This window comes from Dromiciops gliroides, chromosome 4, assembly GCF_019393635.1.
Source record: "Dromiciops gliroides isolate mDroGli1 chromosome 4, mDroGli1.pri, whole genome shotgun sequence".
NCBI classification, from domain to species: Eukaryota; Metazoa; Chordata; class Mammalia; order Microbiotheria; family Microbiotheriidae; genus Dromiciops; species Dromiciops gliroides.
The window spans coordinates 115,516,007-115,660,185 of NC_057864.1; the positions used below are offsets into that span (position 1 = coordinate 115,516,007).

General features: G+C 37.5%; 1 protein-coding gene and 1 pseudogene across 2 annotated transcripts; one reads left to right on the plus strand and one right to left on the minus strand.

Annotated features, from left to right (window-relative positions):
• Positions 1-1,058: 1,058 nt before the first annotated feature.
• LOC122754685 lies at positions 1,059-1,672 on the minus strand (annotated as a pseudogene).
• A 22,897-nt stretch (positions 1,673-24,569) lies between these two features.
• On the plus strand, positions 24,570-105,417 carry CENPF (centromere protein F). 2 transcript variants are annotated; one of them, XM_044004265.1, is made up of 20 exons: positions 24,570-24,691; positions 31,953-32,193; positions 34,498-34,694; positions 38,264-38,379; positions 41,347-41,438; positions 42,237-42,531; positions 45,336-45,538; positions 49,463-49,588; positions 55,826-55,954; positions 61,489-61,611; positions 70,427-70,562; positions 73,161-76,552; positions 77,588-83,350; positions 86,302-86,454; positions 88,100-88,276; positions 92,152-92,313; positions 94,296-94,458; positions 95,727-96,209; positions 98,248-98,432; positions 104,345-105,417. In XM_044004265.1, the coding sequence occupies exons 2-20, from the start codon at positions 32,032-32,034 to the stop codon at positions 104,540-104,542; spliced, it is 12,255 nt and encodes a 4,084-aa protein (XP_043860200.1). In that variant the 5' UTR covers positions 24,570-24,691; positions 31,953-32,031; the 3' UTR covers positions 104,543-105,417. The 2 variants fall into 2 exon arrangements, with proteins under 2 accessions (XP_043860200.1, XP_043860201.1); XM_044004266.1 differs by lacking the exons at positions 24,570-24,691; positions 31,953-32,193; positions 34,498-34,694; ... (4 more) ...; positions 49,463-49,588; positions 55,826-55,954 and adding an exon at positions 61,284-61,376.
• The last annotated feature ends 38,762 nt before the right edge of the window (positions 105,418-144,179 follow it).

Sequence of the window (144,179 nt, forward strand, 5' to 3'; positions counted from 1 at the left end):
TGCTGTACTGTTGTCCATAAATTATTAATAAAAGCTAATAGCAGGGCAGCTAGGTGGCACAGCGGATAAAACACTGGCCCTGGATTCAGGAAGACCTGAGTTCGAATTCGGCCTCAGACACCTGACACTTTCTGGCTGTGTGACCCCGGGCAAGTCAATTAACCCCAATTGCCTCACCAAAAAAAAAAAAAAAAAAAGAAAAGAAAAGAAAAAAAAGAAAAAATGTGGTTTAGGAATGGCTAGTCCATTTCAATTATTTGTGCTAACCTCAAGCTCTGTTTCTATGGTGGATAAAATTTGTTTCCTTCTGACACTCAGTTTAGTTGCTTTCCTATTTCTAATTATGGAGAAGAATAATAGCTGACATTTACTTGAGCTTTCCATTACTAACAATAACTCATATTTATATAGCTATTTAAAGTTTGCAGAGGACTTTACATGCGTGCTCTCAGATTCAGTCCTCACAACACTCTCTGAAGGTAGGTGCCATGTTTATCTCCATTTCACAGATGATATTCAGAAAGGTTGAATGACTTGTCCAGGGTAGCCAAGTTAGTAAGTGTCAGAGGTAAGAATTGAACACAGGCCCCTTTGACACTTGTACTTTCATACTTGTGATCATCTGGTGAGGTAGGTAATGCAAATACCATTATCTCTGTTTTACAAATGGGGTCAAACTATTTAGGTCATATAGCTAATAAATGACAGACAGGATCCATAGATATCTATATCTATTTCTATCTATATCTATCTGGGAACTATCTAAATACAAATTATAGTTGAACACAGGTCTTCTGACTCCAATTTGAGTGTTCTAGTTGTTATCGTAGTGCTTATTCCAGCTTGCTTCAGGAAGACTAGAACCTATGTTAGAAGTAATGTTCATTCATATTTTTTGCTCTTTCTTCCACTTTATTTCACACTTCCATCATATCATCAAAAATAATCATTTCTTTTCATTTAAACAAAAAAAGAGATTCTGGAAAGGAGTTTTGGCAGGGTATGGGTACAAGAATGGCACCATGGCCTGAATATTGGGAAAGGGTTTAGGAAATAGGTCAGCAGATGGTCTTGATAATGTTGGCTACCTGAAGGGGCAGTTGATAGGGTGTAGGGTGGATCTTAAAGCTACAGAACTTGGGCCCAAATTGGTTGGCAGGCTTCTTGGGCTTACACTCAGGATTCATCATGAAGAGCATATGGGTAAAGCCAGTGCCAAAGTTGGGATCATCTGTATGACAGTGCCTGGACAATTTTGGTGTGTAAACATTCACTCACTTGGGGCAGAACAGCTTTACCTTGGCATCACCTGATATGTCCAATGGACAACATGGGCTCGTTTCCACAATATACCTAGGGAAAATAGCCAAAGTCTCCCTGCTGGTATTTTTTTTAACATCTGGGCAATGCCACCGTTGGTGAAGATCTATCAGGCATGAATACTGACTGCTCAATTAGATCACTCTGGTTGGGGGTCATCATCCAATGACTCATCAAGTTTCTAGTGGAGGATCATGTTTAGTATCTGCCTACAGCAGTACCCCCCTTCATTGAGTGCCATGAGATTGAATTTCTCCTAGATACAATCTTCATTCACCTCATAGAAGAATCCATCGCCAAAATCCCACAGAATCATGAGATACAAGACTACTTCCTCTGAGCTACTACTCATCTTTATATCAGCCAACAGTCCAGGGCTGGGGAACAAGAGGAGAAAGTTACTCACAGTGGGCAGCAGCATTAGTAGCTGCTTAGTGCCACAACAAAGGCAGGACCTGCCGTAGCAGACAATAGTAGTGTCCGTTCTTTAAGGGTGTTTTCTATTCCTTTTGTTATAGAATATCTGCAAAGCCAGATACAGTATGGGCTTATGGATGTGTATGCTAAAGTTTAGAAGAAATGTCCAGCAGCAGTAGAAATTCAAATGAATATTGTTGTCCTTCTGTGAGTATATTAAATGATTCAGAATTGGAACCAGAGAACAATAAAGTCCTTAAAAACTACAGAACTGGGGGGCAGCTAGCTGGCACAGTGGGCGAAGCACTGGCCCTGGATTTAGGAGGAAGTGAGTTCAAATCCAGCCTCAGATACTTGACACTTACTAGCTGTGTGGCCCTGGGCAAGTCACTTAACCTTCATTGCCCTGCAAAAAAAAAAAAAAGAAAGAAAGAAAGAAAGAAAGAAAGAAAGAAAGAAAGAAAGAAAGAAAGAAAGAAAGAAAGAAAGAAAGAAAGAAAAACTACAGAATTACTGGCAAAGAGCTGTTTGCAAAGAAAAAAGAAGGGATTTATTTATTTGTTTATTTACTTATTTTTACTTTTAGTCAAATCAGAAATAGTTGAAAGTAGCTACCATTTTGGTAGGGGAGGTCATTGTGGGTTAGATGTGGACTGTTTAGACCCTAAAGTAGAATTAGTGAATGAAATATAGGATTTGGTTGGGTAGGAAGAAGAGGAGGAGAATAAATGCATGGGGATAGGGAGCCAGAGGAATAGTGCCTGAATAGTACAGAAGATAGTAGGGATAAATATAATGAGTATATAGGATAGTTAGGAGACCTGCTTGGGTAACATGGAGTATTTAGAATGGGAGTTCTGACTAAGGACAAAAGGCATCAATATTTTTTTAAAAAGAAAAGTAATTTTAAAAAATTCTAGGACAAGGAACATTCTTAACTCTCTTATGCAAGGACAAATTGTTCTGGATTTCTCTCTCATGTATACCCCACCAGGGTTATGACCAATTTGAGAATACCAACTCTGACTGGGTTATGACCCGGGTCCCTTTAAACCTCTCCTGTGGATGAATCTGGATGAAGCTTTACAAAAGGCATGAAGGGAATTCCAGGACTTGGCTTCCAACTCACATTAAAAATTGCTTTAATACTATCAGGTCACAGAGCAGAATTTATGTACAGTACATCCTTGAGATCGAACGCTTTCCCAACAGTATGACAACATATGAGCCAAACCCAGTTTTGTTTTGTTTTTGTCCTCTCCTGAGTTGTACCAAGGAGATCCCAGAGTGTTCTGAATTTTCTATGTTTGGATTTCGGTTCCTCCTACACCATTCCTTTTGGGGATATATATGTCTACTTAGGCTCTTATCGGATCTCATTGCTGCCTGAATGACTGACTCCATGTGTCCTAATCTAGCATTCAAATACGATCCAAATCAGTGGGAGGAAAGAGATTTTTTATTTATTTTTCCCCAAACACCTGGTTTGACACCCAGAACCTCAGGGGCCTCCACCAGAGCATAATCTTCAGCTGTAAGAATCAAACCATTGTGTGTCCTTCAGGTCTCCCAGCCAGGGAGGGATGGAGCCAACTGGCAAGTTGCAAAAGTTGTGTGGAATGCAGAATTCCAAGCAGTTACTTGCTTTGGCTCTCAGCTTTGACCTGGGAGTAAAGAGTGATATGAGTCTCTACTAAATATTACCCTAGATGATAAACTTCAACCGACACATCAAGGCTTTGAACCCACTGTAGTATACAACCATTACACAATGTTTTGACACCATGTCAGCTTTAAGAGTAAACTTATTGTAGCTAGTAGTAGCACATGAATTACCCAGTTCCCCTGGCTGTGTAGGATGCTCTATTTCAGACTCAGCAGAAGGCATATCACCAACATCCCTGCCCTCCTCCCAATACCTTAATAGGCATTTTCATGCTTTATTTAATATTTAAACCTGTCACCTTAGAGCCTTATTCGGCATACTATCCAGAGTGCCCCATGAATCACATTTTACAAATTTGTGGGTTGGGGCTGAGAGCATGGGGAGGCAGGGCAAGCTTATTATAATTAGCTAGAAACCCATATCTTGGGCTGTTTGCTCTCTGGAATTCCACTTAATAGCTCGTTTTCGAATCCCCTCTTGGAAAAGGAATTTATATTACATAATCATGAAAACCAACCCCAACATGAGCTAACATGTTACAATACTTCATGGTCCAAGGTGATTAATCCAGTACACAGTTTCATGGACCGAGGTGAAAACATGAATAAATAAGTCTGCCTCCTTGATCATGAAGTCATGTTAGAGTCCACCTAGTGGACATGAAAACAGATCGTTTACAATTTGCTACTTAGTTCAAAGGTATTTGGGAATTTGATACTGATGAAAAGGTTTGCTTACCTTGCTAGGGCTTACCTAGTTCTTCTAGGTTGGAAGTTAACTATGATAGATAAGAAAGATCTACCCAGACTTTGTTGATAAGTTGGTTAATTTTTCTCAGCTACTTCCCACCTCCTCCTTTCTTTTTTTGTTCTTTGCTGCAAGGCATGGCTCTTTGGGCAGGGGAGAGGGAGAAGGATAAATTTGGAAGAAAAGATGATGCGAAAAACAAGATATCAATAACATTGTAAAAGGGGAAGTGTCTGCTCAGAAGTACTGACAAATCTTTTAAACAATGGCTCATCTCAAGGACCCTTTTCAAAACTGCCTATTAGGATGATAATAAGTTTATTCACTTGAAATTTGTTTGAAATTCTTCCGACTCTCATAGATTAAAACCTATGAGGTTCAGGAAAAGACTAATCCAATGTGACTAATTGAATGTATCCTAAGACTCTTGGCTCAGACTTCCCCAAGGAATCCATTCACAGGGATGCTACACAGGATGTGTGGCAGGACACAAAAGAGAGAATAATAATTTCATTCCACATCAGGCATGCACATAGGGATTCTCTACCTCCAGCAGGCAGAGATTTAACCCAAATTTCTGTCATCCTTTCTAGTAACATAGCAAGTGTAATGAAAAGTCTTGGAATCTGATCTGAGTCAAATCACTTAAATCTCTCTATTCCTCAGTTTCTTCACCTGTAAAGTTAGAATAATAATACTTGCCCTATCTATATCAAGATGTTTTTAGGCAAGCACACACATCATAAACCTTAAAGTGCTATGGATAATATGGATTTCTTGCTGAAAGTGATCTTGAAGGTAATTTAATTTAACCTCCTAATTATATTTTATTTTTAACTTTAATTTTATTTTTAGTAGTATTTTTAAATTTTCTAATTACATTCATTTTTGTAAGATTTTCAGTTCCAAATTTTTCTCCTTCCCTCCCCAAGATGGCAAGCAATCAGATATAGGTTATACATGTACAATCATGTTATATATATTTCCATCTAATTTTATTTTTATATACATTTTTGATACCTTTTATTTTTTAACAACACAATAATTTCTGGATATACCACTTTTGCACCTGTTGAACCTATCCTTGTAACAAAGGAAAAAAAGAAGCCAAACAGATCAACATAGCCAAGATTTCCCATCTGTAGGCCCCTATCTCTCTCCCAGAAGGAGATAGTAAACTGTTCTCCTCAACCCATTTTTGTCATTATAAATATATAGAATTCAACTTGCTTTTACTGTTCTCATTTAATTATCATAGTCATTGGGTGTATTGTTCCTTTGTTTCTACATTTTTTCCCTACTCTGTATCACTTTATATAAGTTTTCCCATGTTTCTTGCTATTCATTGCTCTTTATGGATAAGGACAATAATATTTCATTATATCCACATATCACATTTTTACACCGTTTCCAAAAAATAACATGGGATGTCACTGTGTGGCACAAAGGGAGACAGAAGTAACATCTTTAGCCTCTTCTCCCCTTACCCTTCTCAAAGGGAGACTTTCATCCCTTCCAGCAGAGTAAGTAGGAGGTTGGGGCCAGAAGCTTGGCTTCTCTGCATTTCTCAGAAATGGGGTACCAGGCTAGAATTATTATCTATCTGCTCTCTTTTTTTGTAGGGCAAGGAGGGTTAAGTGACTTGCCCAAGGTCACACAGCTAGTAAGTGTCAAGTGTATGAGGCTGGATTTGAACTCAGGTCCTACTGAATCCAGGACTGGTACTTTATCCACTGTGCCCCCTAGCTGCCCCCTGCTCCTTTAAATATTATTAGTTAGGGGGATGTGATTTTTAGGTTCAAGATAACTTCTGAGCACTGTTTATTTAATGGGGGAGCAGGACCCCAAGGTTTATATGCCAGGTTTCACTCCCTTCCCACCAACTACCAGAACACACATAGGAAATATTAATGAAACCCATTTATCCAAGTCCATGGAAAAGTAGAAATCAGAGGATTTATACTAGACAATATAGGATAAAAAATGCTCCTATTGGGAGCAGAGTAACAGGTCAACTAAGAGCTGAGTCCAGGTCTCATCCCAGATCTCACCCCAGGGGAAGTTCCCCTAAGTCTCTAGTGTAATAAACTGGAGATAGGGACATGAAGGAAACTGCCAACTCCATTTCTGTTGGTTTCTTCCTAGAGTCTTTTCCTTCCCGAAGTGGAGAGGTCATTGTCCATCTTCTTTCTTGAAGCTGGAAACCTGAAACACCTGAAGTGACTGCAGAGCTGGAAGAGCCTGAAATGCTTCCCAAAAAACTGAGGAGACAGAAGAGCTTTGGAACATGAACCTCTCCTCTCTCACCAGTTCCACTCTGCCCCTCACTCAGACCTAGGGCATTTTCATAGGGGAAATAGGTGGTGAGGGTCTTTAGGTACTCCTCTGTAAAGAATTACACACACACACACACACACACACACACACACACACACTCCAATTAGGATTTAAAATGTTTTTTATTTGGTGCTAGAGAAAGTGACCTAGGGGTAAGTCAAAGATTTCACTCCTGGGGAGGAGATGGCTTAGAAACATCTTCCTCCCTGAACAGAAGGAAGGGAAAAGTTTTTAGAGGATAGATAGGGTAACCACCTGAAAAAGGCAAGTTCCTTTCTGGGTGGGGTGGGGAAAGATTCCTGAGAGTCAGAGGGATCTTCTTCTTCTTCTTCTTCTTCTTCTTCTTCTTCTTCTTCTTCTTCTTCTTCTTCTTCTTCTTCTTCTCCTTCTTCTCCTGCTTCTCCTTCTTCTTCTGCTTCTTCTTCTCCCTTCTCCCTTCTCCCTCTTCTTCTTTTTGGAATGATAGTCCTTATCTCTGTCTCCTGGCTCCAGTCAGGTAGTAGCCATGCCTAATTGACTTTCCTGTTATAGAATTTTTATCTCCTCCTACTTTTTAGGTGTGTCTGTCCTCATATCTAGTTGGCCAAGCTAAATTTTAATTGCCCTTTAATTCTTCAATATGTCTGTCCTGTTATCTGGTCACCTCTGGTTTTGCTTCTCAAAAGAGAAACTTCTTCTGAGTTATCCTTTTTCTTTTTTTCTTTTTATTTTTTAGTGAGGCAATTGGGGTTAAGTGACTTGCCCAAGGTCACACAGCTAGTAAGTGTTAAGTGTCTGAGGCCGGATTTGAACTCAGGTACTCCTGACTCCAGGGCCGGTGCTCTATCCACTGTGCCACCTAGCTGCCCCCTTCTGAGTTATCCTAAGCTCATGTCAGCATTGATCTTTGTCAGGGAGGAGAGAGTCCCATACTCACAGGCTTTGGTACACAGGTTACATATTAAAGTTATTTGTGTAAACTTGTTTCCCCTACTAGACTAGAATATGTTTGAAGGCAGTGACTATGACATTTTTCAACTATTTATCCCCAGAGTCCAGAATGCTTTGGATATATTAGGTCTTTTTTAATGTCTACTGATTTTCAACCTTCTTGTAAAACAACTCTAGGGATCAATGTTCCAACTCTCACTTGAAAAAATGAATTGGGACCTGACTGGCTATTTACATTGCAACCTCGGTTCCAGGGGTACCCCTGAGAGGTTGTGGGTACCTTTCTAATGCTAATAGGTCAAGCCATCACTCTGGTGTATTTTCTCCAATATCAATTACCAATCATAGTTAGCATCTCCCCATTGGGCGGGGGGGGGGGGGGGATTAGATTAGACTGCCCAACTATTTAACCAGTTAGCATCAATTAGCTTTTTTTTTGGGGGGGGGCAAGGCAATTGGGGTTAAATGACTTGCCGGGGTCACACACAGCTAGTAAATGTCAAGTGTCTGAGGTCACATTTGAACTCAGGTTCTCCTGCATCCAGGACTGATACTTTATTCACTGTGCCACCTAGCTGCCCCCAATTAGGTTTTACAAAAGGATATTGAGTAAGAAGACATAACAAGAACCAAAGTACAAAAAAAGTCCTCCTTTCATTAGTGGGTATACTACCCACTCTACCACCTCAGTCCCTTGGTGATGGGGGTTGGGGGTGGGGTGGGGTGGGGAGTACACTTAAAATGGTTGCTACAAAGCATTTGTGACACCAAGTTCACTTCAGAATGCAGTATAGGCTCAGTATGAATTTTTTTCTTGCTTTAGAACACAGTCTTGGTTGCCTTCAGTCAATTGATATTCTGAGCCAAGCAAGTTTCTGGTGTCTCATCTAGTCTTGGTTGCCAGTAAACCTCAGTATGGATTCCAGTGCTTGGACCTTTGTCAGGTCACTCTTCTGATCTTTCCAGGATCACTAAATTGCAGCTGTCTCCAATACTCCTTCACCTAAGAGCAGGATAGAATAGAAACAATAGGGTCAGAAACCTTGTACTCACAGTCCTGGAAGGGAGATAAAGGACTCTCTCCCCACCAAAAGGCTTACAGCATTTATTCCTCTTTACTCAAACACAGCCAGAGAGAACAAGATCCTTTTAGCAGGTGAGTTCCTTTTGAGTGTTCACTCATCTGTTCAGCAACTAATCAAAAAGTCCTTCTTTGCCACATAGTAAGCAAACATGAAACTGTTGTAGAATACCTGGAATTGCTCTAAGGTGGAGAGCAGGGCCCTCCATTATGCATGTCTGGAATTAGATTCACCAAACATCCACCTGGGATATTGCATCAGGCAAAACATGCTGTGCATATCACTAAAGACTGGGATACTCTTTGATCTGTCCTTTATTGCACTGTTATTTAGTGCATCAAAAAAAAAATCATCCTGAGTTATCCAAGTCACTTTAGTTTCTCCAGAAGAAATGTTAGTTGATTAGATGAACAGCTAAGAAGCTTTGTGGGTATAAGATAAAATGTTGGAGTTGAAGTAAAAAACAAACAATGGTTTCAAATTCAACTGATACAAACTAGTTGTGTGACCATGGGCAAATCACTTTACCTTTCAGTCCCCACCCAGCAATTCCCTCTCTCTCTCTCTCTCTCTCTCTCTCTCTCTCTCTCTCTCTCTCTCTCTCTCTTTCTTTTCCTGGCAAAGGTGCAGAGGTGGGAGGTGTTTCTGTTTTAGGAATTCTACAATGCCTCCACTTTTCAGTAAAAGGGAGCTCTGGAAAAAAAAAAATCAACTGATGGCCAACATTCCATAAGCTCAGGAAATAGCTTGGCTGGTCCTTGGTTGGCAAACTCTGGTTCACACAACCTGCCAGAGCTTGTGTTTGTTTCTCTCTCTCTCTCTCTCTCTCTCTCTCTCTCTCTCTCTCTCTCTCTCTCTCTCTCTCTCTCTCTCTCTCCCTCTCTCCCTCTTTTCTTCTTCCTCCTCCTCTCTTTGTCTCTCTCTCCTTTTCTCCCCTTTTTATATGTTCCTTGAACCCCTGAGTTAGCACTCCTGTAGCAAAGCTCTTGAGGAAGAACAAATTTATCTATTTAATTAAAAAAATTTTTACACCCTAGATTCATAGGCTCAAATGTTAAAGGTAGAAGTATCCTTAGATATCGTCTAGTCCAACCTTCTCATTTTATTTATTTATCTATTTGGGTGAGGCAATTGGGGTTAAGTGATTTGCCCAGGGTCACACAGCTAGTAAGTGTTAAGTGTCTGAGGCCGGATTTGAACTCAGGTTCTCCTGACTCCAGGGCCGGTGCTCTATCCATTGTACCACCTATCTGTCCCAACAGATTTATTTTTGATTTAACTCCTACAAGGTCAGCCAGCTACCTGGAAAGTAAATACAATATTAGTTGTTTTTTTCAAAAGTACCTATCAAGAACTGGCCAGCAAAGTTTATTGCTTTTTACCTGCCTTTTTTTTTTTTTTTTTTTTTAGTGAGGCAATTGGGGTTAAGTGACTTGCCCAGGGTCACACAGCTAGTTAAGTGTCAAGTGTCTGAGGCTGGATTTGAATTCAGGTTCTCCTGAATCCAGGGCCTGTGCTTTATTCACTGCGCCACCTAGCTGCCCCTAAGTCCTTTCTCGAAGAGGACTGATGGCATCTGAGAGAGTCTGGGGAAGAGGAGTGGAGGTGGAGGATACCACAATCCGGGTTTTGGTGTGGAACAGAAAGGAAAAAGCAGTTTAGTCAGGAGGGACCCATTTCTAGAATGTTAATAGTAAAATAATTGGAGAATGTTAGAGCTGGAAGTCAATTAAATGTAGAAATTATCTCATAGAGTTGGTCCACTTTGTAAGTAGGAAAATGTGGGATCAGAGAAATTAATTGCTGAAGGTTTACATGGCAAAGCGAAAACTAGCGCCTGGATTTTCTGATGCCCAGGGGTCAATAGCTCTTTTTACTACGAAGGCTTCTTTCCCAAAGAGTAGCGTTGGAACAATAAGCCTAAGTATGGCCAGGAAGTAGGGCTGGGGGGGAGGTCTGAGGCTTGGGTATTAAAGATGTGTCTATCTCTAGTGGATTGTGGAGCAGTTGGTTAGAGCTATTTGTTCTCAATTAACAAAAGATAAGAAGGATCCTTTCAAAAAAAAAAATTTGCCTGGAGGCTCAGAATTTAAATTTACTTTCCTAATCTCTTTCTTCCTTTGCCAAGTGAGGGCACATTTTCCCTTTTCCCCCTACCCACCTAAATAGGTAGAGTTTCTAAATTCCTTTACAATTCTGCTCATTTAAATTCAGACCAATAGCATACTTTCCTGGTGAATTGAAACTTCAAATCTGTTCAAATGTTGGTGCACATATTTTGTCTTCTATTTTCATGCTTTCTTAAAAATCCTGACTTTCTAAAGCACTTCTCCCCAACTCAGCCTCTTTCAACCTTTAGCTTTGTTATAAGTGGGGTTGATCAAAGGAATTTATAAATTAATTTGATGAATTTTCTCAGGGCTCAGTACATTTGATCATTTTTCTCAGTAGGGCTGGGGTTCTTAATTTTGGGTCATAGAACCCTTTGGCAAGCTGGTTAAACCTGTGGACACCTCAGAGTATTTTTAAATACATGAATGAAAATACATAGAATTACAAAGGAAACATATTGAAATAACAATGATCAAAATAGCTTAAAAACAATAAATAAACAAAATCTTCCCTTATAAAGAAAGCAATGTCTCTCCTTCTACTAGGCTAGCACCCCCTCCCCCAATTTTTCAAATGAGAAGGTATCCCCAAACATATTGCAGGTGACTCAGGGGTATATCAATAACGATAATTGGTGACCATAGTTAGAGAGTTGGACAACCAAAAGAGACTGCTTTTGTTTATAGGGGCAATAGGTGTCTCAGTGGACAGAATGCTGGGCCTGGAATCAATCAATGAATTAATCAACATTTATTAAGCATCTACCATGTGACAGAATCAGGAAGATGAGTTCAAATCTGCTCTCAGACACTAACTGCGTGACCCAGGGCAAATTACTTAACCTCTGTCTGACTCAGCTTCCTCAACTGTAGAATGGGAATAACAGCACTTACCTCTCTGGGTTGTTGTGAAGATTAAATGAGATATTTGTAAAAACACTTAACAGTGCCTGGCACATAGTAGGATCTTTTGGGGGGGCAGGGCAATGAAGGTTAAGTGACTTGCCCAGGGTCACACAGCTAGTGTCAAGTGTCTGAGGTTGAATTTGAACTCAGGTCCTTCTGAATCCAGGGCCGGTGCTTTATCCACTGCGTCACCTAGCGCCAATGCTTTCAATGAGACCTTTGTTACATGACATTTCCACAGAATCACAGAATCTGAGTTGGAAAGAACTTCATAGGCCCTCTACTCTCTGAATCATACTTTCCTAATCTTTAAAATGAGGAGATTGGACAAGAACTTTTGGTGACAGTAGGAACTAGTAGGGACCTCAGAGATCATCTAATTCAGTCCCTTCACTTTAGAGATGAAGAAACAGAGGTAGAGATATGTATAATAACTTGATACTAAGATTGCTTATGCTGTAAAAGCCTATGACTCATTCTTTGAGATAAGGGAATTGGTATTGGTATAGTGTTCATCTCTCCCCAAGTTAATAGCTCTTTGGTGTAACAGGCTTCTGGAAATTCTTTTAATTGTTATTATTATCTTATTCTATTGTGTCAAGTTACCCAGATCTTCCAGATGTTCAGGTGTGTGACCCAATATCTGGATGGAAATTGCTATTGAAAGCAAGAAAAAGGCAGCTTGAGTTTAAATTATGACATGTGAAGATATAGATTGTCATCGCCTTGAACAAATTTGTTCTGGATTTTGCCTTCACCACCATTTATTTTATTTGGGGACCTTGAACTTGGAAAAGAAACTTTTTTTTTTTTTGGTTCTTATTGGAAGCTGAGAAACAGAACACACAATGAACACAGATAGAATTGTAATGAGACAACAGTGATCGGGAATAATTTGGAAAACAAAGCAAGATAAGCTTTCCCCATGTAAAATATCAAGGATAACACTTGTTGTTTTTTAAGGTTGTGCTTTTACAGAAGGTAGTTCTTAAGGCAAAAATTGCTTCAAGATTCACAAGAAAATGTTTTATTTCTCAGAAGTGATAGATTTCCAATGATAACCTACCCCACTCAAATGCTTAACTTTTATTTGTAGCTTGGCCTTGTTATCAATGGAGATCTCTTCAAAAAGAGCCAAAGGATGACAGCAGAGTGTCATGCCACCTTATGCATCTGTTAATTAATTCTAATTCAATTCTTTTCAAATAATTAGATGTCTTTATGTCCATCTTTTAAAAGTATTTGTAATCACTATTACAGGGCAGTTAGATGATGCAGTGGATAGAATATTGGTCCTGGAGTCAAGAGGACCTGAGTTCAAATCTCACCTCAGATACTTACTATTTGAGCCTGGGCAAGTCACTTAACTCCAATTGCCTTAAATAACTGGGGCCATCTCCAGTCATCCTGATATATGTCTTGCCGCTGGCCCCAGATGGCTCTGGAGGAGAGAGTAAGGTGGATGACCTTGCACAGCCATGCCTCACTTAAATCCAATTCAGTACAAGTCATGACATCACCCCAATGTCATGGTTCTCTTTGAGAAAGAAGGACAAACAACAATAATCACTATTAGCAGGCTACCTGGGAAGGAGTGTTTTCTGTACTTCCAAAGTCAAGGGGACATATTGTCTGTCAACATAGTTCTGTCAACTTCCCTTCTCTTATGAGCCAACAGAGAAAATGAGAGAATACAGAGAGAAGAAATAGAAAGCACATTCGAGCAGAAAGCTGCTTTTAGAATCTTTCTAATGTAGAGGGAATCACCTAGTGGCAGAAATAGAAAAAGACTTCTTAAAAGTTTTATGACCTCTTTCTTTTAGTTCAACTCACAAGGCTGCTTGGTCTTTTCCATTCTCTCAACATGTCAAAGTGCAGGTCAGTGGGCAGGTGAAAAGTTCCTGCTCAAATATGGAGGTAAATCCCAGTGGCATCATAAGCTTGTTATAGAGAATCAATGTTTTGGCTCAATGTCATTTTTTCCTGAGATGGTTGTTTTCAGTATATTTAAGAAGATGTGTTTGGAGTGTTCTAGCTGGGGAATTCCATGGCAATAATAAAGTGTGGCTCTAGCTTTCTGCTATGGTGAAGTGTTTATCTGAGTTGACTTATTCTCAGAATTTCTACCCTAATTAAAGAAGCTCCTGGTAGGGAAGTCATTCAAAGAGAAATACTTCTCCCCTAACACTTTGGTCAAAGTTATCTACAAACCTTAGAGGTCCTCTGATCCTCCATTGGGGAGGGGGGGAGGGTCTATGTATACTGGATAAAGTGGTCAGTGAGTACAAGGATATTGTCCATATACTTTTTTTTTTGTTTAAAGAATTTTCTCCTACTTTATTTGCCTCTATCCACTATATCTTCCTTTTAAAAATGTTTATGTTTTATTTTCCCCAGTTAAATAGAAAAACAATTTTTAATATTTTTATTTTAAAATTTTGAATTCCAAAATCTGTTTCTCCATCCCTCTTTCCCCTGCCCTCTCCTTGAGGAGGCAAACAATTTGATAATGATTACACACGTGCAGCCGTACCACCACACATAGTAATTCATTGGGGGTGGGGTGGGGCAATGAGGGTTAAGTGGCTTTCCCAGGGTCACACAGATAGTAAGTGTCAAGTGTCTGAGGTCAGATTTGAACACAGGTCCTCCTGAATCCAGGGCTGGTGCTTTATCCACTGCACCACCTACCTGCCCCCAATGTTCATATACTTTTTTTTTTTTCGGGGCAACGGGGGTTAAGTGACTTGCCCAGGGTCACACAGCTAGTGTCAAGTGTCTGAGGCTGGATTTGAACTCAGGTACTCCTGAATCCAAGGCCAGTGCTTTACCCACTGCGCCACCTAGCTGCCCCGTTCATATACTTTTTTCTTTGTTTGTTTTTTTTTGTTTTTTGGCAGGGCAATGGGGGTTAAGTGACTTGCCCAGGGTCACACAGCTAGTAAGTGTCAAGTGTCTGAGGCTGGCTTTGAACTCAGGTCCTTCTGAATCCAGGGCCAGTGCTTTATCCACTGCGCCACCTAGCTGCCCCCTGTTCATATACTTTTGAATCCTTTCCAAAGAAAAGTCTATGTGCACAGCCTCCAAAGGTTTACTAGTTAGTCAGTCAATAAACATTGTGTGCCAAATACTATGCTAAACAGTGGAGATATAGATAGAACTAAAAACAAAGGTAGTCCCTCCCCTCAAGGAGTTTATAATCTAGTAGTGGAAAACAATGCACCGAAGCTGGAACAAAGAGTGGGGTTCCTGAATGTACTCAAAGTAGGGGCGTGATAGAGGGTTCCAAAGAAGGGCAAAAGCAGTGTAGCAGTGGAGAAAAATTGTGTCAAGCCCTGGAGTCCATGGCCCTGCCCTCTAGTTTGAGGGGCAGAGGGTACTGATGAGATGTGAATACCAGGCAGATTCAATCTATTTAGTTCTACTATTAACAGTCTGGCAAGGCTGGACTAACCGACTAACCGCTTCCAAGTATGCATAAGTTGCTAAATACTCTGGCAGTTGTATTTCTTTCAAGCAGAGAAGATCCTGGGATCATGATAAGAGTCAGTATGGAAAATCAATGTACGAGGGCGGAGCTTCTGGCACAAGGAGAATTTATAAAGCTCCTTGGTACACAGCTGTAGGTCCCAGTTAGCTGGGAGGCTAAGTCTAGCTGGCAAATTCTGAGCAGCTGCAGTGGGCTAAGGTGGATTAGATATATGTTTCAGTCTAGCATGAAAATGGCCCAGTGGGAGCTGGGGAGCCACCAAGTTGCCTAAGGAGGGGAGAACCTACCCAGGTTGGCAACGGAGTGGGCCAAAGCTCCCATGCTGATCAATGGTGGTGTGGTCCATGAGAAGGCCTTGCATTTCCTGTCTGGGTGAAATAGGGAGATTCGGTCTTTAGAAAAGAAAAAAAAAATCTTTCTGGAGAGGGATGAAAGGAGACTTGTTTTTTTTCCCTAGCAAAAGCATTTATTAAGATAGTAGAGTAAAAATAGTAGCTATAAAACATTTACCACCATCACCACTATCCCCATAAACCCAGGGCACACTCTCTTAAAAATGGGCACTTGGACAGCAACTAAACCAGAAAGACCCAGAACAAAGTAAAAAACCTTGCTTTTTTGGTTGTCCTGTTGTTTCATTCATGTCTGACTCTTTGTGACCCTGTTTGGGGTTTCTTGGCAAAGAAATTGGAAGGATTTGCCATTTCCTTCTCCAACTCATTTTACAGATGAGGAAAATGAAACAAACAGGGTTCAGTGACTTGCCCAGGGTTACACAGCAGCTAATAAATGTCTGAGGCCAGATTTGAACTCAGAAATATGAGTCTTCCTGACTCCAGGCCTGGTACTCTACCCACTGAACAACCTAGCTACTCAGCTTTTGCTAGTTAGTACCTTTTGGATGCATTCCTGTTCCAGCTAAGTAGCCATAGTCTAGTCATAGATGGTAATGTTTCTCTTCATCACATCATTAAAAGACCAGAACCAGGGTGAAATGTCTCTTTGTGTGTATGCTCCAAATTGGGGAGCAGGGAACTTTGTTATGCTTTTCTGGAAGTAGGCTTCCCATTCTCATCTCCATGGGAGGTTGTTACACTTGTTAAAGACGTCAAGAAATTATTATGTGCTCTGCTTTTGTCTGGGGGAGGGGGAGGGGGGGAGAGGGAGGGAGAGAGAGAGAGAGAGAGAGAGAGAGAGAGAGAGAGAGAGAGAGAGAGAGAGAGAGAGAGAGAAGCAGCAGCAGCAGCAGCAGCATCTATCCAAATAATTGAAGTTATCACTATTCAATTATGTCACCCCACTAGGCTTGTGATCTGTTTCCCAAATTCACATTTCTGTGAATATACTCTGATGATAATATAATTTCTGTTTCTGGCTGTACTGATATTCATTTAAATGCTTTACCACTTTTCTGGATTTCCTTGGAGGAGTAGATCTTAATGCTCCTAACCCTTCAGTGGTTCTCATACTGTGGTCTAGGAACCCATGGAGGGGTGATGGGTCTCCAAGACTATTTCATGGGATCTGAGCAGTCAAAACAATTGTTATAATACTACTAAGATGTTTTAATTTCTGATATATGTTATATATTATATTACTATATAATATATACAAACATACACTTATACATATATATGCATATTAATATATACATGAATAAAAGCTACATAAACAAGAGCTCATTTTTAAAAGTGTAAAGAACTCCCGAATCTAGAAAGTTCAAGAACTCTTGCCCTGTATGTAATCTATTAGAGAGAGCTAGGTGGCCCAGTGGATCAAGACCTGAGTTCAAATATGACCTCACACAGTTACTAGCTATATGATTCTGAGCAAGTCACTTAATTTTTCTTTGCCACAGTTTCCTCATTTGTAAAATAGGGATAATAGTGACTCCTACTTTTTGGGATGGTTTTGAGATAAAATCAGTTAACATTTATAAAGTGCTTTGTAAATGTTAGCTATTGTTATTACTATGATTATCATCCTGTTCCTTTTGAATAAGGTAAATATCCTTCTAGAAGCATATTACAGTCATGAATCTCATCTCATCAAGTCTTAATGATATTTATGAGATATAAAATTTGCTTCCTTATGTTAGGGTCTTCAGTTTACCTTGCTTATTATCTATATTTGGCTGTGTCAAACTGCTTGGAAAGGATGGCATAAGGTGAGCTGGGGATAGAGGTGGAGGTGGGAAAGGGGTAATTTCAGCGTTTTCACATGTTAATCCATCTCTAACACTTTGAGAAGGGCAGCTAGGTGGTGCAGTGGAGAGAGCACCAGGCCTAGAATCAGGAAGACTCATCTTTGTGAGTTCAACTCTGGCCTCAGACACTTACTAGCTGTGGGACCCTGGGCAAATCACTTCACCTGTTTGCCTCAGTTTCCTCATCTGTAAAATGAGCTGGAGAAGGAAATGGCAAACCACTCTGGTATCTTTGCCAAGAAAACCCCAAATGGGGTCATGAAGAGTCACTCACCACTGAAAACACCCTGAGAGTCACACCCAACTTACATTTCATTCTCTGGTTTCTTGGGGACGGGTAGCTTATCTGAACTAATTTTACCTATGGGATTCTTGAATCTTTCTCCTATGTCTTCTATATCCCTCCTATGTCTTCTATGGCTCAAAATCTTTTCCTTCCTGTTTTGTTTATTTTCCATAATTTCTTCTCTTTCTACTCTATTTCCTCTTCCTTATGTCCATCTGTTTCTTTCCTTTTCTGAGGAAGTTGGGGTTAAGTGACTTGCCCAGGGTCAACCAGCTAGTTAGTATTTTCTTCTGGATTTGAACTCTGGTCTTCCTGACTCCAGGGCCTGTACTCTATCCACTATACCACCTAGCAGCCCCTCCTTTCCTCTTTCAGTTCTAGTCCTTCAATTTCTCTTCAAATATAAACAAATATTTTCTCCTCCAATTCAATTTCTAACCTTATTCGCAGTTTCAAAACCCTCCAAATCATGTTCACAACTTTTGCTTGAGCTTCCATCCTTTTCCTTCTCCTACTTTCCCCCCTAGTACTTTCTCTTCCAGAAACCACAGGTAGAACTGTTTAAGAAGATGGTGACTGTGACTACAAAGTGGTCTTTATGAAAACAACCTAATACTTCATTAAAACAATTTTTTTCTAATACTTCATTTTTTTTGGGGGGGAGGGGGCTGGGCAATGAGGGTTAAGTGACTTGCCCAGGGTCACACAGCTAGTAAGTGTCAATTGTCTAAGGTTGGATTTGAACTCAGGTCCTCCTGAATCCAAGGCCAGCGCTTTATCCACTGCGCCACCTAGCTGCCCCCTCTAATACTTCATTTTTTAAAAAAAGAAAAGAAGATCATTATAGTGAGGTTTTCAAGACACATCATTTATGCAATTTCACTAACCAGCATTTCCCCTTCTATCATCTCATGGACCTCAACTGCTGCCAGGTCAGAAAGACCCAGAACAAAGCAAGGGCCTTGCTTTTGCTAGTTAGTATCTTTCAAATGGACTCCAGTTCCAGCAAATTTGCAAAATGCACAAAACTAAGAGGGACAGATGACATCTAGCCTAACAAATTAAGTAAAAGACTAGAAAATTGGGTTGAATTGACCAAGATGAAATGAGGAATAAATATCACTTTTAGACACTAGGTGTCACTGGTGAACAAGGCATGATGAAATGTCAGCCTTGCCCTGATCCAGAGGACTTGTCTGAAAGCCTCACTGGAAACCTTGATCCTTCTCCTTTTGAGTGAGTGGAGCTTCCCTAGCTTCCCTAGCTTCCCATCAGGGTTATGTCTTTCCCTTTCCAGGCCACTCACTCTCCCTACTTTTGTGGAGTCATGGCCTTATTTTCATACCTTCCAGGCAAATCAGTACAGCTGCACGGGGGGGTGGGGGGAGGGTGGGGGGGTGGGGGGGGTGCGGGACGGAGAAAGGGAAATAATTTTCCTTCTTGTAATTTAGGTTTATTAAGAGTGCTTGATTTCAAACTGGATTTTCCTGAAGGTTTTTTCTAAGTTTTTTTTTTTGGCCACTATAGGTTTTCCTCTCCCACCTCACCACCCCCCACACCTCCAAAAAAAAGAGAAAAAATTTGCCTTAATTACTGGAGTGTAACGCATCCGGCTCATACTGGCTCCCTTTATCTGATTATTCAGTTTTTACTGTAAGCATTTAAACCTTGGAAATTGGCAAATGTTTTGGGCTTGATTTATTGTTTTATTGATTTCTACACTTAAGAATGTGACGGGGGCAGCTAGATGGCACAGTGGTTAAAGCACCAGCCCTGGATTCAGGAGGACCTGAGTTCAAATTCGGCTTCAGACACTTGACACTTACTAGCTGTGTGACCCTGGGCAAGTCACTTAACCCCCATTACCTGCAAAACAAAACAAAACAAAAAACAACAACAACAACAACAAAAAGAATGTGACAGAGAAAATGTTAATAATGCAGATTCAACTTAAAAGTGTGTTATAAGTTTTTAGAGAGCCAGTTGTTGAACATTTACCTGGACAGTCCTACTTCAGCACCCTAGCCTAACTCAAAAAAGGTGTCTCATTGCTAGACAGAATTTGCCCAGTTTCTCCCTAGCCTCTTTCATCTAGATGCTTGGGCACTAAGCAATGCTGATTCTTTTTCTTCTTGCTCTTTTTCTCGTTCTTGTTCTTCCACTTTTGTCACAGGTAGAAATGCTAGAAACTGAAGCAAATCTTTAAGGAGAAGACCTTTAAGAGAGGAGATGAGGGAGGAAGAGAAGGGATGAGGAGGAGGAGGAGGAGGAGATTCACCCTCCTTGCTACCCATCCTAAGCAACATGGAGCTTTTCAGTGAACAGTTTCCAAGTGCAACATGTTCTGAGCTTTCCTTCAGTCCATCATGAGAGCTCCTGTTCATTATTTGCATCCACTTACTGGTTTGGCTTCTTCTTTCACAACTTTCTGGTTCTTCTATTCATGAGATCCTTTTCCTAAGTTTGGTGAGCAGGATGAATTTGAGATTCAATCCATGTCAGCTGGTAACCACAGTTACCAGACTCCCTTCCTTCCAAGTCTCTTGAATCATTGCCCCTTGTGGGCATGGTCAAAGGCTGTTTAGTTACATAAAATTTTACAAGGGATCAAAAAGTCAACTTCAGAAATATGAGAAAAGGATGTGGATAGAGTACCAGCCCTGGAGTTAGGAGGACCAGAGTTCAAATCCAGTCTCAGACACTTACTAGCTGTGGGACCCTGGGCAAGTCACTTAATCCTGTTTGCCTCAGTTTCCTCATCTATGAAATGAGCTGGAGAAAGAAATGGCAAACCACTCCAGTATCTTTACCATGTGAGTGAGTTTTCCCCCAACCCCTAGGATACAAGTGATTTAACAGTAGTACTAATCAGTTTGTAGACTACAAACTTAATTTAATATATTTAGATATTCTTGGGAGCAGCTAGGTGATGCAGTGGATAAAGCACCGGTCCTGGATTCAGGAGGACCTGAGTTCAAATTTGGCCTCAGACACTTGACACTTACTAGCTGTATGACCCTGGGCAAGTCACTTAACCCTCATTGCCCTGCCAAAAAAAAATTAGATATTCTTTAGTAGCTTAAGCAAATTAAAATGAAATAAAATAGATATTGGTAGGAGCAAATGCTATATTGTCAACTTGTCTACTTTATCACTTACCTAGAACTCATCTATCTGACTTCCAATTGTTGCTAGGTATAGCTACTAATCAGCTTAAAGGTCAAATACCAAAAATAGTCACTTCTGAGCTAGGAAGAAGTTGGAAAGTCACACTTAAAGCAATATGGTGGAAATCTCTGATAGTAGAAAACAACTCAGAGGACTAGAGGTTAGAGAGGCATCGTCTGAGATGGCAAAGACATATTCCAATAGATGGCTTCCTATGTTATAAGCCTGTTACTTAGTAACAGGGCTATTTAATTTAATTTAATTTTTTTTTTTTTTGGTGAGGCAATTGGGGTTAAGTGACTTGCCCAGGGTCACACAGCTAGTAAGTATTAAGTGTCTGAGGCCGGATTTGAACTCAGGTACTCCTGACTCCAGGGCCGGTGCTCTATCCACTGAGCCACCTAGCTGCCCCTAGGGCTATTTTAAGTAGGTATATATAATGGCAAGTGACTATGCTGTTATCTGACTGATGGTTTCTTTCTTTCTATCTCATACTTATTGTATATGTACCACTTGGATTCTGTTAAATTTTTAGAGGAGTCATTTTGTACAAGTATCTGTGGATCCTGAGGCTCGGGGTTTTTGGGTTCTAGACCTGAGACCGGCTTTATTGTGAGACAGGATCCTTCTTTCAATAAACCTATTTTCTTTGTCTTAGAGACTGTTTTTTCTTTGTCTAACACTGCGACTTAGAAATTTTCACAACCAAGAAAATCCCAAATGAGGTCACAGAGAGTTGGACACTACTAATTGGATAAACAACAATAAAAGTAGCTAGATAGCAGTTAATCTGGAACAAAAAAATTGGAGTAGTGGATAACAAACTCAATATAAGTCAACAATGTGATATACAGACCAAGAGAACTATTATGATTTTATACTACACATTGAGATTCTAGGATTAGTCAGATATCATTCCACTACACTCTAACTGTGGTCAGACTGCATGTGAAGAATTCTTTCAGTTTTGGGTGTCATGTATTAGGAAGGCTATTGATACATTAAAGAATATCCACAGGATGGTACAAGATGGAGAAGGACCTCAAGTTTATACCAAATGAGGATTGAAGGAACTGAAGATGTTTTCATTTCATTTCATTTCAATTTGATCCTAAGGTACTAGGGGGCCAGTTTGAATCATACTCAGGTTATTACAGATAAGATGTGAAGCAAGCTGGAATGGGATGGATTAGTAGAGTTGAGAACAGTTTATGTTCCAGACAGAAACAGAACCTCTCCTAGACCTTCTAATTTAACTCCCTTTAAGAAATGCTGATGATCATATGGTTCAGAGGAGACACATTGTTTTATCTCCTCCTATCAGAATGTAAGCAGTTTATCCTTGTTTTTTCATACTTACTTTTTTGTGTTTTTCCTAATTCCTGTGTTTGTCCTTCAACGTTTTTATGCAGATCTGGTCTTTTCATCTGGAATTATTTGATAGTCCTCTATTTCATTAAATATCTATTTATTCCCTTATAGTATTATAACATTATTTTTAGTAGCAATAAAATATTTACCATCTGAGAAAGCACAGATGAAAGTAGAATGTTTTTCTCTAAAACACACGCACACAGAGAACCATAGATTTCTCGAGCCAGCCAGTCTTTTATGTAAATTGTCTTTTGATTATTTTATTTTTTAGCTTTTTTGTTTTGTTTTGTTTTTTGCAGGGTAATGAGGGTTAAATGACTTGCTCAGGGTCACACATCTAGTAAGTGTGAAATGTCTGAAGCTGGATTTGAACGCAGGTCCTCCTGAATCCAGGGCCAGTGCTTTAGCCACTGTGCCAACTAGCTGCCCCTTGAAAAAATATTTCAGTCAGCAAAGTCAGGCATTCTCACGTCCCCACCCCATTTTCCAATTAACAAAAGAAATACAAAACCTATTACAAAAATATATAGTCAAACCAGTTTCCACAGTGACTGTGTCCAAAAAAATTTATCTGAGTCTGCCATCTCTCCATTAGGAGGTGAGTAGTGTATCTCATTATCAGTTTTCTGGAATCATGGTTGGTCATTATGCTGATAAGAGTTCCTAATTCTTTCAAAGTTGTTTGTAATTATTATATTGTTGTTATTGTAGAAATTGTTCTTATGATTCTGTTTATTCTACATCAGTTCATATATACCAGTCTTCTCAGATTTCTCTGAAACCCTCTCCATAATTTCTTATAGCACAATAGTATTTCATCACATTTATATACCATAACTTGTTCATCCATTTCTCAATTTATGAACATCCCCTTAGATTCCTATTTTTTTGCTCCCTCAAAAAGAGCTATAAATATTTTGTATCTCTTTAGAGTTTGTTTTGCTTAGGATGATTTCCTTACTTAATCATCTATCCTTCTTCTAATTCTTCCTTCCTCCTTCTCTCCTTTTTGTCCTATTTCCCTGTCAAATAAAATGTATTTGTTCCCAACTGTGTGTATATGTATATGTATATGTATATGTATATGTATATGTATATGTATATGTATATGTATATGTATATGTATATGTATATGTATATGTATATGTATATGTATATGTATATGTATATGTATATGTATATGTATATGTATATGTATATGTATATGTACGTATTCTTCCTTCTTTTAAGAGTTCAGATGAGAGTGGCTTGTGCCAGCTGCTCTTCCCTCCTATTTATTTTTTATAGATGCCTACTTTCACAACATGATTTTATGAGATAATTTCCCCTAACTTTTCTTTCCCTTCCCCTAAGCCCCAGTGTATTCCTCTTTCTATTAAGATCAGAAAAACATAACAGAAACATTTCCTAGCTTTTTCAAATTAGATTGCCTCTATCGTCTCTGATGGTAAGGTTCAGAGTAGACATATAAGTGTGCATATATATATATGTATATATATATATACACACACACATATCTTATTTAGTTCTTTATCATTTTTCATTCATGTTTATGTTTTCATGTTTCTCTTCACTCTTGTGATTGAACTAAAATACTACACAGCTCTTGTCTTTTCATCAGGATGCTTGGAAGTCTATTTCATTTAAGATGTGAGCAGAGAGTAAAGCAAGTCAGCTTCATTGAAGATGCAAGGCTTGTTCTATGGAAAGTGCTTTGCAAATTAGAACATGGTTTTTGTTATTTTGTGTGTTTTTGTGCTATTTAAAAAACGATACAAAAATGTCAGCATATACCTTTACTCCACCATTTCCCCCTCTTTTTTTCAGTCCACATAGCTTTCTGAGAGCTTGTTTTTTTTTCTTCTCCTGTAAAAGGAGAGTATTGGACATAATCTTTTTCAGCTCTAAGATTTTATAAACTAACACATCAGTAAAAGGTTTATTTAGTACTTGGCTTCATTATCTTTGCTTAAATGTTGCAGATACTATTTACATAAAGAAAAATCCTAATATGGATGAATCGGGTGTAGCTATGTCAAAAGAAGCATTTTTAAACAGGTCAGAAATGATTAATAACGCTTCTGATGGATCACTAGTGACAAGACTAAGAAGCGGAAGGGGGAGGGGGCAGGAAAAAAAAGCTCCGGTTTCCACGACTAGAGAAAGCACGTTTGTACGCCACAGAGATGCCACAGGCTCACAAATAGGGCAGCTTGCATATAAGCTCGAGATGGTTCGAGTAGGCTCTGGGACGAAACCAAGGACAATCGTCAGCGTCTGCACTCAGACCCCAGTCCCAAGCACCAACAACGGAGCAGCCGACACACAAACACTGCAACCTAGAAGAAGCTCTTGCCGGCCAAACAACCTACCGCCGCTCGTCAGCTGCAGGATTGTTTTTTAAATTGATACAAATGCGCCAATCAGAGGCCGCGTCCCTGGAGGGCGGAAGCGGATTGGCCCGGCCTCGGAGGAGCTGGACCAATGGGCTAACAGGAGCGCTCTGCGCACGGTGCGCTGCGAATGTAACTGACGTAGCGGAGGAGGCGCCGGGTTTGAATCTGAGTGTTTTTCTGGCTCGTGTGGTGGTGGACGCGGCACCGGAGTTTTTGGACCTTCGTCGGAGGTCGGTCTCCTACCGTTGTGGTAAGGTAAGGACTGGGACAGACTCTCGCCCTGCGGGAGGTCGTGGGGGGTGAGGTGGTTGTGGAAGTGGTCGCGAGTCGTTTCTGTAAAACGTCCCTTTCTCCCCGGTCGTGAGAAGGGTTAACCCTTGCACACCACGTTCCGCACCGCGGGACCTGTGGACTGAGGAGATGTTCTTCTCTCTTCTCCCCTGCCCCCCTCTCCCCCTTAATGAAGGTATCTCATCCCTTCTCCCTCCCGTCCGCCACTCCCTTCCCCAACCCTTCCCCCCCCCCCCCATGAAGGATGTTCTCCATTCCTCGTGGTAATGAAGGTATCTCTGCCCCTCCCCCATAATGAAGGTAGCCCCGCCCCTATAAAGTTATTTCTCTCCCCCCCCCCAACCCTCCCATCCCCTCCAACATGAAGGTATTGCTGCCCCCAACCAGGGAGTCTCCCCGCTCCAATTGAAGGAATTCTGCCGCATCTCCTGGCAAAGAAGGAATATTTGCTTCTAATATCCCATTCCCCCTCCGCAGCAATGGAATTCCTATTCTTCCTTTTTGGTGACTAGATTATTCCCCTTTCTTATCCCCCCCTCCCCCATTGGAATGAATTTGTTAACAATTCCAGGGTCCCTGTTCTCAGATTGAACTCTGACCCTGGTTTTGGCCTGTGGCTTCCTATGCTCTTTCAGAGTTCTAGGTAGGATGGAGAATACCAAATTAAAGTCGGATTGTGAAGGGCATTAAACTCCCAGTAAAGGCATTTCTGTTTTATCCTAGAGTCAAATAATGAAGCAGTGTAACTCTGTTTCCCATGCTCGGTATGAAGTTTTATTTTGATAGGGTAAAAGACATATTCTGACATTTTTGGATGTTTTAAAAATAGCACAAAATATTTGTTGTTTACAACAGTCAAACTTTAAAAAAATATTTTAAAAATTAAGCATATATTTTGTTCCCTTTCTGGCCCTCCCCCTTCCCCCCCAAATTAAAAAAAAATAAAGGAAAACAAAACCATTGTAGCAAATATACATAGTCATATAGTCAAGGAAAACAAATTCCCCCATTGGCCATGCATTTTTCATTCTGCACCTTGTGTCCAGTACCTATATCAAGAAGTAGGTAGCATGCTTCATCATTGGCTCAGGAATTGTGGTTGGTCACTACACGATATTGATCAGGATTCTTAAGTTTTTCAGTATTGTTGTATACATTGTTTACCTAGTTCTCACTTTGCTGCATCAGTTCATATTGAGTTTTGCCAGGTTTCTCTGAAACAGCTCCTATAGGTAGAAGAATGGGATGATATCTGAAGGTTTTGAGATGAAGAGAAGGGGAGTATTTCATTGCAAGTGGCCTCAATTGTTTCATTACCTGATGATCTTCAGCTGAGAAGGTGGTGGGAGGTTGAGCTGTGTGCTCACTTGAGAAGACATTTGAATGGATTGTGTGGTTGAAGTGAGTTAGGAGAATCACTTTAGACAGGAATAAAGGAATTGCCTTGCTGCTATGAGGACCCATTTGATGTTAGATAAACTTGTAGGGCACACAGCTCAGTTGCATGACTTTGTTTAGTTCTGTTAAGCAGCATGAGTGTAGATGGCGAGAGTAATAATACAAGGTTTAGCTTTGGCAAAGGATGAGTGGCAATAAGACAAGTGAGAGGATTAAAAAACTTCTGGAATTTAACTGGTTAGCTAATAGTGTCGAGATTGAGAAGAGGTTACTTGGTGGTTGTGGGGTTGGAGGATACAATATAGGCATAGTGGGTTTGGGATGGATAACGTATGGGAAGGAGAGAGGGGTTGATAAGAAGCTATGGTTACATAGAGGTTTGTCAGTTATTACAGAAGTGGAACATTTCTAAGTAATAGGGAGATTCATGGTGTGACCATCTCTATTTGTTACTGAGGTGGAATGAAGGAGTAGGTCAATTGATTGGAGGCTATTGAATTGCTGAAAAATTAGAGTGTTTGAGGGAGCATCAGTATGTTGAAGTTTCCTAGTATAAGGACTGGAATTGTGGAGAAGATAATGAGTTGGTACTGAAATCCTGGAGAAAGGAGGAGAATAATAATTTAGAACCTAGACAACAGCGACCATGATTTGTATTGGATGAAAGAAAAACTTTAATAGAAGGGCACTATCCCAAACAGCCAGTTTCATATATTTGCTACATGGTAGGAGTAATCCAGGGTTGGGGTTTTGGAAAGGGGTGAGCATTTATAAGCTTCAAAGGGCCCTCCCTCAGCCTTTTGTCCAGGGACTCCCCTTTAGCCTAGTCTTGAGGTTCCTTACTTCTCCCTCCTTATCAAAGAGCCATGTCTACTTAGCCTGTTGAACCTTCCCACGAGAGAGCTGTAATCTCTCCATTTACATATCTCATTTGTTGTGCCTGACCCCTTCTGATCTCCCTGTTGCTGTGCCTTTTCTCAGGCTCTCTACATATTTTTATTCACTAACTTAGAGTGGATTGGGGGCGAGGGTAATGGGCACTTAATGGGCACAGAGGTAAGTGGGACAAGATCCCCAAAAGGCCCTTCTTTTAAAGAGTTCCTAGCCCCCTATCCAGAGATTGAGATGTGACTGAATCCCTTGAAGTGAATGCCTTCACTGATCATGGCACAGACATGCACAGACATCATACACCTTCCCTCTGGACACATTCTTCAAGATAAATTCAGACACACACACACACACACACACATCATACAGACGATCCTATCTTTGCTGGGAGTGAACAGGGTGGGAGACCTGCCTGCATGCTTCCCCCAATCTTGCATGGAGGTCCCTGAGGATCTCCTCAGAGTAATGTTGGCTGGTTCTATCAAACTGGAAAGTAGTGAGAGATCTTTGTATTTTTTGAGTGGTTGAGAATATATGTCCATGTGTCACTTATCTGTGAGGCTTAGTGCCCGTGTAAGGTTAATGCCCGCGAGGTGATCTGAGTGGTGCGTATTTGGCTAAGAAGTTGTTAGTGGATGGCGGTTTTTTGTGTCGAGGGCTATATTTGTATTGTATTTGGAGGGACAGGGTCACATGTTCAGGGTGTGGGTATGCTGTGTCTGAGGGAGATGTCAGGGTCACTTTTGTGCCTTCTCCTTGATGCCTGTTTGATTCTTTTTTCTTCTTTGTCCCTGGCAACCTTCTCCTTTACTCGAGGGTCTCTTCCTTCCCTTCTGTGCTATATGCATCCTTCATGGGGATGCTTCACTGCTATCCCATACCACTTTTCTAGGGCAACCTCAGGGTTCTGGGATGTCTGGTCAATAGAAGATATGCCCTTTGAGGGTAGGGACTCTAATTTTTTTCTTTGTATGTCCATTGGCTAGTGTAGTACTTGCCACATAATAAGTGATTAAATACTTGTTGAATGATTTAGCAAAGGAGACTTGCTAAGGAGTAGATAGACAAACTGGAGGTGAACATCAGTGTCACAAAAGTCTAGTAATGAGAATGTCAGAGGAATGAAAAAGGATTAAGAGTAGAAAAAGAGGGGGCAGCGAGGTGGTGCAGTGGATAAAGCACTGGCCCTGAATTCAGGAGAACCTGAATTCAAATCCAGCCTCAGACACTTGACATCAGCTGTGTGACCCTGGGCAAGTCACTTAACCCTCATTGCCCCCCCCCCAAAAAAAAAAAAGAGTAGAAAAAGATTTAATAATGAAGAAGTTTTGGTAGCCTTGGAGAGAATGGTTTGAGTCCAGTGTTGGGTTGAGACACTTTATTACAAGGGCTTGAGAAGTGAGTGGGAGGTGAAGAAATGGAGATGAGGAGTACAGAAGGCTTTGTCTATGAATTTCTCTTCGAAAAGGAGCAGTTCAATTTAGGATGTTAGCTTGAAGGGGATGGCGGCATCAAATGAATGGGTTTTAATTTTTTTTTTTAAGATAGGGAGATCTGGACATGTTTGTAGGGGAAAGGGTTCTTGTTTGTTGTTGTTTGCCCTTCATTCTTGAAGAAGACCATGACAGATATCATGGCTTGCAACAAATTGGATTTAAGTGAGGAAGGGCTGTGCAAAGTTACCAGCCTCACTTTCTCCTCCAGAGCCATCTGGGTCCAGTGGCAAGGAATATCATCAGGATGAATGAGATGATGACCCAGATGTTTAAAGCAATTGGGGTTAAGTGACTTACCCATGGTCTCACAGCTAGTAAGTGTCTGGTCAGATTTGAACTCAGGTCTTCCCAACTTCAGGGCCAGTGCTCTATCCACTGCACCACCTAGCTGCCCCAGGGGATAGGGAAGGAACCATGGTATAAGGAAGATTAAAGATGAGAAAGAGAGAATGATTTATTTGCCAAACTCCTGGAAGAGATGGGTTCAAGGACAAAAGTAGGAGAGGTCAGGCTTGGACTCAAGGCCCTTTATCTTCCTGGTTGTCCTTCCAGCTTATAAGAGTTCTTCTTAAAACTTTTGTGTTTCAAACTGAACATAATGCCTTGGGTGAGGATCTCTGAGGCGGTTAGAGTAGAGTGGGATTATACCTCCCTATTTCTAGAAACCATGCCTCTTTTTTATGAAGCCCAAGATCACATGAGCTTTTTGGACTGCTATACCAGACTGCTGACATTCAGCTTGCAGTCCAAAACCCTTTCCTACCAGTTCCCCTCTCTGCCCCCAGGGCAATGAGGGTTAAGTGACTTGCCCAGGGTCACACAGCTTAGTGTCAAGTGTCTGAGGCCAGATTTGAACTCAGGTCCTCCTGAATCCAAGGCTGGTGTTTTATCCACTGCGCCACCTGGCTGCCTCCACACTTTGGTCTTTTTCAGAGCAACTGCTATCTAGCCATGCTTTCCCCATCCTTCATTCATAAAGTTAATTTTTGTACCTAATTGTATTATTAGATTCAACCTAATAATTCTCTAGCCTGTCAAGATCTTTTTGGATTCTGACTTATTCACTGGGTTAACAATATCGCCCAGTTTTGTGTCAACAAACGAGCACTTTTTGTCTTTTACTTTGTTCATTAATAATAGTATTAAAGCACAGGGCCATTCACAGGTAGTGTAACGATTGGAATGACCCCACCTGCTGGAGACTTACTATAGGAAAGCTCTGCCATGAGGAGAAGGCACCTGAGGGCAAGACATGTGGCTTTTCTTTGGCATCAGGAAGTGATGTTTACTTGTGGGAGGAAGAGGGGGCAAGGTTGGCACTCTTTCGCCAGGACTCTCATGGAGAGCAGGAGAACTGTAGCTACCTGAGATAGATAGATGAATCTAGGCCTTTCTCTCTTCATGAAATTCTTATTCTCCTTAATAAATGCTTAAAAGTCTTACTTTTGCTAAAGTTTATAATTTATTGGTGACCACTCATTAGATATTTTAGACAGATTAGCTAGAATTTTAGCCCCTTACAATACTGAGGTACTCTTTGAGAGATCTTCTGTAATGTTAACAATGAGCCATTAACAAAAATTAACCACAGTTAATTAACAATGACTGTGCCCAGTTTTTCAACCAGTTCTGAATCCATCTGATTATATTCTTCTCCAATCCAAATCTCTCCATCTTTCACACAGGCAGGTGTTATTATGTCTTGGTAATTTATATCTATAACATGGAGTGATCCTCTCAAACAGAAAATGAAGTTAGTTTAAGACAACCTGTTCTTGATGAAGTCATAATGGCTATTTATAGTCATTGCTTTCTTTTCTAGGTGTTTGCCAACTGTTTCCTTAGTGAACTATTGTAGAATTTTCCTGGGAATTAGCATTTTCCAAAACTGGGACATTTGTCCTTTTCCAGTGTTTTGGTACATGTCTTGTTTTCCATGGTCTTTCAAGATATAATTAATATTGGCCCAGTAATCCCTTTTGCTAGTTCTTTAGTCCTCAAGTATGTAAGTTGTCTGGGTCAGGTGACTTGAATTTGTCAAAGGAGGCATCAGGGTGCAGTCTTAGTATCTTAATTATCTTGGGCATCCCTTCCACGTTAATCATTTGTATCCTTTTCATTTCTCTATTTCTAGGTCATTCTTTTTTTGTTTGATTGGTTTTTTTTGGTGAGGCAATTGGGGTTAAGTGACTTGCCCAGGGTCACACAGCAAGTAAGTGTTAAGTGTCTGAGGCTGGATTTGAACTCAGGTCCTCCTGACTCCAGGGCCAGTGCTCTATCCACTGCGCCACCTAGCTGCCCCTCTAGGTCATTCTTGGCAGAGAAAAGAGAAGCAGCAAAAGAATTGAATGTCTTTTTTCCATGTTATTGGTTATCATTATTCTGTTCATCCCAAGCAAAGATTCTATCTCTTTGGTTTTCGTTTTTCTCCTAATATAGCTAAAACCCTTTTTTGGGGGATTGTTTTTAGCTTTCCTCACCAGCCTTGCCTCATTCTGAGTTTTACCATTTCTGATACTATGGTTCTAGGGCCATGCCATGATCTTATATTCATCCTCTGTTCTCTGGCTTTGCTTCCATCTTTTGTACATTTCTTTTTAAAAAATCTCAGCTGTTAAATTCCATGTGCACCCACATTAGTCTCTTCAGACAAATGCCATTTTTCTTCCTTGGAATTGTTTTCTTTTGTGTCTTCGGGGCAATAATATTCTATTACATCCACATACTATGATTTGTTCAGACATCTTAGCTCTGGAACCGGAAGGGACCTCAGTGGCTACTTAATCCTACCCCTAATTTTACAGATGAGGAAATTGAAGTTGAGGGAGGGTAAGTGACTTGTCCAGGGGTCCCAGAGGTGGTAGTTGTATCCGAGATAAAATTTGAACAATTGTTCAAACACTTTGCATCATAAAGCAATGGAAAAGTAGAAAACTGCATAAGAAGGCAGAATTTAGAAATGAGAAAAGACATAGGCAGAAAAGAGAAAAGAAGCAGGGACAAAAAGGAGCTGTTACTAACTTGTACCTTAAGTGTCTTGGGTTCAAAGTTGTTGTTGTTGATTGAAAGGAAAGAAGAACAAGAGCTCCAGGTGAGTGACTGGAATCCCATACATAGCAAGGCAAGTTGAACAGTTTGTACCAGGGATGTGACATTTAAATGCTTGCTCTGTGGATTCTGTGTTAGTTGGACATTACTTTTAACTTGCCTCTACAGAACCTGGGTGTGAACAGATTGTTTAGTCTCTGAGACTGAATTCCTTTTTTCATTTTTATTTTTTTATCTCATTTTTGGAATGTTTAAAATTGCCTTTTTTCTGGATTTAGCCAATACCAAGTAAAATGGGCATTTCCATATACAAAGTAGAACAGGTAAAAAGGATGGTACCTAAAACTACTAATCTCTATTTTGTGCTATCTTTTTTTCCCTTAATGCCATAGGAGCAGTGATTGAATTCTTCTTCCCAACCTATTTTTTCATTTTTAAATGTTGATTGAGTAATAAACAAGATAGAACAAAATGAGTTGGGCGTTAGAGGAATGGAAAGAAGGTCTGTCTACTAGAGCCCTTCAAAAAATTCAGGAGCTTGAAGGGCAGCTGGACAAACTGAAGAAAGAAAGACAACAAAGACACTTTCAGCTGGAATCCCTAGAGGCTGCGCTGCAGAAGCAGAAGCAGAAGGTAGTATGTGATTGACTTATCACCAGCATTAGAATTTCTTGTTTACATAATTTTCATGACTGAAAGACTTGTATTAATGATTAATCTGTTGTCTTATATTTTGAGGAAAAAGTTTTTGTTACTTTTTTATGGGTCACTTATTTTTGTTTTAAACTTTTAATTTTTTCCTTCAATTCTAAATCCTTCAGCTTGCTGATGTTGGGGTTTTCTAAGTCCCATTGAGTCTTCTACCAAGAGCTTATTTGGGGTATTACTCCAGAAGTCTTGACTAATAAGCCAGTTAACAAATAGTGGAAAGGGAGGTGGCATTTCTTTCTCAGGTGGATGTAGTGTGGTATCTTAACTTTTCACCCTGGAGTAATTAAAAACAACCCCCCAAATCTCTTAATTGTATACTTGGTCTTTTAATTGGTGACACTGTTATTCTGATTGCCACCTAGAAGCAAATATATTTTAAAATTTATGACCAAAAATACTTGCCAAGAAATAATGTATTCTAAAATTATACATATATATGTTTTGTATAGAATAATACATTTTAAAGTTTAATAGTCATTATAACCATCACTTTCTTAAATCTTGGCAATCAACAGAACAATAAATCAAGCCCAGATTTGTGCCATTTGCTAATTTCCAAGGAGTAAATGTTCACAGTGTAAATCTAAACAATTAGTACTTTCAAGCTGGTTCTACCTGGCTCTAGCAAAACACTGTCTTCCCCCACACTGGAGGTCTTTAAGAAAAAGTTACATGCGATCCAAAACAATTTCAAAGAACTCATGATAGAAAATGTTCTCAACATCCAGAAAAAAGAACTGTGGATTATGAATGCATTTGAACCATACTGTTTCTACTTTTGGACTGTTTTTTTTTTCCCCCTTTTTTTTCGAGGTTTTTCCGTTGTGCTCTGACTCTTCTTTAACAAGATGACTAATGCAGAAATATGTTTAATGTGATTGTACATATATAACCTATATCAGATTGCTTTCCCTCTTGGGAAGGAGGGAGGGAAGGGAGGGTGGGAGAAAAATTTGGAACTAAAAATCCTATTGAAACAAATGTTGAAAACTATCCTTATAAGTAACTGGAAAATAATAAAATACTTTTATTTATAAAAAAAGGAAAAGGTTACATGGCTTTTTTGAAAACTTTCAATAAACATTTTTATTTAAAGTTTTAAGTTCTAAATTCTGTCCCCCCCTTCCTTCCCCACTCACTGAGGCAGCAAGCAATCAGATATATGTTATACATGTGCAATTATGTAAAACGGTACCATTTTAGTCATTTTGTATAAGAAAACTATAATAAAAGAAACAAAATGAAAAATAGTGTGCATCAGGCTGTGTTCAACTGATATCACTTCTTTCTTTGGAGGTGGTATATAAGTCTTTCCAGGTCTTTCTGAAACCATCCTGCTTGTCATTTCTTATAGCACAATAATATTCCATTACAATCTTAAACCACAGCTTTCCCCAATTAATGGGCTTTCCAATTCTTAGCCACCACAAAAAAGAGCTGCTATAAATATTTTTTGTGAAAATAGGTCTTTACTGGGGGATGTCTTTGGGATATAAACCCAAATGTGGTAATCCTGGGTCAAAGGGTATGCACAGTTTTATAGCCTTTTGGGCATAGTTCCATATTGCTCTCCAGAATGGCTGGATCACTTCACAACTCCACCAATAGTAGATTAGTGTCCAAGTTTAAAGTTACATTTAAAAAAATCTGACTCCTAATTTTTTATGAGCCAGAAGCAATTTTCTGCTTTTCCATGATGTCTTTTTATTTCCATGGCACAAGGAGAATGTGATTACAGGGCTGTTGAACATTGGAATGTTTTTTTTTTTTTTTTAAAGGGAGGTTTGGAGATTTCCTTTTACTGAAGAATTAAAAAAAATATAATGCAGTCTTATTTATCTATAACACTATAGGTGCAACCCTGCCTGAAGGCAGACAGCTATGCCTGGATGATATTAAATCTTTAAAATACATTTTTTTAAAGGATTCAAGGAATGTTAACCTGAAAGTCTCCCTATTTCAAAGAAATGAAACCTGAATTGTTTATAAAATACCTTGGCTGTAAATGTTTTGAGTGAATGTTGCTTTTACTAGATTGTAACTTTCTTGGCCCTTTACATTTCCCCCAGAAATAGAAAATTCGTGACACATATATTAGACTCTTAAATTTTTGTTCAGTACTTTACTTATTGATTAATGAATGTTTTAACTGTGGCAGCAAGTTTGGTAAATTTAGGAAGAACTTTATTTAAAATTTTTTAAATGATTTCTGATGATTTAAATTAGGTTGAAGATCAAAAAAATGAGGGGGCCACCCTCAAAAGGGAGAATCAGAGCTTGATGGAAACATGTGATAATTTGGAGAAAATGAGGCAGAAGATTTCTCATGAACTTCAGGTCAAAGAGTCACAAGTGAATTTCCAGGAAGGACAGCTAAATTCAAATAAAAAGCAAATAGAAAAACTGGAACAGGAACTTAAAAGGTAACCCTTTTGATGAGTGATTTTAGAAAGTTGTTACAGCTTTTTATTTTTAATTGAATTAATTGTAGTTTTTCTTTTTATTGGAAGCTAAAATATTTTAATTTGAGAGGAATCTAATAATGTTATTGAACTAATTAATAAGGTATTAAAGCAAGCTGTAAAACTACTCTAAGAATTTTGGCACACCCTGTATATTGGAAGTCTGTTATAGCATGGCTTTATTACATAGATTGGGTAAATTGGGAAGTGTCATGGTGTAGTATTTGTGTAGGATTTGAAGACAGACTCCCCGTTCTAGTTCTAGCTTTCAAACTTACTGTCTGGGCAAGTCACAATCTTTCTGTCTGTAGTTTCCTCACCTTTAAATTATAGGGATTAGACTTCCAAAGTCCCTTGCAACTTTAATCTATAAACCTGTAAGGCCTAGGCGATGACTTCTCTAGGATTGGATTATATTATGGTTGTTTGTCCTTCATTATTGTGAAGAGGACTATGACAGATGTTGTGACTCAAAATGAATTGGATTTAAGTGAAGGAAGGCTGCAAGGGCACCAACCTCACTCTCTCCTCCAGAGCCTTCTGGGTCCAGGGGCAAGATATACATCAGGACAAATGGAGATGGTTCCAGATGTTTTAAGGCAGTTGGGATTAAGTGACTTGCCATGGGTCACATAGATAATAAGTATGAGGTTAGATTTTAACTTGGGGCTGTCCTTTATCCACTTGGCTACCTAGCTATCCCTGGCTTGAATTATAAGATCTTAGCTTTAGAGCTAGGAGAGGGACCCTAGAAATCTTGTAGTCTAAATTCCTCATTTTGAATATGAGGAAGGTGGCCCAGGGAGACCTGGACAAGCCACTTTACTTCTCTGGGCCTTAGTTTCATCATCTATAAAATGAAAGTGTAGAATTAAATGGATTTTTTATCCTAAATCGATGTTTCTGTGATTACTAAGTGACTTAGAATTGGAGATCATAGGATCCTAAATTTTTGATTATCTGACTCCAAATCCAGCATTCCTTCCACAGCACTACCTATGTGGCATAATTCCTTTGGTACTTTCCAGCTCTCCACCACTCAGGTGTGGCTAGGTGGAAAAGTGAATAGAGTGTTGTCCCTGGAGTTATGAATATGTACACTCAAATTCTGCCTCAGACATAAATTTTTTTTTATGATCTTGGGCAGATCACTTAACCTTGGTCTGACTCAGTTTCCTCATTTGTAAAGTAGGGATAGTAGTAAAATCTACCTTACAGGGTTGTTCTGAGGATAAAATGAGATAACGTATGCTTTGCAAATCCTGAAGTGTGAAGTTCACGTTAGCTGTTATTCTGTAGCTATGACATTGAGCCAAACTCTGATATAAAAGTATGTGTACATTAAAAGTACATATCTGTTCTGTTGTCCAACACCAGTTTTAGGAAAAGAATTCTTTTGTTTAGTTAGCCAAATGTTAGTTATGGAAAGAGTTTTAGTATTCAACATTTGCATTTATTACTAGTTTTTCCTTACAAAAATTGAAGTGTACTTATGTTCCTTCTAAGGCTCTTGATATATGTAATGGGGCCAAATTGGACTCATTGGATTTGCAAATGATGATCTGGGCACTTTTTATTGGCCCGCCCCCCCCCCCCCAACAAAATGGATTCTTGTTAAAAGAAGAAGCAATCACAGGAAATGAAGTACTGCTTTAACCAATTCCCCCAAATTTAAACCTGGGAATTTTTATTAGGAGTATCTGACAATTATCTTTTCCTTCCCTTTTTTCTTTAACTTTTTTACTGGTTCTTTGTTGCTTTCAAATGTTCAAATTTTCCTTCATTCTTTCTTTTGGGGGGGGCAAGGCAATAAGGGTTAAGTGACATGCCCAGGGTCACACAGCTAGTAAGTATTAAGTGTCTGAGCCCGGATTTGAACTCAGGTCCTCCTGAATCCAGGGCCAGTGCTCTATCCACTGCACCACCTAGCTGCCCCTCTTCCTTCATTCTTTTTTTTTTTTTTTTTGCGGGGCAATTGGGGTTAAGTGACTTGCCCAGGGTCACACAGCTAGTAAGTGTTAAGTGTCTGAGGCCGGATTTGAACTCAGGTACTCCTGATTCCAGGGCCGGTACTCTATCCACTGCGCCACCTAGCTGCCCCTCATCCTTCATTCTTAAGAAACATTCAATAGACTTAACCATCCCATCAAAGTGAGTCCAGACTTTAGTAATGTTGCTGTTTGGAGTGCCTTAGAATTGCCCACACATTGTTTCTAATATATTTAGTGGTAGCCATTCTTTCTTTTTGAGGATCAATTTCATTTTTTGAAAGTAGCCAAAAATATTGTGGAGCTTAAGCTAGTAAGTTGTCAAGTGATCAAACTGGATCTGTGCTGAATGCCATGGTCAAAATTACCCCAAGATGAGAAGGTATGAATGGATTATGATTTGTACCTTTGGGGGATTCAGGTAAGATTGAGGCTGAAGATCAACAGAAGCAATAATGTTAGTATTGGGATTTTTTTTTTACATGATATGTAAATTCATTCCGAAAGCAATTTCTCAAAACTGTTTTGTAATTCTTGTATGACCTCTGTAACGATTGGAATGTCACCACCTGCTGGAGACTTACTGTAGAAGAGTTCCGCCCATGAAGCGAAGGTCTTTGAGGGCAAGACCAGGAGTCTTTTCTTTGGTGTCAGGAAGTGAAGCGGGATAGTGGGAGGAGGAAGGAAGAGACTGACGCTCGGTCTGACTCTCTTGCCTTTGGACTCTGGTGGAGAGCGGAGCTAGAAATGCGCTCTCCCTTTAATAGATAGGAATCTAGGCCTTTCTCTCTCTTTACCAAATTCTTATTCTCCTTAATAAATGCTTAAAAGTCTAACTCTTGCTAAAGCTTATAATTTATTGGCGACCACTCATTGGATATTTTAGACAGTTTAGCTAGAATTTTAGCCCTTAACACCTCCCTCTATGATTTGGATGTGTTATGGTAAATGGCAATAATTACTAAAATATCTCATTTTATCCTTACGATAACCCTGTGAGACAGGGGCTAAGGTTAGCTCCATTCCCTCCCTCCCCCACCCCAACTCCAAACCAAAGGAGGAAATAGGCAATCAGAGGTGTGCCTCTAGTAAGTTTCTGAATCTGCCCTTCTAACTACTATGAAAGCCATTGGATTGACAACATGTTCAGGATAGAAAGTGGTAGGGGAATGTTACTATGTCCATCACTTTTCTTTGCAAAGAAGATGCCAATGCCATTCTAAGAGTTTCTGTGTCAGTGGGAGGTTCTGAGTGTTAATCTGCCCTTGTTCCCAACAGTTCTCTTTCCTTTCATTTCTCTTTCCTGTCCAAACAATTGTTTGTCATGAGCCAAATGTGGGCCTTTTACTGGGGAAGTAACAGCAATCGTTATTTTCTTTCTGCAGTGTCAGTAAAGAGAATTAGATAAAATAAAACCCTGGACTAGATCTGAAAGAGGTTTCAGTCTTCTGGATGATGTATAGGTAGTTAGAAATGTATAGTTTCTATAATTCACTTGCTATTTTCTAAAATTAGCACATTTTAAAATTCCTTTTCTAACAGATGTAAATCTGAACTTGAAAGAAGCCATCTGGCAGTGTTGCCAGGAGATGTCTCAACACTAAACAGTACACCGCAGAAGAGTTCTGCTGCTTCTGGACAATCAAGTCATCAGAGTGGTAAGGATTTGGTACTTGGGTTGTAAGAGCTTAGTGCAAGGACCTCAAAGGGTGGAGTATGAGTAGTATACTAGAATCCCAGCATGCAATTCTGCCTGAGGTTTTCTTTCATACTACAGCTGTTCCACTGGGGACCCAACTGCCCTGTTCCAGTTGGGCAACAAAGCTCCTTCCTTTTTCTCTTTTTTTTCCCTTCCCTTCCCTTCCTTTCTTTTCCCTTCTATCCCTCTTTCTGTATAGGAATCTTGTCCTTTATGTGTTGGGTTTCTTCTACTGACCACTCCTTAAACCAAAATAACTGTGGCTTCCTTGATTGGCCAACAGTAGGTCCCAGTCTAGCCCTCATTTGGCAGTTGTTTCTCTTTTATCCAGAAACCCTTACAGATGTCCTCGTCCTCCTGCCCCCCTCCCCCACTTTATTTACTTATTTTTGGCTAGGTAAAAGAGGCCTTTCTTTGCCTCATTTCTTATCTCGCCTTAATTAATTAACGGGTGTTGCCTCAGCAAACTGAGACCCTGCTGAAGGCCTTAGCTAAAAAGGCCAAGCTCTTCTTGTATTTGGAGCCATCTCTAGTCATCCTAAAATGTATCTTGCCAGTGGACTCAGATGGTTCTGAAGATGAGAGTGAGGCTGGTGACTTTGCACAGCCCTCCCTCCCTTAAATCCAAATCACTGCAAGTCATAAGGACTCCCTCCCCAATGTCACGGTCTTCTTCCAGAATGAAGGACAAACAACAACAACAACCATCACATAATAGGACATAATTTGAGAGTTGCTAGAATCTCAGCTCTGCCTCTGTGTCTGCATCTGTGATTGTGTGTATGCATGTGTTAGAGGGTAGGAGAGAGACACGGATTGTGTCCATGTGCACATGTATCAGTTTTGCTGTGGGCCCTTTTCTCTCTATGCCCTTCTCTACTTGTCTGGCTTCCATTTTTCCCATTTGGACTACACATGGATACAAGCTCTTCTTTCCGTTGAGCTGTTTTGTTTTTGTCTTATTATCCCTAGGGCTTTGTATAGTACCTTGCAAATATAGTATCAAATAAAAGCATAATACATGTTTTTTTAATTGAACTAAGTTGAAATGGCCAAAAAAAATTCAGTAGGATAGAGGATCTTGGTTGGCATAACTAACTTGTTCTTGCTCTTACCTAAATATCTCCTGTGTTCAGCTACTATGCCTTCCAAGGCTCAAATTCTAGCCTCTGTTATTTTCCAGGTCAAAGCTGGTGGTCCTTACTGTTTTTCCTACCAATTTTTGGGATGAGTGCATTTAGACCATGTTATTTTTTTTTAAGCCATTTGAAGAATTGGGAAAGACTGACATTAGCTGGGTTCTATAAAACACTTCATATCTGTGACTTCTCTCTGCTCAATTTGAATTTTGGCTCACATTTCCCATCCTCTTAACCTCACCTTCCTCTCCTAGGTGTCTATCTAGGGTCCCTACAATTTTATACCACCACATACACAGCGAGAATAAAATGTCAACATTTGGGGAATGATCATTTCATCACAATTTCCTCTAGCTTAGAAATTCACTTTGGGCAGCTAGGTGGCGCAGTGGATAGAGCACTGGCCCTGGAGTCAGGAGGACCTGAGTTCAAATCTGGCCTCAGACACTGAACACTTACTAGCTGTGTGACCCTGGGCAAGTCACTTAACCCCAACTGCCTCACCAAAAAAAAAAAAAAGAAATTCAATGTATAGACATTGTTGACTTACTGAATTAGTTTGAATATAAATGTTTTTCCTTGCTTAGCACAAGATATTTCTCCAAACTATAGCAAGCAGGTGTTTTAGAGACCTATCTCTACTGCTCATGGTTGTCCCATTTCCGCCCCCCGCCAATGGCTTCTAGGGAAAAAAAACCCAACAAGAACCATCCTCCTTTCAAATGAAAAACATTTCTCATCTATACTAGATGCTTTATAAGCAGCTGCTTTGTAAATCCTATCCTCACAAGCAATTACCAGCAGTATACAATCTCACACTTTTAAGCATCTGTATCCACAAGTTACATAGAAGATAGTTGATCAATTCAAGTTAATTTAGGGGAAAGGAATAAACATTTATAAGGTGCCTACTATGTGTCAGGCACTGTGCTAATCAATTTTTATACATGTTATCTCATTTGATACTTGTAACAACTCTGAGGTAAGTGCTATAATTATCTTCGTTCTGAGGCAAACAGATAAATGACTTGTTCAGGTTTACATAGTAAGTATATGAGGCCACATGTAAACTCAGGTCTTCTGACTCTAGGTTCCAGTGCTCGATCTGCTGCATCACCATCTGCTTCTATTTATACTCTACAGTTTATATCCTTCTTCCTGGAAGGAAGGATGTGAAAACATTGAAGAAGTTTCAGACTTCAGGTCAAAAGCACTTCACTGACTTAATTCCAAAGTCAAGAAAGAGTGAAAAACCTGCAGTTTTGAAAAGAACAGGTCTATATTTTTCTAATTCCAAGTTCTCTTTCTAGGTTGAACAAGGTTTGTGAAAATATAGTGGCAAGATCCTTAAATAGGAATTTATGAGACCCTAATCCCAGTCCTTACTCTGACAGTAGTAATTAAAGCACATTTTCAGTTTATTTTTAACCTAATGTATTTAAATGGATAAGACTATAACAGTTTAACTATTCATATCTAACCTCTAATTGTATGTCTTTAAAAGGAATTTTGGTGTGTGTGTGTGTGTGTGTGTGTGTGCGCGCGCGCGCGTGCGCAGTCCTTGAGAAGTTTTTCTGAAACCTATGTTTTAGCATCTTTCATTCTGTATTCATTTTTAGGTTCCTTTAAGTAATTTAACAGTTCTCTTGTCGTGACAAAATTATTTTGTTGTCATTCAGAATTTCAAACGTCAATTTTAGATTCCTTTGGGATGGATACTTTGGATTTTACTTGGTTGAACTGAAATTCTATTCCTGAAATTAGGTGTGTTTCACATCTGTTTTTAGTTTCCAAGTATGAAGAACTACAAGAAAAATATAGTAAAGAAGTTGAAGAACGGAAAAGGTTAGAGGAAGAGATTAAAGCTTTGCAAATTAAAGTAAGTTAATTCTTTGAAATATATATTTAGAAAACCTGTTTTGTTACAGTCTACTACATGATTAGAATGTATTTTTCCCCTAGTAGTTTACACATTTTTATTTACTTAGAAAAGTAAGTTATTGCTCTTGGTAGTATGCTTTATTTTACATGAGAAATGGACATTTAATAGCCAGGTGAGCAGCCCAAACAGACAGGCACACAGGGCCTCTGGGTGGGCATTGGCGTGTTCAAGGAGGATGAGGGTGGATTGCAGCACCCATCCCTTCTCCCCACTTTTGAAGCCTCATAGAGGCCTCTATTTGTAGTTATGCTGTAGCCCCCAGTATATCTATGAATACATAAATATACCAAAGTTCCCATTACTACCTTGGGACTCACCTCTAAAAAGAATGATTCTCCAGCTAGGTAATAAACTTAGATAGGTTAATCAATTAACAAGAGTGTGATCTTTTGTGGGTTATGGTACTGTTAATTATTCTCATTGCATCTTCTGTATGTATTTTTGGAAAGCAAGTTGTTTGAGTTCCTTGTACATTATACCTTGGTCTGATTGGATGCAACTTATGTTCTAGATTTGTGCTTTAAAAATTTTCTGCCCAAATATTGAAATGTCGATAGAGGTATTTTTGTAGAAAAGAAAGATGTTGGCATTTCTGGTTCTCAATGGTAATTTAAACTTGGTTGTTTTAGGAATTTGATATATTTCAGCGATTGTGACTTTTATCTAAAAATAAGCAGTCTTGAATATGGAGACTTAAAAAAACCCGTCTTTAGCTGTTTTATTATCTTTTCACAGAAAGCAAGTAAGACAGTTCCCCCAAACACCATGAGTCATAGGGAAATTGCTCGACATCAGTCTTCTTCATCTGTGTTCTCATGGCAACAAGAAAAGACGCCTACTCGTCATTCAGCCAGTGCTCAAGAAACTCCCCTTACGAGAGGTTTTACTGCCTTACACGCTCCTTGGGAACAAGAAGCAACACCTAATAGGAAGTCAAGTTGGACAACAGAGAGGAAAGACACTAATTGCGGTTTCCATGAGAATCATAGTAATCCTCACCTGCTGGATCAAATAAAAGCCCAGAACCAAGGTAATTACTGAATTTTTAAGTTTAAATTGCAACATTGTTCTTAGAAAACTTTAAAAAGTGACCTAGAACTTTTACTAGAAGTATCAGAAAGTTTCAAGTGTTAGAGTGGGCCTTAGAAATAACCTTTAATATTCCCTTCCTATTGTGGATAAGGAAACAGACATGGAATGAAATGATTTTTCTTTTCCACTTGTTAATAATAGAGCTGGGATTAGACTTCAGATCTTCTCTTTTTCCTCATAAGTCAATTTTCTACTATACAATATATCCCGTTATTACTTTGGAGAACTTGAAGACATTTTCTTTTTTGAACTTAAAATTTTTTTTTCAGTTAACAAGCATTTTCTCTTCCTCTCACCTATTACCACTCCATTTGAAAAAAGGAAAAATCCTTGTAACAAATATGCATAGTCAAGCAAAACAGATTCCCTTATTGGCCATATCCAAAATAAATGTCTCATTAAGATTCTTGAATCCATCGCATCTATTAGAACATTTGGGTAGGATGGTTCATCATTGGACCTTTGCAATTGTGGTTGGTCACTGCATTCATTAGACTTCCTAAATCTTTCACATCTTTTTTTTTCTTCCCTTTGCAGTGTTTTTGTTTTTGGATAAATCGTTCTCCTGATTCTACTCACTTCAATGAATCAATTCATATAAACATTTCCAGGTTCTTCTGAAACTCTCCCTCTAATCTTTTCTTATGGCACAGTATTATTACATTACATTAATTTATCATAATTTCTGCAACCATTCTCCAGTTGGTGGGTCACATCTTAGTTCTTAAATCTTTGTTAACATAAAAAAGGGGTGATAGAAATATTTTTGTACATATGTGTTGCTTTTCATTTTTCTTTGCTCTCTTTGGGGGCATTGTACTAGTAGTAATATTGCTGGGGCAGAGGGGTATGTCCAGTTTAGTGATTTTTAGAGTGTAATTCCCAAATGCTTTCTATAATGATTAGACCAAATCACAGCTCCACCAACAATGCATTGTAATTTGCCTTTTTTTCCTACAGTACTTTCAACATTTTGTTATTTTCCTTTTATTTTGGGCATCTTTGCCTACCTGGTAGTTGTGAGATGGAACCTCAGAGTTGCTTTGATTTGCATTTCCCTAATTTGTTGTTTTCATAATGCCATAATGTCAAGATTTCAATGATTTGAGAAATGTCATTTATTAACAATGCTTTTGGATTCAATTGTGTATTCTTGGTAGTGGTGTGGTTATATAGGTTTATGGGGAGGGAAGGGAGAGAGGATATTTATAATTTTGTCAATTTGAAGGGATGGAAACATCTTCAGCTTCTTGATTGAGACAGCTACATAAATTAGTCATCACTTAGAATTAAATTTTTTATGTAAAAAACAAATTGTTTTACCACTGTAGTACTTCTAATAATATTGAGGATAGTAAGTAGCATTTAGATGGCGCCTCCTGTATGTAAGACACTAAGTGCTATCTAATTTGATCTTCACCACAGGTAGGTGTTATTATTATTATTCCCATTTTACAGTTGAGAAAACTGAGGCAGAGAGAGGTTGTGGCTTGTCCAGGGTCAAACAGCTCATAAATGTCTGGGGCATGATGTGAACTTGAGTTTTCTTGACTTTAGGCCCAGTGCTCTATCCATTGTGCCAATTAACTGTTTCATATGGTTGTAATTTTTAATATACTTTACTTCTCCCCCATCCCATACCCATGCTCAGATTTATTCCTGATGCCAAACAGGTTCTTTTCACTCACCTGCTCAAGTCACAATCCCTGCCCTGCAGAGATGCCTACGTTACCACTCCCTCCAGACCTTTTCCACCTTTCCAGCAAGGAGAAAGAAAGGAGTGGGTAGGTTTTGGAGAAGGGCACAATGAATACTTTGTGCAGCCCTCCCCATCTCTTCTACTCACCCTCTCACCAGAAAGGATAACTCCACCCCTACATTATTACATTCTCCCCTCCATCTACGGCTGCCCCCCCTCCCCCCTCCCCCGCCAAAAAAAAAAAAAAAAGAAACTAAAGATAAAGAATGAGCAGGGGGCTGAAGTCAGATACCACTGGGGCAGGTGGCTCATGCTGGTGCCTGTTTCTGCTGTGTATCCTCTTTCTATTCCGCATCTTATAGGCAGTGTGTGTCAGCTCTATCTGTTGCCAGCTGCAAGCCTTGGACAGACAGTGCCTTGGATAAAGCAGTTTATCACTTAAGGCATGTGGGGATATTTTCCTGGGTCTGTAAGACTGGTATATGTTTTGATAATGAAATACTAACTAGTTCACAGAATGCAGGGTCCCACAGATGTGCTCAGATAGTTTCTGACCATGGCATTTCCCACCAGGAACTTGAGTAGAAAATCTCGTTTCCTCGACACATCTTAGGTTCAGGAGTGGAGGCTGCAGGGAGGAGAGTGAGGGCCAAATGAAGGCCCACATTGAGGGTGGTGCTCAGTATTTTTTAATTTTGCAGTTCCTTTACAGTGTAGAGATATAGTGAAATGCCATGGAGAAAAGCTACATTTTAATTAAAGCACTATTTTAGTAGTCAAAAATCTTTTCTAAATTTTTTTCATTTGTGTAGAAATATGGATTCTATTGTGTTTCCTTTATAGTACTTGAATGTGGGAGAGTATGGAGAAGAAAACATCACAATTTAAATCCAGTTGTTTTTTTCTGTTGCAGATTAAATGGTCTAAGGTGAAACTAAGTGCAAATTCCCTAGTTATAAAGTTCAACTGAAAGATGTGTTGTTAATCTAAAGTTTTTGGTGTCCTTTTTTTTTGTTGTTATTTTTTTTTTTTCATGATTTAAGAGTTAAGGTGCAAAGTTAATGAATTGGAACATCGACTGCAAGGACAAGAAAAAGATATAAAAGGACACATGAATAAATGGCAAGAAACACAGCTCCAATTAGAGAAAACAAAATTGGAGTTAACTGAGAAAGAGAAAGTTTTGAACAAAACTAGGGATGAACTGATGAGATTAACAGCACAATTTGACCAGGCAACAGCCAAGGTATTGTGGTGGGGGTGGGGTGGGGTGGTATTTTAAAATTTCAACTCGTCATTCTCCTGCAAAAGTATTGTACAAGAGACTAAGTAAATATTAGTAATGATGCTGGATAAAGATGAATTATAGGAAAGCTTTAAAAACCTTAGGACATTAAAATATAATTTTTGGACCTGTCTGAAATGAAAACTGCTCAGCTGATTTTTCAGTGTTCAATAGAAATCTTAATCACTTTTAAAAGTCTACCTTTGAGGGGGCAGCTAGGTGGCGCAGTGGATAAAGCACTGGCCCTGGATTCAGGAGTACCTGAGTTCAAATCCAGCCTCAGACACTTGACACTTACTAGCTGTGTGACCCTGGGCGAGTCACTTAACCCCCATTGCCCTGCAAAAAACAAAAAAAAAAGTCTACCTTTGAGGGGCAGCTAGGTGGTGCAGTGATTAAATCACCAGCCCTGGATTCAGGAGGACCTGAATTCAAATTTGGCCTCAGACACTTGACATTTACTAGCTGTGTGACCCTGGGCAAGTCACTTAACCCTCATTGCCTTGGAAAAAAAAAAGAAACAAAAAAAAGAAACAAACAAAAGGATAGATCTCTGGGGCAGTTAGGTGGCACAGTGGATAGAGCACTGGCTGTGGAGTCAGGAGGACCTGAGTTCAAATCCGGCCTCAGACACTTAACACTTACTAGCTGTGTGACCCTAGTCAAGTCACTTAATCCCAATTCCCTCACCAAAAAAAGAAAACTTTGGTTCCTCTCTTTTATAGAAAATCTGTGTTTGGAATCACAAGACCTAGGTTCATATGACTTCTGCTGCAACTTGCTCTCTGTGTAACCATAGGCAATTTACCTATCTTCTTTGGCCTCAGTTTCTTTATGTTAAAATGAGGGTTCTGGATTAGAATGACCTGAGGTCTCTTCCAGGTCTAATTTTGTTAAATCAACATTAATATGAAATCTCCTTTTGGATTTTCTTCTTGCTTGATAAAGTGAATCCTGCAGAAGGAGCCAAGCGTACATAGTGCATTTTTACTCCTATATTGAGTTGGGAGATGGAAACTTTTAAAGATTATAGAAATTGATACTTTCATCATGGCTGTCAGGCCTTTACCAATTTTGGGAGGATAAGTGGAATTTTTTATTTGTCATTGGAAACTTTTGTAACTTTTTTCTATTTTTTAGCTTACCTGTGATTTATGGTGCCATGTGTACCCATGGTGATTACCTGGCTGCTCAGCAAATTCCTAAAATAAAACCTTTCTTCTATTTTGGTACCATTAATTTTTTTTGGGGGGGGGGGCAGGGCAGTGGGGGTTAAGTGACTTGCCCAGGGTCACACAGCTAGTAAGTGTCAAGTGTCTGAGTCCGGATTCGATCTCAGGTACTCCTGAATCCAGGGCCGGTGCTCTATCCACTGCGCCACCTAGCCACCCCCACCATTAATTTTTAAAAGTTGAATTTTATCTGATTTTCATGTCCTAATTCTTTTCCTCCCCACCCCTTGATAAAGCTAACAACCCCCCCTTAAAATCTGTTATAAACATATAGTCACGCAAAACAAATTCCTGTGTTGGCTGTGTTCAAACACACACACAAAAAACCTTTTAAATGCACTGAGTCTATCACCTTTTTCTCTGGAGATGGGTAGCATGTTTCATTTGGTTCAATTCTAATCTTTTAGTTTTTTGTTGTTGTTAGCATAATGCATTGGTTTTTTTGTTTTTTTAGTGAGCATAATGGATTGTTAATGACAGTAATCTATAGCTATCAAGTTATCAAGGTTTGGCATTCTTCTGATTAGGGAATGGTCTTGTACTTCACCTTAAAGACTATTGTCTTGACTTCTTAGAACCATAGTTCAAGCTTATAGGATGTTCTATGGACCCTGAGTTCTACATGATGGAAATGGAAGTGATTTAAAAGAAATCTTTTCACTTAAAGAATTTTAAGTCCTGTCTTCTTGCCTGCTAACTTAGATTTTTGTTAGAGGCCTTTTAATTTTATAAAACTATTTCATATCTTAATTATGTAGTTTTTGCATTTGGCCTGTGAGGTAAGGCAGAATGGATTTTTTTGTTTGTCCTTATCTGGACCTTTACATCATTGGCATAGGTACTGTTATTTCTATTTTATAGATAAGGATACTAAAGCATGGAGACATTAAGTGAGAGAGAGCTATGTTAATATGATAGAAAAAGATACTTTTCACTTGGATCAATTTGCTTACCTCTTTATTGGCTTATAGGATTGTTGACTTGAATCTAGTGTTTGTAAACCAGTGTTTATAACCTGAGAAATCTTTTAGCATTGTGAAGCAAGTTACAAAGATAGTTGTCATCAAAAATTGCCTTTTCGTGTTTCAATATTTCTGTACTCAAGTTAACTAATTGGTCCACTATTGTATAAACAAGGTAAACCTAAATCTTGTTGCAGTTCACTTTTATTATTATTATTTTTGTTTTTGTTTTCTTGGTGAGGCAGTTGGCATTGTGACTTGCCCAGGGTCACACAGCTAGTGAGTGTCAAGTGTCTGAGGCCAGATTTGAACTCAGGTCCTCCTGAATCCAGAGCTGGTGCTTTATCTACTGCGCCATCTAGCTGCCCCCTTGGGCCCCACTTTTTGTTGCAGTTCACTTTTAAAAATAAGATTCAAGAGTGACCAGCAATGTTAAATGAAAGATTAATAAGTTATATTAAATAATATCTTCAAAAGTAAAAGTATTACACAATGAGGGATTTTGATCTTTAAAATCCCCTATAAAAACTTGAGGATTATTATATTAGATTATTGCTGAAATATCAGACTCAAAATTATAAAAGGAAGGAAATTCGACCCTGTGTAAATCAACTTAGGAAGCTCTTGTGTCATTTACCCTTTTTAATCCTTTCCTTTCTCTGATGTACTCTGCAATAGGAATGTCCTGATTTTTTGGAAAAAAAAAAATTCATTTTGCTTAAATGTAGAATTTAACCTGTATACTTTTGTTTATATCAATTTGGTAATTGATACTGAAATTCTCAATTTTGGATTAAAAAGTGACAGTTATTTTAGGATTTTCTTTTAGGTTAACTACAGACAGTTACAGCTTTATGTAAATTCATATTATACAAATTCAACTTCATATAAAGAATTCTGAAAGAAATTCTCATTCCAAAAAATTCCTTTATTAACTTTATGGTACTGTGCTCTTTCTACACCTGCCCCTCAGCTTGGTGCTCAGCCTCCACTCCCCCCATCTCTCCCCAAAAAACCCCTCCAAGTGAAAGCAGGAAGAATGGACAGGTGGAGAGGCTACTGCCCCCAAATCTGGGGCTGTGCTCGAGACCTCTAGCACCAAGAGGAGACCCTTGTCTCTGTTTTCATTTGTCTGTCCCTGGCACCTTCATGTTACCCTTCCTCTTCTATCTATGACTGGCCCTGATGTGGCTGGCCCTGTTCCCCTACATGTTCCTGCTCCTGCTTCTCTGTCTTTAAAATGTATGCAGGTCCCTCCTCTTCCTGGGCTTGTGGGCAAATTTGCATTGCATAAAATTGCTTTATGTAGGAGTCTGCTTAACTGTCCACTTACCTAAAGTGAAAAGGTCTGTATTTTTATTTCATATTTCAGGCTGAATCTTCCAAAATTTGATAGTAAAGTTTACTTTTTTTTCTTTTTTTTTGTGGGGCAATGGGGGTTAAGTGACTTGCCCAGGGTCACATAGCTAGTAAGTGTTGAGTGTCTGAGGCCAGATTTGAACTCAGGTCCTTTTGACTCCAGGGCCAGTGTTCTATCCACTGCACCACCTAGCTGTAGTAAAGTTTAAATCTCAGGACAAGTTATTATTCCCAAGAAAAGGAAATGCAATTAAAAAAAAATCACAACACTCTTGATTTGATTTAGTCAAAGAAGTTTTTATATTTTAGTGAAATATTTTATTTATTGGCAGTGTACAACACTGGAACAAAAGTTGAAAAAAATGTCTGAAGATTTGAGTTGCCAAAGACAAAATGCAGAAAGTACCCGATGCTCTTTGGAACAGAAAATCAAGGACAAAGATAAGGAGTATCAGGAGGTAAGAAAGAAAAAACAGGCTATTTAATGTTCTTGGTGCATTGATTGGTATATGGAGGTAGGTTTGTAATTTTGTGTATCTCTCTGGAATATATGGTGGTCATGGCATTTTTAAGGCATGACATTTCGGGGGAAAATTGTGACGTTAGCATGGTGTGATGATAAGCAAGAAAATGGTTTTGTGATTCTACTTGGCTCTATCATTATGTTTATCTTCATGTTCATCTTTTCACATCTTTCATAGAATTGTTTGTAGAACAGACAAACAAAAATCCTTTCTATTTGTTGTTTTCAGTCTCTTGAGATTTGTTAGCAGGGAAGAAAAAACAGTATTGTCTTTTTGAATCATGTTAACCATATGGCCTACCATGAGATAAATTGTATTACATTTCCCAGTTTTTGCAGCTTGGAGTTTGCTTAAGCACATGGGGATTATTAAAGGAAAGGGTAGGTCAGACCCTGTAATAAGGAGAGTTGACAGTTTGCTTCTTTCAAGTTAAAATTGTGCATTAACATAATATATTTCTTTTCAATATAGCCAATATAAACGTTCATCTGTGATTATTATGGTTACTACAGTGGACTGATGGCTCTTAAACTTCTACCTTTCTGAACTTTTTGAATGGTGTTTTGTATGCTGCTATCTTCAGTGCATCTGTAATCTCACCCTGTGTGTACTCTTTCCATTGGGACAGATCACTCCCTATCCATGCTCTCTCATTTTGTTCCACTTTTTGTGTCCTCCCATAAAGTTTCCACTGGGCATCCATCAGTTGTGCTGGGAGTTTTCATTTAGGCCTCTTAACAATACATGGATGCCGCTCTGTATGTTGAATTCCATATATCTTTTATCCTTTTTTCATTGCATCAGTAGCTCTTTTTTCTTTTACTGTTCCTCTTATCTTTTATGATGCATGTTACTCAACTACTTCTGTGTTTGCTAAAGTTTACTTTTACCTACATTGTGTATTTCTGTTACCGTTTGGGTGACCCACAGTTGTGATTTTTTTTTTTTGCAGGTTGTGGTATTCTAAGATTACTGACCTCATAGCAACATAGGAAAAACATTGGTGTTAAACAAGGGGGAGATTTTGTTTAGGGGAGAAGGTTGGGATTATTGAAATGAGTATTTGCTTTCCCAAATGTAGTCTGTCCTGTTTCTCTTTTTAAATTGTGAGCTCAGCTCATTGTCCACCTGCAGTATCTAGCCAAGATAAATGTACTGCTATACCAGGTCACAGTGCTATCCGTATAATTGCAAATGAGGAATATGCAATTATATGAATAACAATTCATATATGACTGAATAACATGTTTTTCATTTGCTTTTTTATGCCCTGTTAGACTCAATTTAAAAAAGTTTTTTATATCTTCTGTTTCTTCCATCTATCCTCATGTTTCTCATGTCTTCCTTCCCCTCCCCAAGAGCCATCCCATAGGACAGATGGGATTTTTTTAGAGAGGAGAAAAAAGCCAGCACCACTGATAGATTGAAAAAGACTGAAAACATGTAGAATGTTGTAGAATGTATAACTCCTGTGGAACATCTCCCACTTCCACACAGAGTTTTAGGTTGAGGTCTTCTCATTTTTCTTTGAGTTCCACTTTTTTTTTTGTTGTTGTTGTTTGTTTGTTTGTTTGTTTTTTTAGTGAGGCAGTTGGGGTTAAGTGACTTGCCCAGGGTCACACAGCTAGTAAGTGTTAAATATCTGAGGCTGGATTTGAACTCAGGTACTCCTGACTCCAGGGCCGGTACTCTATCCATTGCGCCACCTAGCCGCCCCTCCACTTGGTTTTTATAATTTGTTAAATTTATTTTTGATTTTTTAGTGTCTACTTTTCATTTACATTGTTGTAGCTACTGGTCCTTAAGGAATCCCAGAATAATTCTATCAAACTTTTAAAGAACAGTTAGTACCCATAATTCATAAATTCTTCGCAAAAATTAAGAAAGAAGGCAATCTTCCAGAATCCTTTTATGAGACAAATATATTCCTAATATTTAAACCTGGGAAAGATGAAACACAGAAAACTATTGATATATTATCATTAATGAACATTGATTCAAAAATTTTAAACACAATCCCTCAGTTTTATTTTGTGTATGCCTTTTGTGTTTCTTATATCCAACAAATCGTGGGATTTTGTTTTCTTATCCAATCTGTCACTCTGTTTTGTTTTACTGGATTGTTTAATCTATTCACATTTAAAGTTAAGAGTCAGGTTAATGTTTTCTTCCATCTTTGTCTAAAAATTTTTTTTGTTATGATTTTCTCGCCTTTTCTCCTGTAAGTACATTCTTATGAGCCTTCAGTTATTTTACATTTTTTTTTAAGGTGGCCTTTTTACTGACTTTCCATTTTCCCTCTGATCCCCTCTTTTCATTTGTTGCCCTTTTCCTTTTAGGGTTACCTTTCCCACTTTTATCTGGCTATAGATTTCTTCCTCTCTTTTCTTCTCAGTCAAGTAGATTGCCCTTCTCTTTCCCTTCCACTAGTGCTGTTGGTTAGTTTTTTGATTTCATTTTTTTGTGTCCAAAAAGGATTTCTCTCTTCATTTTCCGCGTTCTTTTTCTGTTTACTCCAGACCCTTATTCTCTGATTCATGACCTTTCCGATTATTTGTTTTCTCTTCTCAGTATTTATACAAACCAGAGCTTCTAAGATATCCATTCTAGGTTCTGTCGTCTAGGTGGTTTCTGTCATTGGTTTGTTGGACTCACCCCATGGATTCCTGTTTTCTGTTGTTCTTTACTTTTGTTCAGAACAATGCCAGTTATTGCAGTTGACAGAGAGGACGCTGTCCCATGACAGGTTCCCTTTCCACCTCCTACCCCCATACCCTTTCTTGTTGACCTTCTTACTCTCCCTCCCCCAAACACTTGCCTAGAAATCTCCCTGTGTCTGTGCTCTCCTACTTCTTCAGGTCCCAGTTGCCCTCCAGTTTTTCATGTTTCCTCCTCCTAGGACAAGTAGACTTCAGACACCAAATCCTCCAGGCCTCGTGAAGTATAACATCTGCTTTCACCCATAAGAATATTCATCAATGGATCCATCTTCTGTCTTCAATGCAAGGCATTGTTCTTCCCCTTTCCCCTCTCTTCCTTACCCATTCCCCTGTAGGATCTTGTCTTTTCGAAATCACAGAAGTCAGTTTCCTCTCTTTGCTAGCCTTTGTTTTGACCCAAAGTGCATCACTCATTCCTCTCTATCTTCCTGTTTCTCTTCCCCTCTCCTCTCCCCCATCACATACCCATTCAAGTTGTAATTTAATCCTACAAAAGAAGCATTTACCTGTAGGCAGGATGTTCCCAGGTTCTGTCCATGGGACTCCCTGTCTGCTTCTTCATTGTTATCTCTACCAGATTTCTCTTACTCCTGTCTCCTTGTGTACCTTTAAAAAAGAAGTCTTACTCGCCTTTCTATTGTCACTCTTGCTGTTGCTGTCTGTAATTTATTCACTCTTTCTGCAGTTCTTTTGTTTGGGGTGTTCAAGAAGAATTTCTTTTAGGTTTGGTTTTCTTTCTGAAAATCTTTCACATTATTATTGAATATCCATCTTGAATCCTGAATAGTTAAGCTCAGATTTGTAGGATAGTTAACCCTGGGTTCCATCCTGTGTTCTAATGCTCTTTGGCATTATTCTCACTTCATTTTCTAGCGAAATATTGCTTGTTTTAAATGTCTTTTCCTTAGTATTTGATGTTCTTTTCCCTATTGGCTTGTGGAACTTATTTCTGAATTGAATCACTAAATTTAGCCACCGAGTCTTGGAGTTTGCATCTGTGTGTGTGTGTGTGTGTGTGTGTGTGTGTGTGTGTGTGTGTAGATATAGATATATGTTTTTTTGAATTGTTTCAGTTGGAATTTCTTCTTTGTTCAAAACTTCTGGGCAGTGCTTTTCTATTTCTTTCATTATGGTGGTAAGGTGGTTTTTTTTGTTTTTTGTTTTTTTTGGTACTATTGTATTCTTCAGGAAGATCTATGAGCCTTAAGGTTGTTTCTGTGCAATCTGTCTTTTTTGATATCCATGTGTTTTCCTTGTAGAGGGATCATGTTTTCTTGTAATGTTTTTATTTTCTGCTTCTCTTCTTTTAGGTCGTCCTTTACGTCTCTGTAGTTGTAGTCCCAATCTTTTTGTCTGCTTGTTTGTTTCTTTGGTAAGGCTTATCATGATAGAATCACCATTTTTGACTCTGCTCATTATTTTTCTGTGCAGGACATAAATTCTGTTCTCATAATTGTTATTTCTCTTTTAAAGCATTCAAGAACAGCATGTTGTAATTCTACGTTCTCAGATTCCATAGGATCCTCTGTCTTTAGCCCCTTATCGTCTCCTAAAGTGTTTGATCATTTTCTTTCATTTTGCTGTATTTGTTTATATATGCCTGAATTTTTTTCTTTTTACTAGATCTGGATGCCATATTTCTTTGTGTTACTGTTTTTCCTATTGATCTATCTGTTTATGTTCAAGGTCTTTGAGAGTTCTTTTCCTGAAATCTTTGGTATTTTCAGTCATCCTCCCCACCCCCCACCCCCTTATTTTCCTTATTATTCATTTCCTAGATCCCTGCCTTCTGATTTTGGTTTCCTTGGGGATAGATCTTGAAGCTTTTTAGCCTCCTTCCACAATGGGCAATTCAAGGTTCTCTGTCCCACTGACTTTTGTGGTCCAAATTGTCTCCAGCTGGATGCTCTGTTCTTTTCTCAGGCTTGGTGGAGTGCTGCACAGCACCCCACAGGTAGGATGTCCTGTTCTGGTGACCTGCCCCACTCCCTCTGTTTCTAAGTTCTCTGGCAGTTCCAAGCTTTGCAGTGCTGGTACTTCTGGTTTTCATCCCTCAATCAGACCTTTTCTCTTGAAGAACTGTGTCCACACTGGTTGTTGAGGTCCAAGCAGACTTAACCAGTCTAGATCTGGGGACTCTAAGGCATTGTAAAGAAGGAGGGGGGTACCCAGGTACAGGGATGGGTTCTAATGTAAGCTTCTGTTGTGTCGTTGGATCTGTTAGTGTGGCCTTGCTGCCAATAGCATGGGAGGTAAGTGAGGGGTGCTGAGTGGGCTTTAGGATCAGTGAGCATCAGTCTTGGTTTTTTTTCTCTCCCCTTTTTTGGGGGGGGAATCTGAGTATCCTAGACCATGGAAACATCTGAAATTGTTTTAATTTTGGTGCATAATTTCAGTTGTGGAGAAGTTTATGAGGTCATGGGGATGAGAGAAAGTGTCTAGTCCACCATCTTGTTGCTGACATGTATCTTTTTTACTGATTTTGGATTTCATAGGTTCTGCATTATTCTAGAACTTGGTGCAGCCAATAATACAAAGTCATTCAGAAACAGGAACATCTGGAGCATTAAGCCATCTAAAATTGTTCCTTTCTGGAAGCCTTTTAGAATCTGGCTTGGCCTACTTTATACCTATACATACATTACTATCCAGCACCTAGCATGATAAATGCTTATTGATTGATTCATTCTGTTTGGACTTAACACTGGACATCATCTTCTGTGATGATAATCAAAATCTTGATGAGCAAACATCTCATTTTATGTCTCACTTGTTAACAGGATTGTGGATAACTATCCTGTTTCATCTTTCAATTAATCCTATATGATCTTAATATTCATGGGAAGAGGAGTTTTTAATTTTATATTTCAGAGCTGCCAAATCAGATGCTTTTTTATAGGAAGGCTTATGAAAACTGTCTTATAGTAGGTAGTGTTTTATATTTTTTGAACCCTTTAGTCAGTTATGACTGTAAAGTTAACTAATATAGTTTGTTTTCATAAGCCTTCCTGTTCTCTTCTCATATTTTCATTAAATGCACTCTCAATATGCATGGTACATATCTAGTTTTTAAAGTCTTTTATTTCTTCTGTTTAAACAGAATTCTTAATCTTGGTTATTTCAGCTGTATTCATGTATCTGAGCTTTTTGCATATTGTTCCAAATAGAAAAGAAAATTAAATTAATATTCTAGTAGAGGGCTAACAGACTACTTTGAATCTAGATTACTGTCTATATAGTATTAGTACTTGTCTATTCCCTCCCTTAACAGACCTGGATTTGATTACCACAACCAGTACTAGTGTTAATTATATTTTCTTATAAAATTGATGGGAAGTCTGGCTCCCTATTGTCTGCAGCTCTTTGAGTGTATTGACTGAAGAATTTTTAATTTAACTCTCTCTTCTCCTGAACAATAGCTATTATTTATTTTTGTTCTCTTAATTTTTAGGAACTCTCTCATCAACAACGTACCCTCCAGATGCTGGACCAGGAAAGTACTCAGATAAAAGCCAAATTAAACCAAGAGTTACAGCAGGCCAAAAGCACTCAAAACCTATTGCAGGCTGAACTTGATAAAGTAAGTTGATCTTTCTATTTCTTTTTCTCACTGCAACCCCACTTTTCTACCCTAGCTTTTAAAAAAAATCCCGTCCATACTGTGAACCCATTGCCCTTTTTAGTCAAAACTGGAAATGAATTATTTTGGTTTAGTCTCTCTGAGACTTAGTTCCCTGTTTTTTAAAATTAGATTTTGTTTTTCAGTTCTGAATTCCCTCCTTTCTTCTCTTCCCTCACCCACTGAGAGGCAAGAAAAACAAAACTCATTAAACACAGATAAAGTCATGCAAAACACATTTCTTCATTAGTCATGTCCAAAAAAGAAAAAAGATAAAGAAGGATAAGAAAATATGCTTCAATCTGCACTCTATTAGCTTTCTATCTGGAGTTAGATATATCATTCAAATTAGTATTTTCTGATTGTTCGTTTATGCTTCTCTATACTGGTTTTTGTATTTTGAAGTACCATTTTTCCTCCAGAATTATACTTTGTTTTTTAGGACAGCTTATTCTTGGTTATAAACATATATCTTTTGCCTTTTGGAAGCCAGCTTTCCTCATTTTCATAGGGGTAGCTGACAAATCTAGTATGACTTTGAGTGGGGCTCCTTGATACTTGAACTCTTTCATTTTAAGTGCTAGTTTAAATTTGACCTGGAGGCCCTGGATTTTGGCTATAGTCTTTTCTTTTCTTTTCTTTTCTTTTCTTTTCTTTTCTTTTCTTTTCTTTTCTTTTCTTTTCTTTTCTTTTCTTTTCTTTTCTTTTCTTTTCTTTTCTTTTCTTTTCTTTTCTTTTCTTTTCTTTTCTTTTCTTTTCTTTTCTTTTCTTTTCTTTTCTAAGTAGGGCAATGAGGGTTAAGTGATTTGCCCAGGGTCACAAAGCTAGTAAGTGTCAAGTGTGAGGTCAGATTTGAACTCAGGTCCTCCTGACTCCAGGGCTGGTGCTCTATCCACTGCGCCACCTAGCTGCCCCGCATAGTGTTTTCAATATACAGTTCTTTTCAAGAAAGGTTGGGATAAAGGATTAAGCATATATGTAATGCTTACTATGTACCAGAAACTGTGCTAAGTGCTTTACAGATATTCTTATTTGGGTTCCATGGGTTCTATTTTAATTTTCCCCTCTTAAAAATATTTTATTATATATTTTCTTAACTTAAGATTTTTTTTTTCTCCCTCTCACCTTTTCGGATCCCCTGAGTATTTTTCAGACTGAGTCTTTTTCCCCCTCGTGCTCTTAGGCATAACTCAATCAAAAATCAACAAGTATTCATTAATCCCCTACTATGTGGCAAGTACTATAGGTGCTTGGTATACAAGTACAAGGAATGAAATAATTCTTGCTCAATGTGTGTTTATACTTTGTTGAGGTATGTAATAAGTATAAAAATATAAAGAATAAATAAAACTAATATAAATAACACAAAGTAATCAAATACAAGGTAGTTTGAGAGGGAAGGCTAATATTTGGATGTTGATTAGAATAGATTTCAGAAAATGATGCTTCAACTGTAAATTGAAGGAAGAGGAGGATTACATAAAATTGAGATAGTGAGGGATTGAATTCCAGGCATAGGGGTTTGGCCATTGTAAAAATTATGTAGATGGGAGACGTAGTGTGAAGTATAAGGTACAGAGAGAAGGCTAATTTGGCAGGATCCAAGAGTGGGATTAAAAAAAATAATGATAATAATAATAATGATACTATTCCTATTACTAACTTATATAATGTTTACTATGTGCCATGCACTATGCTCATTTGATATTATAATTCTCTCACTTGAGGTAGAATATATAATTAAATATATAATTGTAAAGATAATCAAGAAGGGCTTTAAAAGCTAAACGTAGGTATTTCTCTTTTAACTTAAGAGACAAAAGGGAGACAATGGAGTTGACTGAGTAGGGAAATGACATGATCAAAAAGGACTTAAGGGAAATTACTTTTTTTAGCACTATTGTAGGATGAACTGGAGTGGGGAGAGACTTGAGGCAGAGAGACCAAGTATGAGGCTATTCAAATAATCTAGGCAAGAGGTGATGGGAGCTATTTGTTGAGCAAAAGAGTTGAATGTGAGGAATATTTGTTGAATAAACAGATATAAATTATATAATTATTTAACAGATGTTTAAACAAAGATTTGATAACTGATTAGATTTCTGGAATGAGGTGTGGAGTGAGGTGAGCTTTAGTTATGCTTTTGTAGGGATTTGATTCTTTATATAGCTCTCAGGTCTGTTTTCTTGGTCAGGGTTTTGTTGTTGTTGTTGTTTTTGGGTTTTTTTGGGCAGGGCAATGAGGGTTAAGTGACTTGTCCAAGGTCACATAGCTAAGCTAGTGTCAAGTGTCTGAGGTCGGATTTGAACTCAGGTCCTCCTGAATCCAGGGCCGGTACTTTATCTACTGTGCCACCTAGCTGCCCCCTTGGTCAGTTTTTGATACCTTGCCTTTTAAAATTATTTTTTACTCTTATTTTTTTTTCTATTTCTTGTCCTATGGAATAATTTGGTTTGGTTTTTTTTGATTGTTCATTGATTTTTTTTTCAGGAGTCTAATACTTAAGTAAGGTTTTCCACCTTGTATAGTCAACTGTTTTTCTTTTCTTTCTTTTGCGGGGCAGTGAGGGTTGAGTGAGTTGCCCAAGGTCACATAGCTAGTAAGTGTCAAGTGTCTGAGGCCATATTTGAACTCAGGTTCTCCTGAATTTGGGGCAGGTGCTTTATCCACTGTGCCTCCTAGCTGCCCTATAAACTATTTTTTTTTTTATATGGAGCTCAAATTTCCTTTTAAAAAAATCATCACTTCATTTCTTCTGGACACTTGTGGCTAACCATTTTTTTTTTTTTTCTAAGTTTTACTTATACATGTGGAGTTGGTCTTTGGGTTTACCTGTTGGGCTTTTAAAAAAACCCCATATATAGTATTTCTTTTTTCTCTTCAGCGTTTTTTTCTATTCACTCATAATTTTAGCCTGAGTTTCTGGATTGGTTTTTTGTGTTAGAGCCAGACTCCCTTTTGTTATATATTTTTGGATGGTATGGGCAGACTCTGCTTGCTTCTGACCCCTTATCTTGAGGCTGCTAACATTCTGGGTGGGGTAATTGGTATCTGTTGGAATCCCTGGCTTCATCTCATTGATGAGTTCTTCTTGGAACCCTCATTCTGAGCAACAGCCCAGGCCAGGTAACCTTTTTCCTCTCCTAATTGTTCATGTGACCCTTACTTTGCCACCATGTGGATACTTCCCCTTCCAGCTCCTTTTCAGCTGCCTTTTATGTGCTGTTTCTCTCCCATTGGAATTTAAGCTTTTTGAAGGTAGGCAGTGTCTTTATTTTACTTGTATTTGTATTCCCAGTGCTTATTACAGGGCCTGGCACGTAGTAAGTGCTTAATAGATGCTTGTTGACTTCACTTGATCCAAGCCATAGGAGAAGGAAGTGTCAGGTCAGCACTTGGTTCTTTTAGAGGCCTATAACTGGTATTCCCAACAGCATCTTTCATAGATTTGTCAGGCTCAGAGCAAGGATCAGAGTTAACTCCAGTTTCAGAGCTTTGTAAGGAGATGGAGAAAGGAGACAAAGGCAAAACTACCAGGTGATTGAGCCAAAAAACCTGAAATTCCCAAGGATGGTAGTACCTAGTCATAGTATTTATATCCACGACCAAACAGGGCCTGCCCATAGCATCCAGGGGTATGGAAGGGAACAGTTTCTGACCCAATCACAAGCTCCAATAAAGAAACTGAAATTGGAGATAGGGATTCTGGTCTGTTAGAAGCCCAAGTGTTAAACTCAGGAGAAGAGGGTTATTCCACAGATCTTAAGCCGACCTTCAGGGGGAAAAAAAAAGTCCAGGCTATAAATACCTGGAAGAAATGAAGTGATATTAAAAATGTAATATTAAAGGAAAAAAGAGCCAAATGGGAAGAAATGACAAAGAATATTAATAACTGAGAACCAAATAGTGAGTAAACTTACCAGTAACTTCATAATGCCGAGCTTTTGGGCCTGTAAAAAATTACGAGTCACCAGAGAGAGATTTCAAGGATGAAGGAACTTCATTGAGGATCACAAAATTGTCAGGTGCCAGAGAGAAGAGCTTAGAATACAATATTCTAAAAGGCAAAAGATAAAGGCTTGTAATCAAGAATAAACTATCTAGGAAAGTTGCATATATTCCTAAAGGGAAAAAAAAATGGATCACTAATGAAATAGAAGACTTAAGTATCTCTGATGAAAAGGCCAGAACTGAGTATAAACTTCAAAATGCAAAAAGCAAGAGACACAGAGAATAGTAAATATATCTGATCAATTGGAAGAAACTATATGATGATAGAAAATGTTTCCCTTCAGAATCTTACTGTCTTCCAATGTTAATAGAGAAAGTTAAATAAGACAGAGTACCTTTGTATATATGTGTTCTCCTTTAATGTCCTTAGAAGGAAAAGAATATATTAGAAAGAAAGAAACTCAGTTTTTCACAAGGTTAGGGTAGAAACATGGAGACAGGGTTGAGTTAGGCAAAAATGACATCTCCTGAACCCAACAGATGAAGGCAGAACACATCTCTCCACATAAAGCATGGTACATAATATATTAAACCCAACAGGGAAATGGGTGAGAGACTTGGACAAGGAGTGCAGGATAGGTGAGGAAGTTTCAAAACAAACTCCTTATTTTAAAAGGGTACAGTGTGCAATAAAATGAAAGAATGTACGAACCTTTGAAGGCTGTTCATTGATTTCCAGTTTTCAAAGAATTGAAATTGAGGATTACTTAGAAGATTATGGAGAAGCAAATGCCAGGTGTGAGCAGGTTGCACAATGTTAGAAATGAAGAATCGAGTAAGAGAAATAGTGTAAAGGGAGTCAATATTATAATTCCTGGGAAAAAAGATGAGCTGGGACAGTCTGGCAATGGGATTCAGATCCAGAGAAGAACTTTTTTTGTTTTTAAATATTTACTTATTTAATGTTTGGGGGATGCAGAGCAAGGAGGGTTAAGTGACTTGTCCAGGGTCACACAGCTAGTAAGTGTCAAGTATCTGAGGTCAGATTTGAACTCAGGTCCTCCAGAATCCAGGGCCAGTGCTCTATCCACTGCGCCACCTAGCTGCCCCCTGAGAAGAACTTTTAAGAAGTGAATTTCCCATTTTAATTTTTGTACTTACAAATATTATTGAATGTGTGAATTTTATACGAATTAAGTGGTATACTAGAATTGAAAAAACTTCCTAGGAATGAAAACTGTTTGAAAATGAAATGAATTGCTTCTGGGTTGGTGGGTTCTAACTCATTAGAGTCTTCATCAGAACCTGTATGACAGTGATGTCATCGGAGATTATTGTTCAGGTACAGGCTAAACTAAGTGGATTTTAAGGTCCCTTCTGATTTTTAGGTTTTCTTATTTTGTTGCGATGGCATAAATTTGTGCTTTCTAAGGTAATTTTTTTCTCTCACCCACTCAAGAATAAACATGGGAGATACATCGTGTTAAATATATTATTTGTCAGGAAGAAAGGGGAAAAATAGAATCTGCCTTTCTCTTGTCTAGGTCGTAGCAGTGAAACAGCAGCTGGAGAGAAATTCAGACGAATTTAAGCAGAAGCTCTGCAGAACTGAACAAGCATTGCAGGCAAGTCAGACAAAGGAAACTGATCTGAGGAGGAGCATGGAGGTAAGTGAGAAGTAACTGTTGTAATGTATCATATAGCCAACCTGTGGGGTCAGTGATGGGTGTTTGCAAAGTTCTCAACAGTCATTTGTAGGGGGCAGCATTTTTTTTTCTGATTTACTTTCTGCTTGCTTATCTTAGCATTGTGGGTTGTTTTCAAGCAAAAAGTAGCATAGTAAATATATTGGACATATATCATTCCATGAAGTATAACTTGAAAAAATTACTAATGCAACTACAGAAATTATAGAAATATGGAACTTGGATTAAAAGAACATAACTATTTTGTTTATATTAAGTTGTGATCGTTTGAGGAGGGAGGTAAAAAGGAAGTATATAAATACGTGATTAAAAACTCATAAAAAAGTAACAGAAATTCCAAGAACTCTTATTTCAGTTGTCAAATAGAAGAACCACATTCCTGAGTTGCTTTTCCAAATCCCTTTATACTTCAAGGCACTCTGGGTACCACTTCCTCTCTGAAGTCTGCATGGACCTCTCTTACTAAAAGCCTTCTCCTTCCTTGTACTTATTAATATACCAGCTCTTTAAGAGCAAAAACTGTCATTTTTGTTTATGTACAAAGTTCCTTGCATATAGTAGGATTTATTTAATATTTTATGGAATTTAGTTGAATAGAAACCTCGTAGATATAAATGGAACATTGACTTATGTCTGTACACAGTTGTTTTGCATGAAATTTAACAGTAAGAAGTTGAATTAAAATAACCTTATGGTATGTACTATGTAGGAATTTAACTTTAGTACCCAGTATGAGTACCATTTGTCCAGTGTCGACCTGGCTTTCTGTATGTTTTATATACATACATATATATGTGTGTATGTATGTGTGTGTGTGTGTGTATATATATATATATATATATATATATATAAGCTTAATCAGTAGGATTCTCAGTGTCAGGTGTATTAGGAGTAATCAAATGTGTTTTTTCTAGGGATGATTTTCTACTTTTTAACTTTTTTTTAAAACTTGTTAACTTTAACTTTTTACTTTTTAACTCTGGTTTTATGCAAGACTTAGGAGTTTCATTTTGTGTCTTTAGTCATTTGGAGGCAGTTAATAAACTGATGCTATTTGAAGAGTATTGTGAATTAGTATTGAAATCATTGAACCATATTTTTGAAGGAAAGGAAAAGCAAAAGAATGGCACTTTCTTGCTCTATTAAATAACTTCTTCTGGCAGCTACATTGCACAATGGATGGAGCTCTGGCCTGGAGTCACAAAAACCTGAGGTCAAATCTGCTCTCGGATTAGCTATGTGACCTCTGACAAGTTACACTTAGCCTCTGTTTGCCTTAGTTTCCTCATTTGTAGAATGGTGATAACAATTGTAAAGTACTTAGACCAGTGCCTGGCACATAGTAAGTGTCCTGTAAATGTTAGCTGTTGTTGTTATTAGCTAGTAAAGCATTTTTAAGAGGATTCAGTTTCCTCAGCTCAATGATATTTCAGGTACTTTGTTTTAGCAAGCCAAGGTTTCCCCTAATTGTTACTGAATTGTTAATTGTTGAGAATATATGGAATTTTAAAACCATGGAAAGCACATCTCTGAGAAAGCCTTGAAATCTTTGTGGCCAAGAAATATAATGTTAGGGTAAAAATAAATGGTTCCAGAGGAGTGTTCTGTATGGAGCAGTAAGTGAAAAGCCACCAAAGCCCAAGTAGAGAAAACTTCAAATGTTGGTTTTATTAGCAAACATTTTGAAATGGAAGCGTTTGTTTCAGCAAAACAAATGTTTTCCTTTTGGCCAGGGAGATCTACTAACAGATGCTTCTGCTGACATAGCCACAGGCTGACTGGCACTGAACAATGTCCTCTGTGAGCTGTATTTTGAGCCAGTTCTCATGTGATGTTACTGGCTGCTGGTGAAAACATTTTGTAAAAACAATCGATTGATTAGGATGGTTAAAATGCTTATAAAATTTGTTTGCTTGGCCAAATCGTGGTGGTAGTCTAGGCATCTTGTGGGTTTGTTTTTTTTTTTAAGATCTTTAAGATCTTAACTTGCCCAAGATATGATTTGCTTGTATAGACAGAACGGTAGAGTAGCTGGTCACAATTATACTCCAATTTCAGATGTTTCTAATGCTTAAGAAAAAACTATCTACAAGACCAAATTCAAATTTTAAATGACAATTTAACATTGTTTTCTTATGAAAACAATGGAGAGGGGCAGCTAGGTGGCACAGTGGATAAAGCACCAGCCCTAGATTCAGGAGGACCTGAGTTCAAATCCAGCCTCAGACACTTGAGACTTACCAGCTGGTAAAGTCACTTAACCCCAATTGCTTCACCAAAAAAAAAAAAAAAAGAAAAAGAAAGGGTACAGGGAGATTGGTGATAGATTAGTTGTACTTTGAATAACGGTTTGGGATTTTAAAATGATTTAACAAGTGATTTGTTAATCTATTTGATTTTTTAGCAGCTATTATGTCTTGTGGTTTTTGCCACTATAGTGCTAATAATGCTCATACTCATGTTCAGCAACAAAAAAATTAAGGGGGGGTGTGAGGCATATCTTACATAGAGCAAACATTTTAATGGTGGATGTCTTTCTGTCCTTTGATCTTGGTAACTGCATTTTAAACTAATTTTTAGTATGTGTATCTAATTCTTAGTATGTGTAAAGTTTAATATGCTTATGGATTTTGGATACAGAAATAATATTAAAGTTGTACTGAACATTTTCTTGTCCCCATTTAGTAAATTAATATGGTACAGTGAAAAGTTATCAATACTAGAAATGCAGTTTAGTGGTCTAATCCTGGATAAAGTTACCCTGAAGTATCAAATCAGATATAATACAGAAATAACTATTCTTCCAGGTTGCGGTGCCAACTCAGTAGCATTATGATGTAGTGCAGTAAAATGCTATCATGTTGACAATCCAAATCTATGAACATTTGCCTGGGGACTTTTCCAGGCATGGAAATCTGAATGACTAAGTACTCTGAGGAGTTTGTCTTGGCACATAAGAATGGGTGAGAAATATAGGAAGAAAAATAACCCTTCCAGTCCCCATTTCCATGATGATATAGCCTTTCTCCATTAGGAGACATTAAATTTTATTCATGGATGGAGTTGAGAAGTACCAAATAGAAACTAAAATTTGTCTTCTTTAGCCCTAGGAAATGATGGCTCCCCTGTTTGTCCTAAAAATAGTTGAATCTGGGTGGTTTTGCTTGCTGAATACTAGTGTTGGCACATAGTTATAGGGTTTTTTGTTGTGTTTTTCCAGGATAGTTCCCGGTTTTCCAAATTATGTACCTAAGAGAATATATCCTTGTATACTTATCTCATTGTCATTGACAAGCTACCCAATCGAGTCTAAAGTAGCTGCAGCCACACTAAAACTAATTGCTTATGGATGCCAGTCTGAAATTTCATTTTCAGATGTTCTTTTTTTTTAATCTTGCCCTTTTAAAGATTTTTGGATTTTGTAACAACTGTATCCTTATTAGACTCTTGGTCCTAAGCTTAGCTTTATGCTTCTTAGGAACAAGAGTTTGCTGAGGTAATTTCAGAAGGGGGAGAACTCAAGATAGAATTATCTTCTTTGAGATTGATTTTTTTCTTCAACATAATGTTTGGGAAAATCCAGATGTAGGTACAATTCTTCCTCTATTGATATGTTAGCTTTTCCAAATAGATTTACTTCAGTCTCTCCCTCCTCGTTCCTATCAAGACCTTTAGAACAAATAACATTTGTTATATTTGCACTTCAGTATAAGAAATTATTGCACAAATGTTAATATTTATTCTATAGTTTGACAAAATTTCAAGCTCTAGCTAATGATTGGATCATTCAGTTATTCTTACCATTAATCAGAGAGGTCTGTCTAATGTTTAAATATTGGGCTGAAAGAGGAATATTGACTTTCTCAGATTAGTGACGTATTATTTGTGAAAATTCCTGTTGTGTAATGATGCAAATAGACTTCTCTAATTAGGTGATATAAAAATTTAATTTTATCTAGACTTTTTTTATTCATAGACAGCATTAAACGGATAATATTGACATTTAATCTAAGTTGATACTTCAACACTGAGATAGCCTGAAGTTAATGTAGTGTCATTTTGGTGAATAAAGGGATGGGGACTTGGAAACAAATGATTAAAGTTAGATCAGATTCCATCTTAGTAACAAAATTTAAAATATATACATGAACAGACAACTGCCAGTAAGTTTCCAAGTACTTTTCCCTAGTCATCCTCTTTTCTTGCATTTGGCTTTCCTATGTTGGTACCCATCTGCTAGTAGTAACTAGGCTGATAATTGAAGGCTGTATTCCAACATAGAATTGCCAGCACCATCTGTTATCTAATAGTAGCAGGGTACTGGGGGGGTGGGGGGGGGAAGAGACAGTACTTGTGTTTTTTTTTTTTAAGAATCATTTTTATTTCATTTTTTGAGTACAGTATTGGTAAGACATTTAAAAATACAATTAAAAAACTAAGTTTCATGCAAAAGAAACATTGGAAAGTATATTTACTTAAGAAATATGAAGTATTTGGGTCTTTCCGTTTCATGGTGATATAAGCCAATTCTCACCATGAACAAGGTTATCATGCAGGAATGGAATCCATATCTGTATTTTCTTATTAGAGTAATTAAATTTATGATTCTCCTTCAACAAACTATTTTTCCCCCCAGGCAATGGGGGTTAAGTGACTTGCCCAGGGTCACACAGCTAGTAAGTGTCAAGTGTCTGAGGCCGGATTTGAACTCAGGTACTCGTGAATCCAGGGCCGGTGCTTTAACCACTGCATCATCTAGCTGCCCCCTCAACAAACTATTTTCTACAAATGCAACTAATGGACTCAAATTTTATTTCCTGTTCCAAATTTTTTCCCTCCTTTCAAATTCTCTCCTACCCTTTGAGAAGAAAAATACTATACCCATTATATAAAGTCATGAAATCATTTTCACATTAGTTATGCTGTAGGGAGGGGAAGAAAGCAAAAAGAAAAAATAATAAAGTGAAAGAAAATAAGCTTCAGTCTGCACCTAGTTCATCATTTCTCTCTCTGGAAGTGGATAGTGTTCTTTATCACGAGTCCTTTGGTACTGTCATGGATCATTTTATTGCTAAGAATAACTAAGTCATTAACAGTTGATCATTGGTCTGTATTCCTGTTGCTGTGTACAGTGTTCTCCTACAATGATTTTGCTTTTTTGCATCAGTTCATATAAGTCTTCCTAGGTTTTTTGGAAGCCATCTCCATAATTTCTTATAACATGATAGTATTTCATCACAATCATATACTGGCTTATTTAACCATTCCCAAATTGATGGGCATCCTTTTCAATATTCATTTCTTTGCCACCACAAAAAGAGATGTTATAAATATTTTTGTACATATGGGTTCTTTTCCTTTGATCTCTTTGTGGTACAGATCTAGTAGTAGTATTTTTGGGTCAAAGGGTATACACAGTTTTTTAGCTCTTTGGGCATAATGCTAAATTGTCCTTCAGAATAATTGGACCAGGTTGCAGCTCCACCAGCAGTGCATTAGTGTCCCTATTTTTCCATATCCCCTCCAGCATCTATAAGTTTTTTTTTCTGTTACATGTCATCTTTTTTTTTTTAAATAAAAGTATTTTATTATTTTCCAGTTACATGTAGAGATAGTTTTCAACATTTGTTCATATAAGATTTCCAATTTTTCTCCCTCCCTTCCCATCTCCCCTAGACAGCAGCTAATCTGATATAGGTTTTATGTATTATATATAATAACATTAAACATATTTCTGCATTAGTCATGTTATAAGAGAAGAATCAGAGCAAAAAGGAAAAACCTGAAAAAAGAAAAACAATAGCACCAAAACCAAAAGAAATAGTATGGTCCAATCAGCATCCATATTCCACAGTTTTTTTTTTTTTTCCCCTGGATTTGGAGAACCTTTTCCATCATGAGTCCTTTGGAACTTTCTTGTACCATTGGATTGGTGAGAAGAATCTAGTCTATCACAGTTGATCAACACATAATGTTGATGATACTATGTATAATGTTACATGTCATCTTTATTATTTATTTTGGGTGAGGCAATTGGGGTTAAGTGACTTGCTTACGGTCACACAGCTAGTAAGTGTCAAGTGTCTGAAGCTGGATTTGAACTTAGGTCCTCCTGATTCCAGGGCTGGTGCTCTAACCACTGCACCACCTAGCTGCCCCTACATGGCATCTTTTTGGTTTTGTTTTTGTTTTTTTTCCTTTTAGTGAGCCAATTGGGGTTCAGTGACTTGCCCAGGGTCACACAGCTAGTGAGTGTTGTGTCTGAGGCCGGATTTGAACTCAGGTCCTCCTGACTCCAGGGCCGGTGCTCTATCCATTGCGCCATCTAGCTGCCCCCCCCCCCCCAGCTACATATCATCTTGATGAATATGAGTTGGTACCTCAGAGTTGTTTTAATTTGCATTTCTCTTAATTTTTAGTGATTTAGAGTATTTTTTCATATGAATATTGATAGCTTTGATTTCTTCTGAAAACTGCCTATTCATATCCCTTGAACATTTATCAATTGAGGAACGGCCCTTATTTATATAAATTTGGCTCCATTACCTATACATTTGGTTTTATCTTTTTAATTTAATTTAATTTAATTTTTTTTGCGGGGCAATGAGGGTTAAGTGACTTGCCCAGGGTCACACAGCTAGTAAGTGTGAGGTCAGATTTGAATGTAGGTCCTCCTGAATCTAGGGTCAGTGCTTTATCCATTGTGCCACCTAGCTGCCCCCATTCCCTATACATTTGGGAAATGAAACTTTACTAGAGAAAATTGCTTCAATTAATTTCTCCAGTTTCTTTCCTCCTATATTTGGCTGTATTTCTTATTTTTATTTTTTTGGTACAAATGCTTTTTTTTTTTTTTTTTTTTTTTGCGGGGCAATGGGGGTTAAGTGACTTGCCCAGGGTCACACAGCTAGTAAGTGTCAAGTGTCTGAGGCCTGATTTGAACTCAGGTATTCCTGAATCCAGGGCCGGGGCTTTATCCACTGCGCTACCTAGCTGCCCCATGTACAAATGCTTTTTAATGTTGTAATCATCATTAGTCATTTTATCTCCTGTGATCTTTTCTATCTCTTGTTTAGTCATGAACTTTTTCTTCATAGATTTGACAGGTTTTTTTCCCCATGCTCTAATTTGCTTATGATATCACCCTTTATGTCTAAATCATGTATGCATTTTAATTTTATCTTGGTATTTAGTATGAGATGTTGATCTATTCTTAGTTTTTGCCAGTCTGCTTTTTACTTTTCCTGGTAATTTTTGTCAAGTAGTGAGTTATTGCCCCAGTAGTTTGGCTCTTTGGGTTTGTGAAACACTATGTTACTATATTTATTTACTAATATATATTATGTGCCTAATCTCTTTCCATTGGTCAACCCATTGCCATGTTTAAAAAAAAAATAAACAAAAAACTGCAAAACCAGAACAACCCTACATTAGTGTAGGGACTTCTAGGTTGGGAATCTTTCATTATAATTAACCACTCTCTAATTCAGTCCTTTATAGTTCTTTATTGTTATGTGACTTAACCATTATTACACAGACAATATGTGTCATAAGTGATAGTTGAACCTATGTCTCGCTGATTCTGGAGGCAATTCTATCCACTAGTGTATACTGCCTTTCATATGTAACCCTCAGAATTTACTTTTGTGATGGAAATTTAGAAAAAATTCACAAGATCTCATCATAAAACATACATTATGAAAAATTGATATATGTCCACAGAAAAGATGGGGTATATTATTCTCTAGGATAAAATTATTATAACCACACAGTATTGAGTTTTATTTTATTATTATTTGAATTTTTTAATTGTAGTCTTTGTGTATATCATTTCTCTATTTCTGTTTACTTTGAGTCTGTTTATAAAAATCATCCCATGTTTCTCTGAATTCCTTTGTTTATAGCTTAATATTTCATTTATGTGGTATATACCACAATTTGTTTTAGATATTCCTCATTATATTGGCACCCCCTTCATTCTCAGTACTTTGCTGACATAAAATTGCTGCTATAAATATTTTGATATATAATAGGTTATGATATGTATTCGGCCTTCTTGGAGAGGCATCGGTTCCTAGTAGTAGGATCCCTTATTGCAAGGGGTATGACTGGTTTGGACACTTTTATTTAGTAATTATTGGACTAATTCAACTGTATATTTGTGTTCCTGTCTTTCCATAGTTCTCACCAGACTTTTATTTAATGAATTACTAAAGTAACATTGTAATTAGGAGATTTCACTTACTTAGTGACTCCCATATATGGGATCCGATGGTAGCATTATATAATTTTATTAAATTTAAATAGTTCCCAAATCAATATAAGCAACATAAAACAATGTTTTACACTGTAATTGTGGGATGTTATGTGTATTTAGGAGTATCTGTGGTGTTTGCCTTTTGAGCACCTTTACATCTGGATTCTTTGCATCCCCTAAAGGACAGCTCAACTAGCCAGCGTTTTTCGCTGTGGTACTAGATATATGAGAAAAGATTTATTATCAGATCCCATGCCCTGTGTTTAATTTTTTCCTTTCTATTCTTAAGGCTTACTGTTTAAATTAAAGTGTTTGTCTTCAGTGAGGAGCATATCCCAAAAGTTTTTATTGAGTTGGTTATTCACTGGTCACAATTTTCATATCTCAATACCATACCAAGGAGCAGCAGTTAATTTCAATATGCACTGCTCATATTATAAGTCTCTAAGAATTAATTTCTTATGTTCTTTTAGAAAATACTTTTTTGGGACTTATTAAGTTTCATTATTGCTATTTTAGGAAATGATGCAGCAAAAACAACTTTTCAGCCAACAGTTAGATAAAAGAGCAAGAGAAGTTTACCAACTGGAGGAAGAACTCAAGAAAACTAAACATTGTTTAAAACAGAATCAGAATCTTGCAGAAGAAATGAAAGGTAACTTGAATAACTGTTTTAAGTATTTGGTTATCTAAGTTGTTGTTTTCACCAAGAGAAGACATAAATATTTGAATATTCTGGAAACGAAGAAAATTGTTAAAGTTTGCCTAGGATAATGTCCTTGTTTTTGGTTAAGAGTAGGGAAGAGAATGAGACTTTTAGTGTGCATTTTTACATATAATTTATTTGAACAATTTTGTGTTGTGATAGTTGGGTTATTTTAAATTAACTATCTCCAAATGGCTATATGTAGTTCTTAACAAAATGGTAAATAGCTTCCAAATAGAACTATATTGTCAGTAAATCACTTTCCCCATAATAATGTTTTTTATGTCTTAAGTGTGTTAGTTATACTAAGATTATTCATTTTATCATTCATTATAATTTTTTTTATGAAATTGGGAAAATAAAATCATTTCTATTTTGTTATTGATTTTCTTCTGTATCACTTCATGACATTTTTGTAACTGCACAAATCTTTCATTTCTCTCACAGTTAAGTTTGGAAATCCAGCTTTCCTGTAAATCATTCATTGGTTCGGTGCTAAGTTTAGAAGTTGAGATCTCCTGCTAATTGTTTTCTGTTCTTATGTCAAAGAAATCTGTTATCCTTGAAGGATGCAGGTGAATGCCACAGAGTCTGGTCTGTTATCCAAGGTAGTCTGGTCCACTGTTGCTAAACTGTCCTTGCAGGTGGACTCAAATAATGAACTTTCTTGGCATAAGGATGAAATGAGGGATTGCTTCTTGTCCCTCATTCCTAATTTCTAGTCAATCATATTGTTCATATTTGTGATGCTTCAAACTGTGTAACTTACATTGTACACCCCATCTACGGTGCTATAAACTTTGTAACCAATCAGACTGTTTTCCCCATCTTTGATGCTGTCTTCTATTCTGGATGCTTCTCCTTTTGTCTATAAAAGAAAGCTGTCACCCCCTCATTAGGGTTTGCTGGGGAGCTGAGAGACTCCTTTTATTGGTAATTGTTAACCTTAACCAATAAATTGAATGTGCTTAACTTTGTGCTTCAGTTTACATTAATTTCCATTATGACATTTCATTTCCCAAGTTCTCAATGACCATTTTTTTAGTTTTCTTTTTTGATTAATTTTTGCAGCCAAATAATATTCCCTTAATAACACCTGAATTTAGTTTATTTTTGTGTGTGTGTTTTTGCTGCATCTTATTTATATATAGTTATTTTTATTTGCTTATCCCATTTACTGATAAAGGGAACATAATTTTCTATGAGTTTCACAATACTTATCATTTAGAACTATTCTGAATTTAAATGATTTTATTACTTTTGGGGGGAGGGGCTGGGCAGTGAGGGTTAAGTGACTTGCCCAAGGTCACACAGCTGGTAATTATGTCAAGTGTCTGAGACTGGATTTGAACTTGCATCCTCCTGAATCCAGGGCTGGTGCTTTATCCACTGTGCCACCTAGATGCCCCCTTTATTACATCTTTTTTTTTTTTTTTAAAGTGAGGCAATTGGGGTTAAGTGACTTGCCCAGGGTCACACAGCTAGTGAGTGTTAAGTGTCTGAGGCCTGATTTGAACTCAGGTACTCCTGACTCCAGGGCCGGTGCTCTATCCACTGCGCCATCTAGCTGCCCCTTTATTACTTCTTAAAACAACTTTTTGTCTTCCCTGTTTTCAAAGCAACAGTTACTATAAATGTCAATGATTTCTTGTTTTCCTGATGGAAAACTAAATGTAAAAGAAACTCCTACAGATTGCTATTACTATTTCCAAAAATAGACTAAAGTGGTGTCTTACATCAAAGACCTTTTACCACTATTTTCTTATCTATAACATATAGGTGATTTCGGGCAGATAGAGGAGCTTCCCTCTCCTAGTCAGTTTGTATTTTTAGGTGTCATGTTAAGATTTGTTGTTGTTGAGCCATTTTTCAGTTGTGTCTGACTCATTATGACCCCATTTGGCATTTTCTTGACAAAGATACTGGAGTGGTTTGCCATTTCCTTCTCTGGCTCATTTTACACATGAGGAAACTGAGTCAAACAGTGTTAAATGACTTACCCAAAGTGTCTGGGGCCAGATTTGCATTTTTGGAGATGTCTTTCTGATTCCAGACCTGGTACTGTCCTCATGTTATATCATATGGTATATGTTTGAAATGGTTTTTGTTCTGAGTAGTTATAGGTGAGTCTAGCAGCTTCTTTCACAGAATGGTAAAGACAATATCAATGTTTCAAGTTATAAAAAAAAACACCCAAAAGATTTTGGAACAATATGTATTAGGATGTGGGATGATCCCTTCCTGGCTTTGCCTATGTTCTGAATTTGTTTCTTTGTCAGTGACTTATATAGTTCAATTTGCTGAAAAAGAAGAATGAGAATACTTTCAAGTACATTGAAAAGGAATGATTGCCACATGTGTATTTTATTGTTATTTTTTTGGTATTGTTTGAAAGAAGATTTACTAAATGATAGTTTCCCTCTTAAAGTATATAAATCCAAATAACAAGGAGTTCAAATTAGTCTAGAAAGGTAATTCACTGTAACGTGGCTTGTTATATAAATTTATTGTCTCATAGATTATAATTAAAAGTGTTATGTTTTTCAGATAAGAATTCCACTCAAGAGGAAGCTTTAAAACTTCTTCAAGAAAAAATAAATCAACAGGAAAAATCTGTGAACTTAGAGAAACTGAAGCTTGCAGTGGCTGATCTAGAAAAGCAACGGGATTGTTCTCAAGATCTGCTAAAAAAAAGGGAACATCATATTGAACAGCTAAATGATAAATTAAGTCGAACAGAGAGAGAGTCACAGGGGTTACTAAGTACCTTGGGATTAAAGGAGAAGGAATGTGAAGAACTTAAAAAAGAGATAATTCTATTTTCTCAGTGGAAAAATGAGAAAGAAGAACTTTTGAATCAGCATTTGTTAGAAAAGGAAGGTTTGCAAAGCAAAATTAATGATTTAGAAATATGTCTGAGGACTCAGCAGATGAAAAATCATGATACCAATGAAAGTTTCAAAATAATGGAAACTGAAAAAGAAAACTTAGGCTTGGAGGTTAGAAACCTTCAGAATGCAATAGAAGGAAAAAATGTAGAATTAGAAGCACAGAAAAAAGCCTATGATGAGCTCCAGCGAAAAGCTGAATGCTCAGATCAGAAATATAAAAAGGAAATAGAAAATCTCTCTCTAAAAATAGTTCAGGTAACTGGGGAAGTTGAACATCTTAAACAAAAACTACAGTTAATGTCTAATGAAATGCTGGGGAAAGATCAGCGTTATGAAGAATTGTATATACAATATGAAAAGGTCAATAGTCTAGTAAAATCTAAAAATATTTCTCAAATGATAAGTGATGATCACTGTGGGGACCTTTTCATTTTAGAACAGCCAGTATTGAACAATTCTTTTAAAAATATACATGAAATTCAAGGAAGTTTGTCTTTAGAAGGGGGAGATCAGGAAATTAAATTGCATTTAGAAGACCAGAATGTACATAGTGCACCTATACCACAACATAAAGTTTCTTCATTTGAGCTTTCAGTAGAGTCTCAAAAGCAGAGGAACTCAGACTTACAAAAACATTGTGAAGGTTTGGGGCAAATCAAAGTTGAAATAGAAGAAAATCTGATTAAAGCAGAACACATGCATGAAAATATTGTGGATAAAAAGTTTCAAATGTTGAGTGAACAATTGGAATCTAGACAAGCAGAGATTGAAGATTTAAAAACCAGTAACCAATTACTTGAAGAGTCAGTAAAGCAATTACAGTTGCTGTCTGAAACCCTGAGTTCTGAGAAAAAGGAAATTAATTCAATTCTCTTTCAAAACCAGAAAGAAATTGAAGAACTGACCCAAGAAAATAGGAGTCTCAAGGAAATTAATGCAGTTTTGAACACAGAAAAACTGGACTTAATACAAAAAAATGTCAATTTTTCGAACTGCTTAATTGAAAGAGAGAAAAATATTTCAGAGTTATGTGTTAGAAACAAAGAGGAAGAGCTTCTTTTAGTAAAGAGATGTGAAGAAGCTCAAAAGGGACTTGAACATCTTAAAGAAAAATACAAATTAATGGAGGAAAAGAACACTGAATTGGAATGTATTTTAAATGAACGTACTGCTAGTCTTTGTGAAAGCAGAAATGAATTAAAAGATATGGAAGGAGCTTTTGCAATTGAGCGTGAAAATTACTTAGGGAAGCTAGCCCTAGCGGAGGAAAAAAATGAGAAATTAATTCTTAAGATGGAGACAATACAGTGTGGACTGAGAGCTGAGATTGCAGCTATTCAAAATAGTTCAAAGATTGAAACTGATGGCTTAAGACAAGAAATTTCAAATTTCAGTTTTGAACAAAGCAAAATGCAAGAACGCTATCATGTCTTGCTTCAAGAAAATGATCGACTGATGAAATTAGTTAAGGCAAAAGATGTTCAAAAGACTGAATTGGTTCTTGCTGATAGCCCAGCTTCTAAACAAATCAGTGAGTCTGTAAATGAAAATGGGAATGGATTAGATAATTTTAAGAAGATTCAAGTTGAAATGTTTCATAAAAATCTTGCAGCTAAAGACAGTTCTTTAAATTCTTATAATGCAGAAGTGTTGCAGCTTGAGGAAGTCATTGAACATATGGAACTAAGACTTAAAGAAAGTGAAAAGGAAAAAGAGGTCTTACAGCAAGAATTAGAAATGCTTAGAAAAGAGTTAGAAACTAGGGATTCAAAGGTAATGGACACTAAGCAATATGATCAGTCTTTTGAAACTAACAGTTATGAGGGCTGTAAAAGAGAAATGGATGAAAAGTATGTTTCAGTTCTACATGAACTATCAACAAGCCAAAATGATAATGCACAACTGATGACTTCACTGCAGACAGCAGTAAATAAGCTAAATGAGTTAGAGAAAATGTGTGAGTTTCTACAAATTGAAAAGTTAGAACTAACATCTGAACTGAATGATTCAAAATCAGAATGTATCTTAGCAACTACCAAAATGGCAGAAAAAGTAGAGAAACTAGTAAATGAAGTTAAGATACTAAATAGTGAAAATAGTGACCTTTCTGTTGATTTTATTGAAGAGAATCGTAAAGATGAATTTGGGGAACAATGTAATGAATCGAAATCTATTTGTTTAAAACTTCCAGAGGACAGTATTGAAGATGGTGGTGACTATGAACATTTCAAATTGTCAAACAAAGAAGTTCAAATGCATTTTGTTGAATTACAGGAAAAATTTTCATCTTTACAAGTTGAGCACAAAATTTTACATGAACAGCACTGCTACATGAGCTCCAAGTTGTCAGAATTACGTTCTTATACTGACACACTAAAGGCTGAAAATTCTGTATTGTCATTGAATCTTAAAAACCTACAAACTGATTTGATGAAGCAGTGCACTCCTGATAAAGAATTTTCACTAGAGGAGGGTGAGTCTTTATCATCCTCTTGTATGAATGAAACCCTCCATCTTAAAAGTTTTGCAGATTCTTCTTTTTACAAAGACTTATTTGAAGAAAGAAGAGAAATAGCTTCTTTGAACAGTTTAGAAGAGAGTATTTTAGACAATCGGTCCAGTGCTAATATAGATGAACCTCCTTGTAGCAGTCCTGTTGTAGAATGCATGACTAAGAAAATTGCTAGGTCTGATCCCAGTTTGAATATTGAGGAACTTGAGATCCTTTGTCAAACTTATCAGATGTCACTCAAGAATCTTGAAGACAAATATCAAAGTCAGGAGATAATGAAAGATAAAGAGATTCAAGAGCTTAAAGAACTCATAGGTTCTGAAAGGAAAGAGCTAGAATCCCTGAGAGAGCAGTATCTATCAGAAAATGAACTGTGGCAACAGAAGCTGGCAAGTGTGACTGTGGAAATGGAGTCAAAGTTGGCAGCAGAAAAGAAACAGACTGAGTCTTTGTCACTTCAGCTTGAAGTAGCAAGACTTCAACTTCAAGGTCTTGATTTAAGTTCCCGTTCATTCCTTATTGCTGAAGGTGAAGATGTAAGTATGTTCAACATGCTTATTTTCCCCTACGATATCTATTACTGTTTAAAGGAAAAAAATGTTATAATGTTTGAATATGAACTTGAAGCAATGAATACATGTTATTTACCACTCATGAGGTAGTGATTGTATAGACATATCCTGCTTAATAATTGTTTCCATGATGATAAGATTTTAAGTAAACCAAATTATTTGGGGCTTAAAGGAGTTAATTCTTTTGGGGATCATTTGCTAGATCACATGAATGTTGATCATTTAATGTGTCTTCTAGATGGCTAGTTGAACATTAAGGGTTTCACCCCCCCCCCAATATTTTCTGTGAATTTGTTTAAATACTAGTGACATAATTGCTAAATGATGTTGGTTAACAATGTCAGCAAGTATGTATTTGATAGCAATTTGGCATGAAAGTTATGTGACAGAGCTGATCTCTCCTGTGACTTTTCAGTAAGAATGTTATATTTTAGAATTAAAATAATTAAAAAAGAATTCTTTATAATCAGCACATGTGTTTGGAAACTTTTGGCCGGGTAGTTTACAATGACATACTTCGTTTGGTTCTACCTCTTTAAAACATATCTTTGCTTCATTAAGCAATTATTTTTTCAGATATTTTAATTTTTAGATTTTAAACATTCATTTTTGTTTCAAATAACTGAAATCTTTTAAAAAACTGAGCTAAATTAAGATCTACCATTTGAAAGATTAGTAGGTTGGAATTTATCTGCCATTTTTTTGACAGGAAAAAGGAAGTTATATATTTCTACTATTAATGTTTCAAACCTCCTGCCCCAATTGTCTAATATAGATAGGTTACAATTATCTACCTTACGCTAAAAATGAACATTTAAAGAGATTACTTTGACACTCCTAAGGGAGAGTTGAGGACCAGTTTGGGAGGTGAGTAGGATGAAAGTTGCATTTTAACTTTCCTTATTGTGGAAAAATATATCTAGAAATTAATTTCTAGCCTACTTATACATTTCTTTGTGAAAAATAACAAGAAAGCATATTATTTTTCTGTAATTACAGGCAGTTAAGAAAGACCAAGAAAACAGTGTCTCAGCTAATTTGGAAGAACATGTTTCATCCATTGAATCCATTGGTGAAAATATAATTAAGAGTGACAGACTACACACTTCTGAGCAAAATGTTCAACAGAACTTAAATTTGGAGTGTGAGCAAATAGCTGCGATTGATGGTGTCTCTTCTGCAGCAGTATATTCTAAGGAACTGAACTTAGAAAATGAAACTAGAAATTTATCAGATAAAACCATAAACAATTCAGGATACATTCATGAATTATCATTTTCTAGTAATGATACTTTGGCGGCTATGGATTTCCTGGAGAATCAGGTACTCATTCAGAATCTACAAATGCAGGTGAAAGAGTCTTCAAATGAAAACTTGAAGTTACTATGTGGCCTAGAGGAAAGTAATAAAAAAGTTGATAGATTGCTCGGTGAAAACAAACAATTAGACTGTGAGCTGGATTTACGAAAGGCTGAATTAACTGCTAAGGTACGCATGTATTCAGAATTAGAAAAAGTAGTTCAGGAACTTCAAAAAGAAAAATCAGATATGAGTGAAAAACTGGAATCTCTCTCTTATGATAATCAGCAATTACTTCAGAGAGTAACATCTTTGGAAAACTTAAATTCTGCTTCAGAAATGTGTGCAGGTATATTTGCAGACAATATAGATGTTGAAGATAACATAGCAATGGTGAATAAAGACTGGAAAGAAAAATTTCTTGAAATTGAAAATGAATTGAAGAGGGTAAAATCTGAAAAGACTAACATTGAGAGTCATGCTTTCTCCATTGAAGCCGACTTGGAAGGTCTTCAAACAAAGAATCTTTGCTTAGAAAAAGATAATGATAATAAACAGAAGTTGGTGTCCAATCTTGAAGAACAACTTTCTCTGGTCATATCTGAGAGAAACCACCTTAGTGGAGAACTAGACACTCATTTAAGGGCAAAAATGCAACTAGAAGAAATATGTGAAAAATTGAAGGGAAAAATTGAAGTGTTTGAGTCAAATCAAAGGGAATCCTTGCAACATATAGAAATAATGGAGTCTGAGGTAAGAGACAAAACGCAACTCCTTCAGACTCTGTCATCTGATGTCAACCAACTATTAAAAGAAAAAGATCATCTCCAAGAACATATTCAGAGTTTAGAGAACAATTCGCAGATGCTTAGTTTGGAAAAAGATGACTTGAAAAATGAAATTGGTCAATTAACCAATGAGAAAGAGCTTCTTATGAGAGAAACAGAAAACCTGAAAGCCAAGTTGAATGAATCAGAAGCAGAAAATGTAAACCTTTCTAAGGTGTTAGAGAGTTCTCTAATTGAGAAAGGTGAGATTGTAGCAAGATTGAATTCAACAGAAGAAGAAGTACATCAGCTGAGAAGTGGCATAGAAAAACTAAAAGTTCGCATAGAGGCTGATGAAAGGAAAAAACATCATGTTTTAGAAAAGCTTAAGGAAAGTGAACGTAAAGCTGACTCATTTAAGGACAAAATTGAATCACTTGAAAGAGAGTTGCAGATGTCAGAAGAAAATCAAGAAGCAGTGATTCTTGATGCTGAGAATGCAAAGTCTGAATTAGAAACACTGAAAACACAAATAGAAGAGTTAACCAAAGGCCTAAAATGTTCAGAATTGGAATTATTTGCTTTAAGGACAGAAAAAGAAAGTATATTGAAGGAGTTACAAGAAAAGCAAGGTCAGGTGTCTCAATTGGAACAGTTGGCCCAAAGCTTAAAATTTGTTGAAACTGAAGTTTTTTCTTTAAGATCAGAAAAAGAGAACATGATGAAAGAAATACAAGGAAATAAATGTCAAGTGTTTGAATTAGAAAAGTTGACTCAAACTTTGAATTGTTTAAAATCAGAACTTGATGCTTTAAAGTCAGAAAAAGAAACCATTTTGAAAGAACTACAAGAAAAGGAAAACCGAGTGTCTGAATTAGAAGAATTGATCCAAAACTTTGGATATGGAGAACCTGGAGTTGTAACTTTATTTTCAGACAAAGAAAACATGTTAAAAAACCTTCAAGGAACTCAGAGTCAAGCTTCTGAATTAGAAAAGCGGACTGAAACCCCCATATGTTTAGAATCAGAACTTGTCACCTTAATGTCAGAAAAAGAAAATATGCTGAATGAACTACAAGAAAAGCAAGGTAGAGTAACTGAATTAGAGGCATTGAACCAATCGCTAAAACATTTGGAAACAGAGCTTATTGCCGTAAAGTCAGAAAAAGAAAATTTATCAAAAGAACTGCTACAAGAAAAGCAAACTAAAGTGCTTGAATTAGAAGAGTTAACTAAAAATCTAAAATTTATGGAAACAGAAATTTTTGCCTTGAGGTCTGAAAAAGAAAATATGTTGAAAGAACTACATGAAAATCAAAGTCGAGTGTCTGAATTAGAAAAGTTGACTCAAAACTTAAAGTATATGGAGAGTAATGTTTCCTTAGGCACAGAAAGAGAAAATATATCTATTGAACTACAAGAAAATCATGATCACCAATTAGAGGAGTTGACCAGAAACCTAAAGTCTTTGGAGAAGGAGGTTGTTGTTTTAAGGGAGGAAAAAGAAAACATGTCTAAAAACCAGAGAGAAAATCAGGTGTCTGAATTAGAAGAATTGATTCAAACCATAAAATATTTAGAATCTGAACTTGTGGCTTCAAGAGCAGAAAAAGAATCCATATCAAATAAACTACTAAAAGAAAAGCAGTGTTGGGTATCTGAATTAGAAGAGCTGACCCAGTCTCTAAAGTGTTTGGAAATTGAAGTTGCTTCTTTAAGGTCAGAAAAAGAAAACATATCGAAGGAATTGCACAAAAAGCAGAGTCAAATGTCTGAATTAGAAGAATTGATTGAAACCTTAAGATGTATAGAAACTGAAGTTGTTTCCTTACGATCAGAAAAAGAGATTGTATTGAAAGAACTTCAAGAAAATCAAGATCAAGTATATGAACTAAAAGAATTGATTGAAGGCTTAAAATGTGTAGAAATAGAAGTGGTTGCCTTAAGGTCAGAAAAAGAAAATATATTGAAAAAATTAAAAGGAAAGCAAGATCAAGTTTGCCAGTTAGAAGAGTCGATTAACACCCTAAAAACAGAACTTTTTTTCTTGAGATCAGAAAAAGAGAATACTTTGAGAGAATTACAAGAAAATCATTATCAGATCTTTGAGTTAGGAGAATTAGTCCAAATGCTAAAATGCTTAGATTCAGAACTTAGCACTATAAGGTTAGAAAAAGAAAATGTTTTGAAAGACTTAAAAGAAAGACAAGATCGAGTATCTGAATTAGAAGAGCTGATCATAAGCTTAAAATGTTTGGAAAATGAAGTTGTTTCCTTGAGGTCGGAAAAAGAAAGCATATCAAAGGAGTTACAGGAAAAGCAGAGTCAAGTGTCTGAATTAGAAGAGTTGACCAAAAGTCTAAAGTGCTTGGAATCTGAAACTGCTTCTTTAAAATCAGAAAAAGACAGTATGTTGAAGGAACTGCAAGAAAAACAGGATCAAATTTGTGAATTAGAAGAGATGAACATAAGTCTAAAATGCTTGGAGACTGAAGTTGTTTCCTTAAGGTTGGCGAATGAAAACAGGTTGAAGGAGTTAGAAGAAAAGCAGAGTCAAGTGTCTGAATTAGAAGAGCTGACCAAAAGTCTAAAGTGCTTGGAATCTGAAGTTGCTTCTCTGACATCAGAAAAAGAAAATCTGTTGAAGCAGCTGTGTGAATTAGAAGAGTTGACTAAAAACCTAAAATGTCTGGAAAATGAAATTGTTTCCTTATCATCAGAAAAAGAAAACATTTTGAAAGAACTACAAGAAAAGCAGGGTCAAGTGTCTGACTTAGAAGAGTTGACCAAGAGTCTAAAGTCTTTGGAACCTGAAGTTGCTTCTTTAAGGACAGAAAAAGAAAATATACTGAAGGAGCTGCAAGAAAAACAAGTTCACATTTGTGAATTAGAAGCAATGACCGTAAACCTGAAATGTTTGGAGACTGAAGTTTCTTCTTTAAGGTCAGAAAAAGAAACCATGTCTCAGGAGTTGCAAGAAAAGCAGGGTCAAATTTGTGAATTAGAAGAGATGAACATAAGCCTGAAATGTTTGGAGACTGAAGTTGTTTCCTTAAGGTTAGCAAAAGAAAACATGTTGAAGGAGTTAGAAGAAAAGCAGAGTCAAGTGTCTGAATTAGAAGAGCTGACCAAAAGTCTAAAGTGCTTGGAATCTGAAGTTGCTTCTCTGACATCAGAAAAAGAAAATCTGTTGAAGCAGCTGTGTGAATTAGAAGAGTTGACTAAAAACCTAAAATGTCTGGAAAATGAAATTGATTCCTTATCATCAGAAAAAGAAAACATTTTGAAAGAACTACAAGAAAAGCAGGGTCAAGTGTCTGACTTAGAAGAGTTGACCAAGAGTCTAAAGTCTTTGGAACCTGAAGTTGCTTCTTTAAGGACAGAAAAAGAAAATATATTGAAGGAGCTGCAAGAAAAACAAGTTCACATTTGTGAATTAGAAGCAATGACCGTAAACCTGAAATGTTTGGAGACTGAAGTTTCTTCTTTAAGGTCAGAAAAAGAAACCATGTCTCAGGAGTTGCAAGAAAAGCAGGGTCAAATTTGTGAATTAGAAGAGATGAACATAAGCCTGAAATGTTTGGAGACTGAAGTTGTTTCCTTAAGGTTAGCAAAAGAAAACATGTTGAAGGAGTTAGAAGAAAAGCAGAGTCAAGTGTCTGAATTAGAAGAGCTGACCAAAAGTCTAAAGTGCTTGGAATCTGAAGTTGCTTCTCTGACATCAGAAAAAGAAAATCTGTTGAAGCAGCTGTGTGAATTAGAAGAGTTGACTAAAAACCTAAAATGTCTGGAAAATGAAATTGATTCCTTATCATCAGAAAAAGAAAACATTTTGAAAGAACTACAAGAAAAGCAGGGTCAAGTGTCTGACTTAGAAGAGTTGACCAAGAGTCTAAAGTCTTTGGAACCTGAAGTTGCTTCTTTAAGGACAGAAAAAGAAAATATATTGAAGGAGCTGCAAGAAAAACAAGTTCACATTTGTGAATTAGAAGAGATGACCATAAACCTTAAATGTTTGGAAGCTGAAATTGCTTCTTTAAGGTCAGAAAAAGAAAACATGTCAAAGGAGCTGGAAGAAAAGCAGGGTCAAATGAAAGAACTAGAAATGTTAAATGCTTCATGTGAAAGCCTATTAGAAGAAAAAGAAGAGGAAAAGAGAAAACTTAAAGAAGAATCCAACCATACAATAGAGTTGCTTCAAAAACAGTTGAATGATCTAAGTAAGAAAATAGAATCCTTACATGAAGAACACAGTATATGTAAGGTCAATGAACAGGATCTAAATTATCAAGTGGATTGTCTAAAGAATGAGAAAGTTCATTTGATGCAGCAGCTTGAAGAGAACAAAACTGATAATGCTGTGCTGAAATCTTCTATGAATGACCTTATTCAAGAAATGGGAAGCAACAAACAAAAGTTAGAGAAAGTGATGGAAGAAAACAGAATGCTGCAAAAACAAGTTGAAGACCTCAGAAAGCTCTCCTCTATGCTGACCCAGATGGAGGCAAAGCAGCAGCTCTGGGAGAAAGAAAAATTGCAGCTGGAAAATCTTACAGTGGAATTACAACAGAAGATCCAAGAACTATCCAAGAATGAAACTTTGTATGACAGTTTAGAAGCTCTGCAAAGTTCTTATGCGAATCTGGAGAATGAACTTGAGTTGACAAAGAAGGAAAACTCATCTCTTCTTGAAAAGGTAAATTATGAAAAAGAAAATTATGCTATTTACCTCTTTGTAGATATCATATTTCTTAAGATTTTTTTTGAGCAACAAAGTACTTTGAAAATCTTTAGATACTTTAGAGATATTGCTATTATTATTATAAGTAATGGAAAAATAATCCTGGAATTTCCAAGGTGCAAACTTCTACCAATACAAGTGGTAACCCTTTTTGCAACTTCTAGTCTTAGAGAATTTCAGGGTTCCTGAAACGTTAAGTGACTTCCTCAGGTTCATAGAGTTAGTATATGTCAGAGGTAAGACTTGAATGTTAGTCATCTGACTGCCTTGCCATCTGTCTACTATTTTGCTGTCTCTTGTTCATAATAAAGCTCATCATGATAATGTGGTCCATATTTATATGTTTTCAAAGTATGAGGGGCTGTAGATATGAGTAATATCTACTTTATTGATGTCTACCCAGAACTATGGTAAAATGTAAATTAACTAGAACACTTGATGTGTTATATTGCTTTTTTAGAGAGAGAAGTTATGACAACTAGTATCAGATAAATGTTTTTTTTCCTTTTTCTTTTTTAAGTGAGGCAATTGGGGTTAAGTGACTTGCCCAAGGTCACACAGCTAGTAAGTGTTAAGTGTCTGAGGCCTGATTTGAACTCAGGTACTCCTGACTCCAGGGCCGGTGCTCTATCCACTGCCATCTAGCTGCCCCCAGATAAATGTTTTTATATTAGAATGGTTTTCCCCAGTCAATTATCAGTTTTGCTTTCGCAAAATTTTGTAGTAGAAATTGAAATTCAGAATGAGGACCTTGGGTTCATCATGATCCTTAATCATGTAAGAAACATTATATTTTTATTACTCAAGCAAGAAAGGAGGTTGGTTATATTTATATAGGGCTTTATTTCCAGCTTATTTCAGTGTCCCCTTCATGCTTTCTGTGTTTTAGCCAGACTGAACTGTTTCCAGATGCATTCCTATTTGTATCTATCCTTGCATTCATTCAGGCTGTCTTTGTTCCTAGAACAGCTTTCTTCTGTATTTTTACCTGTTTACCACCCTCATAAAACTTTTGTCAATGTGACCTTACCCTCTCAATTCCTATACACACCTCTTTCCTGGAGGCAACTGGTGGTAGAATGGGTAGAGTCCTGAGACTAGAGTCAGGAAGACCTGAGATGAAATTTAGCCTTAGGTGTTACAGGTTATTTGACATTGGGCAAAGTCATCTAACCTCCCTTTGCATCAGTGTCCTGAACTGTAAAATGAAAAGAATAATATCTGCCTCGTAAGGATCAAATGAAATAATAATTGTAAAATACTGGTTAAAAAACAAAAACCTCTCACATAGTAGGAGCTTTATAAATATATTCTTTTTCTTCCCTTCCCCCTTGTTGGAAGTGTTTTTTTATTTTATTTATTTGGGGGGGGGACAATGGGGTTAAGTGACTTGCCCAGGGTCACATAGCTAGTATCAAGTGTCTGAGGCCAGATTTGAACTCGGGTCCTCCTGACTCCAGGGCTGGTGCTTTATCCACTGTGCCACCTAGCTGCCCCCTATCTCCTGTGGGATTTAGAGCACTACCAACCTGTTGAGAAAGATATTGCAGGGAAGCTCTACCATGAGGAGAAAGCATGTGACTTTAGTGTCCGGAAGTTGCCGCCTGTTAATTGTCAAAGTTACCGGCCAATTAGCTTGGAGCTGTGTGTGTGTGGATGGCCCTGTTTCCTGTTTCACAAGAAGTTCTGGGGGAAGCCACTGAGAAGTGGTCCTTTTCAGTTTCTGACTTGGCCTTGGTGGTAGAGGCGGCAGGGGCAGGCAGAATAGGGATACTTTATCCATGTGTTTCTCTTTACTAACCCCTAATATGCTTTAATAAATACTTAATGCCCAACGATTGTTGCTATACATTTTCTAATTTAAGGCGACCACTCATTAGATTTTAGACATCATAGCTAGAATTTTAGGCCCTTATACTCCTTATATTTTTAATAGCATTTTTACTTTTAATCTTCCCTTAATTTTTTTACATTCTTCTTTACAACCTACTTTCTTATGTAAATGTTTCTTCAACTTGTAAAAAAATCGTAAAGTCCTTCAAAACAAGGCTGTATTGTTTTTCATCTTTATATTACCAGTGGCTAGCACAGTGCCGTGAGTGCACAGTAGACACATAATAGGTTTTCCCCCTTTAATAGTAAGGGTTAAAACACAGAATGGTAAATCAGAAAAGTCACTACTGCAGAATACTTTTATTTCTTAAAGCACTTTGAGGCTTTTCTATACTGTTAGCAGGAGATAGTTGTAACTTTAGAGAGGATTAAGCTCTTTCATCTTAAAACTAAGTATGCACAAAAGTAGGGCTTTAACAGGGTCTAGTGAGGATACTTCTTTTAAATCAGCACATAATTGGGATTAGCAGTGAATTTAGAGTTGAACAAATCCAAGAAGCTGTTTCATACAGTGTTTTTTTATATGCTTTTCATGAGTATTGCTTAGGCTTAATTCATGATGGTATGTTTGTGAAGGATTTGAAGACTTAGTAGTATCCTTTGACATGTTTTTTCCATGTTGTTTACTGTTAAATCTTCACTGAGAAGGAAAGACTGCTTTAGTGGGTTTTGAAAATTATTAGAATGGGGGCGGCTAGGTGACACAGTGGATAAAGCACCGGCCCTGGATTCAGGAGGACCTGAGGTTCAAATCCAGCTTCAGACACTTGACACTTACTAGCTGTGTGACCCTGGGCAAGTCACTTAACCCCCATTGCCCCACAAAAAAAAATTAAAAAAAAAAAAGACAATTATTAGAATGGTTTAATGAGGTGAGAATTTATAAATTTACATTGTATTTTGAAGGATAAAGTAATTATCCAGCATATGTTGTAGAGAAGTAGTTAATTTGGTTAAAAATCCACGTACCATTTATGTAATATTTAGGAGATAAATACAAAATTCTATTTCAGATAAATAAAGTGACAGAAAATGAAGTTCTGCTAAAGAAGGAAATGAATGACATGATGCAAAAGATGACCACGTTGCAAGAAGAATATGCTGGAGAGAAGAACAGGTTTACTGATTACATAAAAATTAGAGAAGCAGAAGCAGAGAAGAGTAAAGTAAGTTAGTCTCTGATATATACTCACTGACTACATTTAAATAATTTCAAATTGATCAAGCCTTCTCTGTTATTTAGGAGGCCTTTCATGACCTACAAAATATCTTTAAAACGTTTGCTTTCAACCCAATCCATCTGTTGATCAGACTTCTTTACCTCATTTTTAAGCTGGAGATAATGGTATCTGTCAGATCTGCTTAAAAGAGGTCTTGGGAGGCTCAAATGAGATAAAGAAAGTAAAGTGCTTTGCAAACCTTAAAGCTGTTGATAAATGTTTGCTACTGAATGGTTGTTGTCTTTTATTATTTCACCCATCTAGAATACTATAAGAAGTAAGTGGGAGAAGTAAGGCTTAGGGACAGCCAAAGAAGTGCTCAGAAGAGCATGTGTGAAATAAAGTCCAGTATTTCTTAGGGGAGGACTCTTGGTGCCTCTTGAGAGCAAGTTTCTCTGCTTAATTCAGGTTAAAAGCTGGAGTATTATGAACGGTAGACACAACGGTCTGTGAAGAAGAAAAAGCCGTGAAAACACAGCTTTCTAGAGGCAGTTAGTTTAGGAGCAAGTAGCTCTATACACTCCAGCTTCTAAGAGCAATATTATTTTGATGTTTATAGTGACCTTGAGTCATCAAGAAAAGTTTAAAATTATATTTAGGGGGCAGCTAGGTGGCGCAGTGGATAGAGCACCGGCCCTGAATTCAGGAGGACCTGAGTTCAAATCTGGCCTCAGACACTTGACACTTACTAGCTGTGTAACCCTGGGCAAGTCACTTAACCCTCATTGCCCTGCCAAAAAAAATAAAATAAAATAAAAAAATAAAATTATATTTAGACAAGTATATAGAACATTTTATGTAAGCTTTCATTTAAAAATATTTAAGAATTAAAATGTATTAATAATTTTAAATTATTTCAGAAATTTCCTTATTTGGGGCCAGTAATTCTCTAACAGTGTCAAGTAAATGAAGTGTTCATGCAAAAGATAGACATGATTTGAAAGGAAGTTGAATTACCTTTTCACCTTCCTAAGTTCACTGAGTTTTCCAAACTTTGGACATAATAATATATATTATTATTATTTCAGTTATTCAAAGGTACTAAGAGGAAAATAACTAAGATGTCAAGGTAGATGATGAACATTAAATTGAAAAAAATTATCCATGACTCACTAATATGGTCATATATATATTTTTTGGTCATATTATTTTCATGTTTATTTAGCTAACAGTTTCCTCTGGTATGTAAAATAATGTAAAAATACTGTGTTGTGATATATTATTTGACATGTAATACTGGTTCAGTTTTAATAGCATTTTTTTCCCCCGGGGCAATAGGGGTTAAGTGACTTGCCCAAGGTCACACAGCTAGCAAGTGTCAAGTGTCTGAGGCCGGATTTGAATTCAGGTCCTCCTGAATCCAGGGCTGGTGCTTTATCCACTGTGCCACCTAGCCGCCCCAGTTTTAATATCATTTAAAAAAAATTATAACTGACATACTATTAGATTCTGTTTATGTCCTAGGTAAATTTTTCCCTTCAGAAGATAAGATTTTATGGGCATCTACTTAATGTTTTTTCATTTTTTAAAAAGGAAAATAAAAGTTCTATCAAAAAATGATAAAATTGTCAAACTTCATTTTTGCATTTAGATACAACTGGATGAGCTACTCCTGGAAAAGTGTGAACTGAAGAAGAGTTTGGATTGTGTACAAGAAGAGCTGAAGGAAAGAGAAGGGAAAGCAAGAGATGAAATATCAGATTATCAGTGTAGGCTTCAGGATGCCAATAAGAAATATGAAACTTTACTCAAGGAAGCAAACAAAAAGGTAAAAAGCTCCATTTAGGGGGATATGACACCTATACAAAGAACTGTGGTCTAACCCCTTCTGAGATGAGAGAGTAATACTATTGCTTTCTATTATAGTTCTCTGTGGAAGTTATAGAGAGACAGATTTTAGTCCTGTATAAGAAAAAACATTCTTGCAATCAAAGCTGTCTGAAATGAAATGGATTTATCACTTTCTTCATTATAAGTCTGCAGTTGAATCTGGACAGCTACTTTAAAAAAAAATTTAATTTTATCATTTTTCCAACTAACAAATATGTTTAGTTAATAGTATCGGCCAAGTTATCCTATTGACCAAGACCAAAAAAATGTATATTTCACTCTATATTTTAACTCCATAATCTCTGACATTAGCTGGGTTCTGTGCTTTATTGTGGTTTGTCTTTACGTTGATCAGAGCTGCAATGATGTCGTCCCAGTTATTTATTTTCTAATTGCATTTGTTTTATTTATGCAAAACCTTTTAAATTTTATGTAATATCTATTTTATCTTTTGTGATCCTTTTTATTTCTTCTTTGATTATGATTTCTTTCCCTATGGATAGGTTGAAAAGATAATTTCTTTTTAATTCCTCGTGTTTCCTTATGATAACAAGCTTTCCATTTAATACATTTAACCTTTTGGAGTTCAAATTGTTATATATGTCGTGAGATGTTGATTTATACCAAAATTTTGACAGACTGCTTTCTGGTTTTCCAAGCAGTTTTTGTCAGATGAGTCCTTAACTTCGTAACTGGAATCTTTGGATTTACCACAATCTATGCTACTTGTTGTATACTTCATTTGTTTGACTGATCGATTGATCTATTTTTCAGTCAGTATCAAATCATTTTGATGATTTCTCCTTTTTTATAGCATAATTTAAGAACTGGTAGTGCTAGGTTTCTTCATCATTCCTTTTCATTTCTTCCCTTGGGATTTTTCACCTTTTGTTCCCCTAGATCAGGGCTTCATAAACTTTTCCTACTTCTGACCCCATATGGCATTGTGACCCACAGTTTAAGAGCTAGTTAGATGACTATTTCTGTTACTTTTTTCTAGATCTCTAAAATAATCCTTTGGTAATTTGATTATACATCACCAAACATGTTAATTTAGGTAGTATTTGTTGTCTTTATTACATTGGCATGAACTACTTAATTATATAGATCTGTCTTTATTTCTGTACAGGGTTTATTATAGTTGTATTCATATATTTCCTATGTATGTCATGGTAGATATTCCCACATATTTTTATAAATTATGTAAATAATATAAAATTTATTTTACAGAAATGACAATGATTTATGTGTATTTTATACTAGATGACTAGTTTTCAGTAACATGAGGTCTCTTTTTGTGAAATACTGCTATAAATCTTCCCTTACCCCCAATTCATTTTGTATTACTTGTAAAAAAAATACCTTTTGTGCCTTTAAGTTTTAATACATCTTTATGTTATGCTATTTATTGTGACAGGAAATTTTCACAAAAGACTATAATGGTTAATTCTATTTAATTTATAGATGGTAAGCCAGGTTATGTGCAACTTAGTTATAAATACAGATGCTGATGTAATTTTTAGAATACTCAGTTATACTAGGATTTGAGTAAAATAATGACTTTTCAGTAGAGTACTTCTTTGACTATATCTAAATTATAGAATTATATGTAGAATTACAATATAAAATAAATATAGAATTAGAGAAGTTCCAAAAGGAGCTGGCTCTGCCATTGCTCTTACTTTCAGCCTAGAGCACTAAGAACTGTATCAGAACAAGGTTTTAATATATTTGGCAGAGTTGGGGTTGAAATTAAAATTTAGGATTGGGAACTATGCATACAGAATTTCATAAAAGATACAACTCCGAATGCACTGATTATAAAAAGTAGTAGTTTAATTCTTTTAATGGTACCTGCTTTAATTTTTGTCTTTTATATGATAACTAGTTCCTTTCTCATGGTTTCTGGCTCCACCACACCCAAAATTGTTGGCCAGTGAGATAGAATAGTGTGATTGGAAGGGTGACTTAGATTTTCTTGCTAATATGGAGGTCAGCTGAGAATGTGACTTGGTCATGAAGTATAAGCCTCCTTTAGCAATCTGGACACCCCCGTTAGGTTCTCTCCAGTTTGGTTTCTCCTTCATGAGCTGGGACAGGAGCTCTTTCCCCAGGGAAGGACCTAAACCAAACAGGATCCTATTTATTCCATAGTCCAGATGCCTCAAGTAGAGCTGGAATGCTTATGACATTGTTTAGCCAGGGAGGGACTTCTCTTTAAGCTAGTCTTTAGACAGAGAAGGAAACATTACAAATGATTAATCAAATGGTACAGCATTAAAAGTAATTTCACTCATAGAGTAGGAAACTAAGGCTAGAGATAGTTAAGTGATCTGTCAAATTTGTCACACAAATAAGAACTTGGAATTTAAACTCATTCTCTGGCTCTGAATTGGGTGTTTTTTTTTTAACCTCTCACCATATCATACTTCTTAATCCTTTTTCAACATTACAGCTCTTTAAATACTAGAAGACAGTCCAATTCCATCCTTCCTCCTTTGACTATTGATTTATTGGGGAATTATTTTTCTTGTTTCTTATAGATCTTGAATATCAGATCTTTATTAGAAAATTTAGCTAATTTTTTTTTTTTTTGCTGGAGGAATTTTTTTTTTTAAGAAGAGATGATAATTGATTTAAGACTTTAAAAGTGCCTCACTTGTTCTCCGTGACCCCACCCCCCCGCCCCGCCTCCCTGGCCCAGGCAGTGAGGGTTAAGTGACTTGCCCAGGGTCACACAGCTAGTAAGTGTCAAGTGTTTGAGGCTGGATTTGAACTCAAGTCCTCCTGAATCCAGGGCCAGTGCTTTATCCACTGCACCACCTAGCTGCCCCCCAAGTGCCTTCCTTGTTATGAATTGTTCTTGACATTATCTTATAGGTAACATGTTGCTAAGAGGGAACAATTTTGTCCATATACATCAAACAACTCATTCTCAGTACACTTGAGTCTTATAGAAGCATATCATGTGAATATTCATGTACATGAATTTATGAATAAGCCTTGAATATAGAATTGTGTTATAATCAACAAAGTATATTGTGCTTTCTGGCAGTTTATTCAATAACTGTAGAATTAAAATTTTCCCAGGAGCTTTTTGGCAACTCCCTTTCACCCTTAAATTTACTCTTAAATGGCAGTCGCTTGCCCTTTGAAAGGTATAGGTTGACCTAGATGATCTTTAAGGTGTCTTTCTAAATCTATGGTCTAGTTATTAGGACTTTTTTTTTTTTTAATAAGAACTATCATTTCAGTTGTGTAGATAGCTTTCAGTGAGGGATTTTCTTAACCAAGGTAGGTTGTCACCTTCTCTACAAAGTGTAGTCTTAGTGTCCTGGAGCACTAAAAGATGAATTGACTTGCCTGAGGTCACACAGCCATTCTATCTTGATAAGGGGCTTGATATATGGGACTTGATAAGGGTTTCCTCTTAGCTTTCAGTGGGTCCAAAGGATTGAAGATAATACTTAAAGTGTCCATTGAGACATATGCTTTTGGATGTGGACAATATGGGGATTTGTTATATTTGTATATATGTTAAAAGGGTTTTTTTTTTTACTTGAATGGGGAAGTGAGAGGTTATAAATATATATGAATATATTAGACATCTCTGCCACAATATTGAAACAAAAATTCATTTTTGTTCTTGAGCCAAAAAAAAAATGTACATTTGTCTGTTTACTGATGTGGTCCTGAAGCCCAGAATTCCAGATCAAGAAATCTTTTGTTTCATTTTGTTTTGTTTTGACTGTGAGATGTTATATAAACTTTCTGCTGAGCTACTTGACCAACACTATGTTTTATTTTTCTTAGCATGAAATGGAAATTAAAGTGTATCAAGAGAAACTAATTTGTAAAGAACAGGATCTCAGCTCGCACAAGTCAGAGATGGAGATTTTAAAGTCCAATAAAGAAGAATTAGCTAATTCTCTGAAATGTACTAGTAAGATATTAGAAGAATTGAAGAAAACCAAGGTATTTTACATGATAATGTTCAGCCTATTTTAAGGCATATATTAGGGACATTCATGAGATAGTGACACTAATATGAGTATTTGGTTTACATCGAATTTATAGTGTTTAAGTTATAATTTAAATAATAAATTTTATAGAGTTTAAATGTTTCCTCCTTTTTACTTAACTTTATAACTCATTCTCAGAGATGCTACTATTGAAGTCACAGGCTATGTTGCTGAGAAAACAGATAAATGACTATCTTTTCTAAACTGTGCACATGTAAACATATGTTTCAGCAGACTTTCTCTTTGAGTTCTGTTGAAAGGAGATTAAGGAATTGTGGAGATGAATGTGAAGGTAATGGACAGAACTTCCCAATGAGTTGCTCCTGATGTACCAGTAAATCTTAAAACCTTATTGTTAGTCCTGTTGCTTCAACTTCTTCCTAGGTATCTGAGGCTTAAGTAGAGATAAGCAGGTCAGTACTTTGTACTTTCAGCTTTTTCATGTGTATGAAGCCATCATAAGACAGTGGTCATGTAATCTTAGTCTAGGGATTTTTTATTGTGAAAAACATATCATAGTAAATGACCCAGTAATCCCTCATCTTTGGAGGAAGGTTATTGTGAATTAAGTGGCAAAATTAAATATTTTTTAAAAATCTTGAAATTTCAAAGACATATGAGAACTTGAACCAGAATAATGAAGTATTTGTTTTCTTAAGAAATTTTTAAATACTACGTAATTTCAAAGTTAGAAAGGACCTCAAATTATTTTAATCCCTACTTGAATAAGAGTACTTTCTTAATGAATTCTTGATAAGTTATCTAGGGTTTTTTGGTTTTTTTAATAATTACACTTTAATATAGCTCTAAATTTTGGAAAATTTTTCCTACTCATTGTACCTGATTCATCCTTTTAATGATAATGCTGTTATTTGGCTTTAAAATACTTAAAACCGCATTACTCGTTACTGTGAGTCTTCCATATACTAATATTTGCACTCCTTAGTATATAATTTTGAATCCTGGCCCACTGTAGTTCCTCTAGATATATCATTAAATCCAGATCCTTGTGGCAGAGATTTGCTAGACCCCAGGCCACTAGATCCCTTCCACTGGGAGTTCAGTGCCCTTATGACAAAGGAGTCATCTCTTCATTCACTCCTTACATTGCAACTGACTTAGCAATAGGAATAACAATAAGATTTTGAAATTTACTGGTACATCAGAAGCAACTGATTGGGAAGCTTTGTCCATTACCTTCACATTCATCTCCACAATTCCTTAATCTCCTTACATTTCTAACAATTTTCTTAGATTTATATCTCTAAGTTTCATTTGTGAATCATATATATGTTATGCAATTAATCCTGTGGTAAATATTTAATTTATGTCACAGGATCATAGATTTAGAGCTGGAAAGGTTCTGAGAGGTCATCCAGACATTTAAAGCTCAAGGAACACTACTTAAAACTTGTGTCTACCTTCATTTTTAATATATATTATTCTAGCTATTAAATACACCTGAACTGGCAAATTCAACATCCTGTTTATAATTCTAGGGGGGGAAATGTTTAGACTTGTGCTGAAGAATCATTTGGAAAAATTAGCCAGTGTGTTTGTTGAATTTTTAGATTTGAACAATAAATTAGTCTTAAAAAATACAAGATATAATCGTTCTTGTTTTGTACCACTAATGAGGTAGCATGTTGGCATACACCGTATAGCATGGAAGACAGTAAATTTGGATGGGAGTCGAGACCTCACATTGAATGGTAGTATGCTCTCGCGCAACTCACTTAACTGTTAGACCTCAGTTTCTTTACCTAATATAATTGACAATACTATTTGGGGTACCCATCTCACCGTGCTGTTTTAAAGGGAACACTTTGCAAACCATAAAATGTGAATTTCATTATTGTTGGAATCTATTGAAGACATTGTGTGTACAGACATTAAGTTTATTAGGTTTTAACTAGAAGTGCTTTTGTTTTGTAGGCTGATAATATGAAATATGTAACTCAGTTGAAGAAGGAGAATGAAAATGCTAGAGGAAAAATACAGTTGTTGATCAAAACCTGTAAACAGCTGGAGAATGAAAAAGAAGTGTTACAGAAAGAAATAACCGGCCTTGAAGCGTTACAGGAGAATCAGAAACAAAGTAGGCATTAATTAGAGGAATAATAACCAGAATTATTTTTCATGAAGGAATGCTCTTCATTTTGAAACATGGTAGTATTTGAGACACATGTCCCTTTGAAGTGTTATTCAATGATATATAGTAATTCATATTCTTCTGGATTTGTTTTCAGATTTGCTATCAATTATGAGGGAACTACATTTTTCATGTTGTAATAACTATGACCTTCAGATTGAACAAACATTTACTAAGGCTCCAATTTGTGCAAATATTGTGCTAGGTAACAAGGATGAAAAGTCACATATTACCTGCCTTTAAGATGCTTTCAGCCTACTGGGGAGAATATAGCATGTTTTATGTACATAATATAGTTAAGTATAATTCAAGGTAGAGAGTCTGATGGATGAGGTGTAAGATAAAGGTCTAGACAAAGTGTTATAAGAAAATTTGAGGAGAGAATCCTTTCATTAAGGGAGACTTCTTTAAGGGATGAAGATTTTAACATGTAGAAGTGACTAAGAAATGCTTTCCAGGTATGAAAGACCACTTGCCCAAAGACACAGAAAACAGACTATGGTATATGTGGGAAGGAGTATCTTAGTAATTGTTAGCCTGCAATGGAGAATTTGTGAAGGGAAAGTACTGTGATTTGGTACTGAAAAGTTAGGTTGGTACCAAATTATTAGGGCCTTAAATACCAAGGCTAAATTATTTGTAACTGCAGAAGATTTTTGAGCATGAGAGTGATGTGGTCAGACATGTGCCTTGGGAATATTATTTTGCAAATAACGATAGATTAAAGGCAGTGAGATTGGAGGTAGAGAGACCATTGAAGAAATGGGCAGACTTAGTTGTACAGGTAAGATTTAGGTGAAGAGTAGCTCTTATGAGTAAGAAGGAAGACAGTACATGTGACATATTGTGGAGATAGAATTGACAGGATTTGGTTACTATGTGGGCATGGTGGCTGAAGTTTAGACACAAGAAGATGGGAGAAATAAAGGACTAGTCTGGGTGAATAACGAGATCAAGGGCATTTTTTTTAAGGTGACCCGTGTGGAAGGAGTGAATGGGTAAAGGCTTACCCTACACTTAATGACAAGATTAGCATTACTGTACTGTGGATAGTTTTGTCTTCTACATAACCAGTGGTTTGCCTGATCTGTATCATGTGTCTTCTAATAGTTTTATTTTTGTCCTAAGCCTATCTGTTTAAATGTTAGTGATTTATATTGACGATTGGTACTTCTTCAGTTACTTAATATGATGTGATGTTTCCTTTTAAATAGATAATGCCCTGGGTGTTAATGTAGAAGAACTGATGGCCGAGATGAAAGAACTGAAAGAAACTCTTGAAGAAAAAAATAAAGAGACAGATGAATATTTGGATAAGTATTGCAACCTTCTTGTTAGTTATGAAAAGCTGGAAAAAGATAAAGATATGTTAGAAGCACAGGTTACTTTCCTGAATTCTCTTCAAGGAAAACTTACCTCTCAGACTTCTCCTTTGCTAAACTCAGTTGATTCAAGACATACTCCAAGTCAGTCTGTTACTGAAAAGAAGACATTAGCCAGTGAAACTAAAGTTTCAAGCAAGAGACCAAGGTCGTGTGGTATCAAGGAAAGTGACGGAGAGTCAATGCCTTCTACACCAGAAACTTTTACTAAAAGGATCAAAAAAGGCATGACACCAAAAGGTGTCACATACCCCTTAAGGGGCTTGGAGAACACTGAGTATGAGCCAGAAGGACTACCAGAAGTAGTAAAGAAAGGTAACTCTTTATTTCTGAATTAACTTCTCTCCCTACTCCTTTTTTCAGTGTGTGAAATAAATTCCCATCTAATGTGAAAATCTCTAGAGCATTTATGAATGTTGGTATATAATTTGGCTATTGTGACTTTCAAATGATTATTTAAATTGGCCTAGACTCTTCTGTCCCCTCACCCCCCAGCCTTTTTTGTGATAAAACTAGATGTTGGAGTAGAAAATATAGGTTAATTTTTGAATAAACAAAAATAATGGTTTGGATTAAAAAGCTACAGATTTTTTAATCCATTATGTATTCTAATAGTTTTATTAAATCTCCTGAATTTCAGCTTCATGTACCCTCCCATAAGCCCTAGTAATTCAGTGATAAATTGATCACCTGTCATTGGAGAAACTGAGAATATTGATGATATTATCACCTAATATCCCTACTGTGATTTTCACATTTTCTTTTGTTTCAGTATTTTTTTTTAGCGTTAAGTCATGAATAGTTTATACTGTAGTGTCCTATCAAAGAATAGTAAGTACCTTTGAAAAAATAAAAATACTCTCATTGTGGCCAAATGGCCAAGAGAAAACTGGTCATTTTAGCTGAAAGACATAAATGTGTCTTTTAGTCAATCAATAACTATTTAGTACCTATTATGTACCAGGCACATAGGTATTGGGGATATAAATAAAGACAAAAGTGATAGTTCCTATCTTTAAGGTGCTTACAGTCTATACACAGTAGAGGAGTGATTAGGAATTGGGGCTGCTCTCTGGGAGCAGGAAGGGGTTCATGTAGAAGGTGGTAGGTACTTAAGCTAACCCTTGAAGGAAAAAGGAATTCTGATGGATGGCAGTGATAGAATGCATTCCAGGCATGGACTATGGAAAAGAAGGCCAGTTTGGCTGTTGACTTTGGTGTGCTTAACTTTTTTTCAAAGATCCAGCTTAAGCACCACCTTTTAAAACAATGACTATTTAATTCCAGCACCCTCCCCCAAATTCTAGTGCCTCCTTTTCTCCTAACTACCTTGTATTTAACTTTGTATTTACTCTGAATAGATTTATTATGTGTGTATATGTGTACACCTATTGGCACCCAAATTAGTATATAAGCTGCTTGAAAACAGGGAGTCTTTCATTCCTTGTGTTTGTGTGTCTTGTGCGTAGCACAGTTTCGGGTGCTTGTTAAATGTTTTTTTAATTGGATTTTATTTGTATATTGCCCTGGTTTTTCTTTGTTCACTGTGCATTGGTTCATACAAAGTCTTCTAATATTTCTTTATATTCATTCTATTCACTAATTCTTTTTTAAAAAATATTTATTCTTAATAGCATGTTTATATTATACTGACGTGATACAATTTGCGGAGCCATTCCACAACAGATGGGCACCCACAAAATGTGCTGCTTTGAATATTTTGCTGTATATGATACCTTTTTATTAACCTCCTTTAGGTTTATGCTCAGTGGTGTATTAGGTCAAAGGTTACCAATCTGTTGTTTAGTTGGAAGTAGTTTGTCATATAATCGCTGGGGGCCATTTGAGTTTGTGGCTTTCTGTCATCTACCTACAAATAATGGATTCTACTTTTTTCCCTCTTTTTCTTACTTTTCTTTTTTTCTTTCTTCCATGACTGGGCCTCGACCTAAAGCATGGTAGTGACCGTAAGGCTAATAAAGAAACAGCTGATCTGATAGCGACTCATTTGGCAATTTTTTTTTTTACCTCATTCCTTGTCAGAATCTTCATGTACACATACACTTGGACACACATGCAGACACATGCTTGTTTCCCTCTAATCTTTTTAATTCTTCATGAAGGAAAATCTTATTTGAGGAATTCTAAGAAAAGCCCCTGTAGTAGATCAAAATGCCTATGCTGTGTTCTGTGGCCAATGTGAAATGTTCATAAATCACCTTTTTCTAAAAACTAAACTTTATTTCCTTTCTGTAGACAAATATTGTTTTCAACTCTTGGATAGAATGGGCTTTACTATTTTTATCTTTTCAAAACCAGCCATATTTAAAAATCAAACTAACTTGTGTCACAGGATTTGCTGATATCCCAACTGGAAAAACAAGCCCTTATGTCCTTCGGAGAACAACCATGGCTACGAGGGCCAGTCCCCGTCTTGCTGCACAGAAGTTATCGCCTTCTCTGAATCTACAGAAGGAACAGTCAGAAAATCTTGCTAAGACCTCCAAATCAACAGCTGGTGGCAGCAAATCACAAAAGGTAACTAACTGCTGTGCACAGTGATCTTGTCTGAAATCATAGGAAATTCATGCATGTTACTTGGAGGAGAATTTGACACTATGCTCTCCAGCTCTTGTGTTTATTGACTTTTAATGTCTGACCTTTCCTAAGTGTGCTATAAATAAATTAGTAAAGATAAGTCCAGTGAATGTCTAAGGAAAAACATTGTACTGTTGTTATTGTACAGGCAAATCCTTGACCATAAAGGACACTGCAATGCCACGTATAAGTAGTTAATAAGTTGATAGTTAATAAGGAATTACATTACCTTAAAAATCTCAAAGGAGAGATGGTGAGAAAGAGATGTCTAATTTAGTAATGAGGACTTTGGGGCAGCTAAGTGGCACAGATAGAGCACCAGGTCTAGAATCAGGAAGACCTGAGTTCAAATCTAGCCTCAGACACTTTGGCCCAGGTCAAATCTAGCCTATCAGTTAACCAACCTTGGTTGCCTCGGTTTCCTCACCTGTAAAATGAGCTGGAGAAGGAAATGGCAAACCACTCTAGTATCTTTGCCAAGAAAACTCCAAATGAGGTCAGGAGAAGCTGAACACAACTTAACGCGACTGAACAACAATGAGGGCTTTGAGGTGGTGTCTTTTCCCTTTGCTCCCAGACACTGATGGTTTGCTTATTCAAGGCTGTATTGTTTTTACTTCAGTATTTTTCAGTACTCTAAACACTGCTTTAACTGAACCAATAAGTCTCCTGAAGAGGAGGATATAGTGATTGTCCTCACTTAAAAACTTGCAGGTAGTTTTAATGAAACAATTGAATTCAAGCAGAAAAAGGCATCATAGGAAGGGTATTAAACATAGTTCATGTTTCTCATGTTCACAAAATAATATACATATATTAAAGTGAGATCATCACCATAACCCAATAGAAGAAAAGAGGTTCCTCTTTTACTCAGATTCTACACTGTTCAACTAGGCACCTGTCTATGGCTTGGCCATCATTTGTATTGGTTGTGTCAGTGTGTAAGAGCTGACTGTGCGAATGTATATGTTTGTTTTACACCCAAGAGGATGTTGTAGTTTTCCTATGTGTAGTGTTAATAATTTGCATGATGCTTTAAGGTTTACAAAGAAAAACTCAGGAGGAAGGGAGTGGAAGTTTTGTTATTCCCTTTTGTAGATAAGGAAACTGGCTCCTAGAGACTGATTTACAGCTAGTAAATATCGGAGCTATAATTTGAACCCAGGCTTCCTGGTTCCACTGTCCACATTCTCTCTTCAAGACCACAATGCCACATACATGGATAAATGTAACCACAAGAACCTGTGCCTGTTCTTCAGAGATATAATATAATTTAGTCCACAGTTGTCATTGTTGTTTGTCCTTTGTTCTGGAAGAGGACCATGTTTTTGGGGGGATGTCATGACTTGCAATGAATTGGATTTAAGTGAAGGAGGGCTTTGCTGGGCCTGAGCTCTCCTCCAGAGCCATCTGGTTTAGTGCCAAGATATATATCAGGACGACTGGAGATGGCCCTGGATGTTTAAGGCAATTGGGGTTAAGTGACTTGTCCAGGGTCACAAAGCTAGTTAAAGTGTCTGAGGTGAGATTTGAACTCAGGTCCTCCCAACTTCAAGGCCAGTACTCTATCCACTGTGCCACCTAGCTGCCCCTAGTAATCCCCAGTCTCATATTAATATGAAGAGCTTTTTTTACTTTTCATTATTTTTACCAGATAACAAGCATTTATTTTCTTTCACCCACCCCATCTTCCAAACAAAGAAAAAAAAATCCTCGTAATAAATGTTAAGCAAAGCAAATTCCCACATTGCCAGTGTCCAAAAATGTTTATCTCATTTGGCATCCTGAATTCTCTTTTATGTGGTGGGTAACATAGATTATTATTTCTTTGAATTTATAATTGATGGTTTCATTTTTCTTTATAGTGTTGCATATATTATTCTTCTAGTTCTACCTACTTCACTTGACATCAATGTCATATAAATTGTCCCGGTTTCTCTGAACACATCCTTTTCATTATGTGTTTAATTCAGTTTTAAGTTTTGAATTCTTTCCCTCCTTTCTACTCTTCCACCAATTAAGACAAGAAAACAAAACTCATTAAAAATATGTATAGTCATGCAAAACAAATTCTCACATTAGCCACCTCCAAAATTAAAAAAGAAGAAAATATGCTTTATTCTGCACTCTAAATCCATCAGCTCTCTATCTGGAGTTGAATAGCATCTTTTATCTTTAGTCCATAATAATTGTCATTGTTTCTTGTGTTGATCCAAGTTCTTGGTCTTTCAAAGCTAATATTGTTCTTGTATAAATTGTTCTATTCTGCTAATTTCACTTTCATTAACTCATACAATTCTTCTTGATTTTTTGGAAACTATCCCCTTTATTATTATTATTATTATTATTATTTTTTTTAGTGAGGCGATTCTAACTGCACAATAATACGCCATTACATTCATATACCCAAATGCATTCTGCCATTCCTCAGCTGATGGGCTGCAGGCAACCCTCTTGTTTCAAATTTTTTGCCACTACAGAAAGAGATGATAGCACTTTGTAAACAATGAATGCCCAGAACAGTTCCTATGTCCTCACATCCTCTCCAGCTTTACCAAGGATCTCTAACCTGTTAAATCTAGTGTTCATTTTTCAATCCTGATGTGTTCTTGACCTCTGAAGCATTTGACACTCTTGATCACCTTTTCTTCCTGGATAATTTGGCCTCTAGGTTTTAGTGACCCTGCTTTCTCTTGGTTCCCTGCCACTCTCTGTCTCATCACTTCTCAGTTTCTTTTGCTAATTCCTCATTAGTGTTATGACCACTAACCATGATATTCCCTAAGATGGTCATGGGCTTTTCTTTCCCTTTACTCTAATTTTTCATGTGGTGATCTTACCACCTCCCATGAGTTCAGTTATCTCTGCAGATGATTCTTAGGTTGACATATGCAGTTCTAATCTCTCTCTAGCACCACTATGACCTTTTGGATATCTCAATTTAGATGTCCTATCAGTAGCTCAGATTTAATAGGTCCAAAACAGAATTTTCCTGTCTTTTCTTCAACCCACCCTTTTTTCCAAGTTTTCCTATTATTGCCAAGAGTGCCACCAATAAGGCAAGATTCACAACCTTTGTATTATTCCTTGTTCTCACATCTCACATCTTGTTATTTCTCTCTCCACATATCACACACATATTTTCTTTACATTTTAAGCCTAATTCAGGTACTCATTGCTTTTTATCTGGATTCCTTAGAATAGCCTTCTAACTGGTCTCCCTTATCTCAAGTCTCATCCCAGTCCACTTCATCCTCCATTAAGCTGCTAAGGTGTTTTTTTTCTAGAGCAGCTAAGTAGTGCAATAGGTTGAGTACTGGACTTGGAATCAGGAAAACTTGAGTTTGAATCCTGCCTCAGAGATTTAATAGTTATATGACCCAGAGCAAGTCACTTAATGTGTATTTGATGATTCTGTTTCCTCATTTTACAAAAGAGAATAATTAACAGCACCTACCTCCCAGGGTTGTTGTGAAGATAAATGAAACCATTTTGCAACCTTTAAAGTGCTATCTGAATGCCAGCTATCACTATTATATTGTAAGTATGATCATGTCCTCCTCTATTCTTATGAGCTACAGTGGACTCTAGGATCAAATAGCATCTTTCTTTGGCATTCAAAGCTTTCATAATGTGTCCCTTTCCTGCCTTATCAGTTTTCTTACAATTTACTCTCTTCTCATGACTTGAGTATCATCTGTAACTCCCCTTTCTCTCAACCCTTAAATGTAATTGTTTGCTAAGTGACATTTTATATTTGTAACATCTCTATGTACGACCCTTTAGACACTGTCCTCACCCCAGTGCTAGCCTTTATCACCTTATGATTTGATTACTGTTAATAACCTGCTGATTGGCCTCTGTGCTTTGTTGCAAGTCATCCCAGTGTCATTCATGGTCCTTTTCCATAATGAAGGACAAACAACACCCCTTCACATCTTCACCAACAGTGAATTAGTATTTCTGTCTTCCCATCAGTATTGATTATTTCTATTTTTGTCATCTTTGCCAATTTTTGCTGGGTGTGAAACCTTAAGGGTTGGTTTTTTTTTAAATATTAGCAATTTATAGCAATATTTCATATGGTTAAAAATTTGAAATTCTTTTCTGATCTGTTTATATCTTATGGTCACTGTGTGATAGTGTGTGTATCTGTCCAAATTCCCTATGCATCTTAGATATCAGTTTCTAATTTGGAGATTTTTTTTATGCAACGATATTTTCTCCCTATCACTTCTCTTCTATATGTGCATTGATTTTGTTCCTACAAAAACTTTTCAGTTTTATGTAACTAAAATTGTCTTTCTGAACTTTTGGGATTACTTCCTATATTCCATGTTTGGTTAAGAATTCTCTCCTTGCCGGGTTTGTGAGAGAGAATTGATTTAAAGCTATTTAGGGAACATAGAGGTCATCTATTTCAACTCCCTCGTTTTCCTGTTGAGTAAACTGAGGCTCACGAAAAAGGTATTTTTGTCAAGATCACACAGGTAGTTTTTTTTCTTCTTCTTTTTTTTTTGGTGGGGCAATGAGGATTAAGTGACTTGCCTGCCCAGTGTCACACAGCTGGTAAGTGTCAAGTGTTTGAGGTCAGATTTGAACTCGTGTCCTCTTGAATCCAAGGCCAGTGCTTTATCCACTGTTCCATCTAGCTGCCCCAACAGACAGGTAGTTTCAAAGCCAGAAGAATGAACCTAGGTCTTCTAATTCCAAATTCATTAACACTGCACCACACTGCCTTTACTGAAGAGACTTAACAAAACTGTCACAATTTAAACTTTTTTTTAAAAGTATGTATTAGTAGAATTCCTTTTCTTATACTTCACATAAACCACATAGTTTATATCCTACCTATTTTGATAACTGGTTGCAGTTGTATATCAGAGAAAAAAAAATTTAATTCTATGTTCTTTTGGCTTGATTTATCATAATCTGTGTGTTTAAATCATGGTTTAATAACCTACTATGTTTAAAACATGTAAGCTAAGGGAATAGCCTTTTGCTTTTGCCTTTAGTTTCAATCATGTGTAGCTTTTGTTGATGTTATTCCTCTCATTTTTTTCTCATTATAAGATCCATAAATATCCCTCATTCTTCCCTTCTAACACCCCTATCCCTCTCATGTATTAATTCAACAATTCTTCTCAACTCTCAGCTTTTGTATTAGATTAGGAGTTCAGTGAAGACAGAGGCATGTCTTATTTAAACTCTAGCTTGCAAACCTAAATGCAAACATGTTAAATGTTTGAATTGAATTCTAATTTAGTTACTAATTTTAGTACATCAGGGAGAAGTTGTGTTCTTGAGAATTGTCATTAGACGGTCTCCTCTTTGCCAAGGTATTATCAAATATCTTAATAAACAATAAATGAAGGACATTATACGTTTCTTTATCTTTTCTAATACTTAAAAAAAAACCCATGTACTTTGAGGTCAGGTAGCACATCTTTTTGCATATACTTTATAAATCACTTTAAAAAAATTATTAGAGTTTTGAGTTTAAATATATTACTGTCAGCATTGGATAATGGAAGCAACACTATATTGGGAATCAAGAATCCTGGGTGGCACAAACTGACTTGCAGGGAAAGCTAGGATTCAAACTCAGATGAAGTAAATTGACTCCTAAGTCCTGGGCTTTTTCCATGGCTATGCTGTGTGCTCCATTATGCCATACCTTTCTTCTAATTTCTTCCCTGAGGAAGTCTTATGCCTTAGGAAATGAGAAATAACAACACATACAGTTTCTATATAGAAAGTCTTTGACAGTTTAAAAGTTGTTCGTTGTATGCTTTGTTCTTAATTTTGTAGAAATGTTTGTAGTCATTAAAACAAAGATGTTTCTGTTGTAGGCAAAAGATGTCCAGCACCAAGTGGAATCACTTGTGACAGTCACAAAACCTACTACAAGATCTCCTGCAAATAATCTTTCAAAAAAAACTTCTGCTGACATCCCTAAAGAGAGTATGAGAACCAAGCGAGTCAGACATTCCCCAAGCAAACACACCGTACCTGAACAAAACAAAGAAGAAAACTGTAGAGTTCAATAAATTTTGAAAGGTTTCTATGGTGTATCAGTGCTATCCAAGTAAAGAAACATTTTTTTTAAAGCCTCCCATAGAGGTTTTTGTTTAGTCAGTCTTAAAGTTGTTGAATCTGTGTTGTTTTTAAATTGAAATGTCAGAACAAGAATGATTGTCTTGCCTTAGCATATCTTTCTCATTGTTCCTACTTGTACAATAATGTAAATAGTCCTGTATAAAGTTATGTGGGAAAAGTTGTAAAATACTTCAATTACATAGGGAATGACGCATTGAATTTACAAAGCACATTTTGTTATATTCATTAAATGACCATTAGTACCAGAAATGTATATTGTGGTTTTAGTCTATAGTGGGAGACATGAGAGATTTTGAGCAAGGAATTGTAATGAGCCATATGTCCACTTGGATATATTTAAAAAAAAAAAAAAAACCCAACCAAACCACGTGTATTTTAGGAGTAAGTACAATATATGTATAATTTGTTTATAGTAAAATTATGATTTTGAAGTGTCTATAGCTAACATAAGTGGTTAATAATAAAAATTACATTACTTGTGGAAGTATAAAACTTACTCTTTCTGTTGACCCTTGGGGGTGGGAAATGGAAAAATATGACTGTGTGTGAGATGCTTAGAAATCCTGTGTTATTCAGATAATAGGTATAATGGTTACATAAAAGTCAATCCCTAAGGGGTATAATACCCAGATTGGTATTCAGTAAGATAAGGGTGTGTGGAAATTTATTTTGATTTGGGGACCCTACCTTTGGGCTGAGATTAGAAAGCCTTAGGCACTCAGGGTCTCTTCTGTGTCGGAGGTGCTGTCGCCACTCCCCTTCTGCTTCAACTGAGCCAAAAAGCCCCCAACTCCCTCCAACCTGAGCGGATCTATCCCAGAGATCCTGGGCTTGGCCAGACCGGGCTCTAGTGTAGCCTGTGCTGAGGCATGTGATGCTCAAGCATCCCCCCAGCCCAGCTAGAGAACTGGCGGATTAGCTTGGGGTCTGTGAGGGCGGAAAAAAGCACCGAGATTTGAGTGGAGAAAAGGAAAATATATATAGACCTGGAAGACAAGATTAATAGGTGGCTGATGAGATTAAGTGAGCAGAATGGCTGGAACACTAAGAGATGGGGGGAGAAAAAGCTAAGAACAAGAAGGAAAGGAGAGGCCGAAGGACTAGGAAGAAGGGGGACTGACAAGATTAGAAGGACAGAAAAGGGGTTACAAGGAGGGAACGGAGACTAGAACTTAGGCCAGAAGATTAAGAGGAAAATTAGAAGAAAGTAGCTGGTGAAAATGGAACATACCCTAAGGCAAGAAGCTGCTACGGCCCTTATTGTATTAAAAAAGTTCCAGGCCTAGCAGGTAGAAAGAGACGCCAGGATCGCAGTCAGGTTGTACGTTTTATTTCCCTGTATTCTTAGTTTTAAATAGTATCTCATAAATAAACTCTGCTTTGATTAGTTAAGAGGCTTCTTAATCTTTTGCTTATCAATTTTGGGAGTGGAGCAGTGTCGTGGAACTTTATAAACAGCCCATATTAAAACAATAGCAGTCAGCCAGTCAAAAGTCCCAGATTAAGTACCCCAGTCAGATGAGTCCCCCCAAATTAGGCCAGCAAGTTAACAAAAATATTTCTACAGGTGGTTGACACTGTCAAAGGCTAACAGAGAAGTCAAGAAGGATGATGATTATGAAAAGACCATTAGATTTAGTGACTAATCAGTAAACATTTTATTAAGTGCCTACTATGAGCCAGGCACAGGGAATACGAAGAAAGGCAAAAGATAGTCCCTTGCTCTTAAGGAGCTCACAATCCATTGGAGACAATGAGCAAACTACGTACAGGATAAATAGGAAGTAACTAAAAGAAGGTACCAGAATTAAGAGGGATTGAGAACGGCTTCTTGTAGAGGATGGAACTTGAAGGAAGCCAAAGGGAGCCAGAAGGAAATGGAGAGCCTTACAGGCATAGGGGAGAGCCAGTAAAAATCCCTGGAGCTATGATGTGTCTTGTTCATGGAACAGCAAGGAGGCTGGATCAAAGATGGGAGGGGTTAAGGGATCATTTGTAACTTTGAAAAGCAGTTTCAGCTGAATGATGTAGTTGGAATCCATGCTACAGAGATGGAAGGGAGTGAGGAAGAAGTAAAGGCATCAATTGTAGAGAGCTTTTAAAATATATTGTTATTAATAATAATAAACATTTTTATAGTTTTGGGTTCCAATTTTTTTGGGGGGGGTGAGGCAATTGGGGTTAAGTGACTTACCCAGGGTTACACAGCTAGTAAGTGTTAAGTGTCTGCGGCCAGATTTGAATTCAGGTCCTCCTTACTCCAGAGCTGGTGCTCTATCCACTGGCGTCACCTAGTTGCCCCCCCAATTTTTTTTTTTAATAAAAAATTTTTTTTGTAGATATCTTTCTTTAGGATTTTAGCTAAGAGGGGAGAAGAGATAAAAGGATGACAACAGGGATAGATGGATCCAGTTAGGGCTGCTTGAGGATGGTGGAAGAGATGGGCATATTTTTAGACAAGAGGGAAGTGGTAGATGGAAAGATTGAACAAAAAAGAGAGGGGGCAGATAGGTGGAAATCTGCTGGAGGAGACAGGAAGGAAGCAGGGGATTGCTGGTTTACTTTGGCAAGGTAGTGGGCCTCCTTTATGAGAAGCAGGTAAAAGAGGTAGTGATGGAAGACATCTAGAAAATACAAGATGAAGAGGGTGCTCTGGACTAATGATCTTGATATTTTTCAGGGAAGGCAAGAGTTTCAGCTGAGAAAGTAGGGATCAGAGAACAAGGGGAGTCTTGAGGGAAGAAAAGGTTTGGAAAAGCCACTGGTGAGTGGGCTAGTGATTCGATCGCAAGGTTGTGGAAGGATTGCTTTGATTTAGTGCCCAGTTGAGATCATGGAAGACAAATCTGTAGGAGGTCCAGTCAGCACAGTTTCATGATTTTCCCCCAGCTTTATTTTAGCGGTGTGTATGGGAGCAATGGTGGGAGTAATAAAAGATAAGATCTGAAGTAGAATAAGGGGGCAAGAGACTCAGGAGAAGAACACAGGAATCAAGATGGGGAAGGCAGAAGAGTATAGTTACTACAGGGATGGTGGTCTGGGCATAAGAATAGATTTGGGAGTTGCAAGGCAAAAGAAATGAAATGAATGGTAACAGATTGTGAACAAATAAATTTCAAAGTTCATGAACGTGGTGGAGGTGATACATTTATGGGTGGTGGTAAGATGAAGAGTATGACCATCTCTGTGCAGTTGAGGTGGGGTGGAGGTCATGGGAAAAGAAGTTGAATTGGGAGATTAGGATATTTGATGGAATATCAGTATGTATATTGAAGTCCTCCAGTGTGAGGGTGGGAGTTGGAGAGGAGAGAAAGATTGTGAGCAAGTACATTGAGGGATATGATTAAAAATATGAGAGAGAGTTTCTGGGTAGTTTAATCATTTTGTTAATAAGGCTGGGGGTTTATTAATAAAAGGAAATCTATTGGTAATCTCGTAGACCAAAGACCTTTCATGGAGGCCAAGTCTTGAGTTCATATACCCTTCCAACTGTAGGAGGTCCATCACAGAGCAATCAAATCTAATTAGTTGACCTGATTGGAGGTGGGTTATATTAAAATGAAGTGCAGGGATGGCATCAGAGAAAGAATATAAGACCCTTTACCCAAAATACTTTCATTTGGTGTGGCTATGCAGGCCAAAGTCCTTCAACTTATCTAAACAAAAGAATCTCTGTCTACCCAAAACTCTTTTGTAAGCTTGGATTGGGCTTCACCTAGATGAAGAGATTTAATCGAATCTTTCAAGGAGAGGTTGCCTTTGAGTGGGGTGGGGGGAGGAGGGAGAAAGGACTGAGAAAGAAGAATAGAGATCACTAGTTTCCCCCAAGATAACGATTAATAATTATTTCTCACGGAGAGGAAGGAGAATCTCCTGAAGATTGGTAGACAACAGCCACCAGAATCTTAATTGGGTCATAAATATGGATTATATGATTCACAAAGGAAGTGAGATTGTGGTAGAGGGAGAACCTAAATGTGGCAGTGGGGAACAAGTAGGGTTGCAATCCTGCCATCACCACCAGGGGTTTGGAGGGTGTGAATCAACATGCAAGAATACCCGGAAAGAGTAGCCAGGAAAACTCAACAGGAGACAATTTCTTCTAAGTAGAAGATGAAAGAGAAAAGTTTTAAGATGAAAACTCATTTGTTACCTATGGAGCAGTTAGGCATTCCTGAGAGCACTGTGGGAGAGGCGTGTAGCTTTTAAGTGAAACTTTCAAAAGTCTGGGTTGGGAGAAATAGGAATAAATGAACAGTTACGTGGGGTGCCAGGGTTTGAACAATGGCAACTGGGAGTTCACAATCACAGAGATTGATGGAGGGAATGAAGAGGTGGGAGTGTATATTCATCATTAAGGAATAAATTCTATTGGGTTATTGTCTATTCGGGTTCAGTCTGGGTTTGGACAGCAGTGTGTAGCTGGAAACGGCGAGAGGATTTGTCTAATCATATACAGCTTGCCTGTTGTGCAGGCTGGGCATCCAAAGAGAGTACTTGGATCTTGGGTCTTGTTAGGTCAACTGGTTAATGATGAGTTCAGTCAATCAGAGAGTGTCAATCTCTGCTAGGCAAGCTGGGGAAAAAATCTATATGTTGATACTGATATTGAAATAGACATACATATACACAGATACATTCCTATATATATATATAGATAGATAGATAGATAGATCAGTGATAGCTACATGGATGATATGCATCTATTTGTCTATCAATAATCTATCAAGAGATGAAGAGAACCTCAAAGGAGTCACTAAAAATGAGGAATAACAAAGTCTTACTCATCTCTCTCTCGTTGAACAATGTGCATATAGAGGGTTATAGTGGAAGAGGAAAATAGGGTGGATTAGGAACCAGAGGGATTTTAGGATTGACCTGGATAGTATGAGTCATTAATGGTGAACAGAGAAGGAAGCTTCAGCACAGGCTGCCCAACACTTAAGTCTGATTCCAAATGGAGCAATAAACTTATCTGCTTCCCAGTCGAAATGTTAATGTGGATTTGGCTATTATTTCCTAAGACAGGAGTAGGTTTGGGGAATGGGGAGGTAGGTAAGGGCAGATGGGAAGATTTGGTATGCTGGCTAAATTCTGGTGGGAGGACTGGATGGGATGAGGGCCAATCTTGGGCTGGTTATAGAGGGTTGAGATGTGGTCTGAGCTATTCACCCACTGAAAACAATATAATAATTTTTCTGGTTTCTTCTCCCTAACTGTTTGAGGGATTTAATGTCCATATATAAATATATGTATGTGTGGGTGTATATCTCTATCTATGTCTATATCTCTATCTCTATCTCTATCTCTATCTCTATCTCTATCTCTATCTCTATCTCTATCTGATATGTGGTTCCAGAGAGGGAAGGCCATCAAACTCATTTGACTAACTACCAGTATGGTGGATGGAAGAATCCATTGTATAGTTACTGGTAGTGAATTCTTTTTTTTTAGTGAGGCAATTGGGGTTAAGTGACTTGCCCAGAGTCACACAGCTAGTAAATGTTAAGTGTCTGAGGCTGGATTTGAACTCAGGTATTCCTTCTGACTCCAGGGCCAGTTCTCTATCCATTGTGCCACCTAGCTGGCCCATAGTGAATTCTTAAGCTCCTGAAATACGTGCATCATGTCTTGGGAATGACACTGTGAGAAAATTATTAATAATAGGGATTTGGTATATAGATATAACCTATATCAGATTACCTGCTGTCTAGGGGAGGGGGGAGGGAGGGAGAAAAATCTGAAATTGTAAAGCTTGTATAAACAAAAGTTGAGAACTATCTTTACATGTAACGGAAAAAATAAAATATCTTATATGTAAATAAATAAATAAATAAATAGGGATTTGGGGACTCCCAGGGGCCCCTGCTGAGAGAGCTAGGCCTGACCTTTTTTTTTGCAGGGCAATGAGGGTTAAGTGACTTGCCCAGGGTCACATAGCTAGTAAGTGTCAAGTATCTGAGGTAAAATTTGAACTCAGGTCCTCCTGAATCTAGGGCTGGTGCTTTATCCACTGCACCACCTAGCTGTCCCCCTGACCTTTCTTAAGGTCAGCCCAGAGTCAGGAAGTTACCTCATTCAAAACATCTACCTGAAAGCCTTGTTCCTGCCAGAGGATCTGTTCTCTGGGCTCTGACCTCAGCAAAATTACACTGAATCACCTTCAAATCCAGTGAACCAATAGATTTGAAGGATGCTAGCCAATTAGCTTTGAACAATGTGTATGGGCGGGCTCTGCTCCTGCCCGCAGCAAGCTTACAGACACTTCCTCTCTTTTTGCCCTGAGAACTTGGTGAGAGCAGACACAGCCCTCTAGGGTTCCCTATTTTCTCTCTTCTCTCTCTTCTATTTGCTAGCTAGGCTTTCCTATCTTTCAGAGCCATGTGTGCTCTCTTTATTAATATTTAACATGCTTTAATAAATGCTTAATGCCCCCAAACTGGTGCAGTAGCCTCTAATTTCTAAGCAACAAATATATGATAAACCCCAGCTAATTTTCCCTACACTTGGGACAGAAATAGGGTGACCACATATAGCTTTACTTGCCACAACACCATAAGGGAAGCTGGGCAAGTCATTTGTTGCTTCTTTGAGAAACAATGAAGACTCTGAGTATGTATTTCATTGTTATTCCTTACAAGAATTGTTCATAATATTACTTAAATATTTAAATGCCTTTTGAACAGCCCCAAGATTTAATAATTTCTCCTCATTTCTCAAATTGCCAAACTTGAAAAAAAAAGAATAAAGTTATTGTTAAGGATTTATCGAGCCTACATTGTAGGCAAAACATTATATGATTTGGTGCTATGAAAGGATGGATGAAAAAGGAACTAAAAAAGTACAATCCTGCCTTAAAGGATTTTATAGTCTAGTGAAAGAGACAAAAATCTCATTCATGAAATATTTTCAGATTTCAAATATATTTTGACAATAAACAATCTGCCAACAAATTGGATACAAAATGTAGTACAGTACCCATGGAGGGGGCCATCAGTAAAATTGTTATGTGGGAATTAGAGAATAGTAAAAGAAGGTGTTTAGAAGTGTTAACATTTATTTACTTTTCCTTTATTTTTTTCTCTAATTTTTATTGATGTTTTTTGATTTCATGCGAAGACCTTTCCATACTTCTTCCAAGACTGGCAAAGATGGCAACAGATGGAAATAGTTAACTTTCTGGGTATGAGTTGAATGAAACCAGGGTTGTTTTATTTTATTTTATTATTTTGTGTGTGAGGCAATTGGGGTTAAGTGACTTGCCCAGGGTCACACAGCTAGTAAGTGTCAAGTGTCTGAGGCCGGATTTGAACTCAGGTCCTCCTGAATCCAGGGCCAGTGCCTTATCCACTGTGCCACCTAGCTGCCCCCTAGGGTTGTTTTATTTTTAAAACAATTTTTTTTTTGTTTCCAAATCACACACCCCACCCCCCTTAAAAAAACACAACTATATCACTCTTTTACCTAACTTCTAAACTATCTGTTGTAACAAAGCAGAAAAAACATGGAAGAAAAAAAACCGTTCAGCAAAATTAGAAGCCTTGTGGCATATGTAGTGTTCACACTCACAGTTCCAGATCTCTGCAAAGAGGGAGAGGTGTGTTTTCTTATCTCTTCTCCTTGTTCAAGCTAGATCATTAAAATTACTCAGCATTAACCTTTAAAACAACTTCAAATAGCATTTCAGAATGGTTAGAAACAAATATACAGCTCTACTAATAGCATATTAATCTGGCTATTTTCCCACTCTCTCCCAAATTGACTATTTTCATTTTTTTTCTTCTTTGCCAATTTGTTGGGTATGAGGTAAGATCTCTGTTATTTTAATTTGCATTTCTCTTATCTCTGCTTCAAATATCCCTCATAAAGGTCTTATATCTAAGATATAGTTAAATGATATAAATATGTGAGACTAAGAGCCATTCCTCAATGGATAAACCATCTAATGACATGGACAGTTCTCAAAGGAACTGTAAATTATCAATAACTGCAGGAGAGATTGCTCCAAATAATTTTTTTTATTTAATTTTTTTTTTTGTGGGGCAATGAGGGTTAAGTGACTTGCCCAGGGTCACATACTAGTAAGTGTCAAGGGTCTGAGGCTGGATTTGAACTCAAGTCCTGCTAAATCCAGGGCCAGTGTTTTATCCACTGCTCCACCTAGCTGCCCCACTCCAAATCATTAATAAAAGAGGAGTTAGGGGCTAGACCCATGATTTCATTGGTAGAAGGAACTCTGGATTGAGAGAACTTCCTCTACAAATGTAGGTTATTAACCATCTCAGCAACTGGAGAGTTACCTGGAGCACTGATGAGAGGTTAGGTGACAAATCATTTTCACTGACTAGCCTGGAATGCTCTCTTCTCATCTCCATTTCCTGGTTTCTAGGCTTCCTTGAAGTCCCAGCTAAAATTTCACCTGGTACAGGAAGCCTTTCCTGATTCCTTCATAATTCTAGTGCATTTCCTCTGTTGATTATTTCCAATTAATCCTCTACATATCTTGTTTGTACTTTTATTTGCGTGTAGCCTTCCCCATTAGACTGTGAGCACCTTGAGACCAGGGACTGTCTTTCCTTTCCTTATATAATAGTATCTGTTACATTATATAATGGGATGAATATTCTTACAATTATATCCACAGTGCTTGGCACAGTGCCTGGCACATAGTGGGTGTTTAATAAATGTTTGTTGACTGACTAATATTTGAACTCTCTTGGAAAAGATGGGTAAAATTTCCACTGAGAGATTCAGGAATGCTTTCCAGGAGGAATAAAGATGCAGAAGTAGATATGGGGTAATCATGAAACAGTAACTTTGACTCAAGAGTAGGGTGGGTAGAGGGAAATCAATAAATTTAAAAAGTAGTAGATTGAAAAAAGATTATTACCTTGAATGTTATGTTAAGAAGTCTGAATTTTGTTTAGCAGACAATAGGAAACCAGGGATTCTTTTTGAAAAGGCAAGTAACATGATTAGAGGTGTGTTTTATGAAGATGAATATGGCAGTGGTTATAAAGGATGGCTTAGATGCAGGAGAGACTGGAATAGATGGGGAGAGACAAATTAGGGGTCTGTCAAAACAATATAGGTGAGAACCAATGAAGGTCTGAGTTAAAGTGGTGATAATAAGTAGTCATGGAAAGAGTGGGATGAATGGGGAGAGGTATCGTAGCAGATTTTAGCACTGAATGGATTTGGTGGATTGGCCAGAGCAGGGAAAAAGATGACTGTATTTCTAAGACTTTTCCCTATCTTGAAGACCATTTTACTTATTCTCTTCTTGGCTAAATTCCATTATTCCTTAAAGAGATGGATTAGATCCTACCTTCTCCATTATTGCCTTTCCAACTACCCCCATAATGGTTGTTAAGTAGTATCCAACTCTTTGTGACTCCTTTGGAATTTTCTTGGCAAAGATACTGGATTGGTTTGCCATTTCCTTTGCCAGCTCATTTGCTAGATGAGGAAACTGAGGCAAACAGGGTTAAATGACTTGCCCAGGGTCACATGGCTAGTCTGAGGCCTGATTTGAATTCAGATCCCATTGTGCCATCTACCTACCCAGATTTTAATGATCACTAAATTTAAAAGCTAGATTAGAATTTGTACCCCTCATTTAACCTAACACATGCCACCTTCCTATCTTTTTATGTACATCAATGTTTTATGCATATTTTATATTTTATGTATTTTTTCTATCTTTCCAAGTAGATTCTAAGTCCATAAGGGCAGGAGTATTGTGTCATTCATCTTTGTGTGCCCTGCGTGAGCTGGTAAATTAAGGCTCGCCATTTTTAATGGAGATTGGATTTTGTCTCCCCCAACAGAGTATAACCCCACCTCCCCCCATTTTATAGGGATTGTTTAATTTTTGTATTTGATCCCCTAGCATCTAGCACCATGCCTGGCCCATAGTAGGTAATTAATAAATGCTTATTGATCAATTGGTTGGTTGAATTTTCTCAGTTTATAAGAAGAATATCAAGTCGACACTACTAAGCTGTTCCCCTTTGACCCTCCAACATGTCAATGGCAGATCCATAACAAGTGAGGCGTTTACTCAAGTTGTGCAAAGCTGAGGGGTCCAGAAAATTCCAATCCCACCGTGCCATTAGGATATAGGGGCACAGGCTGCGCTCTTGCCTCAGGCACGAAATTAGCTGTTTATTGTGCTGGTCAGAAGTAAGCTTAACTTATTTGTGGTAAGACCAAAGTTAAATGTATCTTGGTTACAATTCTTTTTCCTTCTCACTGCTTCGAACACTGGTGTAGGTAAAAATCACATGGGTGCAAGGTATAGTCCCAGAATTCTAAAGATGTTTTTCATTGTATCACAATATAGTAGATTAAAATGCAATTATCTTCTCACTCTCAAGGGAATTATTTGCCTGCCATCTAGGGCAGCAAATTGCAAATTTTCTTGAAACAGGTCAAGATGGTCTATATGTTCTCAAAGGTCAAGAAATTAGAGCCTTGGTCCTATTTCTTCCAATACAGTTGCCTTTTTGGAGACTGTTAGTACAGAAACAGACTCATAACATCTCAAAATTGGAATAAACCTCAGAGTTCATTTAGTCCAACCTATGCCCAAACAATAATCTCCTCTATAGCTGAGTGATATAGGCCCAATAGGGGCAAGCTGGGTTTGGGATCAGGAAGACATATCTTTCTGAGTTCAAATCTAGCCTCCTATACTAGCTGTGTGACCCTGGGCAAGTCACTTCACTCTCTTTGCCTCAGTTTCCTCATTTATAAAATAAGCTGCAAAAAGAAATGGCAAACCACTGTATCTTTTTGAAGAAAAACCCAAATGAAGTCACAAAGAATCATACACAACTGAATAACAACAAGAGGGCCCTCAAACTATAAACCCTATAAATGGTAAGGCAAGTAATCTGCTTGCCCTCTGGTGATAAGAAACCTCTTCCCTCAACACACTCTACTCTGAGGTAGCTCTAAGTTTTAGAAAATTTATCCTTACATTAAACACAAATTTACCTCTTTGTAACTCTTCCCCCTCACTCCTACTTCTGACTTCTAGGATCAAGCAAACCAAATCTAATCCTTTTTGCACATAACTACCTATCATCTGTGAGTCTTTCAACAAATACTTTTATGGTATAGTCTCTAAACATTTGGAATTTGTGATGGTTTAGATGCGAGTTAGATGGCAGCTGGGTGGTACAATGGATAGAGTACCAGGCCTGGAGTCACAATAACCTGAGTTATCCATATTCTACTTTCACTTTTGCAAGGTGAGATTTCAGGAGTAAAGACCTGGACAATAGCCAAGATGGCAGAGTAGGAGGAAATAGTACAGCTTATCTTTCCTACCTACCTCTATATGACAGTCTTCAGTACAGGGGTTGTAGGTCTGTAACTCAGATTTCTCCCAGCCCAATACATTCCTTGGAGAGGGTATCTGAGACTCAGCCCCCGTGAGAAAAACAGGGCCTCAGTTCAGTTGCTTTGAACCCAATTCCCTGAGAAGGAATCTGAGAAATGGATCTCAGTCCTTAGGTGGAGGGTTTGTAGATTTATCTTCCTAACCTGCGAGAGAAGACCACTGATTCAGCCCTAGGTCAAAGAATAGGGTCTTCACATAGTTTGCTTTAGGGTTTCATGACATCACTCTCTCCTGGTTTTCCTTCTACCTATCTGACTAGTCCTCAGTCTCCTTTGCTAGACTGTCATATAGGTTGCACCTGACCACCTTGGGTACCCTATAGAGAGCTCTGTTCTGGGCTCTCCCTCCATACCATTTCACTTGGTGATCTCATCAGCTCACATGAATTCAATTACCATCTCTATGCTGATGATCCTGAAATCTACTGATCTACTGGTCAGCCTTTCTGCCCCCCTCTAGGTTCACATCTCCAACTTCCTATTGGATAGCTTGAACTGGTTGTCTCATAGACATCTTAAACTCAACATGTCCAAAACTGAAACTCATTATCTTTCCCCCCAAGTCCTCCCATCTTACTAACTTCCATATTACTGTTGAGGGCACCACCATATTCCCAGTTCCCTAGGCTCACAGTTAAGTGCCACCCTCAACTCCTCACTCTCACCTCCCACAGTTGATGTATTATTGAGGCCTGTCAATTTTACCTTGGTAACATCTCTCAAATATGCATCCTTCTCTTCTCTGACACTCCTACCATCTTGGTATGGGCCCTCATCATCCTATGCTTAGAGTATTGTAATAGCCTTCTGGTGGGCCTCTCTGCCACAAATCTCCCTTCAGTCTGTCCTCCTCTCAACTGTCAAGTGATCTTTCTAAACTGTAGGTTGGACGATGCCATCTCGCTACTCGATAAACTCCAGTGTCTTCCTATTACCCTTAGTATCAAATACAAAACTCTCTGTTTGACATGCAAAGCTCTTCATAACCTGCCCTTCCCTTCCAGTCTTTTTACAACTCATACCCACACACACTCTGCAATCCAGTGACACTAACCTCCTCACTGTTCCTCAAACAACACATTGTTTCCCAGTTCTGGGCATTTTTCCTTGGCTGTTCCTTATGTCTAGAATGCTCTACCATCCTCATCTCCACCTCCTGGTTTCCCTGGCCTTCTTCAAGTCCCATTTAAAACCCCTCCTTCTATGGGAACCTTTTCTTGATCTCTCTTCATTGCAATGCTTTCCCTCTGTTGATTATTTCCAATTTATCCTATACATAGTTTATTTGTACATAGTTGTTGACTTGTGGTCTCCCCAGTTAGACTCTGTGTTTTTTGAGAACAGGAGACTATCTTTCATGTTTCTTTATTTTAAATAATAAACATTTTTATTTATAGCTTTGGGTTCCAATTTTTATCCTTCTTTCCCTTCCTCTTCTCCTCCCTTTCCCTGAGGAGGCAAATGATCAAATATGGGTTATACATGTATGATTATATAAAACATTACCATATTTTTCATTTTGTACAAGAAGACTTGATTAAAAGAAAAAATGAAAGAAAGTGAAAAATAGCATACTTAAGTCTGTTTCATCAATATCAGTTCTTTCTTTGGAGGTGGATAGTATGTTTCATCATTGGTCCTTTGGGATTGTCTTGGATCATTGTATTGTTGAGAATAGTCAAGTCATTTACGATTCATCATCAAACAACATTACTGTTTCTGTGTACAATGTTCTCTTGGTTCTGCTCACTTCACAATACATCATTTCATACATCTTTCCAGGCCTTTCTGAAGTCTTCCTGCTTGTCATTTCTTATAGCACAATAATATTCCATCACCATTATATATCACAGTTTGTTTAGCCATTCCCCAATTGATGGGCATTCCTTTGATTTTGAATTCTTAGCCACCACAAAAAGAGCTACTATAAATACTTTTGTACAAATAGGTCTTTTTCTCTTCTTTGGGGATGTCTTTGGGGTATAAAAACCTGGCAGTGGTATTGATGGATCAAAGGGCATGCACATTTCTATGTCCTTTGGGCATAGTTCCAAATTGCTCTCTAGAATGGTTGGAACTTTTCACAACTCTACCAACAGTTGATTAGCATCCCAGCTTTCCCACGTCCCCTCCAACATCCAATATTTTCCATTTTTGTTGTATTTGCCACTCTTATAGATGTGAAGTGATACCTCAGATTCGTTTTAATTTGCATTTCTTTGATCAATAATGATCCAGAGCATTTTTTCATATGATTATAAATAGCTTTGATTTCTTTGTCTGAAAACTGCCTGTTCATATCCTTTGACCATTTATCAACTGGGGAATGACTTGTAGTTTTATAAATTTGACTCAGTTCTCTATATATTTGAGAAATGAGGCCTTTATCAGAGATATTTGTTTCAAAAATTCTTTCCCAGTTTTCTATTTCCCTTGTAATCTTGGTTATATTAGTTTTGTTTGTGCAAAGCTTTTTAATTTTATATAATCAAAATGATCTATTTTACATTTAATTTTATTCTCTATATCTTCTTTGGTCGTAAATTCTTCCCCTGCCCATAAATCTGACAGATAAATGATTCCATATTCCATTAATTTGCTTATGGTATCATCTTTTATGTGTTAATCATGTTCCCATTTTGACCTTATTTTTGTATATAGTGTGAGATGCTGGTCAATACCTAATTTCTGCCATACAGTTTTCCAGTTTTCTCAGCAGTTTTTGTCAAACTTGGATCTTTGGGTTTATGATATAGTAGATTACTATAGTCATTTACTATAGTGTAATTTCTATCTATTCTCTTCCACTGATCTACCTCTCAATTTCTTGGCCAGTACCAGATTGTTTTGATAATTACTGCTTTATAATACAGTTTGAGATCTGGTACTACTAGACCACCTTCTTTCGTATTTTTTCATTGATTCCCATGATATCCTTGAACTTTTGTTTTTCCAGATGAATTTTGTTATTATTTTTTTCTAGCTCTATAAAATATTTTTTCATAGTTTGATTGGTATAACACTAAATAAATAAATTAACTTAGGTAAGATTGTAATTTTTATTATATTGGCTCTGCCTACCCATGAGCAATTAATATTTTTCCAATTGTTTAGATCTGATTTTATTTCTGTGAAAAGTGTTTTGAAGTTCTGGTCATATAGTTACTTTATGTTTCTTTCTATCCCTGGCACTTAGCACATGCCTAGCACAGAGAAACCACTTAATGTGTGTCAAGTGACTGACAATGACAAACTACAGCTTGAACCTGGCTTTTCCAATGTGGCTGCAATTTTCCCTCATGTGTTGTGAATACTTTGTCTTTTGTCAGATAGTGCTTTATAGTATTTTCCCACTCCTTCCCTTGTTTGCCATTGTGGGATTGTCATCAGTGAGGTAATAATATATATGCATTCAATTTAATTTAATTAATAAATATTTATTGAACTTGTACTACAGCTAGGTGGCACACTGGATAGAGTGCTGGCTTGGAATCAGGAAGACATCTTTCTGAGTTCAAATCCAGCCTCTGACACTTCCTAGCTGTATAACCCTGAGCAAGTCACTTAACTTTGTTTGCCAGTTTCCTCCTCTATAAAACGAGCTGGAGAAATGGTAAACCTTTCCAGTATCTCTGCCAAGAAAACCTCAAATGGGATCATTAAGAGTTGTAAACAATTAAAAATGACTGAACAACAACAACAACAATAAATAGAAAAATTAAACATTGGTTAGTTATGTGCACTCAGTAGCTTTCATTTGGTGAAAACTTCTGCACAAGATATTATGTCAGGGAATACAAATGGAAAAGGAAGCATCAGACTTACCCTTAGGGAATCTACACTTGAAAATTAGTGAATACCTAATAAATGTTGTTGACATTTTTACTTTTTAGTATTGAGACTGGGAAGAACACATGGTAAAAAGAAATAAATGTGTAGAGGTAGGCTACAGAATGTAAATGTTAGAACTGGAAGGGACCTTAGTGACAGTTAAGTCCAGGGATTCTTAACATTTTTTTTTGTGTGTGTGTGCTATGGAGCCCTTGGCAGACTGGTGAAAGCCTATGAATTCCTTCCAGAATAATGTTTTTAAATGCATCAAATAAAATGAATAACATTATTAAGGAAGCCAATGATATTGAAATACAAATATAATTTTTTTCTCTTTCAAACTCATAGACCCTCTGAAATCTATCCAAGGACCCCTAAGGAGTTCATGGACTTGAAGTTAAGAACCCTTGATTTATTCCAATTCTTTCATTTTTACACATAAGAACACTCAGTCTCAGAGAGGGAAGTGACTTACTATAATCATATAGCTTGATAGTAGAAACACCAAAGCTAGAACCCAGGTTTCCTGACTCCTTGTCCATCAGTCTTTCTCACATACTAAGGCATAAATTATCCTGAGGGATAATTGGGGCAACAGAATTGATCAGGTGGGTTGATGAGGGAAAGGCTTTATGGAAGGAGGTGGGTTTTCTTTTCTTTTAGTTTTATTTATACCTTTTGTTTTTATATGCCTTGTATTTCTACACATATCCTAACCCCTGCCCATTTTTGTCCTTTCTAGAGAGTCATGTTTGGTAATGAATAGAAGAGAGAAAAAAGCAGTTCAGCAAAAACTAACCAATACATCAATAATATCTGACAACATAAGCAAAGTTCATTTTTCATAATCTCCCATCTCTGCAAAGAAGGGAGGGAAACACACTCCTTTCAGAATGAGAGGACCAAGCTTGATAATTTTAATTTTGATAATTAAATTTAATAAATTTAATTCAATTTCATTTTTCATTTTTTTTCCATTTCCATTGTTGTAGCCATTATGTATATTATATTCTTGGTTCTTTTTATTTTACTTTGCATCAGTTTATATACTTTCTTATGCTTCTTTGAATTCATCATACTGTTTCTTACACTGTTATAATGAATATCCCATTACATGCATGTGGCACAATTTGTTTAACCTTTTCTCAGTTGATAGCTAACTTCATTTTCAATTCTTTGCTATGACAAAAAAGTGTTTTTATACTACTGTGCTAAAAGAAATGACAAGCAGGATGGTTTCAGAAAAACCTGAGAAGACTTAGATGAACTGATACAAAGTGAAATGAGCAGAACCAGGAGACCATGTGAATGACTTAGCCTTTCTCAGCAATACAATGATCCAAGAAAATTCCAAAGGACTTATGATGAAAAATGCTATGTGGTTCCAGAGAAAGAACTAATGGAGTCAGAATACAGATCAAAACATACTTTAAAAAACCCTTTCTTTATTTTTCCTTTTTTTTTTTTTTGGAAGAGGGGGAGAGGGGTCTGTGTTTTCTTTCATAACATGGCTATTATGGAAATGTTTTGCATAACTCCACATATATAATCTATATCAAAATGTTTGCCTTCTCAAGGAAGGGGGAAGGGAAGAAAGGAGACAGACAATTCAGAACTCAATTTTTTAAAAAAAGGAATGTTAGAAATTATAATTAAATATAATTAGAAAAAATAAAATTTAAATTTAAGTGCTCCTATAAATGTTTTGATGTACATGGGACCTTTTCCCCATCTTTGATCTCCTTGGGCCATATGCCCAAGGTAAAGGGTATGGTCATTTTAATCAATTTCTTGGCATAATTCTAGAATTATGTATTCCACAATGGTTGGGTGAATTCATAGCAAGGAAGATAGTTTTAGGGGCAGCTAGGTGGCACAGTGGATAAAGCACCAGCCATGGATTCAGGAGGACCTGAGTTTAAATCTGGCCTCAGACATTTGACACATACCAAAAAAAGAAAGATAGTTTTTTGTTTTTGTTTTTGTTTTTTGCTGGGGCAAGGAGGGTTAAGTGACTCGCCCAGGGTCATATAGCTAGTAAGTGTTAAGAATCTGAGGCTGGATTTGAACTCAGGTCCTCCTGAATCCAGGGTGGGTGCTTTATTCACTGTGCCACCTAGTTGCCCCTGGAAGATAATTTTAAAGGAAGGAAGTTTTCATTTGGCAGAAAGTCATGGAACAAAAGCCTTACTCAGAGTTTTAATCCATTGTTCAAAACTCACTGTTCTTGTCCAAGATCAGGAAAGGTGGTAGTGATGCTCATGGGGTCTTAACAAGAACCTTGGTAATAAACAATAGTTATCCTGGATTGGTGTCTCAATCAAGGGGCTGTGAATGGGTTTGGCACTGTAGTAGAATGCTCTCTTAATTGGCACTAAGAGGGCAAAATGTTAGTTAGGAACACCTGAAATCCCTAGGATCAGTAAATAGGTGACTAGTCTGTTTTATTCAGCACCTGCCCTCCCCCGACCTGCACCCATGAGACTTCCCTCTCTGCAAAGAGAAGCTTGGTGTTGGGGGTTGTGGTGTCAGATAAAGCAGTAGATTAAACGGCTGTTCTAGGAGACAGACTCATCAAATGCACTTCTCAGAGAGCAGCTATGAAACTTCAGGTGGGGATCATCAGCTATTCAATCTCAGCTCGGTTATTGCTCTGCAAAATGTGTGACTGAAGGTGAGATCCAGCTGAACCCTGGAGAAGAGTGGTGAAGCTCTATACAAAGAAAAGTGTGGGAGAATTGGAGGCATTATTGAGATCATTTCAGGGTAAAACTAGCCATGACTTCAGTTTAAGTGAAAGTAGGTTTAGAACAAAAATTATCTGAAATAACCCCTAATTCTCAGCCATATTCATTAATGAAAATATGGTTGGAGTAAGAGAAATCCCTTATTTTTGAAGTTGGTAAACTTTTTACTGCAGAGAAAATCACATTTCCACTACTCTAAAGGACAGTCCAATTTTTTGGTTGTATTGGATTTTTGTTGTGGAAATCTTTTTGATATATAGGGATTTTCATTCTCATAGTCCTTTCTTCTATTTATACATATAAGGTTTTAATTCAGGGATTTCACTAATCAGCTTGACAAATTTATGGGGAGGAGTGACTATTCAGGATTCTTGAAAGCATCTTTCTAAGGAGGATAGGAACATATACATTTGAGCTTTGTTGAGATGACTAAAGAAATCTAAGTTTCAGTGAGTGGTTTTGCCCCAAAGTTGAATAGGTTAGCTTAGAGTTCCCCTTTCATACACCTGAAGAATAGGTTTCACCAATGGGAGCTGTTTCAAGATGAATGAGGTGAGTTAGGCTTAGGTGTTGGCAAGTCAGACTCTTACGAGAGGATCCACCCCTTTCTGCTGGCCTATAAAATGGACTCAGGTAAGACTCAAAGTTTTTTTTGCCTTTTCCCTTCTTTTCTGCAGGGATTTTGCAAATATAACAGGTATTATTGGGATTTCCCATATTGAATTTCACTTATGGAAACTGTCAGTGGCAACTTTCAAGAGGCCAATGGCTGAGGCAGATATGTAATTGGCCATGTGCTCTGGACAATGACTTCTTGAGCCTCAGGTTTCTGAGGGATAGATTTCTGAGTCTCAAGCCTCTCGAGAGTCCTGGAATCTGACCTTCTTTCTAGCTAGAGAAAGAAAAGGGGGCCAGATTTCCTGGGTACTATTGGTCTCAGGGCTTGCCTTCTGAGGCACCCCGATTTTGAGTTTGGGCATCTGTCTCTCTATTGAGATAAGAGGAATTTCCTGACTAGTATTGCCTCTCGGAGAGAGAGGAATATTGTCCATATTGGCTTAGCATTACTATGACAATCCTCCAAGGTACTACAGCCACAATATTCAGGCAAAGGACATGAACTTTGTATTCCACTATCATACTGAGTTATTTGGACAATGTGGGTCTAATGGGAAGGGGTTTACTTTTACAGTTTCACTAAATACATTTACTTGGTAGTCCAAGCTCTTAGAAAGTCAGAGTGGGGAGTGAGAAAAGTTATTTGTTAGAATATTGTTAGGATCTGACCAGCAGCCCCAAGTATTTTTTCTTTCTAGAGATGCTAAGTCACAGAGAGTGTTGTGAGTCTTGGTGAAAGATTGCATAATGCTCTTCCACATGGGGTCCAAATCCTAGTGTAGTGATGAGCTTGGAGTTTCTGTTGTTGCTGAGTTGTTTCAGTCATCCCACTCTTTGTGACTTGGTAAAGATACTGGAGTGGTTTGCTGTTTCCTTCTTTAGCTCATTTTACAGATGAGGAAACGGGCAAAGACGGTTAAGTGACTTGCCCAGGGTCACACTGTAAGTGTCTAAGGACAAATTTGAACCCAAGTCTTCTCATCTCCAGGCTTGGCACTCAATCTACTGTGCCACCTAGGTTCTGAGGACCCTATAAAAAGTAGGAACCAATGGAAAGAGAGGAGCATGGTACTGATCATGGACTACTGTGGTTACTTTATGTGTTTTTCATATTATTTATTTTTTCCAATGAATCCTTTCCATCCTCTGCATTTTCTATGGGTTGAAATAATGGTTGTCCTTTCCCCAGCATAATTTGTTACTTTTATTACCTGTAAAGAGTCATTTATATTTGGGAGGCCTAGATGTGAGATATTCTGAGATTTCCAAGAGTGAGAGTAAATGAGTCAAAAAGAAAATGATCTTTTGAGTTGCCTTTCAAGATATGACTTGGCTTAGATAAGCTCATATCTAGGGGATCCTAGGATGTAGGTTACATATACTTTTTCTTTCTGTGAGAAACTTTATAATTTTCTTAGTTTTCCTATAAGACACTATACCATTGTCTTAATATTTAATTTAGCCTCATTAAGCATGTAAATGAATTCCAATAAGATGGAAAATGGCTGGGTCTTTCTGTTCTTCTGTTCTTTTATTATTCATGAAATTATTAGCAGATGATTCACTAAACACACATTCAGAGTTCTGTGCCTCCATAAAATATATTCCTCCAAGAAACTATGATAAACTACTTGAGAAAATATGTTGATAAAGTTAAGCATCAAAATAGAATGAGTACCTATAGGAGACAAAGAATATCTTGTAAGTTGCCTGCCCTCAGATGCCACATTCTGTGTAATTTCATTGGTTATACTAGAATTGGCATAAACCAGCAGATGCGGTCTTTGGCTTTACGCCTCAGTTTCTTGCCTTGGACATAGCTATGATAAGAACTCTTGAAATCTCTGAGGAAGGCTCTGCATTGGAATTAGAATTGAATGAGTCTTAGGTCACTGAAGTCCAATGCCCTTATTTTGTAGGTGAAGAAACATTAAAAGGTTCCCTGAAAGCCACATAACTGGTGTCTGAACTAGGATTTGTATTCGAATCTTGACACCCATACCAGTGTTAACTTCCTCTTTCCCAATCCCTGATAACAACTAACAGAGTTGTCCAAAAGTATGTAAGGGGCTAAAATTCTAGCTTGTCTGCCTAAAATATCTAATGAGTGGTCGCCAATGAATTATAAGCTTTAGCAAGAGTTAGACTTTTTGTTTGTTTGTTTGTTTGTTTGGTTTTTTTTTGCAGGGCAATGGGGGTTAAGTGACTCGCCCAGGGTCACACAGCTAGTAAGTGTCAAGTGTCTGAGGCTGGATTTGAACTCAGGTACTCCTGAATCCAGGGCCGGTGCTTTATCCACTGCGCCACCTAGCTGCCCCCAAGAGTTAGACTTTTAAGTATTTATTAAGGAGATTAAGAATTTGGTAGAGAAAGGCCTAGATTCGTCTATCTATTAAAGGGAGAGCACATTTCTCACTCCACTCTCCACCAGAGTCCTAACAAAAGAGAGGGAGAGTGCCAGCCTCGCCCACTCTTCCTCCCACAAGCAAATGTCACTTCCTGAAGCCAAAGAAAAGCTGCATGGCCTTGCCTTCAGAGGCCTTCTCCTCATGGTGGAGCTTTCCTACAGTAAGTTTCCAGCAGGTGGCATCATTCCAATCGTTACAAGTAAAATGGACTGCCTTTAGTGGTGGTGAGTTTCTCAGTCTTTTGAGGTCTTTGAACAGATAACCACTTTTTGGGAGTGGGATGGAGGGAGGGTCCAGATCTATGATTTCAGGCATAGAAACTCTCTACCATATGAAGTTGTAACTTTTTTACAGCTTGTGGTCCTATACTCACAAAGCCTGCATGTGTCTGAATTAGGGCTTGACCCTATTTATGTCTTCTAACTCTTAGACCAGCTTTCAATCCATTACACCTAGTGGTCTCCCACCCATTACTGATTATTATAAAATGGTGTCATTTTTGGATCACCACAGAAATCCATTGCTGAAAAGATTTTATGACATTATTCTCTTTCTTCAGGCAGAGACATTTAGAACAGGAATGTAGGAAAGATAAATTTTTAAATCACTTTTCTACCTTCTGGTTATTTGTATTCGTTAGGGAAAGTGAGTCTTCTTTTTTCTATAGAATTCCTTCTGGGATTTTCTGTTTAATTTTAAAGCTTTCTTTTTCTGTTTAATTTTGCATCAATTCTGGTTAATCATGGAATGCCAGGAAGGACATTAGCATTCAAATCCATTGATAAATTGTAAAGCACAGTGCCCTCTTACAGCTTTCTTTCTTTTATATGGGCTAACTAGTGAAAGGGAAACACTCATTAGACTTGCACTTCTCAGCATGTACAAACTTTATTAAAAGAGGCTAACGATACAAACAATACCCTTCCTTAAGAATAAACTGATAACCAGACTCTTAGAGGTTCTGATAAACTTCCTTCCTACCAGACTCATGTCAAGATTCCTTCACTACCTGGTCCGATGCCTTGTGTCTCTCTCTGAGATAGCTGTCTGGCAAGTTTCTAAAGTCAGCACTACCTCAAGGGAAGAGGGGCTGTTGAATCTCAAGTGGTGGGAATGTAGAAGCCAGTCCCAGACAAGGCTCAAATGCAGGCTAATGGCTAGAGCTTCTAGTAGACTTCTAGCTTTGGGTGTTCCTAATTGGTTTATCACTGTATCTGTCTATGCTACAGTGGTGTGTCTCCTGTAACACTTTCTCCTCTCCAAAGAATATGCAAAATGTGTGTGTGTGTCTGTACCTCTTAGAATTCAATAGCCAAAGACAATTCTTCCCTCTACCCTATTTCAAACAATCATTTCACACCTATCCACATCTAAATACACCTACACATAGAGAAACACAAACATAAAACAAATTCTTTTCCTCTTACTGCCTCCATTGCCCCTGTTCCTAGTTACTGAATGTCTGCTAAATCTCCTTGCTGCTATTATTCCCCCGGCTGCCCCATACCTTGCTTGAAACAATACCTTATGAATTTGTCGAAGGATGGGAAGATATATGAACTAATGTAAAATGAAGTAAGCAGAACTATGAAAACAAAATACAATAATGGTTAGACTGTAATCTTTAGATTGTAAACTTCTTGAGGGCAGAGACTGTCTTTTTAGTAATTGCATCCCCAGCACTTAGCACAATGCCTGGAACATTGCAGGCCCTTAATAAATGTTTATTGGATTGGATTAGGAGAATGTAAATGGAAAGAATAATAAAACTGAATGATATGATGATTAACATGTCAGCCTCAGCCAATCAATAAATATTTATTAAATGTCTACTGGGATAGATAGGTGGCACAATGGATAGAGTGCCAGGCCTGCAGTCAAGAAGATCTGCATTTAAGTGTCCTCAGATACTTACTAGCTGTGTGACCCTGGGCAAATCACTTAACCCTGTGTGCCTCAGTTCCTCATCTATAAAATGAACTGGAGAAGGAAATGGCAAACCACTGCCAAGAAAACCCCAAATGGGGTCACAAAGAGTTGGACGTTACTGAAACAACAACAATAACAAAGTGCCTACTATGTGTCAGTACTGGGGATACATATAGAAATAAAAATAAAGACCTTAATGAGCTTACAATCTAATGGGGGAAGATGATACACAAAAATAAACTGGCAATTGGGGTGGAGGAATGAATTCAGCACAGGGAAATCCCAAATCAGTCTAGCTGGTGGGAAATAGGTTCACCTTATTGGTGAGATGGGGGACATTGAATATATTGTTATACCCAGCTGATGTTTTAGCTACTTTTGCTGAAATGTTCCCCTTACTCTTTTTCTTTTATATATTTTTTTGTTACAAGGAAATGACTTTCTGGGCAGGGGAGTAGGGAGAGATATATTTGAAAATGAAGTTGATAGATCATAAATAGAGCAAGTTAAAACTCCTCTGTCCATCAGTAGTGGCACTGTGAGTGGCTGCATTTCATCCTGGGGGAAAGAGGAGATACAGTCTCAAAAGAAAAGAAAGGTTATATAAAACCCTAAGAAATACATTAAAATGTTTCAAAAAGAAATTGTACTTCAAAGCTGGCTAGAGCTCTGAACTTAGAGTCAGGAAGACTTGATTTCCCATCCTGCCTCAAACACTAGTTATGTGAGAGTGTGCAAGGAATTTCCTCAGGATTGTTGTTGTTTGTCCTTCATTTTGGAAGGGGACCATGACATTGGGGTGATGTCATGCAGTGAATTGGATTTATGTGAGGGAGCGCTAGGCAAAGTCACCATCCTTACTCTCTCCTCCAGAACTGTCTGGGTCCAGTGGAAAGATATATATCAGGACAACTGGAGATGGCCCTAGTTTGTTTTTTTTTTTAAAGGTAATTGGGCTTAAATGACGCGCTTAGGGTCACACAGCTTGTAAGTGTCCAAAGTGAGATTTGAATTCAAGTCCTCTTAACTCCAGGGCCAACACTCCACCCACTGTGCCACCTAGCCACCCTTGTGGGCAAGGAACTTAACATCTCCCAAACTCAGTTCCTCATCTGTAAAATGGGGATAATCATAGCACCTACCTCACAAGATTCTTCTGATGATCAAGTGAAATAATGTGTAGAGCACTTTTCAAACTTTAAAGCACTATGTAAGGGCTAGCTATTATTATTATTATTATTATTATTATTATTATTATTATCACGGGTATCAAGGTTTTGGGGAAACGAATTCCTCTGTGGGCAGAGAGAAGGTTCTCAAAGCCTGGCTGCATTAGTTACTGGGAAAGGTAGTTGGTTGGTTGTTTTTTTTCCCCTCCATCTTTGGAAAGACTGAGAGGCTCTCAAGAGGTGTTCACCAAAGCACAGTACTAGGAGAGGATGTTGGGCAGGGGGTTAGAAAGTGAGAGTATGGGGTTAAGTGACTTGCCTAGGGTCACACAGCTAGTAAGTGTCAAGTGTCTGAGGCCAAATTTGAACTCAAGTCCTTTTGACTCCAGGGCCAATGCTCTATCTACTGGGCCACCTAGCTGCCGCAAGACGCATTCTCAAGTTCAAATCACTTATGAGTTGTGTGACCCTGGGCAAGTCACTTAACTCTTTCAGTTTCTTCCTCTGTAAAATGAGCTGGAGAAGGAAATGATAAACCATTCCAGTATCTTTGCAAAGAAAACCTTAAATGGGGTTCACAACTGAAAAACGATTCAACAACAACAAAACCTCTTCATGGTTTTCCAATCTGCTTGTTTATTCTTTTAAAGTTGTTTGCATTTTGTTTTAATTAGCATACAAACTGATCAATTTAGATAAAGATAAAAGATCTGTAGGATCTGCATGTGGGGCTATCTAAATTAAAAAAAAAAACTGCTTAGCTCGTTTGTCTTGGATAGATATTAGTCCTAGGATCTGGCTTAACTCTCTCCAAGGATGAATAGTCACTTCTGCCTTTGTGGAGCATAAGAAGAGGACTGTGGCTGTGCATTTGCTCTTTCCCTTCCCTATCTTCAAGCAGGGTATCAGGCTAGAATTATATCCATCTATCATACTTCAAATACTTATTGTCTAGGCATATGATAATGCATTTGGGATAAAAAACCATTTGTCATGATTATTCTCAAAGAGTGTCAGCTTTTAGGTTATACTCTCAGATGAGCTTGCTCTCTCCAAACACTACTATACAAGAGAACATGACACATTTCGAATATATCTCTTTATCGAACCAAGCAGTAAATTGAAATTGAGGAAGTTATATGGATTACAATAGACCAAAGAAACTACAGAGCAACTGAGAGAGATTTCAGCTCCCCAAGGAGAGAGAGAGATCAGTATCAAGGAAAGTCTCCTCTTAGCGGTACATAGGGTTGTAAAGAATAGAAGTGGAGGAATGTTTTGGACACTGATGCACCACATGTCTGTGGCTCTGAGGGCTTCCAGTAGCCATTCAAAAGTTTGTTTGCCTCTCCCAACCACTTCTCTCAAAATACTCCAAACATCTCTGCTTCTCCGCAAGCAGGTATATAATATCATGACTTACTATTCTCTCAGTCAATCAGGGGTCATGTTCTTGTACACGTGCACAGTATTTACTTTCTCTCCTTCCTTTTCTTCCTACTTGCTTACAATAAAGCTTTGCACATTATCTTACACGTTATGCTCAGCACCTGAACTCATTAAGGGGTTCTTTCCTCCAACGTCTCTGGCTGGTCCACTATGCTTTCCTTAGATAGAAACTGGTTACTTAGACTAAGACTTAACCTATTGACATCTGCACTGGGGGAGTATGACACAGTGAGTCTAGCTGTAGAAAGCAAGGGTCAATAGGGGAACCCCACATCCTCCCAGGAGGGACTCCTGCATGCTATAGGACTGTCACAAGACAGCATGGAACAAAGTAGGTGCTTAATAAATGCTTATTCCTTTCACTTCCCCCTTATGTATGTGATTGAATTCAACCGAATTGGAATCCTATAGTTATAATCACTTGGCAATCCTTTATTATAAGCATATACCATGTAAGAGGACAGCAAGAAATAGTGTAATATGTCTTCTTGCCTTGAGTAAGTACTGACCTTAGATGGCCACTGGCCCATCCATTTTTTCTTTCTTTTTCTTTTGTTTTTGTTTACCAGTCTCAATGGTGCATAGCAACTTAATAGGGACAGAACTGTACCTATCATTTTGACATTGTTGCTCTAATTTATGTGGCCTGCTAGTTATTATTTTTCATAATTGGTTTTTTTTAGCATTCTCTCAAACCTTCAGGTCAGAGTGACATTTTATTCTGCCCCTCTAACTCACTCAGTCTGGGATGCAAGAAAAGACAATATTTCCTTTTCCTTGTGGTTATAGGACTCAGCAGAGAGTGATGGTAGGAATTCAGTTCTGATTTCTCCACACAAGGCTGGCATACCATAGGCACTAAATAACTATTCTTACTTGAATGACTCTCAGGAAGCAATTGACCAGTTCTACCTTCTATCAAAACCCAAGAACTCATCAGTATTCTTATTTCCTTTGTTTTCCAGCTTCCCTTAGTAGACATTTGCTATGGGGGAACCTGTGTTTAAATGTATTTTTCTGCTCTGGTCCCCTAACAAATTGTTGGAGAAAAACTAACTGCTAATATACTTCTCCTTTTGACTTCATTATTGCAGCATTCATGGTTTTTTTGTTTTGTTGTTGTTGTTGTTGTTGTTATTGTTGTTGTTTTTGGTGAGGCAATTGGGGTTAAGTGACTTGCCCAGGGTCACACAACTAGTAAGTGTTACATGTCTGAGGTTGGATTTGAACTCAGGTCCTCCTGACTTCAGGGCCAGTGCTCTATCCACTGGGCCACCTAGCTGCCCCCACAGCATTCATGTTTAAAGGTCTATCTGTATAGTTCAATAGACATTTATTAAACACCCACCATGTGCCAGAAATGGTGCTAATTGCTGGAGATACAAAAAGAGGCAAAAATGATAGTCCCTGCCCTCAAGGAGCTCACAATGTAATGAGGGAAGACAGCAAATCCATTCCAATCCAGTAAACATTTATTAAGTGCTTACTGTGTGTCAGACACTGTGCTAAGGTTGGGGATACAATTAATAAAAAGAAAACCAGTCTCTGCCCTCAAGGAGCTTACAATCTAATGGGGGGGGCAACACACAAGAGGAAGCAGGAAAGTGGGGGATGGGCTCCCAGGGGGTACTCAGCATGGGGAAACTTGTTCTATGGAATTGAAACCAGACAGAACAGCAGATGCAAAGTGGAGTTAGTTGAGAGTTTAGTCTCTGCCCTCTATAAAGGAAGGCATTGCAAGGAGTTTGCTACTCCACCCTCCAACCCTTCAATTAGAGGGGAGAAGAAGCTGAAGGAGGTGACGTTGATCAAGTCTTGAGTTGGTAGCATGGCAGTGAGTTTCAAAGTTCAATTCCATGGAATTGAAACCAGGCAGAGAAATAGAAGACAAATATATGTATAGTCAAATCATATATACAGGATAAAGAAGAAACATATAGGAAAAGGAAGGCACTAGAATTAAAAGAGGTTGGGAAAGGCTTCCTGTTGAAAATGAGATTGGGACTTGAATCCAATCTTATCCCTGAGACCAGCTCTTTCCACTTTGCCATATGACATATAACTCTTAAGATTTGTAAAATGCATTCTCATTGGATCCTCACAATGTTCCTGTGAGGCAGGGGTTGCTATTAATAATAATAACTAACATTTATATAGTGCTTACCTTGTGCCAGGTACTAAGTGCTTTACAAATATAATCTTATTTGATCTTCACAACAACCCTGAGAGGTAGGTACTATTATTATCCCCATTTTATAGATGAGGAAACTGAGGCAAACAGCAGTTAGGTGACTTATCGGAGGCTATATTTGAACTCAGGTCTTTCTTACTACAGATCTGGAGTTTTATCCACTGTGGCACCTAGCTGCCCTATCTACTTATTAAGTAGGAATCAAATTACCAGTATCACTTCATCCATTATTTAAAAGGTGAAGTTGTGGACTGGGAAGGAAAAGTCATTTGGTGTTCCCAAATCCCTTTTTAGATGTTACTAATGAAAGAGGGATAGAGGGAGAGAGAGAGAGAGAGAGAGAGAGAGAGAGAGAGAGAGAGAGAGAGAGAGGCAGAGAGAAAGGGAGGCAGAGAGAAAGGGGGGCAGAGAGCGAGGGGGGCAGAGAGCGAGGGGGGACAGAGAGCGAGGGGGGCAGAGAGCGAGGGGGGACAGAGACAGAGAGAGACAGAGAGAGACAGAGAGAGACAGAGAGAGACAGAGAGAGACAGAGAGAGACAGAGAGAGACAGAGAGAGACAGAGAGAGACAGAGAGAGACAGAGAGAGACAGAGAGAGACAGAGAGAGACAGAGAGAGAAAGGGAGGGAGTGGGAGTGCAAGCGAGCAAATTTCATATTGGGATTTCTTTCTAAGTATCTGGAATAGGAAAAGGAACATTAAATTGCTGCCTCCCTATCCAAGCAAGGTAGGGTAAAGCAAGAATTGAGATCACTCCTGGATCATGGTGGGGAGCACATGAAGAGCACTGAAATGCTGGGAACTTGGAATAGGAAGAACAGATGCAGAAGTGAATGGATTGAGATTGGAATCTGGATGGGTGAATCTGACAGTCCGATCAACAAGAATGAACATTTCAGTTTGCAAAGAGTAGAAAAAGAGACTTGTATATGAAATCTTGAATCTCTATGAAGCCTCTAGTTGGTATTCACCGTCCCAGCCTCCTTCTACCTTTCCAGTATTCTTACATCTTACAGACATGTACTCTTTGATCCAGGGACACTGGCCTCCAGGCTGTTCCATCTCTTAGCTCCAGGCATTTTCTCTGGCTGTTCCCCAATTCCTGGAATGCTCTTTCCCCTTGTATCTGCCTACTGACTTCCCTGGCTTTCTTCATTCACTGACTAAAATTCCCACCTTCAACAGGAAGCCTTTCCCAACCTCTCTTAATTCTAGTGCCTTCCATCTTTGACTTATTTCCTATTTATCCTGTACATAGCTTACTTATACATATTTGTTTTTACGTTGTCTCCCGCATTGAGCTCTTTGAGGGCAGGGACGATTTTTTTGCCTCTTTTTTTGTATTTCCAGTGCTCAGTTCAGTGCCTAGTGCTTAATTCTAGGTGCTTAATTGGTGTTTACTGATTAATACTTTAACAGCTTGGTTAAAAAAGTATTAAATTTAACATAGCAGTGCTAACACAGCCCACCTTGTCTATGCTCCTTCTGAACTTCCTCTCATTTTCTTCTGTGTGTTTTTTAAAAGAATGTTGCATTGGTATATTCTTCTTTCCCTTTTTGCTTCATTATCAATATCCACCTCCCCCACAACTTTCCTTGCATAATAAGCAAATATTTTGCACCTACAGTTTACCATCTCTTTTCCAAGAACTGTGAAACACATTTCACCATTAATCTTCTGAATTCATGACTGGTCACTGCATAGATCAGATTTCTTATATCTTTCAAAGTTGTTTCCCATTATAATATCTAGTGATTATATAAACTGTTCCTCTGTGCTTACTTCACTCTGTGCCAATTAATACAGATCTTCCAAGGATTCTTTAAATCTGTCCCTTTTGTAATTTCTTACAGTATAATAATGTCATTATATTCACATATCATCATTCATTCAGACATTCCCCAATTGATTGGCACCCTCTTGGTTTCCAGTTTTTGCTACAACAAAAAGTGCTATTATAAATATTTATTTTATTATTTTTCCATTTCTTACTTCTGCTTTAATATATGTGGACATACATATAATAAATTCCATGTTATTTTCAAAACTGTCCTCATCTGTGTTTCATTCTGAATTTCCTTCTTTTCTGTGCATTTCCCCAATATTAATAGTATTTTAAACAGTTTATAAATATTTTTAAATAACATTTTTATTTGAAGTCTTGAGTTCTAAATTCTATCCCTTCTTCCTCCCCTCTCCTCCCCCCTCCCTGAGACAGTAAGCAGATATAGATTATACATGTGCAATTATGTAAAACATTACCTATTATAAATAGTTTTGTACATTTAGATATTTTCCTTATTTCTCTAATCACTTTGGAGGTATATGCCTAGTTGTAGGATTTAGATGGATTAAAGGATATGCGCAGGTTAGTGACTTTTTGGGTATAATTGAATTGCTTTCCTGAATGGCTGGATCAAACACACAGCTCCACCAACAGTGCATTAGTGCACCTATTCTCCCAAAGCCCCTTTAATAATTGTTACTTTCCATTTTTGTCAACCTTACAGGTGTGAAATGGAACCTCAGAGTTGTTTTAAATTTAATTTCTCTTATTATCAGTGATTTGGGACATTTTTATATGGTTGTTAATAGTATCATTTCTTATTTTGAGAACTGTTTGCTAGGATCCTTCGAACATTTATTTAATCTTGTTTTTATATATCATAGATATTAGACCATTATCAGAGAAAATTACTGCAAAGATTTTTCCTTTAGTTAATTGTTCTTTCCCTAATTGGTTTCTTTTAAAGGATATATTTTTCCCCCTAGTGATGAGTTCAGATAAAATTCCTTCTAGTCCCCCTCCATTTTCTCCTATTCACTCGGACAAGGAAGGACTTGAATAATGAAGATCAGGGACAAAAGAGGAACAGAAAAGAAAAGCCCTTTTGGATGAACATGTTCTAATCTCGTAGTCACTACTAGCTTGAACAAAAGAGCTTAGGGGTACAGGACAGTGTGTGCTTTCAAATAAAATGGACAGATACAACTGGCCTTGGTCACATGCTGCCCTTTCCCCCTCCTTCCCCGAGGGCCTCTCATGGAAAACAGGCTGTCCTCTTCTCTCACCTCATTTTCCCCACTTCTGCAGGAGTCCTTGTCCTCCTCCTAAGCATGTGTATTTTCCAAATAAACACAGGGTCGTAAAGTTAAAATCCACAAAGAACTAATTCATCCTGATAGTAAACATATGGAGAATCCCCACAGAGAGAAAAGACAGTACCCTAACAGCTCACTAATCATTCCTCTTGTGGCTCCAGAGACCTCCATTTCTCCACTCAGAGCTCCTTGGGCAAGTCCCTGGTGGCTCAAAGAACAGAGGGTTGAGCATATTCCTTTGGACCAGTGAGGGAGGTTATATGTAGCTCCTGGCATTAATTCCTAGACTTATTTGTTGCCAAAAGTAACTGCCACACAAGGCAAGCCTTCTCTAAAATGGTCCTAGGATACAAACTTACCCAGATTCTGGCTGAAGCTACTGTATACGGTCATTGGGACAATCTTGCCTGTACTCTTTAGCTGTTAGTACTCTTGCCTTCCTTAAATGATCTTATATCTACTTATTGTTGTTGAAGAGGACCATGACATTGGGAGGTGATGTCATGACTTGCAGTGAATTGGATTTAAGTGAGGGAGGGGTGTGCAAAGTCACCAGCCTTAGTCTCTCCTCCAAAGCCATCTGGGTCCAGTGGTGAGATATATACACCAGAATGACTGAAGATGACCTCAGATGCTTAAGACAATTGAGGTTAAGTGACTTTCCCAGGGTCACATAGCTAGTAAATGTCTGAGGTGAGATTTGAACTCAGTCTTCCCAACTTCAGGGCCAGTGCTCCATCCACTGCACCACCTACTTGCCCCTATCTACTTATATTTACAGTAGAATGTAAAGTCCTTCATAGATGAGAACAAATTTTGCATTTTTTTGGTATCCTCAGCACCTAGAACAGGCTTGTTGCATAATAGGTATGTGATTGTTGAGAGAAAGGATGAATAAAATATTAAATATAGCATTTCCAATTGACTTCACCTTCTTAGGCCCAAGTCTCCTTCACTAGAAAATGAAAGTGTTGGATCAGATGATCTCTAAAGTACATTTTATTCTAATCTAATTCCATTCAAGACACAATTATTAGGTATCCACAGAGCAAGGCACTGAGCTAGGTGCCTGGAATTTAAAGACAATGGAAAAAAAAGTCCTTGATCTCGTGGAGAAGAAAGAGTAGGGAGTAAGAAAGTGATTAAACACAGCCAAAGGATATAGATGTAACTCAAAGAAAAAAGACTAACAGTGAAGATGGTACAGAGATTGTCAGGCAAGCTTAGGCAGGGTAGTCCCTACAGCATTAAAGTACATTGCAAACATTTTGAGTCCCTTCATTTTTTAGCTCTCTTTCTGGCTCATTTATAAGCCTCATCATTTTCATCAATCCTGAATGAACAAGAATATGCTTATTTTAAGTTCAGTCAGCCCTTTGAAGTGCCCTCTGTGTACTATCTTATTTCTTTTTGTTCCCACCTATTTTCCTTCCGTTTTCCAATTGTTTATAACTTTTGTAATAAGTTTGCCATTTGTGTATATGGTGATTTTACTCGTGTCTTCGGACTTCACTGGTTTAGTCTCTTGATGGGTTGCTTCTACTCTTGCTATTTGGTTTGTCTGTTGTCCAGGATTTGTGTAATTTATATTTAGAGAGTTGTGTTGTGATCCCCTGTCGATGCCTATATTTCCTTGTACCCCTTCTTTCTTAAAGTCTCCCACATGACCCCTAACCCCACCTCCTCATGTTTTACTGAGGAAAAAATATATCATTTGCTCCCTTTTCTCTACATCTCATACATCTTTAACATGAAAACTAGTCTTTTCTCTTTTACTCCAGTGTCTGATGATTAGGTGACTCTTCTCACAAAGGCCAACCCCTTCTACATGTGCACTTGATCTGATCTTCTCCCATTTTGTCTGGCAGATTGCAACCACAATCATTTCCACCCTCCACTTCAATCTTCAATTTTTAAAAATATGTATTGTTTCCTTCATTGTTAACTATAAACATACTCAAGTCACCCTAATCCTTAACCCCCCCCAAACCCTCACTACACCCTACTATTTCCTGAAGCTATTGTTGTACACCTCTCCTCTCTTTCTTAGCCAGCCTCCTTGAAAAAGCTGTTTACACTTTCTGGTTCTACTTTCCTTCTCTACTCAACACTTTGGATTCTGATCTCATCATTCAATCGAAATTTACCAATGATTTATCAAAATCAGATTTACTTAATTGTTAAAACTGAGGGCCTTTTCTCTGTCCTTACCCCTTTTTTGAGTTAATTTTTTGAACATGAAATATTGAAATCTTTGGGGTTTTGTTTTTTGGTTTTTTTAGTGAGGCAATTGGGGTTAAGTGACTTACCCAGGGTCACACAGCTAGTAAGTGTTAAGTGTCTGAGGCCGGATTTGAACTCAGATCCTCCTGACTCCAGGGCCGGTGCTCTATCTACTGTGTCACCTAGCTGCCCCAATATCTTTGGTTTTTATAGTTAAAATTTCCCTTCTATTCCTTCCCAACACTCTTCCCAGAGGGCCATATATTATAACAAAGATTTTAAAAAAAGAAAATAGAAGAGGAAAAAAAAATCAAACTGATTACTACATCAAATAAACCTTGATGATATATGTAATATTCCATGGCCATGGACTTGTCATCTCTGAAGAGGAGCTGACAGGTATATCTCCTTATGTCTCTTCCTTGGGACCAAGCTTGCTCTTTGTAATTTTTTACTTTTATTTTTTATTGTTCTTTCCATTTATATTGTTATAATCATTGTGTGAGTTGTTTTTCTGGCTCTGCTTACTTCACTGTGCATGAGTTCATATAAGTCTTTTCATGCTTCATTATATTTGTTATTTCTCACAGTATATTAGTATTTCATTACTTTACTGTGCAAATTATAATTTGTTTTTCATTTTTTCAATCGATGGGCCTCTACTTTGTTTCCATTTCTTTGCTACCATAAAAAAGTTACTATAAATATTTTTGTGTATATGGGATCTTCTTTTTAAATTAATAACCTCATTTTTATATGCCTAGGAGTGGAAATTCTGGTCCAAAGCCAATTTATTCTAAAATAGTTGTACCAAAATCACAGCTCCACTAACAATATACTAGTGTGCCTATCTCTTCAGAATTGCTTCAACATTTATTATTACTATTTTTTTGGGTCATTTTTGTCAATTTATTGGATGTGAAGTAAAAATCCTGGGGTCATTTTAATATTAATTTCTCTTATTATTAGTGAGTTGGAACATTCTTTCATATAGTTATTAATGACTTGTAATTTTTCTTTTGAGAATTATTTGTTTATATTCTTTGATCTCATCTTTTGGGGAATAGCTTTTGGTTTCAAATACTTGTTAGTTGTCTATATCATTTGGATACCAAATCCTTATTTGAGAGATATGATACAAAGATGTTTTTTTTCCTATTAGACTACTTCATTTCTTATACTTGATGCATTAATTTTATTTGTGCAGAAGCTTTTTAATATCATATAATTGTTCAATACTAATTCTTAGGCAATTATTTTCTTCAGAGAGCTTTTGTATCTCCTAGTCCATTTGGCTTTTCAAGCTGTTGACTTTTTTCTCATGACTTTCCTGCATCACTCTTATTTCTTTTCCATATTTTCCTCTACCTCTCTTACTTTATCTTCAAAGTCCTTTTTTGAGTGATTCTGTGACCTGAGACCAATTCATATTTTTCTTGGAAGCTTTGGATGTAGGAGCCCAGATGTTACTACCCTCTTCTGAGGGTATACCTCCATCTTTCTTGTCACTAAAGAAACTTTCTATGGTTTGCACCTTTTTCTGCCTGCTCATCTTGCCCATCTTTTACTTGACTTTTAACTCCTTCTTAATGTGGGGCCCTGCTTCAAGGCTGTACTGTCCCAATCTTCAGGGGGGTCCCAGGTGGTACAATTTAAGGAGGGGCAAGTTCTTTACTTGCCTGGCCTATGCTCTTGTCTGTAAATAACTCCAGGCCAACTTGCTAATTAACCAGGTAACAAAATTTTGTTTGCTGTGGTTGTTAGCTCCAATGAGCCTGTGCCCCTCCGCAACCTGGGCCACCACTCAAGATTTCTTCCTGGTTCCCTGCTGGGGTAGGACATCTGAATTCCCCCTCAGCTCCCACAGACAACCCTGTGGTCTCCCCCACCCCCAATGGCTAGCCATTCAGCTCTCTCACCAGACCATGAGCTTAGTTCCAGAAGGAGCTGGCACTGAAGCTGATTCAGAGGCTTGGGGGTAACTTTTTCTGGGGTAGCCTGCCTGAGGCTGTATCTGTGTTGGCGTGTGATTGCGGGATTGTATTCCATTCCCACCCTGGTACAGAAGACTCTTCCTACTGAACTTCTAAGCCATCTTTGGTTGGAAGATAATCTCAGCCCATTTTTTTGTGGGTTCTGCTGCTACAGTAGTTTTTTGGAGTAGTTGTGTCAGGAGCTCTGAGTACTTACTACCTTTCCTCCACCATCTTGGCTCTGTCTAATTTCATATAATTGAAATGACATGTTTTATCTTTTATAATTTTCTCCATCTCTTGTTTGGTTAAGGATATTTCTCATACTCTTAGCTATGAAAGTTATTGTAATAGTAACAACAAAAGCAACACTTATAGAGGACTTTAAGTTTTACAAAGTGTCTCATTTGATCCTCATAATACTTCTTTGAAGTAGGTACTATTATTATCCCCATTTTGAAGATGAAGAAACTAAGACTGAGAATGACTTGCCTAGGATCACATGGATAGTAAGTGTCTAAGGCAAGAATTGAATCCAGATTAAAAAAAAATAAGTCCACAAAGTTATATGACCAGCAGGTGACCAGTTGGTGTTTGGTATAGCCCTAAATAATCTACTTGAACTCTGGTCAGCATTTGATGCTGTTGATCATCCTTTTTTTCTTGGATATTCTCTACTTAATGGGTTTTTGAGAAGAGTCTATTGACTCTTCTTCTACCTGACTGGCCTTTCCTTTCTAATTTCCTTTGTTGGATCATAACCCATGTCATTCCCCTTAACTATGGGTGTACCCCAGGAGTCTGTCCTGGTCCTCCTTATTTTCTCTATGTATTATCAGCTAATGATCTAATGACCTCCCATGGGTTGAATTATTATCTCTATGTAGATGATTTCAAGATCTATATAACTAGCTCTACTTTCTCTCCTCTGCTCCAATTTTGTATAAAAAATGGCATCTTAAACTCACACCCAAAACAGAATTTGTTCTTTTTCTTCCCAAACGTCTTCTGAACTTCCCTATTACTGTCAGATCAGCACAGTTCTCCCAGTTACCCAGTTGTACAGCCTTAGTGTCATCTTCAATTCTCCACTCTTCCTTACCTCATATATCCAATCACTTGACAAATTTTGTGGTTTCTTTTCCCCTAACAGTTCTTTATCTAAAAGCCACCACCTCAACTCAAGTCATCAATTCTCACCTGCTCTATTGTAACAACCTACCATTATAATTTGTCTTTCTACCTAAAGTCTCTTCCTGCTCTAATGCATCTTCTTCATTGCTGCTAAAGTGATCTTCTTTTTCTAAAGTGAAGATCTGACCATGTCATTCCTCTCCTCAATAAATTCCAAAGGCTCCCTATAATGTCTAGGATCAAATATAAACTCACTGTGGCATTTAAAGACATTCACAACCTTATCTCAACTTGTCTTTCTAGCTTTATTATCCATTTCTTTATTATTCCATACTCTGTGGTCTAGTCAATCTTTCTTACTGTTCCTCATACATGGCACTCTTTTATCCATCTCTGTGACTGTATTTGTTGTTTCCCATGCTTGGAGCCCACTGTTTCTTACCTCTTTGTCTTCAAATCCATAATACCTTTTTAGATTCAGCTCTTCCATCTCTTCCTACAAGAAGCTTCCCCCCCGCCTCCATCTTCTCCAGGTCCCTTCTATTTCTCTTGTATGAGTTATATATATGTCTGTATGTGTACACATTATTTCCCCTTATATTGCATAAATTATGGGAGAGCAAGGATTGTTCTACTTTCTATTTGTATCCCCCTATTCACCACTTAGCAAACATTGTTTGCACTTGTTTAATAAATGCTTTTTGAATTGGATTGGATTGAATTTTAGGTAAACCCAGATACCTGAGCACAACAGAAAATTAAAAACAAGCCAAAAGCCTTCTGGAAGAGAATCATCTCCTTGCAACTCTGTGTGGTTTCCTTAACAAAATGAGTATTAATATGTGTAATTCAATTCAATTCAAACACTGAGTTGGAAGTCACGATAATCAGGCAAGGGTGTACTGGTAAATGTTTAACAAATGGATCTTAGAAAACCAGGACATACTTTTAAGATTAATCTGCAGTATTAAACCTTTCTCTATCACTAACTTAATTCTACACAATCAGCAGAACAATAAATCAAGCGTTAATTTGTAGTGTTGGCTGATTTCTGAGGGGTAAAAACACTGAAAATTTAACCATTAGCTCTTATGAATCAGTTGAAATGAGCTCCAGCACAGACCTACATGCAGGTCAGTGTCCTGTCTTTGCCCTCCTAACCAGCTTTGTGACCTAGGGAAAATCACTTCATGTCTTTGAGCCTCATTTTAACCATCTGTAAAATAAGAGAGCTGGAATGGACATGATGTTTCTCTAAGGTCTCCTAACATTTTAGGACCTATGTTTGGACAGTTGGAGATTTACAGTTTACATCATGATTTCATGATGACCTTGGATAGGAGTAGGGAAGATGGGCTTGTATTTAGGCTTGTTACATTGATTGCTCTGTTTAAATGTATCCATAGTGATAGTGACTGACAATTGAAGTAAAATTGATGAACAGCTTACTCTGTACCTATGAGATTATTCAGGATAGGCTCTGAACACCATGTCCTGTATGCAGCACTTAACTGCTCCTACTATAATGAGGTCTGATGAACTAAGAGCTTTCCGGAGTTTTTGGAGGGGTTCATTTGTCTTGCTGGGTTTTTTCTGTTGTGTATGTATGTTTCATAAGATGCCATTTTCACATTTTCAAAAAGAAGTCAGCTAACTGATGCTGAGGTTATATTGTAAAATGTGGTGGTGAAAATTATGTAGAAAGCTTATAAAACATGTGGACAAGTTTGTCACTGGAAAACTGGAAGGTGGAACATTGGGACTTAGAAATTTTTGATCTAACCAGGTTGTAGATCTAAACAGCTGATTGGCAGATTACCCAGTTAGCTATGGATCCGGGGAAGAAGATGAAAGTTTTCAAATTCCTTGGCCCCCTCAATAGAGCAAAACTCTAGGTTAGAAGGAAGGGATAGAAACTTAGTTAGTACCTATACATGCTTCCATGTTTTCTCTGAATGTCTTCCCTATGGCCAAGACCTCTTACATTCCAAGTATCTCATGTTGGTCTGTTCTTACCCAAGTACACCTAACTTAGAAGTGGTCTGTGGTAGTGAGGCACTGGAGGAGCACATGAAAGGCAGAATCAGTGATACCTGGATGAGTTAGATGTCAGAAGGTTGATGCTATGAGTAATTAGTTAGAAAAGTTAGTCCCCTTATTTCTTATCTTACAAGAATAATCTTTTGGATCTAGTCCAGTGGAAGCTGAGATGAGGATTCAAACAAAAGTCATGCTGCATCTGGACACAGTCTAGGGGAGATTAATGCTGTGCTAGAACTTCATTGCCCTGTATGTGAAACTCATTTTTTATTTTTCTGAGGCAGTTATATATCCTGTGTCTCACTCTCACATAATGACATCAGAAGATTAATATTAAAGCAACAAATCTTTACTTTCATAGGAAGTTTAGGGTCAGTGAAGAAATTTTGAAATAACCCAGCCCATTTTTCTCCACCTGTTCAACCCTGGGCCCAACTCATTTCCCATTTCTATTGTCTGACCTAAATACGCATTCTGCTGGACAAGTCCCACAGAGTGTCCATCCCAAATGCATGTTGAGATCTGTAAAATTATCTTTTTCATTAATTTAGTTTTTCCTGTGTAAATGGATAGACCACTCACCTTTGAGTAATTGCAGATTGCTTCTAGGAGTCCCTGCAATGTTCTGGATCTTGGTTTAATCAAAACAGTGTCATCCATCAAAAGGCACAATTAGATAACTTCATTCTCAAAGGGAATCCTTCTTCAGCCTAGACTCTGTTCTGGATCTCCTCCATTACAGTGGCAGATATACAAACATGCATCTCCCTATCTGATGCTTTTCCTGATGTTTATTATCATAGGTAGTTGAATGGGATTATTTTTGTTATATCTTCCACAGAATCTTAAATGCTTATTCTCTTCTGTTTTTCTTCCCCTGCTAATACCCTCATCAAAGATGCCCTATATAGATGATCCTTATACAGATTTTTGAAAATATAGGAGAGTAGGTGTGTAGGTAGTTATTAATGTTTGTCAGTTGTATTTTTTTGGTATTAATGTGGTCCTAGTTTTATTCCACCTCTTTGGTATATTTCTCTTTTACGTAATTTTTATGTGGGCAGCTAGGTGCTACAATGGATAGAGCACTGACCCTGGAGTCAAGAGGACCTGAGTTAAAATCTCAGCTCAGATACTAGCTGTGTGACCCTGGGCAAGTCACTTAACCCCAATTGCTTTAAAACATCTGGGGCCATCTCCAATCCAAGTCTCAATCCAATCCAATTGTGTTTCCCGTTTTTCTTCTTTAGTTTCATTTCTATAAGCACATCAGATACTATCTTATGAGGGCCCAGGTATTAGGGTTCTACTGTCCTCAATGGAAACTACTATTTGTTATGATGAT

Coding starts and splice junctions, on each gene's coding strand:
- CENPF (XM_044004265.1), top strand. CDS start 32,032: ATGAGTTGGGCGTTAGAGGAATGGAAAGAAGGTCTGTCTACTAGAGCC. Junction 38,380..41,346: donor ACAATCAAGTCATCAGAGTG/GTAAGGATTTGG, acceptor ATCTGTTTTTAG/TTTCCAAGTATGAAGAACTA. Junction 76,553..77,587: donor TTATTGCTGAAGGTGAAGAT/GTAAGTATGTTC, acceptor CTGTAATTACAG/GCAGTTAAGAAAGACCAAGA.